This window comes from Anguilla anguilla, chromosome 10, assembly GCF_013347855.1.
Source record: "Anguilla anguilla isolate fAngAng1 chromosome 10, fAngAng1.pri, whole genome shotgun sequence".
In the NCBI taxonomy this organism is placed as follows: domain Eukaryota; kingdom Metazoa; phylum Chordata; class Actinopteri; order Anguilliformes; family Anguillidae; genus Anguilla; species Anguilla anguilla.
The window spans coordinates 6,056,409-6,193,659 of NC_049210.1; the positions used below are offsets into that span (position 1 = coordinate 6,056,409).

Sequence of the window (137,251 nt, forward strand, 5' to 3'; positions counted from 1 at the left end):
ATCCACGGAGCACTGTGGATCTCCTGTCAATCATGTTCCCGCTTCTTTTCGTCCGAGTCAGTTTAGGTCAGGTCTCCCGCTCCAGGTCCCGTGTGGCCGGTGGTGCGGCGGCGGCGGTGTTTTTGTGCGACCATCGCTGGTTTTCCAGGTTCGATTCAGGGCACGACGCGGCAGTCGGAATGGATTAATCCAGTACCCATCTATCTGCCAAAAGCCGGCTTATCTCCCCATTCATATTAATGGATGCTGAAAAGACGAGGCGGCAGAGCCGAGGTCTTTTCTGTGAGAGGTCTTTTCGTTTCGCCTTCTGGCTTCGCCGTGTCACAGTCAAATTTTGAGACTTTATATTCGGTCCAAACAAAACACATTTTTGGCAGCGGGAAATGCATTGGACATGTCAGGTATCCACCGAAGCCTTTTTCTCATTTAAAATCTGATGGCCATTGTTGCTTCATCGGAAATGTTGCAGACTATTAATCTGCAGATGAGTCGACACATGGACTCATTTTTAGCAATATTACACTGTGCCCATCTCATTCCTTCAGTTGGATAACCACAAATGATGCGGATGCTCCAGAAAAATGTTCACTATTCAATCTCGGGAATTTATCCATCTCGCCTAGAAAATACCAGGTTTCCTCAATTAAATGAAAGTAACATTTTAAAATTAGTAATCATTTCAGTTTTCCCAGGTAAAGTACTTACTAAACCAACTCGGTTTTCCATGATAAGGGTACAAGAAGGTATGGCTGGAAATAAATAAATAAATGAATACATGCACAAACACACACACGAGGATGTGCATCCATACACAGACACATGCGAGCATACACACACACACACACACCTACACACACGTCTTCTGGGAAGTGTGAATTGTAATTAGCAGAAGCAGAGGGCACCGAGTCCAAGGACATTGCATTACTGGAACAGACAGCGCCGCGAATTAATATGTTCCAATCAACTCACGCAGCAAATGAGAGACCCTCTTTATGTCGTTAACTTTTCAATTAAAAGTTGTTCGCCATTGCAAACTGGGGCCAGTTCTCCATGCGCCTACCTTTTTCTTTGGGAATACAACTAGGATTTATACAAAGTGTCTGACACGTAATTCACCATTTGGCCGTTCTCAGCCATAGGAGGCTTCAAAGCGTTCGGCCAGCATAGCCTGGAGATAGGACACTGGGTGGGAACTAGGGGGGTTAGCCATCTGAGATGTGAATGTGTGTGTCTGTGTGTGAGTCTTTATATTCATATGATACCTTAAATGGATTAATACACCTACAGGCACTAGGCTTCAGGTCAGGTCATACCAGAACCGAGCGTGAGCCAGTGCCACTACTGACTTTGTAACTTGGTTTAATTGTTTCCTGATCTAGTGTCTCCACATAGTAGCTCACCAACATTCCCAAAAATATATGAAAATGGAGTTTTAACTGTTGATGCACTTGTGTTCTGAAATGGTGTTAACGATTAAAACTGCTGAGTTTGGAAAATTAAACATATTTTACTTAATCTTCACCTTGCTTGACAAATGAATCAATAAATCTTAAGAGAAAGAGAGGGGGGTGGACAGAAAGAGGGGCTGAGTGACTGACAGGGAGAAAGAGAGAGAGAGAGAGAGAGAGCGAGAGACCCCTACCTTCAGAGGGAGGAAAATCAGGCCAGATAAATAATAGCCACATATCTTGGGAAAATAGGACAAAGAAGCATGATTCATTTGGAGCCTCATTACAGTAATTTCCTACGTTTGCATTCATCCAGATGAAAATGAACATCAAAACACTCATTCTTCTCGATGATACCAAAGTACCCATCTCACTTTAAAGAGTTTTTCAAAAAAATCTATTCTTCACATACATCTTCAGAGAGAAAGAGAGAGAGAGATGGGCCTATTGATGTCCATTAGAAAGTACTACTGGTAGGGAACATTTTGTACTGCTGTAAAGGGGTTTTTTTTTTTTTGTTTTTTTTTTTGCGCATTACCAGTTTGGCCACATTTCATACATATATTACAGAACAAAGTATCATTGCAAATGCTCGCATTTGTTAATTCGAAAGTCATTGAATTCCATACAACTTGCAAAAGCTTCATTATGTACATCCATACATACTGCAGCAAGTACTGCTCGAGAAAAGGCTTTCAGATGTCCTCTGCTGTCAGAGTCCTCCAGTTTAATTCATTTTAGCAGTTCAACAGTTTGCATGGTAATTCATTGGACTGCGCTGGACTCATTACGATAAGTCTTTCTTCATCTAATTAATCACTCATTAATCACAGCTAATTGCATTGTGCACTGATCTCATTTTCGTGAGGTTCCATGATTGTTCTGGTAAATGAGTGTTTTCACCTGATATTATTCTGGTTATTTTTTTCCCCATCCCCTTCATTTACATTACATTTATTATTATGGCAGTTATTTTAATCTCCCGTTGCATTAATTTGATTGTCCTGTTTGCAGGTTTGTCTATTCTTTATTCCCTTTTCAGTGTAAGCATGGATCATATTTCTCAAAAATATATTTGATTGCAAAACCCCAAATCAGGCCAATATGTTAACCTTGTCACACTGAGTCAACTGAGTGGGAGGTTCATCCTCCACCGTGTGCGACATTCTGTCGATTGTCCACTCAGTTTAAATTTTTGGGCAGTTTCAACGGCTTAACGTGCGTCCTGAAAAGGTTGCTCAGGTGTCAACCCGTACGGTCAGCTCTCTGAAATCTGTGGTCTTACTGCAGCACACGAGGAAAGCACAGAAATCAGCAGGGCTTTTGAGCTTCCTGCAGTTAAGTGACCAAGGAACAATAAAAAAAATATTCGCAGCTCGTGGTCTGAAGGTCAAGAGGAGGAGGTTGGGGGGGGGGGGGGGGGGGGTCGTTTATTGGTTCCATAAACTGCTGGTTCACATTATTATGTTTTCCTTTTGACATCTAAAAGTCTGTCACCTGTCATCGTTTGTTTAAATGTTTCTGGAAACGGAAAATAACAGACAAAAGACAATAAGCGCTTGAAATGATTGTCGTCCATTTCATTTCAAATGTGGTACCAAGGGGGCAATTATGTTAGTAACGTAACTGTCCGGGTCCGTATGGTGAATTGCTGTGTACACCCTTTACACAGTTAATAATTTAATGCTTGAAGGAGCCTAGCCAGCTCTGTGTGTTGTAGATTTTAATGGAGGACCAAGCAGAGTTAATGCATGCTTCCCCTCAAGGTACGGCCTCCATCAACCAAAGGCCACGCTCATTTCCCTGGAAATAAATAAATACGATATCTGATGAGGAAAATTTAAAAATAATTTGGTCTACTTAGGCTCTCATTTGACCAGCTGTTCAAGCATGCTCCCTTTGTCAGTCTCAGATAGAAATTTTAATTGGCTCAAAGGTAAAAAAAAATAAATAAACAGACAGTACTTTTTCCCCCCCGTCCCCCTCCTCTTATCTGGTACACACCCCCCACCCCCCAACCCCCCCAGGGTAGAACAGGGCGCTAAACTGGAAAGTGCCTCAAAGCAAGCAAAGTCTTTATTAAGGCGAGGGATGTGTATTAAAATGCAAATTAGGGACGAAGGCCCTTGCAGGAAGGCGGTCTCAGTTGGCTGGAGACTGTAAGCTTTATGGGCGAGGGAGGGAGGGAGGGGGAGAGAGAGAGAGAGAGAGAGAGAGAGAGAGACAGAGAGAGGCAGGTTTTTGAATAAAGAAAAAAAAATTGCAAACACAGTCGGTTGCAAGCTCAACCCAGACTTCCCTCCTTTTTTTGGGAGTGGGGGGGGGGGGTGGTTGGGGGGGTGGCGCGACCGGTACAAGTAGGGCAGTCGTGTCATCGTTTGATGTCGCGAGGAACGAACGGAAAGAAAAAGAGAGTGGCGTTCTCTCTCTTTTTCGTCCACCTGTCTTTTTAAAAGCAGATGCTTCTGCACAGTGGGGACAGTGGGACTCTCAGTCCGCTCTCCTACCTGCAGGGCAGTCTTGCACCGTCCTCCTGTAACAGACAGGCTGCTGAAATCCTGGCAGTACCTTCTAGACGAGAATATGTCGAGGGGATTTGCTAACGATAACAGTAGCATTTCCCCCTTCTCCTTCCTGGAGACTGCCTTCAGTGATCTGTGTTGAACAGAAGCAGGCTGAACTAACACACAATCAATCCTATAATGCTCCCATATTTCTCTTCAACTGACATGTTCTTTCTGGGTATTTCAGGGACAACATTAGCTACTGTCTGCACTATTTGTGGACCTATTACAGAATGTCCTTGATCTTGCTAGTATCCTTAATGCAATAAGGTTGGATTCTTTTCTGTTTGCAGCTTGCAAAAGAAGTCACAAAGCAGTTGTTCCATCTGGGCACAGCCAGCACCTCATACAAAGAAATATGTTGTGCACAATGTTATTTTTCTCCACACGCACACACAAATGCACACACGCACACACATTCATAGATGAAGCCAGATTTACTGCAGAATAAAATCTGTCACACAGATGTCTCCACTCTCCACGCATAAATGTCTGTATGTTTTTGGAGCCAAAACGAAATCCGTAAATTGTCAGCAAAACAATGCAAAGTCAAGGCGAAGGAGACCAACTCAGAAACACGGCAACGGAGGTAAGCAAACTACCACAGCGGACGTGTGAGACCTCAGCATTTTAAGGGCTGCAGTGGTACTTTGGGTATGCAAATGAAAAGCTCTGTTCTTAACAGAGTGGCAACCAGAAAGGAATCTGAAGCCATCAAAACCTGACGAATGCATCTGACATTAGGAACAAGGCACGGGGGGGGGGGGGCGGGGGGAAGTTGAGCGAGCGCAATAAGATTCCAAAATGGCCGTACTCATCAGAGAGGAACGGCCATAAATCAAGTCCGGGCCTTCAAGGCTCAGGAGCTCAACTTGAATTGTAATCTTTTTTTTTTTTTTCGAACGCGAACTCCGTTTACCAAACGCGGTAACCTTGCATTAAACAAATATAATTGCTTTCTCCCCACTGAACTCCCCCCCCCACACCATTTATACCCACTGACATTTCCTGCAGCGGATGTGTTCACTGATCCTGACACATACTCTCCATGAACGAAATGACAGACAAGCAGACTGCTGAAGGCTCCGAAAAAAAACCTGTGCTGGTTTATCCGAAGGTAAGCGATGGCTGAAGGTCAATATTTCTTTTTTAACAAACCGCATTACAGACTAGACACACTCGTGTGTCGTTTAATTAGCTCTACACGTTTATCCCCCGAAACCACACAGGCTGTGGCGCTTTTTTTTTTCCCTCTCCTCCTGATTAAAGCATGATTGGCTCTCGAGCATTCCGCGCGCCGTTCATTCAGAATTCAGGAAGTGCTGCCTCAAAGAGAGCCGGGGCCTTCTCGGCTCAGGGGCCGTCCATCACGTTGCCCGATTCAACCGCAGACCGGGGCCGTCCATCACATTGCCCGATTCAACCGCAGACCTTCGGCTCCGTTAGCAGTGGGTACACGAGCCGCGCGACTCGCTTGAGCCTTGTAGCTCCTGGAGCAAGAAATAGGTACATGTGCCCACCTTGTAAGGCTCAGGGATTTTTTAAAAGTTTCAGTCCTCTGATTCAGTCTGTGACAGTGCACGCAAGGCACCGTTCCGAGGCAAATTTTGCTTGGCAGCGGGTCAGAGTTATGTCACCCCACTGACTGTTAACCTCAGCAGGGAGATCTTTGAGGTTACACTCTATGCTGCTCTGTGATGTACTGTAGCACATAAGCTTTCCCCCCCCTACCCCCCCCCCCCCCCTCCATTCCTTACTGTGAGCTATGACTTTCAAATTGATTTATAAACTGCAAAAGATGAGCTTCACACCAATGCTACCACCCGATACATCTTGTTTTGTACTTCTCTGGATGGAAAAAAAAAGTACTCTGTGAGCAAATTATGACTGCAGTGTCAGAAAAAAAATCAGGACAAATTCCTCTAAATTTTTTCACTTCAATAGATCACTTTCAAAAGGTTGCAGCACCATTACAAATGCTGTAGCGACTCAAGTTTCCATCGATCTTATTTAACTGTTTGGCCTTCCTATGCACTGTTGATTTAGGCGCTTGTTGCTAGTTTGCTCACGAGCCACACAGACTTATTATTACTTATTTAAGTAATTGTAATTAGACCGTCAGGACACGCAACAGATTTATTTTCAAAACAAGGGGACCCGTACGGCTTTGCTAAAGCAATTTTTACCGAGGTGCCGCAAACTGTAAAGTTGAGTTTCCTTCAGCGATAGCTTCTCTGCTGTCACTGGAAATGAGCACTCTCTGGGATGTGAGAAATCATCGCTGCCGACAGTGCAAACGCAGAGAAATAGCAAACAGGTACAGATAGTCAGCCAGACACATTTTTCACAATTAGCGGTTGATGGATAAAAAAAAATAAATAAATAGACAAACAATGGTTGGGGCGGAGGATTAAAAAGCTTGTATTGGATGTTGTCGCGGGCGAAGAGTAGTCAGAGCTGTCACCGCGATGGATAAAAAAGAATGCGTTCTGTTCTAGGCGTTAATGAACTGGCAGTTAGACATATTTCATTGACAGTGTTTGGGTTTATATGAAACGGTCCATCCATTTTTCTGAACCCAGCTATGCTGTCGCAAGGTACTTAAACTGTATTTTTCAATCTGCAGCCTAAAAGTTTCTTTCTACTGCAGACGTAGGCTGCTGTACTCTCAACTGTTACAGTGAAACTTCTGCAAGTTAAACTTCAAGACAAACATTCCATGTTTCTAAAGTTGTGCTGAGATAATATTCACATGTATTTGGTTGCATATGCAATTAAATATTTAAAACAAGAAATTATGGATGCATTAGGATGCTTTGGTTCATTTTATTTTGTTTTAAAAGTATGTCTCATTTGATTGACAGGATGTGAAAAAGCTGAGGATTACTTGTAAAGTGACAAAACAAAACAAAACAAAACAAAAAAAAAAACAAAAACAAAACCAGAACACAGAACACGAATTCAGAACACAGTGACTAGGTTTACACCAGCTCTGAGGCCCATAGCACTGAGGAACTGAGGATGCTTGGATTTAAGAACTGTTTCCTCCCAGCTAAATCACTGTTGCCTCAGCTCAGTTTTGTTTTGTTGCTGTTATTGCTCCAGGTGATATGGATACACTTTGCACCAGGTAGGCCTTGAAGAGGCACTCTTCCTGCTAAATAAATAAACAAGGAAATACATTTTTTATAGTCAATGAGCTTGAGTTCTCTTCATAACTCACTTGATATGCCATTCACGCATTTTCTCTCTTCTGCTAGGTTTGAGCTCATGAACACAAATTAAGAAAAATGGTTGAAAGAAGTTCTCCAGAAAACAATCTGGCAAAAAAATAAAAAAATAAAAAAATAAAATCTTTCAGGCACAAGCATTAGTCCAAACAAGCCGAGGAATAAGCGATGCAATGCAAGATTAAATAAAATAAAAGGAATAAATAAAAGCAAATATTATCAAAAACAGAAAACACAGCTCACTGCTATGAATCTATGTTTAGCCAGCTTTCACTGTCGACATGTCCACTTGATGATTTACCTTTCTCCCTTTTTAACTTGGAGACCAAAAGCGGATAAATGTGCAGGAAATCAATCCTATAAAGTAATATGAAGCAATCAAATGTTTGGCTCCGACAAAGCCTTTTGGAGCCTCGATGCCCTGGTCATTATTCCAAACCCATTTAATTAAAGGCTTTTTATCTTCAGCTCCCCGTGTGAATGTCAATTTCTTTCTACCTGCAATAAAAAAATTTGTTTTAAGGACCGCATAAAGCCGGGCCCCGAGTGAACTACGAGAACATAATGATTTATCGCGCTGTTGGATAACTACGGCGACTCGCAAATTAACGGTGTTTGAGGCTAGAAAATAAATAGCCTGTTATATATAGACGGGCATTTTCATCTTAAACAGCTTTAAGAGAAAATAAAGCAATCTGAAATTAATCTACGGCATTGCGCTCCTTTCACAGTGTGTAGAAGGGCCTATGCGCATGCAGCATGGTGCTGGGCAGTGTTGCTCAGATCACAGTGCTTTGGTACGGTGCAACAGAATGATTGATGCCATGGCATCTGCCAAAAGATTGTAATGTAATCCAATGTAATGATGAGAATACTGCAGGTGAATGGCCAGGTAATGAATGAATGAATGAATGAATGAATAACTAAATCAGATAAGAGTGTAACAGTAATGATTGATGTCTTGGCATCTGCCAAAATGTTGTAATGTAATGTAATGATGAGAATACTGCAGGTGAATAGTCAGGTAATGAAGGACTGAATGTAACAGAATGAACCCACCCAATAATATAGCATGATGATGAGACAAAAAACTTTCATATAATAAAGATGGGCATCTTATGCTGTGATTGAGTTATAGTGGAAGCATTTTCAGGTTCAGATTCACCAGAAAAATTATCATTCTACAGCAGTACTTAAAAAAAATAAAAAAAATTCTGGGGGGACATGCCCCTGAATACCCCCTAGACGGCTGCAGTTTTCAGGGTCACATCACTTCTCAGGGTCACTGCACTTTTAATTCGACTGTCTGTACACAGTGTCCAATAAGCTTGGAAAAATATATTTCTGTGTCATGAACTTACCCATTAAACCGGAGATTCTTTTATCGGTACGTTCTTCTTTTAATACTCCCATTCACTTTTTTTCTCTCCCTCCCTCGTGGAAAACCTCAGCGGGGAGTTCGCAGACCCGAACAAAGCCCTCTGAAACTATTTGGTGACCCTTGAAGGTGTCGGGGTCGGTACGCCAAAAGCCAAGTGCGCCGTTGTGGTTAGCGGTTGGCAAAACTCCCTCCGTTCTGCCTTGTTGTCATGGCGTTAGGGGGCAGTCGGTGGAAGGGGGGCAGAAGGGCCGACCGTGACAATTCAATTAAAAGCTCTCAATCTCAAGCCGTTCTGGCCTTCCCCCACAAAAGTAGAGAGAGTGAAGGGCCGGCTGAACCCGATGCCATCGTTTACTTATTACGGGAGTTCGGATCCATTTAAGCCACGAGCGGACCTATTAATCAGGCTAATAAGAATGGGCTTTAATCCTGAGAAGGCCGCGACGGCGAGCGAACGCCGCGGAGACTGAAAGCCTTGTTTATGTGCCCTTGTGAGACGTTAATGTGTTTCCGCCCAGGCAGTGGACGTCTCTGCAGCAGACAGGGCTGTCAATGCTGCACTTACTTCTGTCTAATGGGGAGCCGTGGACGCGCTTTGTTTAGGGAAGCTGAAACGTGTACAGCCGACTCCGAACGAAAATTATGCGCATAACAGGAGTGATTCATTGGGGATAACGGTAGATCAGGTGCATACTAGGAAACTAAATTTATGACACTGCTTTACACAAAGTGCAAATTCCAAAAGCCTTCATAAAGCATTCATAACTTCCTTAACATTACTTATATACAGTAGATTGAATGCAACAACAACAACAACAATAATAATAATAATAATAATAATACTATCAAATTAATTCAGAAATGATAAAGAGGCCAAGCAGCTAGTATGACTGAGACTGGTCATTTTAAATAGAATAAAATATAAAACATTTTTAAATTTGACACAATACACACTCTAACATCAACTGACAAACAAACCAAAGTTCCAGCGTGTGTATATAAACCATTCAGAAAGGTAAGGGATAAGTAAAGGCAAACACCTGTCAATAAATTTTAGCTAGCCTGTGAGTGTGTTTCATGCAGCACAGCGTATTCATACATTGCTACAACCATGTTCTGGCCTTGAACAACCGAATAGGCCTATTAAAATGGTTTCACTTCAATTTTCCTTGAGGCAACAAGGACAATAAGTGCATATTGTGGGTATAGATTAGCCAGCAAGAGACTAGGTGTTCTATTAGTGCTTAAAAAAAAATAGTACTAGAGTCTACGCATAAAAGAGTAGCTAATTACATTAACTGTAGCAAATATGCCTTTAGAGCAGTCTACTACCCTTGCAGAAGTATTCACGCAGAACACCTTGCTGACTGATGAAAACAACATGACCAAATGTCATAGTGTTCACGTGATGGCAAACGGCAATCCGTAAGAGCAATGTTACACTTCATATTACAACCGAAGGCACAGTGCCTAAGATCTGTACTGGTTGCTAGAGATTCTGGCCCTTAGCAATACAACACAAGCAAAAGGTGAATTCAGAAAAGATGCATTTCTATGTGGGATATGGCGATTCCTCATGTCTGACAAGTAGAGGTAGGTCATTTCACTACCAGGAGAGGGGGTGGGGGGTGAGGGAGTGTTGGATTAGAGGTAAAAATAGGCTGTGCTAGCGCCAGGGTTCTGAATGCTCGCTAGGGTAGTGAAGGTACGCCTGGCTCCCCGCTAGGCTAGCCGCACAGGGCCGTGAATTTGACAGGAGCGGCAATTTGAAGGCGGCGTATGGGAATGAGGGCGTGCGGATGTGAGACTGATGTGAAAGGAGCGGGAAAAGGCGGTTAAAAAGAGAGGCAGAGGGTCGAGTGGCACAGGAGATCCCGATCCCGAGGCGGGTTCACTTCTCGACATTGCTCAGGACGACATAGCTCAGGAGGTAAGAGCGGTTGTCTGGCAGTCGGAGGGTTGCCGGTTCGATTCCCCGCCCTGGGTGTGTCGAAGTGTCCCTGAGCATTGTTGGCGTGTGAGTGTGTGTGAATGGGTGAATGAGAGGTATCAATTGTAAAGCGCTTTGGATAAAAGCGCTATATAAATGCAGTCCATTTACCATTTACCATTCTCTTTTCAGTGTTTGTGTGAATTCACTGGTGTGCAGATCAGAAATAAATGGAAAGAACTGCCTTTGATGAAACCGCGGCTGTGCGTTATTTTGTAATGTTTCCATTGTCCGTGCCGTCGTGCTGTACGCTTATAGCATGTGCACAGACAGAGGCACACACACACACACATATGCACACAAACACGCATGCCAAACAGTCAGATTTTCTGGGCATATGTATTCTAGAATACAAATGTGAGAAATATTTTCATAGAATTTGCACCCCTTCGTAAGGAAATGTATTCCTCCTTGGTGTAAAGAGATTATGTTTTGAAATATTCATGGAGAATATGTACTGGCATTCACTGAATCTCTGTTTGCAGATTTCTGACACCTACATATGCATCAAATGGCTGTGGACTACAAGAGGCAATACATCATTATTCATCTAAACGGAGGGGTAAATCCAAAATCATCATTCAGCGACCTAAAATACAACACACACACACACACACACACAAGCATACACACAGGCATGCTCACACAGACACTACGCCATTGCTTTTAATCTATTTGTTTTTAATCAAATATGCCAACTGAGAACTCTCTTTTGATTTTCTTTGGAATCAGAGTGGAATGGGAAAGGGATTGTATAGCCAATCAGAGAGGATTGGGAAGTGATTAGCCAACCAGAGTGGATAGGGAAGTGATCTTATAGCCAACCAGAAGTCGAGTGACTCAGTGGCCAGATTTAGACAATCACATTTGTGCAGGAATTTGTCCAGGACACTAGGGTTAACACCCTTACTTTTTCCAAAAGTGCCGAAGGATTTTTAATAACCATGGTCAGGACCTTTAAAAATCCCCTTCGAAAGACGGCACCTCCTAGAGCACAGTGTCCCCAGTGCATTGGATTTCTATTTGATCCAGGGGGAAGATTGCACCCTATTAGGCCAGCAACGCCACTTCCAGCAGCAACTTTGCTCCCCGATCATCTCCTATCCAAACATTGACCAAGCCACACAACTCATTAGCTTCCACTGTTTGCCACAGCAACAGCACACGGTGGGGTACAGTAGTAGGTAAACTGTGTGACTGTGTCATATAGGCTCATTCTGTTGATGGCTACAGAACCACTCACAAGTCCCCACCCCCCCCCCCCCCCCCCCCCCCCCCCCCCCCCCCCCACCTCCCACCCTCCCCTTTAAGTGCTAAAGGCAATCACAACAGCTGTCTGTGAGATGCCTAGACCTGTCAGTGACCAGACTTCCAGAATCACCCTCCTCCTATCTGCTCCCTCTGTCAGCGCATATAGGAATGCACGTGTAGTTTCACAGCACATAAAGTCCAATAAGGGCAGGCACACCATAAAAAACTCAACGTAATTTATTCACCTATGAAATTGCTACATGAACGAGGTCAATTTAATATTATTCTGCTTAGCATTTTAATACAGGTAAGCTTAAACCGATTCAGTTACTTTAATGATTTCATAACTTGGGTCATTGCGTTTTTGAAAAATCAAAAGCAGTTATGTTTTATGCCAGATGGAAGGGACGGCGAACCAATCAGAAGTCAAGAAGCACGTGTTAAAACCAATAGGAAGAGACACATTCTGAAGACGCCACTGAATAAACAAGCATTTGTTGTGATAAATGATTTTTTCGGAGATTGTGTTTCTAATTGGAAAGCCTTAAAATAAATTTATCTAAAGGCTTAATCTGGTTTGGAGTTTAAGAAGTCAATATGACTCCACGGCCTGTGGATAGGATCACAGCGAAGTTTAATGAGATGTGCATTGCTTAAAATGAAAACTCATGTTCCACATTTGTGGCTGTGTAACAACGCACTTGGACCAAAGGATATATCAGGTACTTATCAGCTACTCTGCAAGAACTGCAGAATTTAAATGATCGCTATTAATAATCAATGGACTGTGGACCTGTGCAATAAACCAGTGAATAGCACCGAAGCCATGAAAATAAAACCAGTAATTAGTAACAAATTAAAAAGTACCTTCTCAAACAATAGAAAGGCAACGACTAATAAAAACAACACAGAAATAACCATTCAAGGTACTTAATACGGGTGTATCTTTAAGAGATTATAGTAGTGTTTGTCTTTTTGCGGTTGGTTCAGTCACACTGAAGATAAACAGTGGAAAGAGCGGTTTAGAAAAGAACAGGAGGAGGAATTGGCATCAGAAAAAGGAGAGATCAAGATGGCTGATAATAAACTGAGACAGAGAAACATGCCGGTTTTGCTGGCAATAGCATACTAAATTTCACAGAGCGTCAAAGAAATCATATAGGCTAGGAGGCGGACAGCTTTTTGAATCAATAGACTGGATGGTCATTTTTAAAAGGCGCTGATCTCTTAAGAGATGACATCAAGACCAGAAAAGAAAATGTGTAACATGAAAAAACCTTTGGAAGATCCTTGTAAAATAGGAAAAGTTAATACACCAGTATATTAATACCTCCAATAGGGTCAAATATCTGAATTCACAATGTCACTTGTTTTCACAGAAACATATTTCTGGGTATCTCAGAGCCATAATAATAATAATAATATTTTTTTTTTCTTAAGGGAGATAAATTTAATTGGAAGGGACTGTCATGGCACAACGGTGCTTATGACCTTGAGAAAAACGTTTCCTTATAATGATGAACTCTCACAGTGTGGCTTCGCTTATAGTTATTCCTGCAAGAAAGGTCCCTGACCCTCAAAGGCAGTTTTATGCCGATCTCCACTTGTCCTCTGATAACGCATTTGCATTCATTTTCATCATTACCGACAAGATAAAATATCCTCCTCAAGACGTTAAACGAAAGAAAAATTAACACGTTTGCGAGCATATTTTGATGCTGTGTGTTATATTACGTTGTATTCAGTGTTTAATTCTAAAATATGTGCTTAAAAGGGTAACTAGATAAGAACCAGAAATCTTCACACTTACATGTAATTAAACTGTTGAAATACTCAAGCTTACCGATTTGTTAAAAAACAAACAAAAATAAAAAACCTTAAAAAAAAACAAAACGAAAAAAAAAACCGTTGCAGTAGGTGGGTGTTCTGTGGCTTCAGGAAACAGAAATCACTAGGGTGAAACTGTTCCAATATTACAAATATTGTCAATATTACAAAATAAATAGCTGGTAAGTTTGAACCATCTGCAAATGACAAAAATCAAAACAAAAAAAAACTACACCATTAACTACATGAGTGAGGTAATTTAGTGTGAACATTTGTGTTTGTACTGACATAAAGAGCACGATGCCATGTAGCACCCTGTTTAAAAAAAGACAGTCACGACTCATTACTCTTGATGACAACTTGAAAGGGGCGGCACGGTGGTGCAGTGGATGGCACTGTCGCCTCACAGCAAGAAGGTCCCCGGTTCGAACGAGGGCCTTTCTGTGTGGGGTTTGCATGCGCTCCCTGTGTCCGCGTTGCTACTAAACAGTCCAAAGACATGCAGGTCAGCCTAATTGTAGAGTCTAAATTGCCCGTAGGTAGGAGTATGTGAGTGAATGGTGTGTGGTTCCTGGATTGGCAACCTGTCCAGGGTGTATTTCTGTCTCTCTCCAGTCCTGCTCTGACCCTGACCAGGAATAAGCGGATTACATAATGGATGGACGGATGGATGAACACGTTGAAAGAACTCCACTCCACTCCTGTTGAATACGGAAAGACTGTGCTCATCGGTGTTCATGCCCTCTGCTGTTCTGGCCTCTGTCATTCTCTTTGAAAAAGAGATCATCTACACCCGTGCGAGTGCTTGCCCCCTGTCAATCGAGAAATTTAGAGTGCCAATCAGTCCTTTTCCTTTCAGCTTTATCTTGAAAGAGTGTATGCAGCCATTCCTGGTCTTTCCTTTGACTCAGTTTCCCATAGTGCACTGCAAAGTCATTGTCAAGAATATCCTTGTACCTCCAAGGTTTTATGATTGGTTTGACAGCAGACAGGAGAGAGAAACAAAGGAGGGAGAGGGAGAGGAAGAGGGAGAGAGTGAGTGAGTGATAGAGAGGCAGAGAGGAAGACAGAGAGAGAGAGAGAGAGCATGATAGATAGAGATACAGAAAGAGAGAGTGAGAGTCGGAGAGAGAGTGAGAGTTTGAGTGAGCTCTTTGAGGAAACGTGGCCCACCGGGCGATCCTTCAGCTCAGGACACCATCCTGGATCCATCACGCCTGGCTCCGCGGAGGTCTCAGAGTCTGGGATAAATGTCGTGCAGCTGCTGGAGCACCATCCATCTCTGATGAAAGCTCCTGACGTTTGTGGAGCAGCCAGAAGGGCCAGAGGTCCTGCAGAACGTTCCGGGAAAAAAACGGAAAATGAAATGAAAACAACAAAATGGCCGCCACGACCGGGCCGAGTTCAAGCCCAACGTTCAGTGACACTTCAGCTCCGTCTGCGAGAGCCACACGCCCTCTAAAGGCGGTCTAGGAGAACTACAACCCCCCCTCCCCCACAGCGCCCTATAATGATTTAATTCAGTTCAAGTTATTCATGTTAATTTTAACATATTTACTTACATGCAGAATCCACTGCATTATACATTTTGCTAACGCTGACATTTATGGGGTTTTTTTTTTTTTTTTTTTTTTTTCTGAAGCGAGAAGAGCTTCGCTTGATTCATACGCTGGCTTCCCGCTGCGCATAACTAGCCAGGTTACGCTCACAATCACTGACGGAGGAAAAGCTTTCAATCATGTGATGCAATTATGCCGCTCCCGGGCCTCGACGCCGCCATTTGCATACATCAATGCGGAATGGTCCCCTATCACTCATGCTTTCTATGGGACCGCTCAGGAGATGACTTTCCGTTTTTCAATTTAAATACGCATTATGTCAAGTTGTTATGCCTCAGATGCCATTTGCATCTAACAAAGGTTTCCGGAGGTCTTTTTTTCTCTCTCTCTCTCTCAAGGTGTGCTCCTCTCAGCTCTTCTTTGCTTTTCAATCTTATATAATAATAATAATAATAATAATAAAACATATTCATAAGAGAGTTTCAGGTTTAACACCCCAGTAGCTGAAAGGGTTTATCATTAGCACGGTTATTTTTACTCCTTGGAAAGTAATCGCTACTGCAGGCTGGTAACGTTAGTGCCAGAGCTGTCCTGTTGTCTAACGGGAGCGTTAGCGTTATCGGGCGTGCGTTTTTGGGCCAGCCTGTCAGAGGCCGCACGCAGGACCGGGGAAAATTTTATTCGCGTTCTCCTTTTTTCATTACCCGAGATTATGTCGCGCTTTCGGTCATCGGCGATTATGACGGTCATTTTTCACAGCCTGCAAGGAGGGGAAAAGAAGTGGCGGGGAGACTTTGGCGGAAGGAATCAGCATGAAACGGCTGGCGTTCCTGACGATGTGCCGGTCTCCGTCCCTCTCACACGCCCCATGCACTTCTGTCATTATCAGAGAACACGGAGCAAATATAGCCGCCCTAGGAAAGACCATATTCATTTCTATCATTAACAGAGAACACAGAACAAATCCAACAGCTCTACTGCACATCACATTCATTCCTATCGTTAACAGAGAACACAGAACAAATATAACAGCCCTACTGCACACTCGAACCCATCCCTAGACTTTTAGGGCTCTAGTCAAAAAATAATAATTGGTGGCCCCCCCTCCGAGTCATTGGCACCTTCTGATTCTTCTGCTATTGAAGGAAGATTCTGCAAGAAGTCGGGGCCCTGTAGGAGAAAGTGGGGCCCTGGAGGAGAAGGCGGGGCTCAAGGTGCAGTGCACACCGCATTCATTACCGTCATTATGAGAGAACACAGAACATATCCAACCGCCCCACTGCACGACACCATTGCCCTTCTCCTTGCGCGTCCACATAGACTTCAAGCACGCAAGCACCACGCACCGACCCGCGTTTTTGCGGGCCTGCATCGCCGTCTCAGCGCAGCTCTTAATGAACGGGCTCGGGTTCCTAGCGTCGCCGTGGCACCCGGGTCAGGTATATGTCACTTCCTCCGGTTTTCATCAACTTGCTCCCCGTACTGATTTTGAAAATAATTACCTGACAAAAGGAGCTCAGGGCTCTTAATGGATCGCAGCAACGCACATCTCTCCCCCCATAAGCTAATCACTCTCGCTAATACGCGCGGAGTAGGCCGCGCGACGTGAGCCCTTGCTTGTATGCATAAACACACGCTGCGCATGGATAAATACGTTAACTGCATCCATTGATCATCCTGTCAGTCTGGGGGACACGGAGACCTGCGTTTTTTCGCTGTAGAACGCCTCGCCAGTTATTAAGTCGGTCGCTTAATAATGTCACCATATTGCGGAGGGCAATATTTTCCAAATCTCTGACCTCGGCACCCGAAACGCCGCTGCACATTGTCATTAAGTCCCTTCGGGCTCCATTAGAACCAAAGGAAAGGTTGACTGGTACATTATGTGAAAAAAGCAATCTGAAAGGCTTGGTAGAACAAGGGAATTTAAGCACCCAGTCTAAAATGGAATTCTCAACCCTTTTCATACACTGGCGTAGTGGGGAACAAAACTAGTGATGACAAAAACTGGAAATATCGCATGATGTAAATGCCAGGAGCACAAACTTATTTTCAGGGCCTACACGGATATCCATAGAATATCTTCACGGCCAACTAGGTGCTCTCGTAACCGTTGAATGATTTCAAAATGAAGGTTCCATTTCATTCACCGATGGTGCCGATTTAAGCAAGAGGAAGCGACAATGAAAAAAAACCGTTTTCATCGTGGATTGTTTTTAGAAAATTAGGAACAAATATTTGTTAAAATGAATAACAGCCAAATGGTTGTCAGCTGAAATGTTGGGTTCAACACTTTGACACTGCGCCATTTCTATATGCGGTTAAATTCTGTGTGAAATCAACTCTGATGGAGTACTTGGACTCCAATGCACTGACAGAGTGGAATGAACACCGATGAAATAGATACTACACATTAAACCTGCCAATGTTCATTTGACTCTAACACTGCCTGGAACATGCGTCAGTGAGCTCCTATTCAATCCTGCTAGTCCTTATGTCTTTCCTTATTTCATGCTTTAAATATGCCACAAACAACAAATGAGCATGTACACAGCTCATCAGCAAACAGATGAAGGTAAAATAATTGAATAACTGAGAGCAAAGCTCTAATAAAACTTCAGGCGGATGTCTTCAGCGATTGGTTTTGCAGTCTAGTCATATTAGAATGTAATGGCTATAGGCACATGAAATAATAACAATGTTAGGCCTGCCTATTCTAAGAGGCTTCCGTGATTGGATTAGCATGGAGCACATTAGCAACAGGAGGTTGTCTTGTTTGCAGAAATAAATGGTGTGAAATGGAAGACTTGAGATCGAGATGACATGCTACCTCGATGTCATAGATCGAGTCGACGTGCTACCTCGATGTCAGTACGCAGCTTGACATAGCACTTGATAAATATTTAATGCCAAACAAGGAGCCCAAGTCAATAGGTGGGTATGTTCTGCTTGTGAATGACAAACTTGCGTCGCGGGGTTTTGAACATGAAATGCACTGCTGCACTCAGTGGCAGTCTGTAGAGGCGGTACACAACCTTCACACCTGTCTCAAGGCCCTTCTTTACCTTTTATTATGTCAGGAAGGCCAGAAAGCTAGACGGCACCATTCAACTGTAAAGTTCTACAGTCTCCTATATGACCATCACTTTAAAGCATTACCGTTTTCTTCACATCAGTTTGCTATATATAGGCTATTGAGTGCTAGACTGTTAAAACAAAAAAATAAAAAAGGAACTGGGCGTTGTGGAAGGTGGGTGGATATAACGCTCCAAGAAAACGGACAAACAATCCAAACGAGAGGACACTCAGCAGAGCGGAGCACATAGCGCATCCGGCTAACTGACATAACTGACAGTGGAGTTCTGAAGTCCTGACTGTTCCGCTTTGCTACCCGTTATTGTTCCTGTTGCCTAACGCCGATACGTTCCACGCATCACCGCGCAAACCTTCCATTGTCCATTTCTCCATTGACATGGGTTCTAGAGGTGCTGATGGATGCAAGAGAAGCGCATGACTTTAACGCTCCCAAAAAGCAGCTCTCTCAAACGCACATGTTGATAGGATGCTGGGTCTGCAAGGTTTTTATGTGTTCCTGCCTGTAAGCGCTTAATTTAAGTCATTGATTGGCTAAAGAGTCTGCACACCTTGTTTCCTAGACCTAAATTGGCTGCTGATTGAAAGGAAATCACAAAAAACCAGCAGCGACTGTGGCCCCCAGGACTGGAATATGAAACTGCTGATTTAAGTAATGTGTTAGATAAGAACTGAACAGCCATGTTCCTGGAGATCCGCCATCCTGTAGGTTTCCACTCCAGCCCCAGAAAAGCACACCTCATTCAACAGCTAGAGATCTTGTTGTGCTGCTTATTAGAATCAGGCGTGCCAAATTAGGGTTGAAATGAAAACCTACAGGACAGGAGCCGGGTTGGGCAGCCCTGTGTTAAATATAAAGGTACCCACAGAGGAAACAGGAATCAAAACATGACATGACTATCAGCGTAGCTCTGGTGTTCGTGCGATAGGATTTCAGCCACATCTCACTTTACAGTTTAACATTTACAAAAAAAAACCAAAAAAAAAAAAAAACCGCAAGGAACTCCTTTTCAATTTAACACGGTTCCCACAACGCAGTGACTTCTTTTCTTCTTCGTCAGCCTCCTAGTGATGATGCTAAGACACACTGTCACTGAAAGATCTTAGCCGTGCAAAAAAAAAAAAAACTAACCAAAGCCCTCGGTGGCAGTGTGTCACAATTCATCACAGGCCAACGAGACAATGTGTCACACAACCGGAGGGTGCTAAAAGTCTGATGAAATCCAATCACGCGTGGCATTTATTGGTATTCTGTTCACTCCTAACTGAGTGCTCTAACCAATTTTTGTTCTTTTGGGTTGACACGCACAGCGTATTTCAATTTACAGTGTCCTTCCGGGGCTAAAACGGTGGGATTTTGCTTCATATTTAAAATAAGGGGGGTACGTGATTTTGAGCTTAAGGCCCGAAGTCACTTTTTGCCATTCATTCCTGAAAAAAATAAATCAACAGCTACAGCTATTCATTTACGCTTCCCTAAAAATAGCCCTGGGTCTTCTAAAGGACAGAGAACTTGCATGTCATTTTACATACTAACAGCAGTTCCTTCAATTTGGTTTTCACTTAGAACATTTCAGAAATTCTATTAGGTACTGCGATAAGGAGTTTATTTGAAAATATATTAAATCGGGATTGCGTATGCCAGTGGTTCCCAACCCTGTTCCTGGAGATCTACAGTCCCATAGGTTTTCACTCCAACCCTAACAGAGCACACCTCAATCAACAGCTAGAGATCTCATTGAGCTGCTAATTAGTGAAATCAGTGCACCAATTACAGTTCAAGTGAAAACCTGCAGGTAGATCTCCAAGAACAGGGTTGTGAACTAGTGACATATGCAGTATTGATAGTTCAAAGCAGGGACACTCAAATATAGCCCTTGGGCAGTGCTAACCGACCCTGTTCCTGGAGAGCTAGCATCCTGTAGGTTTTCATTTCAACCCCAATTTGGCACACCCGATTCCACTAATTAGCAGCTCAACGAGATCTCTCGCTGTTGAACGAGGTGTGCTTTGTTAGGGTCGGAGTGAAAACCCACAGGTTACCGCTGCCCTTGGGGCTAGTAGTACTGCTGGTTTTCTTTCTTCCCCTCCAAACACAGCTGATTTAAGCCAGGGACACCAGGAGAGTTAAATCTCTGGCCAATCAGCAGCATTAAATGATCAAATAGCTATCAGAGGAAGAAAAGAAATGTGAAGCAGTACTACGTTTCATGCATAATGGTTAACTCGTTATGTTTTAGTGTTGTTCAGAGTACACACTTTTAAAAAGTTAGCGTGTAAATGCTGATTTAATTTCAATGGCTATTGAAAGTGCACTTGCATACTTTACACAACAAGCTACACAAGCGAGCTAGACTTATTTCTAAAAGCAGTTCCGTTCCCATGTTTTTATTCAGTGACAATATATTCCAGATTTTGTACAGCCACATACAGTCTAAATCAGGGGTGCACAACAAGGGCCTATCCATTTCAGAATTCTGTGCCAACTTCTGCTCTTAATTTAAATCCTATATTTCCACATCCCATTAACCCATTACAAAACTAAAACTAAAGTAACTGGTTGAAACAAATACCAGCACGAGGATCAGCTCTCCAGGACTGGAGTTGTGCACTCCTGGTCAAAATACAAAATCGTGAGTGTTATGAAAGAGTGATTTTCTGCTCTTGAACAAAATGGGTTCTGGCTTATTTGCATCTGATTGCTTGTGCTCTCAACAAATCAAAGTTGCATATGCTTAAAAGAGGAAAAAAAAACTAACAGAAAAGCAATCGTAAGATGTTTTTCCAATCAAAGGACACACCGAACATATGCAGAAATAACGTGGAAAAAGCAAATTATTGTAAAAGAAAAATCTTGCGCATAATTCTTGTAGGAATATCAAGAATAACAAACCACTTTTACTAAAATGGTAACAGCACAGTTTCTGTTTTAACTGCACTTAATGACAAATGACTACGGTATGATTCATTTGTCAAACTGTTCGACCTAAAATATGCAAAACAATTTTGTAGAGCACCATATATTGTAGCCACATATTCTGTTAAACCAGTGCATGCAGAGGTTCAGACACTCAAAATGGAATATAGTTCATTCATGTAAGTAAAGAGCAGAGGGATCGAAGAACCAGTTAAAATTTGGTGAGATTGTTTCTGATTTCAAAACAATTAGGCACTTAATTTTGCCTTTAGCTCTCTGCACTACGACTAACCACATCTGACAATTAGACTGGGAAAATGAATTTTTGTTCATGACCATCACATCTCTCTCACCAAGTACATGTTACAGGACTGTGTCTTGACAGTGGAATTTTACGGAACGTGTGACCTCACAAAGTGACAGACTGTGTCTACTGTACGATACCCCACTGTGCGTTAGACTTGTCCTCAACTGCAGACACCCCCCTCGGACATGCCTGGCTTCATCACTTGTCCTTGTGTGATATGGAGGCCACATGGTACACACCCCCCCCCCCCCCCCCCAATCCAAACCTGCTGCTGCACTGCATCCTTGGGGGGTCAGGTGGGGTGGGGGGGTTGTTGGTGTCATCCAAGCTGCCTGGAGATCTGGAGAGGCCCCCATGTCTCCTTCTTGACGTCTAATGAAAGCAAACACTCCATTATTCGCTGCTGTATGGCGTAGCTCCCCAAATAAAGAGATCGATACTGTGTTTTTTTTTTGCTGAAACCTGGCCATCGGAAAGGACGGACCAGTTTTAATTGCCCCACTGCGTTGGACACCTGTCTAACAAACACTGGCCAGAGTGGAAGAAGATAGACAATGAACGATCCATACGAACGAGTTATTCTTGCTTACACTATTCTACGGACTTATTATTGCTATTGTTATCATCCAGTATTTTTTCTTGATATTTCAATATTTTTTTATGCAGAACACCTGCACACGCCAACCATTAAATGCTTCCAGAAAAAAATTGAATGGTCTTTCCCTTGATAGGTCTTTCCGGAGTATCATTATGAATGTTTTAATATTTTTCCCTGAATTATTCTCAAAAGCAATGTCTTCTATTTATTTCACCTACTCGGTTTCACTGTACTGTAATTACAACAGCACTAATCATTATATAGTGTAATGCTTAGGCCTTGGCTGTCTAATGTTCTACTCAGCCTTGACTATCTAATGTTCTCATCTATACGGTTTAGCTGGGAAATGATTGAACTCTTTGGAGAAGACATGGAAGGACACACTGGCGCGATCAATAAATCAAACAATTGGCTGGATAGTGAGGAAGCAGACAGTGCCACTATCTGAGAAACAAATAGCCTATATCACATGTTACAGGCCTTATTAACTGCCCCATTGACTGGCTCTATGCATAGCATGTTCGTAGGAAAAGACCACCAATCAGACTCAGGGCACGTCAGGAAAAGACCACCAATCAGACTCAGGGCACGTCAGGAAAAGACCACCAATCAGACTCAGGCTATGTCAGGAAAAGACCACCAATCAGGGCATGTCAAGATGGAGCTTCCTGTTTCAGGTCAGCTGATAAAACAGGATATTGTGGGTAAAAAACAGGTCTGCACACACACACACACACACACACACACACATTTGTACACACCCATACGCACACACAAACATACATATGTATGCAAACACACACACACAAACATGCACATATGCAAACAGAAACACACACACACAGTCTTCCTGAGTGCAGTTACAGCACTACCTTTCCATCTCTTGTTGGGAGGTAAAGAAATGCTGAACCTAATTGTGTCTTGAAGCTACTAGCTATCTCTGGAGAACTCATTACTGCCTCCCCAAGCTGTTCAGATAGCCTTTCTTCACATTCTCATAAGATCGGGCTTTAATGTGCAACCTAACTGCGATTCCACAAGTTCAATTTGCCTGTGCATGCTGAATAAGACAATCATGTCTCACACAGAGATATGCTTAGAATCCACAAATATGCCGCACGGCAGTGTTTAATTACAGACCCATCTCTCCACTTAACATTTCCCAAAAGATATGTCAGCTGTTCACTTTCACAAGTATCAATAAGGACAGTAAAACAGGTATTAGCTTGAGCTCTCTGGACATCCAGTCATGTTCTCTAAGGTTCTTTTTCTGTTAGAAGTATTTCAAAATATCAAAGCACCAAAGGTGCATGGGTAGTTCTGTCCAGAAAATGCCTTAAGTAATTACTGTCAAAGAGATATTTACCTGTCCAAGAGATACCTAACATGGCTGGAAAGTGTTCCAGATTAAAGCTAGTACATGCAGGTTGAGTTACGTGTGTAACATTGACACGTGCCATTGGAATGACGGGATGGGAAAGAAAGGTCTGCCTCGACTTTGATGAAAAATCGGTTTTCTGCCAGGCTGTGCGCGACCTACTAAACTCTAAGACCTTTCAGCTTCAATCTCATACGCTCCCACTAACCTACCCGGAGAAATGCAGCTGACGGTCCGACACCTTTTTCGTGAACAGGCTAGGATCCTACAGTACATTGTCAGTGGTAAAGAACACAAAAAAGGCTCAATCATTCACAGCAATTGTCGTTTTGAATCTTCTGTAAAATTATCGATTTTCAACTGCCGCCTTTAAATTTTAATACAGGATAAAATATAAACAGAGTTTGAGAGTGTGGCTCCTTTCTGTTTCTATTTCTGGCACGGTAGCTGATCTCTTTGCACACAAACATGTTCATGAAATCAGTTGTCCTCCGATAATGGCCTCGTTGCAAACGGCAGAGTTCCACAGCATTACCGAAAACCTGATGGGCCTTCAGTGGCTCTTGACAGCTGTTGGATTTGGCCGGCGAGCTCCACTCTGAAAAGCAAACCGGTAATTGCTGTCAGCATGGCAGCAGCGGGGGATGCTATATAAGGTGGGCTTCAAGAAAGTCTACTGTACCTGTACGGCTGCATGCACTATTTGTGCTGTGTGAACAACAGAAAAAAATAAAAATAAAATAAAGGTCTGGTGGCTAAAACTCAATACTCTTATGAAATTCTTTTTTTTTTTTTTTTTTTTAGCACAGCCCCTGCACCTCTTGCCTCTACCTTCTGATCCATTTTTCAGGAGCACTGGGCTTGTCTTTTCTCTCGCTGAGGAACAGGAAGTGAAGTATAAAGAAATGGCAACTAGGGAGGATAAAGCCACCAGTTTTTTCAGTGCGTCATTACCTTCCCTCCATGATTGCGGGTTCAGGGGGATTTTGTCGACTGTCATGAAAGCACGGTTGGCAGCCCCAAAAGTAGGCGCCATCGGCAACCGCCCATAGTGCATATGCCAAGAACCAGCCCTGCCATCGATGCCACGTCAACTGTTTTCTTCAAAGGACTGAGGGGGACCGCATTGAATAACAAGTCAAATGAGCATGAATCACACGACCACATTGTGGAAGTATTAAATAAGTCAAAAACATTCTGACAGAACATGCTACAGTTCTCTTGCAGGGCTCTCCCCCCCCCCCCCATGAGGCAGGTGTGATATTCGATGTGCTCTGCTGTCCACCAGGTGGGTGTGGGTCTCACCCGTCCTACAGTTGAGCCAACAAACTATGGCATGCAAGCATGAATAAACGGGAGGTCATTGGAGCAGGACCGCATATCAGTGGAGTGGAAGAGGCCCTGTTCAAGCCCTGAAGTGTTCTCTTCCCCCCCCAAATGTGTCTGCCTGTTCCCCAAGGTCCTCTCTGTTGACTAAGGGAAATCCTAGCCAAAGGTCAACCTGTGAGGATTAATGCACATGCTGCCCTTGACCTTTACCTGGCTAGAAGAAAATCTACCATAAGACCGCTAGTGCGTGAAGTGTGTGAAAATCTTCCTAATTGATGGGCATTTTGGCGTCAGACGAGCAATCCACATGTCAACATTTGTTTCTCGTAATTGCAAAATGGTGCTAGGATGAAAAGTATGTCCGCTCTGTATACTTGTAGAAGCAGAACATCATTACGTTTATGCTAGAACAAAAAAGGAAGAGCAAGTCGACTGGAAGCCGGCAAACTAATGTTAATATTTATCCTCTAACGTTACCACTGTACCGTGTGAAAGATTTATGAAATTGCACAAGTGGGTGTTTGTTAAATTTCTTGCTTGGTTTAAACAAGATATTAAAGCTTAGGAGCAAATGCGTTTGGAGATGAGGGCACAGAAATGATGCATCGCTTTTATGAAATGATTAGAGGCAAACAGCTGTGCCGTGACGAGGGGCGCTGCAATCTCTTGCGCTAAACCAGCTGGAAACAAAATTAAAGCTTGCCTCGGGATTGTACAGGTGGATGTAATGGCTGTTCATGCTGCAGGAGTAAACCTCCCCTCTGACTGTACGCATCATCCGAAGGCCGGTAATGCAAAGGGAAGACGCCATTTGAGAAGGGTCCTTTTGAGAAGGCGAGGTCGTTCAATCAATGCTTCTTCTTCATGTGTTATCTTTCTGCCTTTTTCCAATGCGGGGGGGACTCTTTTATGGAAATGCACCAGGAGTGCCCGCATAGAGACACTGTGTCTCTCTCTCTTTTCATAACATGAAATTACTTGCAACAGATCTTTTGCTTTGGGAGACAGTGGGAGGGAGGGAGGGAGGGAGGGAAGGGGAGGGAATAGGAGGGAAGGGGAGGGAATGGCAGTGGCACAGAGGTGGAAATAGTAAATAAATAAATAACGGTTTTCTTGCTCCTCTGAGCTGTGAACTTTTGGCTTGACACCAGAACATGCAGAAGAAAGAAGCTGCTGCTGAGCTTTATAAATTGGAATGCCTTCAGTGCTTTCCTCAAGACCGCTTATCCTGTGGGTGGGTTTTTAACGATTAGAGAGAGAGAGAGGAGCCTGTGAATTGTGTAGGAGTGCCGTTATTGAAAAGCACAACAAAGACAGGTAATTGTGCTCCACTTTCAATGTCAAGCGGTCCGAGGCGCCTAACTTTTTGCCGCCACGAAAATAGAGCATCACAGCGTCCGTATCACGAGGTGGAGGACAATGGACCTTCTGGGGGGTATTGACATCCAGTCAGATGTGAGAGGTTAAAAAAAAAAAAAGAAAAAAAAAAAAACCATAATAGAAAACAAACAAGAAGAAAAGAAATCGCCAGACATGTCCGCCGAGGTGAAGGCAGATGCCGTTGCCGTTCAGTTGGCGTGGTTTACTCACCGCGCATTCCGCTGAACTTTACACACAACCCCAAAAACAAAAGGAAAAGGAACATCCGTGCTCCCGATGGCAGCAAACGCTGCACCAATCAATCACTCTGTCAGGTCAAAGGTCATACTTGAGTCATACAAAATAGGGTTTTTTTTTTTTTTTTTTGGAAAACTTTTTTTTTTTTCCTTGAAATACCAATCGTCGAAACAGTCAAAAAAAAAAAAATTCACACTTTGATTAAAGCAAAAGGAATCATTTTTAGGGGTGCATTTTAGTTGATCCAAGAGAGCATATTGATTTTCCAGAGGGCCAAATGACTGAACTCACTGCCCCGTAAAATTAACTCCTACAGTTGGATTAGATATTAGTCACTGAGTCAAAACAAAATGGCCACTGTAAATGAACTGTGAGCAAGATATAGAGCAAACCAGAATACTGTATTTTTGTTCATATTTTTAAAATACATTTTCAGTAAGGTGCAGTAGTGCACAAATGTGGCCTATATATATTTATGTGTGTGTGTGTAAGAATTTCATCTTTATTGTTTAAGTCATGTTTGAACACATTAACAAAAGAATAGCTAACGTTGTCATAAAAACATTTTTTTATTATGATAATTGTTAATTGAAGGCTGTCGCCCATTTCAGATTTACAATATATTACTATTATGTGACATCTTTACATATATTTATATATTCGTCATTTTTGTTTTCTTCTGCGGTAAAATTATCTTACATGCTCATGGGATCCACATTCCCAGGTCAGACATACAGTAGTTTAACGATGGAAAAAAGGCACACAATATGTCCTTTCAGCTTGTGCATCGGTCATTAAGTTAAAACGAAAACGAAGAACGAAAAACGAAAGATCGCCGTTCGCCTTGCGAAAAGAGACGGCTCCTTTTCGAAACATAACAGCGCTCAGAGTAGACCTACCACCTCGTATCCCTGATAGTCAACTATCCAAAGCAATTTACAGCTTTACAAAATTACAATTGGTATCACAATTCAAATGGCATTTTACCTTTTAATTTGTTCAAAAGGTGCCTATGACAGCAGTCTGTGAATCTTTTTTTTTAATGTTCACTGGTTTCCACAGCACTGGGAGATAGAGACACGCTTTGCCACCATTTGCAGTTAGATCCGTTATCTAAGGGTTTGCTTAGACACTGAAATATAGAACATTTCAAATCCTGTACTGTACAGCTTGTCTGTTCCAAGACAAGAGCCATTACCCAGTGGGGGAAAGGAAGATCAATTTCGTCTTAAGATTCAGAAGTTCAAAGGTTTTTTTTTTTTTTGTGGGTGGGGGAGAGGGGGGTGGGTCATGGGAGGGAGGAGGGTGAGAGGATGCGGTAAACACGATCCCATTGCAGACCGAGCGCGTTCATCCTTTGAGATCATCGACCTTTGGGGGGTGGGGGGGGTGGGGGGGGGGGGTGGGGGGGGTCCCCAGGCCCTCTCTCCCAGGGCGGGGGCATTATTCGGCTGTGACAGCGGCACTTCGAAGGAAGGTCACGGGCGCCAGCGGCAGCGGGGGAGGCCGTCCCTCGGCCTCTTAATGTCTGGGGTGCTTGATCCAGTTTCGGATCATCCACTTCTGCCCGGAACACCTCTGCACCACCAGCCTGAGGCCGAAGTTGGCCTCTTTGGACATCTCCACCTCCAGGCACCGTCCCGTGTCCCGGCTGATGATCGGACCGTTCTGCGGGCGAGAGACGTTTTCGGGAAAAAAAAAAAAAAAACCCCGCAATTAAAACTCACGCACTTACTCCAAAGACCAAGGGGTATTAATCTGATCGTGAGACGGCTAACGTTTCGACCCCTACGTACTTCACCAGGACAAGCTGCACAGTTCACACAGGTCTGTTTAAATACTGCACCCACTGCAAAGGATATTGGGAAACCACATTCAGTCATAAGCACCTCTTTATAAGCCTTTCCGCCTCCTTTTTCTCCCAATTTTGGGAGGCCAAATTGCGCCCCCTGCCGTGCTCCGCGGTGCGAGCGCCGCTCTGTTTTCAGTGGAGCCAAGCAGACAAGCGCGTGGTCTCCCTGGAAACGCGCGAGGTCAGAACAGCGCTCTCTGCTGGCTGAGCGAGCACAGAAATGAGCAGGAGGAGGACAAGCAGGACACGGGCGTGCGGGGGCACTCCGATGACTCACTGGTCATCCGGGCCAGGAAATCCCTGCCCCCCCATCGCCTCCTTCTCACCCTCCCCCTTCTCACCCACCATCGCCACCCCCCGCCATCGCCTCCCTCACCCCCTCCCTCCGGCATCGCCACTCTCAGGCCATCGACCCCCCCCCCCTCCCCCCGCCATCGCCTCCCTCATCCCCTCCCCCAACCATCGCCACTCGCCCCCACTCTCCCATCATTTCCTCCCTCACCCTCTCCCCTGTTACTGCCCTCACCACCCGCTCCCCTTCCACTGCCCCCATCCCGGCTCCTCTGCCACTGACCCCACCCCGCCCTCTTGCCACTAACCCCCCCCCCCCCCGCCTCCACCACACACCACATTTATTTTCCCTAGCTTACTGACCTTTAATAATATGTACAAACTTCCGTTACAAAGTACAGATTCATATACGTTGGACCCTGAAGCATACAACTTATATGAATCTTACATATTCTTTCATATTATTAAAGTACAAAGATTCATATAATTTGGACCCTGAAGTGTACAAGGTTCTCTTATACGACTGTCCTTGCTTCTTTCTATCCTCTGCAATTCTTGAGTAATCGACAGAGGAGACGAAAGAATCAATTCTCTCACCCATTTTCATCTCCCCGATTCCTGGTTTTTAGTGACAGGGTGGATTATGCACGCTTCTAAAGACAAGGACTTCAGAATCTCTGCAGTTATAACTACTGCAAAATGTATACGAACTCAGGAAAGCTATTTTCGGCTTATGGCAATCAGCGTTCAAGATCAAGAATAATGGAGATAATTACTAACATTTGCTTGAAAGGTAGGCAAGAGAATGTTGTTACGATGTTGCTTCTACCGGCGTTACTTGTTACACATAAGTACAAGTATCACATAAACAACCCACTGATTGGTTCTTCTATAATCATACAGTTTTAGTTCACACATTATTCCTCACAAACATAATCACGCTGGAACATATTTTCGTCTCACCTGCGTGAAGTCCCACAGCCTCTGTGAGACCCGAGAAACGGAGTCGCATTTTTTCAAGCTGGGGACCCGTCCTCTCCCGTCGTCGATGAGGCATTTTGTGTCGGGCAAAAACGTGGTCGACCCCAAGGGTCCTAGCTGCAGGAGGCCTTCCGTTGAGTAGCGGGCGAGCTGAAACACATCGTTTGAAAACTGTTTTATTCCTCTGAGTTACGTATGCGGGTGTGTTCTACCGACCAAAAGTACCACAGAACAAGACAACGTCATTTTCTATTCGTGGAGAACGAATACAAAAAAACAAACCGAACAGTAATCAGAAGGAAAATTGCCTTCGGTGTAAAATAGCGCCAAACCACTGACACATTCCTTCGACAGCCTCTCTTAATGACAGGTGGATTTATTTGTAAAGTTTGCTAATTGCTTGTATGGAAAAAGTTACTTTTCTTCCATTACCTGAAGCACAACATCACAGGCCTTCGCGCAATTTATTTGTCCCAGCGAGTGGGGGCTTTTCCTTCAGTGTTTCGACTGCACAACACAATCAATCTTTATCTGGGCATCCAAGCCAAACAAAGCTATTCTGAACAATCAATTACAAAACCATTTACGTTTTAGATTATGCAACAAAAAAAAATACTGATGACAAGCATTAGGTCTCTTGATTATAAAAAATGATTATCGCGGCTTTTAATCCATTTAAGTCAGTTACCCCCAGAGTACAAGTGGAAAATTACTTTTTAAATTCAGTCTAATGAGCCACTTTCATAAAAAATAACAGCTAACATTGTCTTCCCACCGAAATAAATGTCTACAGTTATCATTGTTAAGAAACTTCTTAATTTAAATTCTTAAGCTTGGCAGTAAAACAACATTTATGGCTGTAGTAATAACCTTATTGATTCCTAAAGCATATTAAAGGACAATTCAAGTATCAAGGGATAGATTTTTGCTATAGATGTTTCACGGTAATGCACTAAACTTGCATTTACCAGATGTGTGAGTGCTTAGAGTAAGGGTGGTCCAATATACTGTATGTTTCAATTCCAGAGCTCCGCAATTAAATCTTCTCCTTGGAGGCGATAAACAGGACGTTCTGTGAGTTCAAGCAGAGTGTACAGCTATCTGTCAAACATTCGGCTGTCGAACCGGATCCCCTAATATTTAATTTAAGCCACAAAAGGCACTGTCTCTCCGCACAGAGGCAGAGGTGATCAAAATTGCAGCCGGTTCAATAATTGATAAGCAGGATTTTCCCCCTGTGAAACTGGAGCTCATAGAGAAGAGGATCTGAAAAGAGTCGTGGGCGACACACACTGTACAGTTTAAACTCCCCTTTTGTGCTTTACGGTTCTCCACTTAAATCGCTCGTTAACGCTAATCCGTCACAATAAGTACTCGGTGCCTTTGAGACAAAGGCCCGGGGTCATCTCCAGAGGTTAAACCACGTAGCCAATGTTATGCGATCCACTACTTGGTGCCTGGTGACCAGTTCAGCTATAAGCCATATACTGTAAGAGCAGTAACAGCAGCAGGGGGCAAAACGAGCCTTTGTAAATTTTATTTTAACCTCCTCCAAGCGAGAGTACTGGGGAAGAGCGTTTTGGCAGACATCACCCTCCTGGTACACTGAAAAAGCTGCATTGCATGGCATTGTATTACAGTAATTTGGCAGACTCTCTTACCCAGAGCGACGCACCGTAGTGGAGACCGTCTGTGTTCCTCTTAGGAACGCGGTATCACCAAGACGGCGTTTCGCGGTAAACATGATGTCACTTTCGCCTGATTTCCTACCCTCGTCCCAGTCTGTTCCTGGCTCCCCCCCCACGAGCTCAGACCCTAAACTTTCTTAATTTCTTCCTCGTCAGGTCCCTGTGGTTCCTAAGCTGATTTGCCAGTAGCGTAAAGGCATAACTTGGCACGGGGAAAGCTGTTTAATCCCTGGTTAAGGTATGTTTACTGCTTTCTGTGGATGTTCTCTATTTCCTAACGCACAGGAACTCACATTACAAGAAATAATAAAGCGCTGGAAAGGCCTCCACAAAAGCCAATTATCCTGTTTTCAGAGACAGGTCACCGGATGCTTCATTCCGTCCACAGTGCTATAGTGTTTTAGCGATTTGTTTTTTTTCTGGTTGACCATAGTAACAACCTAATGCTCCCTCGTGAACCAGTGAGTATATGCAATATCTTTCAGAAGGAAAACCGTTAACTCTGCAAAGGCTGGAGCAGTATCAGTATCAGTGCAGTATACAGACATAGGGAAACTAAACATTCCTCACAAACACGTCATTTACAGTACAAGTATTAACGTACAGCTGGAACAATTACGTGCTAAGTTATGCCTAGCACCAAACAAACATTCATTGGATGAGTGCATTTTCCTTCAATATCATAAGTGAAGCTGAATCAGAGAGGGGGGGTCCCTGTGTGGCAGATGGATGCAGGATGGGATGGGGGGGTGAGGGTGCTCTTGGGAAGGCAGGATTTGAGGTGCTGCAGCGGGATTTGAGGGGATCTGGGCAGAGTGTGAATCCACCGCCTGCCACCGCTCTCTCCCGGAGGCACGCGCGACCGAGCCGCCCCACCGCCGAGCGACGGGGCCGCCGCGGGATTACGGCGCGCGTCACGGGGACGGGCGGCTTACCGCCAAACCCCAGGGGCCAGGCAGGGGGGGGGGTGGGCACGTGGTGGGGAGGACCTGTGCCACGCAGCTTCAGATCCGCTCCGGCTTAAGAGGCCTCTCGGCGTACCCGCCATGCGCGGAGCATGGCACCCAAACACCACCACCCCCCCCCAGCCCCAGCCCCAGCCGCCGCCGCCGCCGCCGAGGATTCGGCCCGTCGTCGTGTTACTCGACTGCACTACGGCTCTCGCCGAAATTCCTCGGCGAAGGGATTCCGCGCTGGCCATCGAGCACGCTCGCTAATTATTTTATCGTCAGAGCGCATTTCGCGCTAAATTCTGTTTCTGAGCTCCTTCCTCAGGAAAAAAAAATAAATAAGACATGAACAAAACTGTAATCTGAATGCTTTCTTTGTTTCTTTCTTTCCTCGTCCAATTTTGTCTTGCAGAACACACACACACACACACAAAAAATGAATGTACTCGCACAGTAGGCCTGTGCTTTTATGGATGCTGAACCCCCAAGGCTAAGCCCTGCTCTTGCTGCTCTTCAGTCAGTATCCATGCAGGTCTGTGCTGTCACTGCAGCCACATGAATAACAGGGGAAAATTAAAGCCAAACCAGGTACATATCCTCCTGAGACCCGGCTGAAGATAAAAGTATTTTCATTTTTTTTTTTTTTTCATTCTGTAGGTGTTTCGGATGACAAAAACATGTTGCAGTTCAGATATTTGCAAGAAATATAATTTATATAATAATATAACAATGTATTTTCGTCTCAGGCCACATTCCACCCCAGCTGCTCTGCTGGTGGCGGGGAAACCGACACGTTTGAGTAAAGCCCCCTCACCTGAGAGGACATGCCGTGACACGGGTACAGGATGGCTTTGTCGTCGTCCTCAGATCCTTGGTCTAAGCAGTACCCGCTGGCCTTGCTGTTTCGCACCTTGGACACACACACACACAACGCACGCACAAACACAATTGCACAGAAAAAGAACAGAATGTATAAGATTTTACCACTTTCTGCTTCACTGATCATCAAGCTAACAAGGGTGACCATGCCACAAAGACCCCTTTTTGAGTAGAATGCTTCTTAGGACAGGCTTCCCTGTATGGATATACATGTATACAGTCCTGTGATGCAATGTGTATCTATTATTTTTTTGTATATACTATTTGTTTTCTGAATACTTGAGTGCAACTCTGGCAAAGAAATTTCCCAATGTGGCATCCTACTACTGCTGCTACTACTACTACTAATACTCTACTACTATTTCTACTACTACTATTGCCACTGCTACTACTGCTGTGACTACTACTGCCACTACTGCTGCTGCTACTACTGATACAGCCGCTGCTGCTACTACTACGAATATTATCGCTACTACTACTGCTACTGCTACTAGTACTACTACTAGAATAACCAAATTCATAGCCAATGTGTAAATGTTTCAACCAGTGTTCTAACACTAATCCAGCTTTCTTGTGCTCAGCCATCTTGTAACCTTGTGGCAGCTGCCTACAGCTCCGTCAGAGTCAGACATATTGCGCGCTGCTAAATATTGTTGCATGGTGTTAAAACGAAAAGAGATTAGGGAGAAAACAAAAGATTCTACTGGGAACATTCAGCAGCTGTGGCACTACAAAGTGCCCATGCATAATAACCGCAATAAGATTCTTAATTAAACGATTGCAAAATAAGGACATAAAATATGCAAGCGAGCCGAAAAAATAAAATATGCTCCCGTATGTTTGTAATTTTGCTTTTGATTTTGTTTATATTCTATAGTATTTAAACAACATAGACTACATGTAGGTTAAACTGTTTCGGATATATATATATATATATATATATATATATATATATATATATATATATGTAAACACAATCCATCACCCACTGAGATGCTGCTAAAAGCAACAAGCAGGTAATTCACAAAACAGAAGTGAATAAAATATGATTATGAAATAAGATAGAAGCTATAATATTGCCCTATAACATTTTTTTGAAATGATTCCAAAAGCTCTCAAAATACTATTTCTATTTTCTGGGTCCTTCCATGGTCTTGTTTTCTGTACAAGGTATGGACGTCAGGAGAAAAAAAAAAACAATCAAGCAGACATCTAAAGCTAATAAGTGTTTAATTAAAACTCATTAAGGGGAAATTGACTCTTTAATCTTGTAGCTGAACTGTGTTGCTATGGAAACAAGATACCTATACCTTGCAGTGAAGTGTAACTCGCATTAAATAATTTATTTTCCCAGCAAAATGTAGCCTTTGAAGTAAAAAAAAAAAAAGAAAAAAAGAGAGAGTCAGAAACCTCAATTTCCATTGTGTAATTCACCAGAGGTTCTGTTCTATGTGGAAAGCTTGTCTGCATGATCATAAAATAAGCATTAACATCCTATTTCACGTCATTAGAGTTTTGAGAAAAATTCACTCTGACAAAACATTAAAATATGATTTCCAGCCTGTTCCATTATGTTCCTTGCCTTGCTAGGAAAAAAAATGCTGAGAATACAAACAACAGCAATCTAAAACAGATGAGGCCATTTGTCTTAGAGCTCAAATGATTAAATAAAAGAATAACCAACACCACAGTGCAATCCATTGTGTAATAAATCTATGGCGACAGCTCGGTTGTAGCTATGAGTACAAAACGCACAAAGAAAAATAAACGCAGTGACATCCCTTTGTTCACCGAAATGGGAAAAAATAATGACAGATTTGATCCCTCCTTGCTTTAAGTCACCGCTATAATCAAATCCACATACTATATGCAAGTACTTTAATTTAATTTAAATAAGAAAACAGAACGAATAGTAGTAACATAAATGGACGTTTTTATTTTCGTACGAAGATTATTTCGCCCGCCGTGACATCTCTGAAATGCAATCTTTATTGTTGTGATCATCTTTTAAAATCTCCTGGCAGAAGCCATTTAAATGGTTTAAACAACTGAAATATATTTTTACATTCAAAGTTATTACACGATCACTAATTCCACACAACTGACTACATAATGAGCTGAGCCTTGGAAACATGAAATTACATTTTACAGGACATTGGATCAGCTGACACATTACACAAGGAATGGCTGTGTGTGAATGAACCGATTGAGACATGCGTATTGTACGTACTAAAATGGCTTCAGTTACAATAGCTAAATGGATGTCGTTTTTAGCCTTTAAGGTGTAAGATGAAAAACATATGATTAAAATGTACATACGTCCTAAAGCTGATGTAACAATCACCACTGGAAATTGAAAGCAAAAAACAAAAACAAAACATTACAGAACACCCTACTCTTCAAAGGGTTGTTACATATTTTATACTAAGTGTTATTCTATACATAGTAAATGACCCACCTTCAGCATATATACTAAAAGCACCCTTTTAAGCATATTAATTAATGTCCTGTTCGCTTGACTATCCTTGGTGATGCAAATTTCTGGGTCTGTCGGCTAATACTTTTTTTTTTCTCCTCTACCTTACTGCCGCTGGGGCTAGTCCACACGCAAACATCTCTGGGAACTAAAGGGTTAAAAATATCTGGCTTGACACCTTACGATCTCCTTACCTCTCCGTAGGTGATGGTGTTGTTATAGATACGCATCTCGGGGTATACGTGTTCCAGGTACCACCGGAAACTGCGACAGTGGAGCTTCTTCCTCAGGGCCACCCTCTCAGAAACGTCGCCAAAGTCCACCCCAGGATTCTGTCCAATCAGATAAAAAAGAAGAAAAGAAACACAGTTGCTGGTCGAGAACACCTGCAGGGGTTGCTGAGTAGCTTACCTTGTGAAGGCACTGTTTTATTAGATGGACGGACCCCACGGTTTTGGTACTGAATCTGGACTTTTTTCAGTGGCGGCTGTGGCCATAATTGACCGTAGTGTCCCGCTGGGGGTGAAGGATTTCAGCCAGCAGGACGACTGTCTCTTATTGTTCCCTCTCATCTGACCTACAGTCGGCCTGAACAACATGTGCGTGGAGTGTCCTTCTCCGGACGACTCAATGCCGGCACAAGCCTCTGCTACTGGAATAATGGAGTTTAAAGAAGAAACGTGGGCTTTCCGGTGGCTTGCCTGCTTGCCTGACCTCCCCCCCCCCCCCCCCCCCCCCCGGAGCAACAGAGGTGGGGGCTGCACTGAACAGACGGGACGGGAACAGACGCACACCTGAGCACTCTCGGTAAGGGAGGTACAAGAGCACGCAAGCCCCGGATCAGTACAGGCTCCCGTCGAGAGAGGGAGACACTTCCTCCCTCTGCAGGAAACGAGGTTCTCTTGCCGTTGGGAGAGACGAGCGAGGCAGAGAACGGCGGAATATGAGGGGTTGGCGAACGTGAAAGGGGTTGGGGAGGAGGGGGACAGGGGGGGGGACGGGGGTAAAAATCACCGGCAGGCTGTCTGCGTTCGCTCTGGCAGGGGATTGCCATGGCGATAGTCTGGGAGGCCTCATTGTTCTTCCATTAGGCCTTGACGCCATGCTGTACAAATCTTAATCAGCTGTTTAATTATGAGAGCTCACGGCTCCGGTGGCATTGGATGGAAGGCGTCCAAGACTGACGCGGGGAATGCCTAATAGCCGAAACTGCTCTTGCAGTTTAACCTCCAAAAAGAGGCTGGAGCCGCTTCATTAACGCTCCTCTGTTTCATAAAGCATTTTTCTCTTTCGTTATTCCAATGTTGCTCCAGCCCGCCGTCATTCTTCAAATACGAAGATCTGAAAAATACGTCGTGTCGGCAAAAAGAAAGCGCTCGCGATCTGATTCGCGTGTTACACGGATAATACTTTACGGTTCTGTTGGCTTTGATTGCTGCCTTGAAAGACATTATCTCCAGGAAAGGAACGCGGCAGCATATGAATGTTGTGGGTATGACTTTCTTCCACGGAAATCTCACAAGGCTCTAGGTCCATCTGGCATCGTTGCTTGCGATCAAGTTCGGGGCTGAAAAAAAATGAAACCGTGGTGCGAAATGCCACATATCATGGGGGAAAAAAAATGTGCTCAGTTTATAGAAGGGCCAGAGCGATCAAATTGGTCGCTCCGCGATCTGTACCACCGAATGGCGGTTGCAATTATCCGCCGATAGTTTCAGTCGGCAAGAGATAAGCAGGTGCCGATTCGTGAGCTGGAATCGTAGGCTATAATAGACACACAGCAGAAAAAAAACAGTGTGTGAATGCAGCAGGCAGGGAGAAGGATGATAATGGAGGGCGATGGTTACCAGGCTCGAAATTAGGCAGGTGATGCTAATGCTAACGTTTCAATGGGCCTGTTTGTTAGCGGCTGTAGAACATATTAATTCCCTGTAGTGTTTTTGCCGTTTGTGACATGGTGGTTTGTTCAGTCCTCTTGCACTTTTTGCAACGAATTTAGGTCTCAATGAAACCCATTGCACATGCTCAACGTAAATGCCGCACCGTCTACCGTTAGCATGTTAGCACGTTAGAACGGGGCGGTCAAACCTGGACGCAGGTTTTTGTGGTTTCCTTTCAATCAGCAGCCAATTAAGGCCGAGAAAACAAGGCATGTGGATTCTTTAACCAATCAACGACTTATGTCAATTAATAGCACTTGGATACACCAAAAACCAAGATACACCGTGGCTTTCCAGGACAAGGTTCTGACACCTGTGTAGACAAGGTAGAGTTATTTACAGGAAAACTTTTGGGGGGGTCACCTTCACCTTCGGTGGTACGGGGCAAGAAATTATCGCAATAAATCGTCCGTTACCCGCATTTGTATGCAAAATCCCAGGTAGTACCTGTTTATTATTTTCTGCACACAACCAGCTTTTTAGAGGCACTTTAAAGCAATTATACTTAATTTGATTTATGTGACAGCTGCGATGACTAAATAAAGCCTTCCCTCCATTTTACGCGACCTTCTGGCACACAAAGTGAAATGTTCCCCCGTTTAAACGGAACACCGGTGGCTTGAAGGTCAAGCGGGATGATGGCTGGGTTGCCTTCCAGGGGGAGAGTGTAGTATGATATAGGGTGCAGGATAGTGGTCAGCGAACCGGGCGTGTCACCCAAAGGCTGCGGGTTCGATTCCCAGGTGTGGCACAGCCGTTGTACCCTTCATCATGCTATTTAACCTGAATTACTTGGGCTGTGCTATGCATAATTGTGGAAGTCGCTTGGGGTAAGAGGGTCTCTGCTAAATGGCATGATCTGGGCGTGTAACCCTAAAGGCTTTGGGTCTGTTTCCCAGGTGGGCCATTGACGCTGTACCCTTTAGGAAGATACTTAACTTGAACTGCTTGGGCTGTACAGTGCATAATTGTGGAAGTCACTCGCAGTAAGACGGTCTGCTAAATGGCATGAGAAAGACTTCACCACAACACATGTGAATGCCCAGGGGTGCGCTCCCAATTTGAATGCACCCACTTTGACAACGCGCGATTCCAGACGTCAGGTATTCTGGTATTTTTTCACCCGTTTAGCCTTCCATACTAGGAAAGGAAGCAAGGAGGTTTAAAAAAAAAAGCAGTTGGAATGCACCGCAGTACTGAGCATGCTCAGTGGAGGGCGGAAGAGCAGGATGCTCACATTCATGGGGATGTTCCAGGCCATGTAGACGTGGGACTTGTACTCGTCCATCCACACTTCGGCTGCCCTCAGGGCGTTCCTCTTGGCGTAGTAGTCGATGTCGTTGTTGTACGGCTTTTTCGTGCGCTCGATGTGCGCCACCCGGGCGCAGGGCAGCACCTCCATGCTTCCTCCGCACTGCCACACCTGGACAAAACAAAAACAACAAAAAAAAAACAAACAAAAACACCTGCGTTGTAGCCTTCGGCCCAATTCCGCAAACAATCCCCGCGTCTCTCTCTCAGCCTAATTGCACAAACAATCCCTGCGTTTTATAATTTTTTTCAGGCAACCGGTTATTGACCTCGTCCACAGCCCGTTCCCACCTTCCACAAGCTACTCGTTTTCCGTTCTGCCACGTCTCACTTCAGGGCCCTGAGCCCTCATTTACACACGGAGTGCAATTCTGTTATTCCGCACGGCTATTATTTCTGTTTATTTTCGCCCTCGTGGTTTTTCCTCCTGTTTTCTTCCTCCTCTGTGTCCTCTTCCTTTACATGACTGAACTTAAGTGTCCTTCTAGAAAGACAATAAGCAAATGAAATATTATTATTACGATTGTTATTAATAATAATAATAATATTATGCTGGCTTTTTATGTGGAGAAGGCGTCTCCTGACTCGACCCTCCAACAGCGTGGCCCCATGCGTCAGAAGAACCAGGGCCCAGCCGAGGAAAAAAAAAAATCTTTCTCTCTTTTATGAGCCATTATTCTTTCTTTCTTTCTTCCCTCCCTTCTCTCTCCCCCTCCCGCCACCCCTCAGCTACTCTGTTCAGCAGCCCTTTTTAACAGTTTCCGAGCTCAACAATAGGCCAGGGTGAAATCCTGTCATGTTTAGCTTTATTGCTTTCCAGTCTATAATGGGATGAGAGAGGCGGCGTGAGAACAGGCCAGTTCATCGGCACAGGGTCCTTCTGCTATCACCACCCCCTTACGGAACTGAAATATATTGTCAAATATATTTAAATATATATATTATCTAAAAATCACAGCAGTTCATCAGCACAGGTCCTTATGCCATCACCACCCCCTTATGGAACTGAAATATATTATAAAATATACTGAAATATATTATATATACATCACACCACTTCATAATATATCGGCAAATATACTAATTATTGTCACTTTAAGATACAGTAATATATTACACTTCTTTGAAATACATTACCATTATATTTTCCTCATAGGTCCACATATATAGTATATCGCAGTTTTTTTTCCATGTCCATTAGGGCAGGCTAATGGACGGCATCAGACTCAGCGCGGCCCCTGCACTTAAAAGGTGAAAAAGCCAAGGGGGTTCGAGCGCGAAGCCCCGCGTCTGGCGCGCTGCTGAACATTTCCCACTTAATGCCCTCGGCCCCTCCATCCTGAGCTGCAGAGTGGAGTGCATCCATTTTCCCCCTTCCCCTCCGAGGAGCCGGCCAGCGGCACGCTCCGTGTCACGGCCTGCTTGCGTCTGTGTAATTACCGAAGTCCCTCGCCAGCTCTGCGCTGCCCAGCCGCTGATTTGATTTTACATGATTAATGAATTGCGCGGGAGGCCCGCCCGCTTCGCCATCCCGCCATCTTCCTCCGCCTCGGTTATCCGCCGTCTGACGGACGCATCTAATTGGCTCAAACGCGTATGCTAATTCCCCCCCCCAACCCCAACCCCGGCGCTCATACCGCCAGCCATTGCCTTCAGGGGCCCCGATAGCCACATACAGAAAGCGAGGAGCAGGTATGCGGACCGCAAGGGGAACTCTTGGAAAAACATTATTTAATATGTCCAGGTTTCTAGGCCTCTCTTGTAAAATACATTTTTAACCAGGTAAAATAAATAAATAAATAATAATAATGTTGGCCCTCACCTTTCTGATTTCATCTAGCTTCTTTCTGATGTAGCAAATTGTTATTGTGATATAATATTTTGTCCCACAACAAAGAAAATGTATGAAGCCACACTCCAAATGATGTCACCTGAGAATAATGACCCCCCCCCCCCCCCCTCCCTTTACCCTTATTGTAAAGGGAATTCATTGAATGGGTTCAGACAGTGTAGTGGAGGTTTCAGCTCAGATTAAATTTGAACAAGACTCCAAGCCTTCAGTTATGTTAAATATCCTGACTTCAGAAATGTGGAGAAAACAATAGATTATTACCATCAATCTGTTGGCTGGATTTCAAAAGACACCTACATTAACTTACATTTTACTATTCCACCTGTCCCTCAACCTGTATCGCCTCATTCTGCAGATACAGATGAAAAATTTGCCTTTGACACATGAAACAGGTCACACAAATTGTTCAGACAGAACAAACGGTTCCAAATGATTATTTTTTGGTAGCGTTCCCCTTTGAATCTGAGATCCAGGTCTGCTCGGCCTGTAAAAAGCATCCGTCACCACAGCTCTGAATGTGGCCAGGGAGTTAGCAACAGGGAGTTATTTAAGAGTCTTATGTCCCTTTGTGAAGGTGTATCAACCTTAGCCACTCGCTGACTGTCAGTGGGGACAGTTCCCATTTCAAACTGTCCGTGTCATTAGATTGAAGCCAGCACCAGTGTCCTTTTGGTGAGCTAGCAGCACTCATCCCAGGGGACGTCTGCTGAACCTCGGCTCGACAGTGTGCTAACATTGCTACCGTCTGCCATCTGTACAGGTCAGATCTCTTTTTTCACAGCTGTGTTGTCTTTCTACTTTACATAAAATGCAAGTAAAGACATTTGTGTGGAGGCTCGCACTTTTGTCCCGAAACGGCAGCAGCAGTTGTAAAAAACGACTTGCTGTCTTATACCTTCATAGTGTTACCCTCAGTATTCTTCACAGGTGGAAAGTCCAGGGGTCAGAAAGTCCTGCCATGTGTTTCTTCCACCCATGAACTCAGCCAGCTGATTTTGCTAATTAGTTCTACCTCCAGGCTGAAGAACTGTGCTAATTAACAAATCCAGGTGATTGGAACAAAATACTGGGGAGGACTTTCTGATCCCAGATTTTCCATCTCTGGCATTCTTGTAATCATTATAATATAATGCATGTTTGAAGATATGCATGCTTCTAGTGCATTGTAAAATAAGCCGCATACATCAACAACCTACAGAAAGTGTAGATTTATCAGCATGAATTTTCAGCAGGAACATATTACCCATTAGTTTGCACAAAGCTACTGCTTCTGTCAGATTGAATATTAAAATACAGAATTTAATTTCAGAATTTCATCATTTTAATATTGCAGCTAAATTAGCATAGACACAGTGTAGGTAGACTATGCTAATACCGTTCGCCTCGGGCACTATAAAATTCAGTAACTCTGATTAGTATTTGGCAACTGTCTTTAAGAAAGTAAACCTTTCTATGACCTCCCCTCCGGGCCAAAAGAACGGGTCCTTGATACAGTCACAGGTCCCACGGCCCAGAATCGAACCCGGGTCATACAATGCCCTCAGGAGTCAAGCAGTGTGATGCATTAAGAGTGATTCTGGAATCTCACTGTCAGTGCATGTGGGGTCAAAGTTCAAGAGGTGAAAAGGCATCAAGATGGGGTCTAATCAACAGGAAACCGCAACAGGAGAACAGACTTCCAAAGGCATTACGATTCCAAATGAGACACGACGGCTGCACTGCTGCATTGATGGACTGCAGAGCTCAAATAAGCAGAATTTGGCTGCGTGCGTTTCCGACGCACAAGCCCACACGCTTCCAAACAGACGACGTCGCGGCGACGGGGCGAATCTCACAGCCGCAGTTTTCCATTTTAATAAATTACATGCTCTACTTTTCACAGACCTCACAAACGCGTTAAAAATAAGGACTCGTATAGAAAACGCCGGAACCTTCCGTGGTGTGCCGAGGAGCCTTTCCACCCACCCCCCTCCTCCCCAATCCCCCCCCCTCCCCAATCCCCCCCCCCCATCGTCAACAACAGCGGAAAATTCCATTTGGCCTCCATGTTTAACACAGGAGCATTTGAATCTACAAGCGTCGAATGCACACGGTACCGGAGCGACTCCAGGCCACACCGCACTTCGCCAATTCCAGATCGGAGAAAGGAAACAAATGGAAAAAGTGTGTTGGCTGGAGCCTCGGAGAAGAGCGGCCATACAGTAGTTTGAGGTGATGGATCAGACAAGCTTTCAGATGAAAACTCAATTTGTTAATTTTGGGGCCGGGCAATTGAAACGTCTGCTTCGGTTAATCTTTCTGTTTCTTTCAGCCTGACAGGTGCTGGTGGCCGTTTCGAAATGCCTCGGTTTTAACTGAAAATAAACTCAATGCAACATGATTGCAACCTGCGGGGGGCCAACTGTGTGTTTTCTTTCAAAAAAAAAAAAAAAAAACAGACATGAGGACAATTGACCAAAAAAAACCTTTTCTGATTCATTGTCGTGTTTTCACATTTTAAAACTATGTTTTGCCTACTTTAAAAATTTGTCGGCCAAGCTAAAGGAAAGAATGTGATTCACATGATAAACAGTTTAGTCAGGACACGTAGCACAAAACAACTAAATTAGTCCCCTTGATTAGACCACTCAAACAAGATTTTGAAAATACAAACTTGCATTCACTTTTTTATCATAAGTGTGCCTTAAAATCTAAATTTTAATTTAAGTTGCATCCTGTATCATCATTTCAAATCCAAGCAAAATCTATTTTAAATACAGCCATTATGATAGCACTAATTGTTGCATGCCTGCATTTAAGAGACTCCATACTGAATACCGATTCGCTGTCATGAAGAATGTTCCGCAGTCGTTTTCTTTTTGCACTGTGATTTAATTGGCGTGATGAATGAATTTCTATGGTCCTATGAATTTCACTTAACGTGAACCAGAGATGTGAGTGAGTCACTTGGTAACAGGCGTTATGAGAAAACATATTTTACATTACCACAACAGGAAGTTGAATATTTAAGTAGGCCCAGCACGGTCGTACCACTGCTGGTGCGCCCACATTTCATCGAACCCGGGTGTGAGTCACTCGGTCACTGGCTTGCACAGTGACGCGTGCGTCATATAAATTTGCGTGCGTAATTGAATTATTGCACAGGAACTAGTCCAGTCCCGCTGTGGCAGCACTTCTCCGCCTGTCCTTTTCGACGGCAGTGCTAGCACGGTTCCATTTAGAACCCGACTCGCCCTGTGTTCCACGACCTCCACGAGGAAACGTTCCGCCCCCTTAAATATCGACGGTCCACGCGGGACGATCCGGTCCGAAGAATAAAATCAGTCTTCTAGGGAGCTCACGCTCTTTCTTTTCTAGAACCATTGTGTTTCCCTCATAATGCCGGTCATTTTCTTACACTGCTTTTATTGATAAGGCTTATCCACGTTGTGTTCTCTAATTCACGTTCTCCAGTCGTGATTCCGTTCCATCTGCTTAGGGTTAATTCCACTTGCCGACTGGTAATAATATCTTCACATTCCCTGCCGCAATACAGGCTGGTGATATTTTCAATTAGCGCAAAAATGGAAAAGCATATTTAGCGTATTTCGCTTGCTTTCAGAAACCATGTGGCGGTGAAGCAATCAAATAACTATTTAACCTTGCAAGCAAGAAAGAGAGCTAAGCCCTCTCTTCCCTTCCATATTTGCTGCCTCAAACTTGAGTTGTTAATGAAATATAGTCCTGCAAAACACATTCAGAGGGCACTGCAATGCAATAAGTATGCATTATGATTCATTTACGAAGAAGCACATTCACTATGACTGGTTTGCTTATTCCTGCAACATATTAGCAAGCAGCAATGTTTTTTTATTGGTTTCTATCTATTTATCATGGTTTACTGAGGAATACAAACTGCCCATTTGTAATAATAAGAAGAAAAAAAATCCATTCTTGTGACATGGAGCAGCCTTGTGGACTCCTAGTTGTCCATAACAAATTGGTGGCCCACAAGCGTACTACCCCAGAGGTTGAAGAATTAGGAGTTTTGGCAAAATTTCCATCTTATACTTTTGTAAAAGGTACAGTACAATGCTGGGAATCGCTTCTTCTACAACAGATGCCAGCAAGGTTCTTTTTGTTTTCAGGAACTATCAAATAGCTGGCATTTATTTCATTCAAAAATGTAAAAGAACAATGACTATTGTAACAAAAAGAAAAATGCAATGACACCCAGAGGCTAAAATGGCTGGAACAGGCCAGGCCAGTGTCCAGCATCGACTTCTTGGAGGTGTGTGATTATCGTGCCTTGGGATGTAGAAGCCCATTTCTACCACCGCCTGTAAATTAAAGATCGATATCTTTCAATGGCCGTTTGCGGGGGGGGGGGGGGGGGGGGGCTCCACGGAGAGACCGCTTAATCATCATTAAAGCTGGGGCAGTCGCGTGATGGATGACACCCTTTGCCGCGCGTCAGACCGCGCTGCCTCTGGAATTTAGAAAAACGTAGCGCGTAGCAGGCTATCGGGGTCGGAGCGTTTCCTGGCGCCCGGGCGGGTGTGCGTGTGCGATTCACGTTCACGTTTGTTCGAAAGTGTCTGGCGGTAAGTCACTACAGGTACAGGATGGGACGGCGCACCCCAGAGGGGTTAAATTCAGCATTCCGTTCTAAATATAGAGCCTGTAATTATCAGCGCAGTCCTCCTCCTCCTCCTCCTCCTCCTCCTCCTCTCTCACTCTGAAGCCCCTCTCTTCCTGTCCTCCAGCCTGTTCAAACTGCTGTGTCCCAGTATGAGTTTATTCTGTTGTTTGCATTTTTTGGGCGCTATTAGTGCTGCTGTTTATCTCTCTCTCTTTCTCTAACACATTTTTAGAAAAAAAATGTTTTTCTTTTTTAGGTGCCTGGGTCTATTTTACTTTTTATGTCTCCTTTTAACTGTTAAATAAAAAAAAAAAATTTTAATTTCTCTCTCTCGCTCTCTCTCTCACACACATTAGACAGAATATGGATTGCCAACGCTTTGATTGACATTTGGTGCATGTTTTAGGAATCAGTTATTTTTAATCAATGATCAATATGAAATATGTACAGTATATACGCTATGGTGGTGCATATAGTCAAAAAATAAATGCTCACACATGCACACAAATGCTCACACACACACACACACTCTCTCTATATATATATATCTCTCTCTCACACACACATGACAAATCTTTCATGAGAAATACCCTCCTGTGATATAAACACAGACCTCTCCATTCAGCATTGGTATGCTCTCCTCAAACACCCACCCGTATCCCCCACCCCAGCCTCAGTGTCACATTGGGTGGGGGTGGGGGTGGGGGTCTAATGTCAGAACAGATGAAGCGTGGAATCTGCAGCAACAACAACAGCCTGTTCCCCAGTGGGACATTGTTGGCAGGACCGCAGATTTTGGGCAAAGAGCCAGAAGATCTGTTCTTGTGGGGTTGGGGGTGGGGGGGGGGGGGGGGGGGGGGGGGGGGGGGGGGGAGGGTAAAGCCTTCATGGGAATGTCACATGCTATAGCCCTTAGGCCCATGGATACATTAGCCTAAATAAAGGTGGATACAGTGGAGAAGTGTACTGGGCTTGCCGCTTAGAGGTTGCAGGTTTGATCTCCATGTTGTTGCATTGCTGTTGTACTCTTAAGCAAGGTACTCAATTCCTTCTGTAAATATCCAGCTGTAGAAATAGATCCTATGCAAAAAAATAATAATAATAAGCTGTTGAAGTTGCTCCAGATATGAATGTCTGTTAAATGTAAACATACAAATGTATGTAGTGGAGTTAAAACGTCCTTCTTTCTTTATTTTATTTCCGTTTGGTATTTTCATCTTTTCTTTCACTAAAAAACTTGCTTGTTGTGAACTCTGTTGGTAAAACTGTAAAACTGTTGGAGGGAACAGCATTTCTTAGCAGTTACTCTTCTAACTGGCCAATATATCCACCGTATGCTCCATTCTGCTACCGGCTTGTGATAAAGAAATTTCATAATTATTGTAATGAGTCTTTAGGGTGCCAGTTATAACTGGAAATGGCCTGAAGTGGACTGAATAATGTCCAAAATTACATATGTACTCCAACGCATTTTTCCACATCTCAATATAACTCAATCCACAGTTTCAATTGCACGCATATGATGGGCACTGCAAGCCATTTGGTGCTCTCCTGGAGACCAGTTACCATGGTGACAACCCAGGCAAAGAGTCGTCAAAAGCTTGTCTCCTACTGGATAAGAACTATCCCACCTGCACAAAACGTTTTCCCGTTTTACGTATTTTTCAGTCTTCGCGATTGCTCCACAGCTTCGTAAGAACAGCACGCCTTTGCATACGGACGGCTCAGGAGACATTAGTCTTAATGTGCGTCATCCAACCTCATTCAGTCGCAAATCTGGCGGTACGCCCCTGTCTCACCGCAACACCAGCGCCCCCTTCCGGTCAGTTGGGAACGTACGGTCCACCTGCACGAGCTGCTCATGAGGTGTCCTCCTTCATCTCACCGGAAGTGCATGTGGGTCAAAGGTCAAGAGGTGAAAAGGCATCAAGATGGGGTCTAATCAACAGGAAACCACAACAGGAGAACAGACTTCCAAATGCATTACGATTCCAAATCAGACAACGGCTGCACTGCTGCATTGATGGACTGCAGAGCTCAAATAAGCAGAATTTGGCTGCACACATTTCCAACGCACAAGACCACGCGCTTCCAAACAGACGATGATGCAGGGTGGGCGTTAGCAGCGGCCTGACGTCCCGTGTTTGACATGCGTGTGCCCCTAAGCACTATCAAACTGACAGACGTAGCCACCAACAAGCTTCAACACACTTTGGGCGAACAATTACAACCGGGAATTCAAATACAGTCAGTGAAAAGTAAGTATTAGACCTTTCTGGAATGCTCTGAGAACACTGGGGGGGGGGGGGGAGTGAAAAGGCCTGGTAGGTGGAGCCTGGTGGAGCACCGGCTCGGGGGCGAGTCTCGTTCCCCCGATGTCTTATCACGCAGCGGCTCTCCTACCTCCTCAAGGTCTCCGCCAGAACATTAGCAAAACAAATCAGACCAAATTAGTCCCTTCCCCCGGACGCAACGGGCATAACGACGATACGTGGCTCGCATCGCTGCCAAGAGGAAAAACACATATCCGCGGCGTGCCGGGAGAGAACGTTCCCGAGCATTAAACTCGCACGCGGCCAAATCCTCGTTCACCACACGCAGGGCTTTACGAGAACGCCGAAATAAACAACATCCTTAAAATGCCACTTGCTGTTATGACTCTAAACACCGTTGTTCCACATTAGCTTCGAGAACAGGGCCGCGGTCGTACCCCTGAACGCACATACCGCTGCCCCACCCGATAACTAATCCTGTAGTGCAGTGATCTCAAACTCTGTCTGCTGGGTTTTCGTGTGTTTCTGCACTTTGAGCGCTTAATCTAAGACATTGATTGGCTAAAGAGTCTGCACACCTTGTTTCCAAGGCCTAAATTGATTGAAAGGAAATCACAGCAGACTGTGGCCCTCCAGGACTGGAGTTTGAGCCCCCTGGTGTAGTGCAATCAATCAACAAATACATATCACAATTATATATATTTATTATATATATTTGAATTTGGCATAGTAGTAGTATGACAGTGAAATTCGTATAAACTGAAATATTTTTGTTCTGCTTTCAGGAAGCACAATGGTTTTTTACTTTATTATTTTCTCCTTATACGTTGGGTTGTACTGTCAAACACCAATCTGGGTTTGAACAAAATATAATTATAATAAATTAATTATGATTCATATTTGACATATGATTACTTTGCCAGGGCTGAATATTCCAGTCATATGAGAGCTGTTATTATGTAGGATTACGTTCTGTCAGCAATTTATTCCAATTTCCCAGCTCCTTCAAGCTAAATCTTGAACCTGTTTCATGCTCATGCTCAAGGACGAAAAGACATTTCAAAGGCTCTAATTCAAAGATTGTCTATTAAGTATTGATTGAACATCCCTTTGTTTATTGCACTCGAGAAAAGAGATTTAAAAAAACTAGTTCACCTTGCCAAAGAAATGCTTCATTTGTCATTCCAAGTATTTACAAAGAAAGGAAGCGTGAAAACGATAGAGACGTTCAGAAGAATGAGCACACTTGCTAAACATCAGCATTTATTCTGGTTAGTTTTCATTAGGCAAGCTATTGTTATACGAACATCACATTACAGCATCAGCGGAAGGCCTCTGGGATACTACAATTAAATGTAGCCTCTAAATCTGGCCTCAAAACTAATTTTTATCGTTTCGCTTTTAAACGAATGTCTTTATTATTGGTCTTTTATGTCGGCTTTCAACATTATTTTGTCCTCTCTGTGTTTTTTGTTTTATTTCTCGACTGTACAGTATGTCTATGGTCTATGTTTATATTCTATTAGAATAGCACAAATGAAATTCTTGAAATGAGTCATTTACGTCCTGTCGATTCATATCTTCCTGGCAGGAAGAGAAATATGCATGAGCTGAGCATATTTTAAGTTTGTAATGAAACATCACATTTAGACTTAATTTCACATATAAGCAGCATTTACATTACATACACACACCATTCACTCACACTCTTACCTACAGGCAATTTAGACTGTCCAGTTAGCCTAACCAGCAGGCTATTTCAACCAAAACTTTATAGCTGTCCTATAATTCACGAAACGTTTTTTTTTTTTTTTTATCTGAATTTGTTCATGGCTGTTTCCTTATGCTAATCACATGAACAGGATTGTGCACAAAATTTACAAACAGCCAGCATTCATCACCTCATACACCTGGGATATGCACAAAAACAAAGGTCTGCACATGTATCATGAATCCCATATAGGAACATTTTTGAGAACAAAAGATAAGAAGGTAAGAATAACTTAAGTAAAAAAATTTTGTGAACGAGGCCCAATGACACTACTTATGCTCTCACCAGTTAAAATCATAACCTGTGGCAGTGCAAAGCATCCGTACAGGGATCATTAGGAGACAGAAATGGATGATGACCTGTCAATCAGTCTTATCTCCACTGCATACTAACCATGTCATTAAAAACTACAAATTAGCCCCACTTGGGCCTTATCTTTGAGAATCAGATGTCGCCTTTTCTCTTTTTTTTTAAATTGTGTCATTTATCTTCTTTGTTGACTTGTTGCCCCCGGGTGATTTGACATTTTTCTGTTTGTAAAGGTGCATATTCGAGAACTGATGGGTTTTTTAGTACCTCGCGCAAGGGTACAACAGGAGTGCCAGACCCAGGAATTGAATCTGCAATTAGAAGCCTTGTTCCAGAAGATCATTTAAACACATGCTCATTGTACATCATCGTCAAGTATGGCCACTTGTGGTGAGGCGAAAGTGTGTTTGTGTCACCATGAGTGTTAATTTAATTGAAGTGTTTTATTTATTCCCCTACGAAATCAATAAAAAAGACACTAAAGGATCATGGTGGATTAAGTACATTGAGACGAATTGCCCTCCTTAACCAGACCCTAGGTTAGAGAAAGCCAGGGAGTCCCAGAAGCCAAGACAATAGATTCCCGGTACATGTGTACACAAATGTGGAATGGCCAATCGGTTCTCCACAAAGGAAGCCAGACAACAGCTTTTGTTTGTGGCGCTGTTTGACACAACGTGCAAACTGTGACTCATGGCAATTAATCTGAATTCTTTCATCCTCATTTTCTTTTATTTCAGACCATCCTGACAAGATGGTAGAACAAACGAAAATGATGTAAACATAATGAGCAACTGTAACAAAGCATGTTCAGAAGGGACCCCTGGACAAGGGGCCTGGACAGAAAGATGTCGTTAAAAAAGCTGATTATATTCTGCCAGTTCAAATTCAATAGATAATTCAATTCAATAAATGAAACTAGATTTTTTTTTTTTCAGATGTCCTGAAAGTGAAGCGCTTTCGAGTTGAATGCATTAATCCCGCTCCCTCATTTTCTGGCTCTGAATCTTGGCAGATGGAAGCTTCTCCCCGTTTTTCTTCCATCCTCGTTTTCTCACGCGTTCCAGCGTCTGAATGGGAGAGCGCGAGGAGGCTTTTCGACATCCTCAGATCCACCAAACGTTTCCAGCCGGCTGCCGGAGAAACCGCAAACAAAAGAGAAAAATTCTTTCTGATTCAAATTGGTGTGTGAGCTGATCGGGGTCAAGGAAATTATTTTCACAGCCCGTTTTCCACAGCGAATTGGCCCTTTGACTCTCGATTTTTCATTTAGTTTCTTTTAGAATCCTGGTTTTTGTAGGCCTATCGTTTCACAGTGTCAGGCTCTGCGCATTTTGCCACGAGGACCGTGTCACGAGGTGATGTGAACAGCCACAAACAATATATAAAATATGAACAGTAGAAATGGAGCTGGGTAAATGTTTTCAAAATGAGTGTGTGTGTGTGTGTGTGTGTGTGTGTGTGTGTGTGTGTGTGTGTGTGTGTGTGTGTGTGTGCTGTTTTTGGTCAACTCAGCATTTTTTGGTCGAATCCCATGAATGGCGCTTAGCCGCACGTTCATGAGGAAGCCTCTCTGCTGGGCCCGGATATAAAATAAACGCGGGTCATTTCGCACCAAACGGAAGCGCGTCTGAGGGAAGGAGACCGTGAATAAAACAGAAGAGCGTCTACAAAATTCGGGAGCGCTTGTCAAAAACCCTCATCTCCGCCGTCAAGCACAAAAAAATAAAAAATAAAAAATTACCAGGCGGCTTGTGTTCCATTCCGGGGCTCGGCACAAGGGGGGTGGTGGGGGGGGGGCGGGGGGGGGGAATCACGGAGCGTCCCGATTACGTTGAGAACCATCATTCGCCTCATCGGATCCGCACGAACCCATTAATGGATAATCGCTATAAGACCCCACGCCGCAGCCCTACCCGCAAAGCGCTGGAGCTCCTTCCCTTCTTTTCCCTTCTCCTTTCTCCATCACTTTAAAGCCCAGCTGCCTCTTCAGAGCGCGGGGTTGAAGAAATACCCTCTCCTGACATGTAGTGCTTTTAATTACCGGTTCAGCTTAATGGCGACCCTGTCTCTCTCCCTCTTCCCTCCGTGAAGACGTTCCCCTTTTTTTCCGCGGGAATTGCCCCCCTAACGGATTAACACGCGCCCCTCCTCCGCCGCGCTTAGTCGTTCCACTCCTTCCATGCAACACATCAAACAATAGCGGCGGAAAAAACTGCCAACGCAACCATCGGCAACAGTCGCCATGACAACGACTAACAAAGTGGCACGGTAATAATGACTACGCCAATTATTAGCCAAGGTCCCGGATTTCTGAAAATTATTCAAAAAAACCGATAATTGCATTCTGGATCCCGCTTTACACAACAGGCACTGTTGGAGAGTTGACTGCTCTCTTCTTTGCGAATGATTAGTTTCAATCCTGGCAAGGAGCAGGGAGAAACTTAAATGACACTTAATTGTTACTCTCAAAAGAATGGAAGCTTCCCTTCTCTGCAAGCCACCTAAAAGCTTCTCAAACTGTCCTTGGGAGAGAGCGCAATGCTTTAATCTATATTGAAATTGTAAAAGGCGTATTAGGCCACTGACCAAAAAGCTTTCAAAGATCTCCCAGGTTCAGGGGAAGTTGTCAGCTCGCAGGTCTAAGAGGATTCTGGAAAGACACCCTGCACTTAGCACATTTCAAACTTGCTTTTTTTTTTTTCTTTTTTTTTGACAGCATGATGGAGAAAAGTCTAGCTTCGCCTGATAAGATTCCACACAGCCGAGAACAATCCATCTAAATGTTCTCTCGGAGAGAAAGCGACCGTTCCATGTTTGTCCTATTATCGTTTAATGGCATCTAATGTAGCGTGCAACTATATCTTTCACGTCCCCATTAACTAAAGGCTAAAGATCTGCAAACACATGAAACACAAATCGAAATTTTTAAGACAAGCAATTAAACAGCAACATGATTTTTATACTGTTCCTAAGCACCAGCAAACCAACAACAGAAATAATAAATCCACTGCATCTATTGTATGGAGCTGAACAAAACGTTTGCTTCAATGCACATCCAGACAAACAAAGCAGACAGACATATGATTTTTTTTTAAATAGCTAAAAGCTTTAATTGTTATGATGATTTAATTAATGCATTCAAAATCCGCCAAAGCTGGATGCTTATTCAACACTGCTGCGGCCCCTTCCCCTTGCGAAACCCATCATTCACCTTGCGGTTTAATTCTGCAAACTGCACGCTTGTTATTCTTCAGAGATTGTCCATCTTTCTCCGTTCACACTCCCCCCCTCCGACCGCCCCCCCCCCCCCCCCCCCCCCGGCCCGGTTAGAAGTGAATAATACTGTAATGAACCGTGGAGTAAATAACTCTCAGTCCATTAAGCAAAGAAATTGATCTGAGCTTTCTAAATAATTCATGTATTGAGAAAGAGAAAGACAAATGCGTGATCAATCCTGAATGCCCCCACACCCCCTTGCCCCCGTCCCCCACCCCTAACCCCACTGTTACATTTGTGTTCAACATACTCATTTACATATGCACAGTGTATCATTCAGAGTGTCTCCTTACTGTGGATTATTATTATTATTATCATTATTATTCCTATTATTATTATTATTATTAGTAGTAGTAGTAGTAGTAGTATCAACAACAACAACAACAACAACAATAATAATAATAATAATAATGATGATGATGATGATGATGATGAATCATTGAAGAATGCAACTCAGACTAGGGTCACTAATGAGTAATTTTTTCTTTCAACCCCACCCCTCCTTTCATCCTCTCCTGTCATTTTATCATGCCGTCTCCCAGCATGAAATCCCCCCAAACATGACCCGCAGCTAGATAAGCTGTCCTCGTTCATGGAGGCGTCTGCACAATCCCGTGATGATGATGATGATGATGATGGTGATGATGAAGCAGGTCCGGGGAATGATCGCGCTTGTTTGTCGGCAGGGTCTGTGTGCCACCGTCATTAGGGCCATTCCGGACGGAGGAGAGGTGATGTAGCTAAGGTGTGGACGGCGGGTGGTTAGGCTTGCTATATGCGCACATAATAACGTAATGGCCTTGTTTTTTTGACTCTCGGACGTAACCTCAGACAGGAATGGCGGGGACGTTGTTGGTCATCGGACATCGCTGTTTTTCTCAGTATCAGACTGAGAGGCTGAGAAAAGCTTTGATATCGACCTCAAATCGTGTAACTTCCTATTGCTGAACTGCAAAGGTGTTTTGACATTGCATTGCATTACAGGCATTTAGCAGATGCTCTTATCCAGAGCGACTTACACAACTTGTACATCACAGTGTTTACGTTGCATCCATTTACACAGCTGGATATGCACTGAAGCAATGCAGATTAAGTACCTAGCTCAAGGGTACAATGGCAGTGTCCTACCTGGGAATCAAAGCTGTGACCTTCAGGTTACAAGGCCAGTTCTTTACCCATTATACCATTAACAATACGCATGTCCCAAATTCATCTTTGAGTGTAGCCATCACCTCCTATAAGGGGAACGGTCCTGTGATATACCAAGCACGCTATTGCGTAACGGCATTCTGAAGGTGATGTCCCCATTAAAAGAATGAGTCATTTTCACAGCTCAAGGCCAGGCTCTGAATTCAGAGCAGCTCATTCCGAGCGTTCGGACCACCGTGTTTGCAAACACGTCCGCGCGAGTCTGGCGCGCTAGGGGCCATTTGCTAGGTGTCACACTGGCCGCGTTCCCGTTAGAGCTGCTAAAATTCCGCCCGCGAGTGTTTGCTCTGCGAGGAAAAAACGTGTGACAAGCTCGATGTTAGCAGATGTAATCGGCGCGCGAATCTGTGAACTTCATCATTGTACGACTGTTAAAAAAAAAAAAAAAAAAAAAAAAAAAAGGACCGAAGCCGTTTCTATGTTATTCTTGGCCAGTTGGAACATCGAGAGCCAAGGAGAACTAATCAGCCAACAAACCGTTAAGATTCCAATAAACCTAAAGGCTATTAGCTGCCACAACATTGCTGAAAACTAATTTTTAAAAAAAACTTTTTGCATTATTTTCCATTTCTCGTGTAATTTCTGATACCAAGTGATATTATCTGCACCTTGCATTTGCAAAATCTACAAATCTTCCAAACTCCACTGGCAATTTCACCAGGGTCTGCTGGTTCTTCGCACAAACTTGTTTTTGTCGTTGGATAATAAGCGCTTGAGTATACAGTGTGTTCCCAGACATTCTCGTGAGTAGTCATTCTGAATTACATCCCAAAACTGATGCTTTTTTTTTTCTTTCCTTCAAACTTCTAAATACACTTTGGCCATCATCCAGTCTTACCACCACAGACTTTGTTCTCAACTTCGAATAACAAATTTACCCAAGCGCAATATTTTGTTTTACTTTCATGCACAAACTTGCGGGTTCACTGATCCCTGAAAGCGAGGAGAAAAAAAACAAAAAACAAATTTAACGTCTGCTCGAAAATTGTTACACAAAGTTAAGAACAAACCACATAACAGTAGAGGAAAATGTTCTTTGGTCTATTTTGTTCATCCTTAATTAGATTAGAACCGCCTGCCAAAATGTAAAATACTTAAACCCCCTGGCGGAGGGAGTCCACTTTCTTTTCTGATCTCTTTGGTCAGGGAGGATTCGATAGAGGTTAATTGAGCCTCAATCCCACATTCACGGCTCGTGCTGCCGCCTCTGAAATTGCAATTAGTCAGATGGTCCCAAAAAACTGTTGCGCTTTTCAATGTTTCGCCAGGATAAAAAAAAAAAAAAAAAGAAAAAAAACCCACACTTGTTAGCATGGGAGCCAGGGAAAAAAAGATGGCTGATAACCGTTAGCCCGCTGATCTGGCTAAAAATACATCCACAGCAGCGGATTTGATGAGGCAGCAGTTAGCTGAGCTAGTCGAGCCGCTGGACCGGTACGGGGAGAAGTCCCGGGTTCACAGTCTTTAGCGGAGCGATTCTCTTGTATTCCTGAGCAAGAGCTTCCCTCTGCTGAATTGCTTCGATAAAACTGTCTTGCTGAACAAATGGACCGTACCAACGGCCTAATCCGAGTACGGGTGTCCGCCATTTAAATGCCTAAATCACAGTTGCCATACGAGCGCTATGATAATGCGAGGAACCCATGGTGAGCGCAGCACCTATGAGAGGGAATCGGGGAAGGGGGTTCAGCTGTGTCAGAATTTAAATGTCATAAAGTTTAAAGAGTTTATAGATGATGGTACGAATGATACATGCGTACCATTATGATGTGTCATAATCTGTGTAGTAAAGTAATCTATTAGCACCAATGGGGTAGAAAATTACTTTTCCGTAGACGAGCACTAGATTGCTAAATGTTGTGTACTGCATTGACGATCGGTGTTAATTAACAAGGGGGCTGAAATGTACCCTCAGAGTAAAACTGACTAGGTTTACAGTTCCACTGAAAGTTTTACTAGGTGCCACATGTGTTCACTGTTGCTACAATATTGTTGGAATCTTCCCTGTGGTATGACTACCAGGCTACCTCAAAATCAGCATTACACTGAACACATTGCCGGCTACCCAACTGTTCATTTTGATTATTTACTTTCATTATGTATACATGCAGTTGCCAGTAAGGCGTAAATGCAAACAAATGGAGCTATCTCAGAGGCGTAAAGCACAGAAGTGAACAGAGAAATACTATCCCCCGGGGGGGAGGAAAAACTCTTAAATAAAAAGATGCTTTCAATGTGGCTGGTTTAAAGAGTAATCTAGCACTGAATTGGCTTAATATGCAGGTTTAACAGAAAATCGCTAACAAACGCATGTAGATGACGTGTGGAATTGAAGACCATAATAGAAAATGCTTATTCTACTGATGTAGTTAAATATTTAAGCCTTCTTCGTCGTGTTTAAGGCCGTTTGCTGTATTGCTTACGAAGCCGAGCTTATTGAATGGAATTTTTTATGGCGCTGGTATGCGTGGCAGCCTACTTTCTTCAACATATTAGCTCATTTTGAGTCGGCGTTCAGCCCAATATGGAATTGATTTCCACGAATGAGTTGTCAGGTCAAGAACGGAAAAATCCATATGTAGGTACGAATTGGAACTGCTCAGCGTGAACCGATAATATGAATGCAGAGACCAAAAGGACACTACGTCTTTGAGATGAAATGCTTAGCATAATTAAACATGGCGGTTAAGATGCATGAACGCTATAACATTCGTGCATGGATTTCCTTTGATTAGGATGTATAATAAACAAGCAAATATATGGAATTCCGTTTAAAAAAACGACATAAAAATATACAGTTCAGTGCAAAGCGCAGTATAGAATTATGAATATTTTAACTCCCAATCTGCTTTTTTTTTCTTTTAACACCATTTCATTAATTTCATGAAATGCTGTACTTGGACCCGTAGTTGCTACAGAGCAAGGCCACAGAATCAATCTAAGCGTTTCAGTGTTGTACCATCTGCGGACATAATATGAGGCAGCAACACGTACGCGGTTTCTTATTGCAATGGAGAACATGAGGTCGCTGAAGGTTACAAAGGACTGAGTGCGATCTGTGTGAGGCTGGCAAAGCCCTTGTTGTATTTCTGAATTTCTTAAGTCTGAAATTGGTATCCGCATAACAGCTTTTCCAAATGGAATTTTTTTTTTTTTTTACTCCCCTTCTGGTCTTTATCACCCGAGTAAGACTCCACGAAACAGAATGTGTGCTTAAACTGAACAAATATCCCTACCACTATTATAATCCTCTGCATGATATGCTTGAAGAAAGAAAACTTACAGAAAACTCCACTGATGTCACCTGGATGATTTTAAATGGATATAATGCCACTTAAAAAGAACACAATCATCGTGCAACAGCTATGGTTCTTATTTAAATATGTCCTACCGAGCATTTGAGAAAACTCATTCTGCTCCCCCTGAAAGAGCGTGTTTTTAATTCTGGGTACATTCGTCTTCCAAAACCCCGCGGTGCACACGAAGCGTTAAATTAAGTGGCGCAGTTCCTGAAGCCCAGATTTACATTTTCAACGTTTTGTGGACTTTTAAGTCTTTTAAGTCAAGTGAACATTGTAATTTAGCATTAAGGATTCCCTTTCCCTCCGCAGAAAACACATTTCCTACTTGGAAGAGCCGAGTCTTCCTGTTGGCTCTGGGGATGGTTTTTTAAGCGTAACCCCCTTAGGCTAATAAACATGAAGAAACTTAATTATAAACCATATCAAAAAAAAAAACCTGAATATGTGTAACTTCCTTAAATCATACCTGCCGGGGATTTTTTTCAGCTGCGGTTACGTCATATTGGATTTGCAATTTCTCCCGTGACCCGCCATTTTATTTGGCACATTTTTTCATTTTCAGCTAGAGGATTATGGCGGCACAACAGTATTTCCGCTGCACGCAATCCCCGTTCACCCAGAAGTATCCTAAAATAAATAAACTCTTTTTTGTTTGCTCCCTTCGTTTGAGGAGCTTTGAAGGGGGTTCAGCTAAAGTCGCGTACCGATGGCGTTTGTTCCAGGGTGCGTGTTCGGGCAACCACAGATTTCGTCACTTACCCTCATGCCGAGCTCAATGTTCTCCCCTCCGTAGACTTCCATGCCTGGATCCAGAAGGCCAATCTCTCCGAAGTACTCTCTGTCCACCACAAATGAGCAGCCAATCATCGCTGGGGTCCTACATGAGGAAATCATATGTCATTATGACATCACAGTAAATTACTGTTTAGTCTTGAGGCAGTGGGCTTGTGTTTTTGACACTTTCTCATATAGAAAAGGGGTTTTCATCAGGTTTTGATCCAGGAACCACCACCCAGACTCAAAGGCATCCCAGGGTCCTCCATCATAAGTAAAAAAAATATATTTTTAAAAAAACCCAGGATAAACAACATTCCAACCCAGTAATCAGCAAATAGGCCTACTGATTTGTACACTTATTGCAATCAACTTGATCTGTATCTTCAACAACTGGATCCTTTATATGCACCTACAGCATTTTAGGAGTTAATCCCCCCCCGGCTACATCCCTGCTGTAATTATTCACCCGTACGTACTTTTGATGCTAAGTTCTACTCCCATAAAGTGGTGTAAAATGTTATAATTAAGCCACTCGTGGGCTATTGAGGAGTGAAATGTGCAATAAATTGGATTTAACTGAATGTAAAACATGTTAAAATAGATACTTAATGAATAATGTATACAATTTGCATATAATCAGCTGCTGTCCTCAAGTTCAAACTACTCCACATGTCGAGCCAATTTTCGTTTTTTTTTTTTTTTTTTTTACGGTGTGGCTGGTATACGCACACATATATCCCCTTTCAAATGTCTGAATATAATCCTCCAGGAGATGCTCCCTTTACAAGTACGCTCCATAGGTGATAAAGAGTCCTTGGGCAAAAGCAGGTATGATTGGGCCTCTTGGGGGTATGGCAAATAGTCCTACACAGCAGAGCTTTTCCAGTGTTTTTATGGGTCCAGCAGGGATCAAATGTGCTCTATTAAGAGTCCAAAGTGCTCTATCAGGGGTGGCTTTACAGGTTTTTGCAAGGAACCTTGCAGGGACCACAGCCATGGCTAAAAGCAGAATTTTATTTATCTGTCCCGTATGGACAGAAGGAGTCCCCTTAAAAACAAGCGACCTCTGTGACCAGGTGTTCTAATATGGCCCTGCTCTCATTTGGTCTGATAAGGCACACACACTTTCAAGAACAGGCAGGTTTTGAGACTGAGGGTCAGATTATAACGCTGAGATATTGATGTATGGTACGACGGTAAGAGCATATCCAGCACTACGGTCAGGGCAGGACAAAATGCAGGCTGTGACATTCCAGCTGTGGTGGCAGTTTTGGATGGTAACTATAACACAGCCTCAAACCTCATAACATAACACAGACGATGACTTACGTTCACGATACAGGTACCGTGCTTCCAGCCCTGTGCACCTGTTTGACACACAATACACATGTTTCTGGGGCAGAATGAGTCATATCTGCACCCTGAAACTAGTCGAAAAACACAGCAAACCTGGCCCCAGAGTCTGATAGTAATTCTCCAACGAGAGTACAATTCTGCCCATGCCTACATCATTATCAACTGGTCTGCTCAACGGTGTTCTCACGGTACAGTCTAACAGCCCCAGGTGTGAGAGTCTGGCACCTCGTGTGTCAGTGGGCCCGTGTGCTAGCCTGCCTGCTCTCCCCTGAATTGATAGGGAACGACACACCTACTAAAATATGATTCATATTCCAGATTTGGAAAAAAAAAAAAAAAAAATCAACAGTTACACTTCACCATATGTGCGAGCACTTTCACTGGGTCACGTTTGTGTCAAAATCACACGACAACAAAAACATTGAATGAAATTAAACGTTTGAAAGGGGAAGCGAAGGGTGGAGATAAGCCGGCACAAATTTCACGCAATGTGAGGCGTTCATTTTAACACCTATGCACCTTCGCTGGCTTAGTCTTTATGTGATCCTCATTAAAGTTAACACAAAGCTTAAGGTTCCTGCCAAATGCTGGAAGAGAACTGTCTACTGTCTACACCTGGCAACGATTTAATGCCAGCTTCTGCTCTTAATTGTTTAATTAGCCCAAGCTTTTTTTTTCTTCCTAAAACATTCCGTAAAGTCACATGATCCACAGCTGTAAATTGAGAGCGCATTCTTGGAGAAAACATTTACTGCGATCCAATATAGGAGGGAACCAGCATCTGTGCATGCGGCTATTTATAAAACTGAGGCAGAATAATTGATTGGAACAAAAACCACCCTTCACAGCCGTCTCTCCTAGGAATGGAACCGTCAGAAGGGCTGATCTGATTGGTCGGTTGCCGGTTCTTCGAGCAAGGGTTCTGCCGCGGCGTTCTCAGACAAGGCATTTTACCTGTACTGCCTCAGAAGATATCCAGCTGTGTAAATCGATGGCGCATGAAGTGGGAATCATTACAACAGATGTTATGACGGCGAAGGAGAGGGTCTCCTCCCATTGTTGGCCAGTTGGGGATTATCCAGCACCCTCATTTAAATTATAATGTCAGCATCTAATCAAGATTAACAGCCTGGCAAGGTGCCAGCTTTTACACGAGAGAAGCAGGCTACATTAATGCACACAGTGCTCATAGTACAAGCCAGGATGACAGGACATCTCCTGTCGTACGTGATTGATTATCTATGTGGACTGCTACGTGAAAACAATAAAAAAGGGAAGAAAAAAATGGTTTTGTTGAATGAATTAATTTTTCCATATTCACATTTTAAAATGGAATCAGTTGCCACGCTTAGTTCACTTTTAGCATATTTGTAACATGAGGTCACAAACTTGTTCAATCACAACAAAATCTGAAATGTAAAATTGACTATAATGGAGTTTGACTGTAAACAGAGTTTTAGTCTTACTAATTATAAGGCCCAACTGAAGTCATGTTTTTATGCACACATGCGTGTAAGCTCGTGCTTACGTATTGAGTGATTACAGTAAATCCGAGCTAAGCCAATTCTTTCCATAAACACAGAGAAGCGGTTTAACAGAGGTTTAGGAGAGTAGGAATTCCTTTGACTCTTTGTGGCTCTCTTTGTTCGCATTCATGGTTCATTTGGCATGGGAATATCATTGGCACATTGCATGGAAACAAACAAAAAATAGTTAGTTGGAAATCACCTTCTTTGCTGCTGAAATCGACATGGGATTTGTAACTGAAAGCAATGGAGCTCTAGAACACTGACATAGAAATTTTGAAAAAGCATTCCAGAAAAACTTACCCTTCAGAAGGGTTAACAGAGCCTTAGAGAGACACACCACTAATATCAAGTGTCTTTTGAAGATGAATTGGTCCAAAGAAGATTGCTGAAAATGAATAAAGCTCTAAAGTTGCCACTACACTCTGACTTTACCCACTTATTCACTGAGAGCAGAATTGCCTACTGCTTTTTGACACACTTTCCTTGTCAAAATGATTTATGACACCCCTGTAGAGTACCTTGTGAAGCTACTCTGTTTAATCCATGGTAAATATTTTACTATGGGGCTTTTCATGTCATAATACCCACAAGACCATGGCAAGGAAATGCCTGCCGAGGGTTAATGTACGAAGTGGAATCATAGTCTTTATTGGCACATTTTTAAAACGACACATTTTAGCCAAAATTCAGTACAACATTTTCCTTTCGTATGATTGTGTATATTGGTTTGCAGCACATTTTGTTGAAACTCCTCAGGGATTTAACAGTGCGGTGTTTTTCAGTTTAAAGCATTTTAAATCAGTGTCTTACTCAAGTCTAACAGCAGACATGCACACAGGGAAGGATCTAGAAGTTATTTATGTGGGGGGAAAATATGAGAAGGAGCCCACATACTAGTATAGTGGAGGTGCTAGGAGATTGCCATCATGGGCAGGGGGGAGACTGGGACAGGGGGGTGTGTGGTGGAGACTTTGGGGGGGGGGGGGGTTGTGATTACATAACAGGGGGGTGGGGGGGATTTTGATGGCGAACTGGGGTGGCCCGCCTGGATCCGCCAGTTCCCTGTTATACCTCCTTAGCCCCGCCCCTGCTTACACGTACACATGCACACACAGACATACACACACTTTCTTTTTCCCAAAAACTGTTCAGCTTCACGCACGCACACACACACACACACACACACACCTCAAGAGCCCTGAATTTGGCGGCACACGGATTGTGACTGCATCTCCACGCGCTCTGATAATTGATTTGTATCCGCTTGTGGGGTGGACGTATAATTGCGGACTTTCTGCCTCGCAATTGGCCGCTTTCCCAGTTCAGAACCGCGCACTGCAAAGAGGCGCGTCCAATCCGCTTTGGCACATTCTAAAATGGGAGAGGGGTAAAACATCTGAGAGGCCGTGCATCTAAGGCCAGTTTTGATTGTTTTTTGGGATCAAACAGCCTGTGGCCGTTTTGGCCGTTGACGGGCACGGAACTGGAAGATGAGGTTCGGTGGAATGATTTCCGATATAAATCCACAAAGCCTGCGGACGCCGTTGTCCCTGAAGCTCTTCCTCACGAGTCTTTTTGAAGCCAGCGCCTCGTCGAGAAACGGTCGATAGAATTTACAAGAACAGAAAAGGGGAAAAAAAATAAATAAATAAAAATACAAATTTTTGTTTGTATTGCATTGACAAATACAGAAATCTTCCGTGTCTTGTAAAATGAAGCCTTGAGTGCCAGGGTTATACTCCTCCACTACAAGCCGAGACATTTTCACTTATTCCTTAGTGTACGATGTGCACACGCATGTGTGTGTGCGCGCGCGCATGTTTTGGTGGAGTGGCGTGGAAAACGTCTGACTTTGCAAAATGACAAGCAGGAATGTTTGGTCAGGTGACCATATAGAAAGACCCAGAACCTGACTTCCTGGCGGAGAGGAAGGCCGCATGGTCTGATGCCGAAGCAAGTGCACAGTCTTTAGTCGTGCTCTGCATCTCAGATTGGCAGGTAATGCTCTATTGTTTGAGCAGGGTACAGTCTTTGGAGAGATCATTGATATGGGGCCTTGCACTTGCCACAAGCATTCACTGACCCAGCCTGAGTGTTAGCATTCGTTTCTGCATCCAAATGACTGGTGTCTTATGAATAATAAAATTCAGTCTTATTTGTTCCGGTACCTCCATCCCTGCCTTGCCTGTGTGTGTGTGTGTGCGTGTCTGTCTGTGTTTGTTTTGTGTGTGTGTGTGTGTGTGTGTGTCTGTGTGTGCTTGTGTATGTGTGTGTCTGTGTTTGCTAGTGTGTGTGTATGTGTGTCTGTGTGTGTCTGTGTTTGCTAGTGTGTGTGTGTGTACACAAGCCTCCAGTTCCACCAAGCTAATGTATCGAACAGGAGCAGAAACTTTAAAAAACGTCTGAGGCGAAATGAATAATAATGAGAAAAATCAATAAGAAACACATTGTTGTGATGAAATATGAAGAGCGTCGGGCATCGCGGTAAATTGGCATAATTCTTGTTTTCTTCAATATGTTGCCCACTGGAATGGAATGCAGGGACAGCTGAATCCGCAATTACAAGGACAAAGACATTCTCTTCTCATCTCCCCAGGGGGGGGGCAAAGCAAGCAAGCGCGCACACACACACACACACACACACACACAACAGACATGACTCTAATCCTGATGAGAACAGGTACCGGGCTGGCAAGCAGCACAAAGACTTTTTTTTTCTAAAAAAATCTAAACCGAATAGGGAGCACGCTTTAAAGGCCAGCTCAAATCCATATTTCAGACTTCCATCCCGGACGAGCCGCCCCCCTTTATTTTAAAGGATTCAAATATTAATACGTCGTTCCTCAGTTCATTCATAGTTAATCATTACACGGTAAATGACCGGTGCAAGTTCAACTCTAACAGAGTGCGTATGGTTCCTGCTGGACTCGTATGTACTCTGTTAGAGTATTAATGATACATTATTTTATTATATGTTATAATATATCATTATAATATATAATATATGATATTAATACTGTACATTTTTCTGTGTAAGAATAAAGCGGGAGGGGGGTGGGGCTCACCTGATGGGAGCGGTCTCGTCGCCCTTGTCCAGCCACTCCTGTGGCGGGATGATGTACATGCACCAGAGGCCCCAGTTGTAGCCGTGAGCGGCGTTAGCGTACTGCTGAACCTCGAACGTGTTGTACTTGATGTTGTCAATCGCCGGGAGGATAATCCGAGTGTGGTCTTCTTTTACCCTGGTCAGAATCGGCTCTGCCCTGTTAACACACAGACAGGCAAACATAATCTTGCTGTTATCTTTTTTTTTTTTTTTTTAATGTGCGTGTCTGGGTTAAAATGGCTTCCCAGGACGCTCAAATAACTGTTTGCAGTGTCAGGTGAAAGATGGGCCGCAAAATGAAAAGCAGTTTACTCAGCTTGTTTACAGTCATAAGTATTAATGTCATTTTCAGGCTCAGAGTGATATCGGTTAACACATCGGAATAGAAACACGTTAATAAGGCATGACACACTGTCACCGTATACTGTTATCCAGAGAGAATAAAACCACAAATGAATTATTTAAGGATAATTCATGACAATAAGCATATTTGAAGATTTTCCCCCAAAGCTGTGTTCAGTCTATTTTCATAAGTGTAACCAAAAAAAGTATTCCCATGCGTTTATTTTCCCTAGCAATTATTTGGTTCACCCCTGACTATACAGTAGGAGCCTTATCTATTCTTGTCTGACTAAATGAGGAAAGAAAACTCTAATCACTTGCCGCATAGCAGTTCCATTTCTTTTAATTAAGCCCCTATGATGATGAGGTCAGAACCGGGCATGTAGAACAAAGCTTAAAGAACGTTCATTGAATTTTAGTGGATTTGCATTATTTGTTTTCATAGCTTTTGTGACAATCTCCAGTGCTAAAATGTCTCTGTTAGTGTTTAACTTTTAAGTAGTTTTGAACTTCTCCTTATTTTTTACATTATACTATCTGCTTCCTGTCAACACAAGTTCACGTGAATTTCCTTACCATGTACTTACTTGACAGCAAGCACAAACAGAGGACTGAATTACCTTATTGACTTACAATATTACCATGTAAAGTCGTCTAAAAAAATGGAATCATTAAATTATACAATATCTATTCATTAAAAGATAGTAGATAAATATGAGATACCTTGAAAACAGTCTTACTGACCTTCAGCCCACTGTCATAATTAAGAGCTGTAGCTGATAAATAATAAGTCTTTCCAAGACCATGGGAATGAAGGAAATTCGAGCAAAGGGATTTACAATCAGTCAGGGGTGTTCTTGTGCATGCCCAGTGATAACGATGCCCCTAGAGGCAAACTGCAGATTAACCATGCCAGTGCCAACCACTTTCCGTCACTTCCATCTTTGATGGTTGAAGAGGAGCCTGACATTGTCGAAAGTCCAATTTTCCAGAAAAACCCCCAAAAACGTAAACATCAGAAATGGCATACTTCTTGCAATCTTCTCCGTGCTACAAGAGTTGTGGGGGGGGGAGACCGAGAGTAGCGTTTTAATCCGAGTGAAGTGTTTATTTTTAGTCAGGATGAAACATCTGATCTGTGTTCGTCGAGGTGCCAGTTGTTCGCCCAAATTGGCACTTCTCCCTGGAGGGGAGTTTCGTCAGCTGTGTTACACCTCCGAGGTTGCTATGGAGAGGGCTGCACTTGGGGTGTAACCACACCAGGGACCCTGGGTTCCATGCTGAACCATTCTGTTGTTTATACTGTCGTTTATCTGATCACCATGCCGTCACACAGAGACCCACATGCGACCTGGTGCCCAGCGTGGACAATCGCCTTGCAGATAACCGCGTGGACGAAAGTAATCGCGTCGCCGTCAAAATCTCAGGAACAAATCATCCTCTGAGCGAGCCTCAGACGACCACATCGGGTTAAGCTCAATGTCGAACTCTTGGCTTTTTTTTTATTTTTTTTTTTAAACGCGAGACACAAAGTCATGCACCTCCCCGCACATGCAATCAGGGACGGAATGCGGAGCAAACGGGATTCTCTCTAATTTACCGCAAAATGTCGTCCGCAAATATGGCCCTGGAGGAAGTGGTTGAATAAAAAATCCATCTACAACAACGGCGGCGGCAGCGACATCCCAGGTGGCGGAGAGCCGCAAACGAGAGTAATAACTGCTTCAGCACGATGTCAGACATTTTATCGCTTTGGCTTTTGGGGGGGATCTTGTTAATTTCCCACAATTCAGTGCGCTAGAGTGTTTCTTTTCAAATCTAAACAGAGCAGTGACATCAGGGATTATAAAATGCGGACGATATGTTGGCCTTCGTCACTTTTCACTAAGAAACCATAGAGGAGCTCCCTCCACCAATTACAGAGTTTGAAGGAAGGAATGAATGAAACAACGCAGCTGGTGATTGGTGGATAATTTCCAGCCATTGTTCTAAGGACTTACAGTCAGTAGGTACACACCAGTTACTGCTGGCTTTCTTCCATTTGTAGTTACCAGCGTGCTCTGTGATTGCTGGGCAGCTCATTTCTGGTTACAGAGAGAAGAGTGATGATGCCAACATCCTATCCAGATTTTATTATCCCTCAGTAACATGGGAGAGAAATTGGAGGTGGGGGTGGGTTCCTTATGGGCTTTTATAAGGAAATGAACTGGCTCTAAGCCTGGCATATGTGCTGATCGCTCTAAAGTCTGCAGGCTGTAATGAAAACTGTTTGTACAGGACTGGGAGAGAGCAAGGTATTAATATGTGGCCCTGGTGTCACAGTCTGTCTAATAATCTCATCCCTGAGGTTTATAACAAAAAACTGTCACTCGGACACACGAGAGTAACTTCGTGTCCGGATGTCATAAGGAAAGCCTTCGTCCTTCTTCATCTTCTGCAAGCGTGATTAATCTTTCTACGTCAAGGAAGAGAAAACAGTAGTATCAAAAGGGTGTGAGGTGGGTCGGGATGCCCAAATAGTACTAGAAGTGGCAGCCCAAACGACTGGCAGAAATGTGCACTTAGTGACAGCGATGATTGAAGGACGACTGAAGACTCATCTCTTCAGGCTGCACCTCTCCCCATCCCTCCCTACCCCCCTGTAAATGACTGTAAGCTTAGGGTTGTAACTAGGCAGCTGTTTCGTAGGTGACTTAGGTGCATTAACTGCCTTAACTACTGCTTGTATTTTTTCCATAGATTGCGTTGTTGCCGTTCTCGTTGTGTTAGTGTTAATCAGTTTAACCTTCAGGGTCCAAGTTGAACTATGCGGTTGTTCCCTGCACTTGGACCGGTACTTCTCTCTAGGGGTTTCGTCATACTTGTTCCTGGTTATGGTTATACACTTTGTTGTACGTCGCTCTGGATAAGAGCGTCTGCCAAATGCCTGTAATGTAATGTAATGATTGAATAATGGAGTGAAAAACGACTTTTTTTCTGTTCCAGTTAGCGAGATTGGCAGAGGGGACCTTGGCTTCACCTCACCCACATGGTACAGTACGATGAACATATTGCAAACGGGAGTTTCGGGAAGTTTGAAACGATTCGTTCTTCCTGAAACCAGGGGAGTGAGCGAGACCCACTTGGGAGTAGAACAAGTGACAGTCTCAGTGCTAAAGATTCCCCCTCCAGCAAACAGCGAAGGATGACAGAACAGCATTTTTTTTTTTTACCGTCGGAATACATGAATAAATGTGAAACATTTTGATAGATGTTCATGACCGATTGTTAAATTATTCAAAACGGACAGGAAATATATCAAGAATGGCTAACTTCAATGAAATCCTGTTAGTGAAGTCCCTGAATGTGCTTCTAGAGATATATGTTCTTTAATACCAGCATTTTACAGTAAATAAAGCATAAGAAAATCAACTTTCCAAAACAATGATCTATAGAATTTAGTGTATTCTCTCCAAGCCATGACACGTACACCTATCTCCATAAAAAAAAAACCATTGTTAGCACAAATGCATGTGTTGATTTCCAGCAAAAAAAAATATTACTTTAAATTCTAGCTTTATTTAGCTCATTTATTTCCATGGCAATAACAAAAACACGCGCACAGAACATTCGATCTCGGTCCTTTCATCATTCTTTTTTCAGTCATCCTTTTTTGATGTGTTGCGGCACACGTCCTCAAACACCGCGGTATCTTTGGGTATCGGACGCCAAAGAGACGGTCCCTTCCTACGACAGACTAATCCAATTTAATTTCCACGCCGCGAATGACGTACTGAAGCCGTGCAAGGAAAGGTGCTCATCAATACGCAAGTGTCAGAGCTCCTTAATGTACCTCAGCCGAACAGAAGGATGAAGATCTGTCGCCTGGAGAAGAAGAGCGATGTTCGCGCTACTGCAGGAAAATGCGCTAACCTTCAAATAGCCACATCTAGCGGTAATCTGTCATTCCTCTCTCCTCGCGTCCTTGACAGCGAAGCTGGCTAACTGCACGGGCAATTTAAAATAAAATAAAAAAAAAAAAAAAACAGGACCCAAATGGGAATCAAATGCAGACGAGAAGAAGCAGAAGAAGAAAAAAGTGGAGGAAGAGGAGGAAGCGAAGAAGGAGGAGGAGGAGGAGGAAAGTCAGTGGAAAGGATACGGCATCACATCTGACCGGCCCCAGCTTATATTTTTTTGCTTCTGCCTCCATCATCTCCCACACTCAGGCCTCCTTGCTCCTGCCTCTCACCGTGTCTTATTTCCCCTCATAATAACCATTCAAATGACTTCATTTCAGCTCCAGATTTTCAAAAGGCCAGTAGAGTACACAGCAATGGAGCTTGAAATAGCCACATTCCTTCACGTTTGGATGTGCATGTGTGTGTGTGTGTGTGTGTATGTGTGGAGTTATTTGGACTGTCCATACCCGGCAAACATTGTTTACTTGCCCAAGGGCTTTTTGTTCCTCACTCTGGCCACTCGAGAGCAATAACTCACCATCTAAACTTGTGGGAGAGATAACGAAAAGCCTCCAGATTCTTCCTTTTGACCCACAATGCACAGCTTTGCCTGGAGTATCTCCCAGGTCACATGGTCGGTTGAGCCCCCACATGCCCCCGCCCTCCCACCCACCCTCCCTCCCCCAAATGACTCTCTCACCCTTACCTGGTTCTGTCTGTTATTTTCCAAAAAGAAATCTGTTTTCTATGAGTGCTAGCTTTGTCCTTTAGAACCTCGTTATTCAAGGGGGGTGGGGGGCTGCTTTCTCTTCCCTGGCCCCGTTTTCCGGGATGGATGAGATTCCCGTATGGCACAGCTGGGAATTTCAGAGCGGCACACTCTAGGATTTATCAGGTAACGGGATCCAGCTTCATTCACTTTGATGGCAAGCATGGTGTGCCCTTGGCAGCCTTAATAGGATGAATTTTATGCAATTTGCTTACAGGCTATATGCATTTGAGCTTGAGGTGACCCCCCCCCCCCAACAGAAACAGAATGACAGTAACTGATAAATATCATATACTACATGCGCAGCTTGCTGAAAAGACATGAACATGCTTATAAGGTTAGTGTGGATCTTCTTCAAGGGCAGTCTGTACCTCTGCACCTTTCATAACGTACAATACCATTTCCCAAAATGCCATCGAGTGTTCATTTAGGGAACAGTCAATTACCCTGCCATCAAAAAAACAAAAAGGTGAATCCTACGGCAGGGTAGGAGTTATCGGCGGTACCGTAATTAATCCGCAATGCAATGGAAATCAACACAAAACGTGGAGCAGATAATTGCACGGCTCAAAACAGCCCCGCATTAACGGGAGGAATGGGTTACGTGGGCAAAAAAAGTGTGTGGGCGTAAATGTAAGTGCACGCTGTTCTGACAACAGCCAGTGTGTGTGGATTCACATCAAAATTAAAGAGAGAGAGAGAGACTGAGGCAAATCTTCTAAGCAGGCACTGCTGTTCTGCGGTGCTGAATTTATTACACCGATCTGTCCCTTTATGCAACACAGGTAGGCCACTGAGAACGTACCGTCATACAGCAGCGACCCGGCCAGAAACAGAATGGCTCAATTAAACACTGATTCAGCTCAAAGGGATTGAAAACGCTCTTTGGAAAAATCACAGCGACGTATAACTGGATACAAAGCAGGCCGCAAGCAGGAGTAAAAGGTTTAAGGCCTCCGTCGTTCGCGTATTTATGGATGTACATATGCTCTATTGAGTGCTCACTTGGAGTGGACAAAGAGTGCTTCCCATCTCTTTCAAAGAGAAATAAATTCTGTGCGGAGACCAGCCGCACTAAACAATCCACATTGTGTTTTTTTTTTTTTTTTCTCTTTTCCTCTTTGTTCTGAAATTGTTTAGAAGTCTTATCCCCCCCTGCCGAGAGGACAAAGCTTGTCTTTCTCGGCCTCGTCGGTTCTTACAGTGTGCTTCCCTGGCTGTCACAACTCAAGCAAAGGGTGGATTTTCGCACTTGGTGGCATCAGGATAAAAAATCCCCCAAAAAAAAAAAGAAAGATTTTTCGCAGCAACACGAAAAAAACAAATTTCACGGTTGCAACCTACAGGCGAGGGGTGCGTAAAGGGCGAGTGTTTCGCTGAGAGAACTCAAATATTTTAGCTACTGGGGAACCTGAGGTAAAGGCGCTGTTTACGCCATTCTGACACGGTCAAAGATTTGAACGCGGGACGGCGGGTTTTTCATTAAAGGCAGGGGCTGAGACTGCGTCTTATCTCCCGTAGCGCTCAGCACCCACACCGCTTCCATTAATCATCATGCGTTAATAGCCCATTATTACGAAGCAGCGGCATTCAAAAACCGAATAAATATCAATTTATCTGCACTATTCTCCCCCGGACCGCGGTTCTTCTGTCTGCTGTACCCATTAGAAGTGCACAGTCTTTCCTTAATGCTATTTATTTTATGGAGAATGAGCATCAACAACAAGCACTGTCATTGCTGGCCAGAGAGCGGAGGGGTAGTTACTTTGCTGAGACCATTATACAATTGCAGGGTGGGGGGTGTGGGGGGGGGGGGGGGGGGGTGGAATGCCAACCTCTGCAAAAAAAGCTGACACAGATGGTTCATCCCCAGGGAAATTTTCATGGACATTTACCACGGTAAAAGATTCATAACTGGAAAGATGGACTCACTTCAAACATCTGCTGCCCTTCTGTTTCATTGTGATACCCTATCCTATCATTTGCCATTTAAAAATATATTTTCCATGCTGTATATTTGCCGCCATGTTTGCTGTGATGCATGGTAGTGAACATCTGTTCACGGTCATCTCTGTAGAGAGCAGGTACATGTGCTGCGACATAAAATTTCGTATTTGCCGAGTTTAAAATGCCTTCGGGGAAAAAACGACGCGAGAAGTGATTGGACGGTTCACACCACAGCTGCAGACCCAAGACCGCACGGCACAGAGCGTGACACAAGAGCAAGAGATGAGATGGAGGCGGGACAGCCGGTCGTGGCGTTGCCTAGCGTGAGGGGCAGAGGTCAGAGAGAAGTAGAAGTTCATTGCTGACCTATGCTCTGCAAGCAGTTCAAAAACCTAAAAAAAAGGAACATACCCCAGCTATGCATATTGTCCTGTAGTCAGTAATATGATTTCTCGTGAAACTACTCACAAAGTAGCTAATTTTCCTTCAGTCTACATTAACTGTTTTTTACTGTAACTCTTATATAATTAAGATGTAATAACTATCCGACTACTTATGACTGATGTAATAATGCAACTACATGAAATTAAGGTGTAATAACTACCCTACTACATGTAACTAAGGTGTAATAACTGTGCAACTACATTATTTAAGGAGCAATAATGGTAGATCCTTTTCTAAAATTATTAATATGAAAGTCATTTTTATTTGTACATATTTCTGTTGCCGACGTGGTCGGCTCATTCATTAACCCAAGCCACAATCTATGGATGGGCAGCCTCTCAATGAGGTACATATGAACGATATTGATATTTCTGAAGAAAAAAAATGCATTTCTAAACATTTCATCTTTCATGTGTCAAAATACCAAATGTGTTTATTGTTCATAAATACCATAAAAGCCTTTTTAGAGACTCATTTTACAAGTAGCTTAATGTTATAGGTCAGAGGCCTGCATTAATAACCCCATGCTGATTTCACTTGTCAATATATCAATTAATCAACTGAACATGTGACTTCTAAAATCATTTTTCATCATAGGAATAATTTTACCGCAGCACAAATTAGAGAAAGTGAATGCATTAGCTTTCTGAGAAATAAAATGATTGATTAGACAGCCTTTAAATGAACATGGGAATGTTTTTTAGCAGCATATATAATTATTTCTGACATAAAGTGGTTTTAGAGAGTAAATCATCTTAAAAGTATAGTTTTGATCGATGAACAGCTTGTTACACTCGAAGAACAGGAAGTATGGTTGGACAGAGAATCCGCATGCACCGATGACCCTAGAACTGAGGCTGAGACACACAATTTGAGAACAGGAACAAAATGTTTTTAGGTATTGTTTATTTTTAAATATTTGGATGCTAAGGGGGTTTAATTGAAAACTGAAGTGGATTTGCCATGTTTCACTTCATGAAAAAGGGTGTGATTTCAATAAACAATGCATTATTCCTACTTTAACTTCTGTAAGAAAACACCTGTACTTTAATAAAAAATGAAAATCCCTAGTAACCCTTATGGAGCTGTACACCATAAGGCTAATGCAACACCATCATAAATATGGTATTACAGTGTATTACAGCTATACCAAGCTGCCATACACAGGTATAGCCAGTCCTAACAGCTTGTGGTAGATAATCATAATACTGACATAATGTAGTAATTTTTATTATTCTGCTCACATTGTCCTCCTGAAACCACAACTGTAAAAATGTTATTCAGGTATGAGTTATTCTTTTGTCCTCATTAATATTGCATTTTGATGGTGCAAGCTTCTTGAAGATCAATAGCGCAGTTCCACAAACGGCTGAACTCAGCAGAGGGAAAAGCCTGAAAATCCATAGAAACGATCAGAAATCAGAGGCGAGGATCGCCAAGAACCACTCCCTGTCCGAACATCTCCCTTCCCCTCCCCCCCTTTTACACCGTCTTCTCCCTTCCGGAACGCACCGGCTTCGCCCTGGATCAGAAGGGGTTAAGTCACACAGCAGCGACATCACCTTGCGGAAGCTCGGTCCTTATCTCTGGGCCGAGGCGGACTCCCTTCACAAAGCTTCAACACGCTCGCTCCGGCTCAGAGAAGGTCCCCGTGATGGAAGCGGCACAGAGGCTTACCTTTCAGCACCAGAATGAATTAAGATCCTGACCCGATTTTGGGGGGGGGGGGGAGGGATAGGTTAGCGCTGGCTTTTCCGGGCTCTGGTAGTTTTAATGAGGTCATGAGGTGCGAACTCTCTCCGCAAATCCAGAGTACGCTCGTCAGAAGTACAGCTTGCTCATTACCTGCAGCGCACCACCAGGAGACACACGTGAGGACTGCATCCCTCAACTGAATTTTTATCAAGTTAATTCAACTGAATAAAGAGGACAGGAGATTTCAGTTTCAAGTGCCATATCATATAAATTCTGTGATTAATTTTTTTTTTTTTTTATCTACCCGACTGCAGTTATTGCTTCCACTTTGTTCATAAGTATTGCATTTCAAAATGCCGAGCTGCCTAAAAAAACATTTTCGGGGAAAAATAAGAATAAGGAAGACTGGAATAAACAAGAGGCATGTTTAAGTATACATGCAGTAGGAATGACTTTGGATAATCGCAGCACATAGGAAGAAAATCCCACTCCCTGCATACACAGCTCTGCCGTTATATATACACAGATTTTCCCTCTGAAAAAAGCATGCGGCTTATACAAAATGGAACATGCTTTAAGGTTAACGTGGCAAACAAGCAAACAATAAGGAATCCATTGTTACTTCACACAATAATCCCAATCATATGCCTGGGCCACGTGAAGCATCCTGGTTTCTTAGGCTGTTTTCACACTTTGAAAAAAGAACCAGAGCCATTATTTCATTTGTACCACCGGTTGCCTTTTCCGGTACCTATACCTCCGATAAAACAAATTAATGGTGTGCCCCCCCCCCCCCAGCTCACCCCCCCCCCCCCCCCCCAAAAAAAAACACCAGTACACAATTCCACAAACAAACAGAAAGACACGCGCATGACACGTGGTGACAGATACAGGTGGATATGAAATTCAAAGGAATTCTGGCAGGTAAGAACAGAAGGGAAGATGAGGAATAATGAATGCAGGTAGCAGGGAGGTGAAAGGGTCGGGGGGGGTGAGGGGGGGGGGGCGCTGAGGAAGGCACATACATTTTTGAACAGGAGCAGATGGGGAAACAGATGAGGGAACCACCGGGGTATCAATTATCTTCACCGAGCAACAAATCACAAGTCATTCTCTATTCCCTGTGAAACAACCATTTCTGCTTGTGTTTCCCATCACATTACATTGCTCTGCATTACATTTATGAATTTGTCAGGGACTCTTATCCTTACATAAATGCATACAAGCCCACTGGTAGCCCTAATTATAAGTTGCCCTTAACCATAGTGTTGCCCTTGGCGTCAAAAGTGACCCTATCCTGAGTTTAAGAGCAGTGAAAAAAACCTGAAATTAAATTTAGATTTAGATTCAGAATAAAATTTCATTACTTTTCCTGGAATTACCTTACAGACCCTACCATTCTAAGAAGTTAAACAGGCCTTCTTTATATTTTTATTAATGTGGTACAAAGATTGCCTTATGAGTCTTTTTTTAAGGGGTTAAACTGTCAACCTATCGATCAATCAATCAAACTTTATTTATAAAGCACATTTCCAACAGCGGGCGCAACTCAATGTGCTGGGGAAGGGGTGACTAACCTTTCACCAAAAAAAAAAAAAGGGGGAGATTCCTCCTGAGTTAGGAGCCATGTCAATCTGACTTAGACGAAAACCATCTAGGTCTGATTAGTCGATTTCCAAATGACCGCTTATTTGCTGGACCGGGACATTGATTACGACGGAGCGGGATGGATGGTGAAAGCTTCTGAGCAACCTTTCGGAAACGAAGTCCAGCGGGGCCAGGCTTCCCCTCTTCCCTCGGAACCTTCCGGCACCCTCAGCAACCCGGCGGCGCGCACTCCATCTTAAAACCTGTCCAGGGGGTGCTGACAGGCCCAAATTGGGTGCCAATTATGTCCAGTTGTGCTGCTTGTTTTGCGATAAGCAGAGACGTCAACCAGAAATTGGGTTGAGGCCCTCTGAAGTTATTTCATTAAGCCTCTTAGGTGGAGCCCCAAGGGGCTGTCGAAGAGAGAGAGAGAGAGAGAGAAAGCACTGCCCTCTTCGCACCCTCTCCTGCCCCCCCCCCTTATTTTTGCACATTTCGCTTCTCCGGAGCGCCGCTTTCCTGTGACCTATTTCAGCGATTCGCAGATGCCATCGCTTCATCCGCTATCAAAGCACGCGCCGCTCCTAAGCTTATTAATCACAGATTAAACCAAAAAAAGAGTCATGTACTGGAACAAAACGGAGGAGTCATTAATTGTTAATCCATAGTTAGGAATGGAGGTCATCTTCCATAACTGTGGCGCGTTAATTAGAATTAAGCATGGCTGGGGCGGAGTCTGACGTTAAATCAGATACCGGACCTACCTCAAATTCACAAGGTACCCGGTGCTCAGGGCAATTTTCCCCGAGATATTAAAGCGTTCCTCGATTCCTTCAGTGGAGCCATCACTGGCCAAGGTAAGCAATTTGTCAGGAGTAAGTAGGTCGAAGTTTTCTAATTATACTGATTAATTTGTTCAGTACAGGCCCACATCCAGGGGAATGGTCAGAAGCTCGCACCCTGTAGCACAGGGGTTCTCAGTCTCAGTCCTGGAGCCTCTTGCGTATGCTGTATGCTAGTTCTTGTCTTTGCTGGTTCTTGTCTATGCTGGTTCTTGTGTATGTTGGTTCTCATGTATGCCAGTTTCTGTGTATGTTGGTCCTTGTGTATGTAGGTTCCTGTGTGTATCCTAAGTGTATGAACCCCCCAACCTTGCTCGCAATTTTAACTACTACCCAGCTGTCCCCACACCCCCCCCCTCCCCCACCCCAGTCCACATTCTCAATTGTGATTGCCCAATGCGCATATGCCACACACCACCAACCGCCCCCCCCCACCGCAAAGAGCACAATAAATGCCACTCCAGCCCGCCGACCAAAGTTGCCGACCCTCGCCTGGAAGACGCCTCGCCGCTCTTACCAGACAGCGTTGAACTCCACGTGCGCGTCGAAGAAGCCCACCACCGGCGCCGTCGCCGCCTTCCACCCGTGGATCCGCGCCCGGATCAGCCCCTCCCTCTTGCTGTTCCGGACTATCTTCACCAGGCCCGGGTACCGCTTGTTGACGTACTGGTCCAGGTTGAACTTCAGCTCCACTGCAGAAAGACCCGCCGGGGAGACACAGACATCCAGTTTGAGATTAATGAGAATTCCGCAAAAGGAAACATTGCCTGTCCATTTTGCCCTCTCTTGCCAATACTGAATAAAGGCGTTCCATTAATGCGCATGAGTAATTCGAAAAATAAATTGTATATACTCTATCTGTACGTGTATGCGTGTGCGCACAGTAAAATGTTCAGTTTTAAATCTTACAGAGTACATATGGCCCCATGTGGACTCTTACATACTCGTACGTTAGAGTTGAATTAACATTGGACATGTGTTTGTGCATCTGTGTTGCGTGTGTGTCTGTGTGTTTGTGTGTGTGTGTGTCGTGCTATAGCAATGAACAGCCACTGTTCTACAAAACAACAGGTAATAAAAATGTATGAAGTTCTGTGAAACAAAATGAACGTGTGGGTTGAATGAAGGTTAGGCCGTACAGAACTTCTCTGCAGTTTTTCAATAACATATGCATATCACAGTAAGGCTCTCTGTCTTCCAGATACTGGCATAGCCAGGCTAGGTCACCTGGGTGGTGGAAATGGATCACTGTCTCAAATAGTTTTACTTTTTGTTTGGAATATCACAAAAACTGCTTCATAACTGTTTTGACACTTGGTTCAGATTTTTTACTGTTTCCCATAAATCACCACTGTGCTGATATAGCGCAGTCTGTGCTTCTGTCAGAGTGGAGATACCATCATCAGAAACAGTTCAGGAGGCTTTTGTCATATTTTGTACTTTCTTGTTTAGGTAAGCGTGTCCAAAATGTACCCAAAACGTAACCCCTGAAAAGTGAGGGTCATAAAATATTATCTGTTCTCGTGGAATGCACAAGTGGTTCAGCTACAAATAAAACATGGAATAATGTTTTGGTAAGTTTAAAAAACATTTGTGAATCCACCGATATTTGAATCCACTGTAAAGTTTTTAATATATCAGGCTGGTGTTCTTTATAGGATGTACTTGACAAAAGCTTCCAGCAAAATTCATGCAATGATTCCAAAATATTATAAGAGGCTATATTGGAAGTGAGATGTGTAGGAGACGCAGACGTGCACACACACACACACATGCAGGCATGCACACACACACACAAACACACACATACACATACACACACACACACACACGCACACACACACATACACAGAATAAGCTTCAGAAGTTCTCCAGCAGAGAAACATATAAAAATATATACGAGATATAAATCAAAGCCAAAAAGTAATACATAACATTAGAAGGAAATTGAAAAAAAAATCCTTGGAGTATCAATATGATACCAACGTGTTCAGTGTGACTTCCTCCATAACGCTGCTGATATAACAGAAGAATGCAGGCTAACGGCAGGGGAAGCAGCTGATTGGTCCGCTGGATCACGTGACCCCTCTTCAGCAGCAGCAGTACTATGATTCAGAGGAATGATGATGACAGAGACGGAGGCCTCCTTATTTATTTAAAGGGAGATAAGAGCCACGGTCTCTGTGAAGCCGGGGGGAAAGGAAAAAAATCCTAGCGCACAAAAAAAAAAGAAAAAAAAAGCAGCTAACGTTGGCGCAGAAATATCTGCCGAATGAAAGCCTGAAGATAAATAGTGCAATAATTTTAAATACTCCGAGTCCTAAAAGGGAAGAGAACCGGAGTGTTTAATGCGACTTGGTTGATTGCCAAACACCTCAATTTAAATTCAATTTCCTCGTCAAACAAATACTGGTCTGTTTAATACGCTCGGCTTTTCCTTGGATGTAATTAAAATATAATCTATTTACTTGCGATGTTAGGGGGAAATTCATTTCAGAGGATCATTAAACCTTTATATAAGAGGAAGGTGAACATGCGGTTTTGTGAAATTATGTGTTCGCTCTGAAAAAAATAAAAAATAAAAAATAAAAAATAGTGGAACACCTGCAGACATGTACCCCTTTCACACCAGTAAAAGACACTACCCTGCTTGGAACACACTCTCAAGCTTCTTCAAAGATAAATGGCACTTTTTTATTTTATTTTTGTTAAATGTCAAACTTGCTCTCTGAAATGTCACAGCACAGAAAGCTGCAAACAGATGCCTAACCGTGCTTACTACATTGGTGGGGTGGGGAGGGGGGCAGAAGCGGGTGGGGGGGGGGGGCGGAGGGGGGTGATATGTTCACTTATTGTTCTTCTATTCATTTCTCTGGGCAAATGCTCAACAGGAGGAGACAAGACAAGCAAGTGATGAAAGGTCAAGCAGTCGACCTGCATGTTCATGTTTTGAGCATCAGAGGGCCAGTGCCTGGAAACGTGGAGGCCTTTCATTCATCCGAATACCTTCTGAGAGTAGCTTCGCATGTGATTGGCTCCAACAAGTGGCCAATCAGGAAAAGGAGGAGGCGGGGTCATTTGCAGTAGGAAGTGCAAGCCTGATCTCCCATTAAGATGTAAAGATATCGGATTTGGGCAACAACCCATTTTTTGCATCTTATTAGACAAGGGACATCGCCGAAATTACAATTAATGAACAAAAATTACGAAACGTGAAATTAAGATCACCTTCCCCCAATGCCCCTTCTCTTGGACTGAATTGAATAATATCAAGCATCTTGATGTTACAGATGCTTAAGATGATTAAAATCTTCAAGCTTAATAAAAGGAGACTTAGGGGTGATTTAAATTCATAAAAAGGATTAACAAAGTGAAGCAAAAGAGGTTAATTTCTGTTAGTAGAACAAGGGGCATAAATGGAAATGTGTAGAACAGCTTGCCAGGTCTTGTAGTAGTGGCAGATGTAGTAGAGGCAGAAACTCTGGGGGTTTTCAAGACCAAGTCTGATACGGTGCTGGATACTATCCAGTTTGAAGGTGGTGGGCCCTTAGTGGTAGGAAAATAGTGAGCATGTTGGGCTGAATGGCCTGTTCTTGTCATTATGTTATGTTATGCTATGTGTAACTGTGGAAGGTTTTTGATAGAGAGCGAAATAAAGAGTAATAGAAAGGATCTAGTGAGCCTCAAACCCAGGCCTCCAGCAGGGAAAACTATCACACTAACCACTAAACTAAATCTGTGGTGGGCTAAGGCTGCCATTTCAGCGATACAAAGCTGCTGTCCAGGCATGTTGAATAATGACCCCCACCTCCTCCTCCTTTTTGATTGGGCACCTGAAAGAACCAATCACACCTACTGCTGCCCTCAAAAGACATTCCAATAGATAAAACTCCTACAAAATGCCCTTCGCAGACATCAGTGCCAGTAAAGAAAGGCGGCAAAGTCACCACGCCTGACATCCGCGTCTCACCATCTGATGTCATGAATCGTCAGCCATTTAAAAGGTTCTCTTGGGATCCCGGAATGGGCCAATGTGGACTCTAAAAAAAGTTTTTTCTTTTTAAGGAGAGCGGGCAGATCGTCATGCTTTTCTGTTTTTTTTTTGCTTCATTCAGATGGAGGGAAAGCAGAGATGGTAACAGATGAAGAAGGGATGACAGGGCAGAAGGTGCCATGGGGGGATCCAACCTCCAGCTGCAGGAGCTCGGGTTTGGGGTTGTGGGATTTGTATATCGCGTGAGTCAGCCATCGTATGAACTGAGCCACATGTTTCACCCAATGCCCCCTTTTAAGATGTTATTGTCACCCCCCCCCCCCCCCCCCTCCTTTTAGCCTGTCCAGGGAGATGGACCTCCCCCAGTCCACCCCTAGTGATGTAGGGCCAAGTGTCAGTGGGAATCTGGTTCACTGTAACTCTTCAGAAACAAGAAAGCTTCTGGGAGCCACGGGCCATGCAGTTGTGGAGGAACTTCAACTGGCATCACCGTGGAGACTGTTCACAAAGGTTCACCAAAGGACAGGTCTCATCTTTTCGCTGTTATTTTTTTTTTTTAAATCTTTGCTGCATCCAAGTGTACTCCCCCCAGGCTCTCTACCACTCCATTCCTTTACCTCTTTCTCTCTCTCTCTTACTCTTTCTCTCTCTATCCACACACACACAAACAGCAATGCATAATTACAGTCGCAGGGTTCAGAAAAATGCGAGCTCACGTTCCGAGACACGTCCAGGGACCGGGCTAATTGTATCAAGGTTACAAAATAAAAATGCTGCCAATCTATTTTCGAGGGAATGCACTCCTCTGCCTCCGCTCCGCGAGCGACTGCACACAGATTCACCACCGCATTGGTTCGGCTTTGTCTCATTTGGCAAGAGGAAAACCGGGGGGGGGGGGGGTTCTGACAGTCCCTTTTGCACGGGGTTGTCTTCATGACCGGGCTCTCTCTCCAGGCCAAATCAGCGGAAACCGAAGCTACCTACGGTAAGCGGGTGTCGTAACGGAATAAAGCCTCCCTGTTCTTCGATGGACCAGTGACCACGAAAAAAAAGGCAAACAAACACCCCAGGGATTTAATAATTACAGGGGGCTTTTCCGACGTGTTTCGCGGTTCATGACATTCCTTCCCGGGATAACGAACCTTCTCGCACTGTATAAGTACACTGGAATCAGCGCTTTCATATCCGCAGTCAAGATACTCAGCAATGGCCGATGTCGTTCATGCTCTCACGCTTCAGATGTAGGGCTTTTTGAGTATTTTTTTTTTTATGTAGACGTTCGACGAGCTAGCCGAACATTCAGAGAGCCTTTGAAGCACCCACTCGCAGTATAGGATGGTTTTCTCCGTTAAAAAAATGTAATTACCCATAAACCCACTCACTGGAGACTGTGTAAGTGCCCATTTCTGACAGCAATTAAACGCTTGAAAATTTAAATGTGTACAAATATGGCTCCATTATTAAAAACGAGTGCTTTATTGTCGGTCATTTCCTGCTCTGCCCCCTGGAGAATAACCTATTAAATGTCCATCGAATATTTTTTTTGAAATCATTAATGAAATCAGTGTATTTTTTTACCTTATCTTGCTTTCTCATTAGTATACAACCAATTAGTAAAAAGCAAGTTATAACATCAGTACAGTAATTTTATATACCTATAGCAGCTTCATCCATGAAAAGTAAAAGTAACCTTGTGCTCAATATTATTTGCAGATAAATGATGAAATACAACACAATGCAGCCTCCACACAGTACAAATGTGGGTGACCTATTTTCCCCTTTAAACTTGGAATTTTTTTCATTGTTGTTGTTGTTAGGATGGTCTCAAGACCAGGACTTTAAACATTAAATCTGATTTTGCCTCATCTGGGTAAATATATGGTGCCGCTAATTCAGTGTCAATATATTTTATGTTTTTTGTTTTTCTCCTGCTGCTGTCGGTGATTTATTTTGTTTGTTGGAGCTTTAGGAGAATTATGTCTAAAAAGTAATTAAAAAAACAAGAGTAGAAACACTTAATTCAAGCAAACTTCTGTGTACCAATGATATGGCACCATCTGTCATCCAGTAAACAGACTGGCAACTGGCACAGTTAAAAGGTAAAATCTAAGTGTACACACAGCCTTTTGATGAGCCTTTTTTGTTTGTCTAAATGTTTTTGTTGTTATATTTGGTTTTATTTAACCGACTTGCCATGTAAATACTAGCTAGCTATGGTAGTGAAGCTGCTAGTAGCAATCTAGCGATTTGCTGCCAACACAAGCCTGATATTTTGAAGTCCACATTTCCCATGTTACTCGTTGCCGTAACAACGTGGTGCCCGTGCAGGGCGGTAGTAGGCGAGTCGTAATGGTGGAGGGAGCTCGCCGTCACCCTTACCGCTGTCGCTGTTGTCGTCCACCAGGATGATCTCCTTCAGGAGGTGAGCGGGGGTGTGGTTGACCACGCTGTGGACGGACCGCAGGATGACCGACAGGGCCTCGTTCACGAAGATGAAGACCACCGAGATCTGCGGAAGGTCGTCGGGGTAGGCAATTTGCTTGCACCTGCGGGGAAAAAAAAACGAAGCGCGATTATTTAACGACCCCGATAGTCCACTGTTGTCATTCGGCCTAGATGCCGCACGTGTACCCAGGCCTGAGCCACAGCCAGACCTCATCTAGCAAACAAGGCTCTGTCATATCAACTGCCATTTTTTTTTAATGAAAACATTCAGATTTGGATGACAAAAACATGTTACAATGTAGATATTTTATATAGATATATAATATAGATTTTTATTTTATTTTTTTTTTTTTGAATGTGCCTTGTAGTGTAGGTTTCAGCATAGTAGAATGTCTGGTTCTGGAGATTAAGTCCAACAGGGGACCAAAAGTGAATTGCTTGGTGTTAGGAGGATATACCAGAAGGGGCCCAACCTCAGGCCAGGCACAGCTTGCCGAGCCGATGTATTGGTGTCTGTGCTGACACCTCCTGGAAGGGACTTATGTCATTCGCCAGAAGCACCAGACGTAGCAAGCTTGCCATGTAATTGAATTACCGACTGTTTGCCGAAATCGAGCCAGGATGGAGCCGTGTGTGCGTAACCGTTGCCAACGGTCAGCGAACCGCACCGCTCCCTTTTCCCGGAAAGGGCCCCGGAAGTTCAGTCGCGCGCGATCTCGGACGGCTCGGCGAGCTCCCGCTCCAAAGCGCGGTTAATGCGGCACGACCTACAAAACCAACGACGCGGAACCGATATAATAAATAAATAATTTAATTCATTTAATTATTCATGCAATAGATATATAACTGGGCAAGGCAATGAAGTGAAATGGAGACGCTCCTGGATCCGGCCCAGAGGAGGATCACAGCATGTGAGCCGCTGCTTAATGATTCACTTTTACTAAACGCACCGCGTCAACAGTCGTGTGGAATGCGGAATGCGTACACGCAACACACTGAGGAGCACCCAGAAGCCAAGGCGGTTTTACTTACTTTCTCGTTACGTTCACGTTATAAAAGCATGAGGGCCTCCTCGCTTACTCCTCCCTGTCTCTGTGCATCTGGGAGGAAAATCCATCTTTCATCTGAGCGTGTGCTTTGATTCGCGGTCGTGAGGCAAAGCCGAAATCTCACCGTTCCCCTATTCCCTGTACGCCCACCCCCCCCCCCCCCCCAATTGGCAAGCATACGGTGGCCCACACTGGGTCCGCCGTGGGGCGCTGCTGTGTGCCCGCCAGCGTTTCGAGGATCAGCGCAACAGCAGCCCACTAGCGGAAGGTTCCAGCAAAGCGTGGGCTTCTCGGAGAATGCCGAGCAGTTGAGGTACGGACCTGCCGGTGGGCCCTGGGCCCTCGCATGGGCCGGCTGTCTCGCTGAGTCAGAGGTGAGGGGTGGACCAATCCCGAAGAGCGAGGAGGCCGGATCTCAGAAAGAAAAAAAAACAACAACTGGGCTGCTCTGATTGGGCCTCTAACCAAGAACGTCATGGAAACCGGCCCAGGGGAGGAGCGACTGGAATCATGTTGCTGCCTTTCAATGAACCATTTAATGAGGTGAATTACATGGTACGAGTGCACACCCACCCCCCACCCCCCATATCACAGGATGAGACATGGAGGGAGCGGGGGAGAGGGATGTGGTGTGCATATTTATTTTAAGATCCCACAATGCATTGCTGCTCCCCCCAGCTGATTGGGTTCTCATGGCAACGTGGCGTCTTCCAGTACAGCTACCGCCGGCTGCCAAGTCTCCCGCTCGCACGCGGCACACGGCACTGCCAGATTCCTATAGCAACCGTGTGTACCTCGTCAACATCTCCATGTTCAGTCTGCCCATCCCCTTTCAAAGATGTCACAGAGCAATCCCTCGAACCTTCTGAAGGCAGTCTGCATTTATATGCTATGCCTTTCTGCAGTACAGTGAGCGTGACTTAAAAGTGAAATATTAACAAGTAATAATATTTCACAGATAGTCATAAATAGGGTCTAAATATTACAAAAAAACGACAGAATCTTGACTTGGCTCACAATTATAATACAATTATATATTTAAACATTTTTTCTTAACATATAATTGCCTGCTTGGCAAGTCTGATATATAGGCAAATATATTAAGCAAAAACAGGCAAATGTACAATTGTACTATAATATTTGTCCTTTACTAATAATGTTTTCACCATGATGTATTATGAATGTGTACGTATGAAATCCTCATTGCATTAATCACTGTAATTATTTGTATACTGTCCCCGTTAAATAAATGAACAAATTAACAAATAAATGTGGCCTTGCTGCCCCAGTTTTGGTTCCTATAGCCCTCCACACTTCTGATAATTCTTCCTACAATCAGCCAAGCAATATACCAAGCTGTGGATCAACATTAACAAAAGCACCCAGCTTTGATTGGCCACCAAATATAATACAATACAATACAATACAATACAAATACTTTATTACATGATCTCAAGAACATGACACTAAAGGCCATGAGTCCTGATGGCTATTTATAGTAGACCTTATGCAGCTTATATACTGTATATGCATCAATTCAGTAAAATCGATCCTTATTTTAAAAACAAATCTTCTTTTCCCCTCAAAAGCACTTCTTAAACCTTAAAAGGAACATCAGATACATCACAATGGCGACGTGGAAAAACATTTCACAACATCTTCATGCCCCTTCAATGTCAAATTCTGTGAGGCTGAAACACACCTCTTTTTTTTTTCTTCCTTGCTTTCTGCTACTTTTTAAAATGACAACAGACGGAGTGGTAGATGCCTCTGTGATGAATCCTACTAATGCACCGTCATTGGACGCAAGTCAGAGCTCTACTTTTTAATTCATTCGCCTACTCTCCCCGTGACACTAATGTCTGGCACCGCGCTGCGTCTAATGGGTTCGACCTTGCCGTGGTCAAAGCCAAAAACAATCACCTTATTTGAATTTGACGACAGGTGCAGCTTCGAGTGCTTTTACCCAACGTACAGTACAACATTCTTTTTCCAAATTCATAAGCATCGCCCTCTCTAGCTGATGAGACTCTTACGGCTGAGAAGATTCAGCTGCCCTATTCGACCTGGTCCTTCCACGGAAGTGACTTGCAACAGCCAAAACGGCCACTTTCCAGGCGCTGATCACAATCAACTGTAAGTGGTGGCTGGTGTTGGGGTGCTTGACCTTCCAATACTAAAGAAAAAAAGACGCATTTATCATGGCTTCCGTATAAAACATCTAAATGTTTCTCCTCAAACTGTCTAAAATATTTATGGAAATATTTGAAACCTGAAATTCCTATGGTTATCATATGTATATAGTGCAATATATGCAATGGCATTATATTGTAATTTTTTTTTGTATTATCTCATTCATGTCCACCATGATGCACTCAGCTGAAAATTATTGATGAGTGAACAGCCAAGCTTCAACTAAGCCTGTTATTGAGGTGTTCCAGATAAAAAACAGACCTACGGTCACTACAAACTGGGGAGAAAAGGGAAGAAGCATAAATAAATAAATACCTCCAAAGCAATAAAAAAAATGAACCCATAGCATTTTTTCCCCTCTCAATCACCAAATAAAGATGCAATGCTCTAAGGAGGTCATAAAACTACATCCCCCAGGAACCATCTTACCAACCACACTTTCCAACTGTCTCTGAGTAAATGACACGGTGTGCATAAAAGCTCACATGCACATTTGTAGGCAGGGACCACATTTCTAAAATTTAATCATTTAATGATAACTGTGGCATTCGATACAGTGTTTCGGCGTGAAGTAATTGAGAGAGCTGCTTTCTATGGATCGATAAAACAGTTAAGGTATTAAAGTACATACATTCGCTGAAAGGGGTGAGGTGAGGTTGGGGGGGGGGGTGGCGGCGGGGTGGGGGTGGGGGGGGGGTTTACGTTTGAAATGATCTCATACAGTGATATATGATGAAGAGCCCTTGGGACAAAACCATTAGAAGCCCCAATAAAATACTTCGCTTACAGGATTCTGGCACTTGTAAGGATCCAATCGCATTCTGCAAATGTGATTCTTATATAGGGAGAGCACTAAAGCTTTTACGAGCCCATAAACCACTCAGCAGGACACGCTCTTGACTTTCACGAAAAGGTAAATTTGCGACATAACCCGGAGATTTCAACAACATCTTAAGACGAGTGGTTTTGAAATGGAGATTGAAATGGCCTGGACATGGAAAATGAAAGGAGGAACCTTCATTTATTTATTTTTTATTTTTTTCAACCGACTGGGATACAGAATAAAGGCCTTTTAATGGTCACAAATACATGCAGTGTTTTCAAATAACAAAGACTGTATTTCAGTTTATCATCAGAACTGTCCAGTCATCTTACAGGCATGCTAAGCATTTCAAACACTCATTCTTTAAGACAGCTTGCCACTGGCAGCTCATGACAGAACATTACTCAGTTGAGTTGAATCAAGTTCCTGCAAAAGAAGGGTTTTTTCGGGACTGAACCCCGCCCACCCCCTGTGTAATTCTGATAGCAAAACTGATTGCGGTCAGAATTGAGGGAAAGTTGCTCTCTCGAATGATGGTGGGGGGGGGGGGGGGGGGGGGGGGGGGGCGATGGCATGGGAGTTAACTCTGGAGCTGAGAGCTAGGGCATCACAGTGTATAGTGCAGGTATAGTGCAACTGACTACTGAGGGCCCCAAGGCACGGGTGGCCCTCGAAAAAGGCCAGGACTAAAAAGTTTTGGTCTACAGTTTCAATTTGGGGCTATACCACTGGCCCAGGGTCATTGAGGCAACAGCTAAAAAGGTATTTCCTCTGTGCATAGACACCTTCCTTCTGCGCAATGACAAGATAGCCAGGAAACAGTTTTCCTCGTTATGATACTGCACCAATTATGCTCAGCTGCCCTCCCCCTGACATGAATTACTGGCTACATACTGTAACTGGCTAAACAATACTAAACAACACAAGCTAAATAATGAGCGTCTCTATGGTGTGCCGTGCAAAACATGGTCAGCCATAAATATGAGGTGCTCAGAGTCTCTGTTGTGAGCCTGAGCCTAAGCCTGGCGTTGGGCTGGAATATGCTCGCACCAGATGGCACTCAGCGTGTCACCACAGCCTCACAGTTAACTGATGCTTGCACAAATTGCGCATTTGGTATGTTTCTTATACACCGTCTTCCTGCACTGGACGTTAGCACGTTAGCCTGGACGGATATAGCACGGTTAGCCTGGGCGGATATAGCACGGTTAGCCTGGGCGGATATAGCACGGTTAGCCTGGGCGGATATAGCACGGTTAGCCTGGGCAGACAGCACAGTTAGCCTGGACGGATAGTACGGTTAGCCTGGGCAGATAGCACGGTTAGCCTGGGTGGACAGCACGTTAGCCTGGGAAGATAGCACTACTCACAGCCTTTCGTCCGAGAGCTTTTCTCGCGTTAGATCCGTCATCTGCAAACACGCTGTGCGGCGTTCTCCTTACTGCATGCCTCCGTGGACAAACGCACTCGTAACTCGACCAAAGTGCATGGACAGCATGGATGATCTACTCACGACAACCGGAAAAAGTTCAATCAGGGGACCGTCTGCACTATTGCGCTTCTGCCCAAAGCGGCTGAAAAAGAAGTTATTTCAACTTCCAGACGAATGCTTGCGCTTATCTCTCTTCCCTTTTCAAAGTGAAGATACTGTACTACACCTCCTTTTTGCTGGGTAAATGTATCAGAAGAACAATCCTCTCCCTGGTCCTGGGAAGATCTAAAGTACCGTTACTCAACTTCAATCTGAAATCTCACCAACTTTCACAGAAGCCTGAGAAACTTTTCATCTGATATGCTTAATTGCAAAACAGATTCAAGACGTCCTTCACTGAGAAATAGGCATTTCATTTCAGAGTGCATAAATGCTTTGCTAAAAATCAATGCAACATAATATGTATTCGTTATAAACTTATGTTTTCACGTACGAACTGGCAAAAAAAAAAAAGAGCTGCAGCAGTATGATATTTCAAAAACAAACCTACTCACCATCATATTTTATTTACTGCTGAACGATTCCCCTTTCCTCCTCCGCTGACTTTGAAAATGAATGTACACACGGATGTTTTTAAATAAACATTTCCTCGACAGAAGAGAAATAGCCTTTTATGCAGAGATATTAGAGAATAGATAATCCAGTGTGTGGTGTGTTTTGAGTTGCCGATCGTGTGTTTCCTGTCTGACTACATGATGAAAAACGGGAGAATTGCTAATGAAATCCAAAGGTTCAAAAAAAAAAAAAAAAAAAAAAAAAATGCCGGTTGACTCACATACCAGGCACAAGAATGTTGCAGTCGTTCATTTTACCAGCAATCACTGGACATCAAAGGCATAGAATAACTGCAGAGATTTACTCAGTTACTGCTATTCTCCCATTATTATCATCGTTATTATTGTCAGCGATGATATTTATTGTGGTGAATGTCTGAAACAGTTTTTCAAAGATTTGTTATTCTTTAAATGAGAGGGGGTTCTAAAGCAGTGGTAACCAGACCTGTTCCTAGAGATCTACTATAACAAACCACACCTCAGTCAACAGCTAAAGGTCTGCATTGAGCAGCTAATTGGTGGAGTCAGGTGTACCAAATTGGGGTTGAAATGAAAACCTAGAGGACGACCTCCAGGAACAGGCTTGGTTACCATTGTTCTGAAGTCTCTCCTGGCCTCGGCAAACAGTGCAACCCGGGTCATGGAAAGCCACGGGGCCTATCGTCCTTTTGTTAAGAAACAGAGACCAAAACCCGAAACCATTTCACACCCAAGAGGGAATTAACTTTACTCCACTGATTTAGTTAGATAAATTATGGGCTGACACCAGTTCACCGGCTAAACACGTACAGTAAAGTGAACTTGAATGTGTGTATTTGTGTGTGAAAGTGTGCATGATTGACAGTAAAACTGAAAGGTACTGCACAAAGGGACAAAATTATAATTGCACTGAATGGGACAGTGCTCTATATTGTTTGTACTATGTGTATGTTTAGTATGATTATGAAACACTTTCTCTTATTAAATGCAATCGCAAGCAAAGTGTTTCTGACAGTAGCTCAGGCAGACCCCAATGACCCTGGCCTGTGTTATTCCCAAACTGTTCCCACAATAGCAGGACATCACTGGCTTTGCCCCCCCCCCCCCCCCCCCAAGGGAGAGTGGGGGGGTTTAATTTGGTAAATTTGGCTGGGACAGGGATTTTTGGTCCCCATGGAAAGATCTCAAGTTGGGCCCCACCACCCCAGGCCACCATAGACAGTCCTATGGTCTCATATTCTTTAAGGCCCCCTTACAGACCTGTTCAAGGTATTCCCACCTCTCCTCCTGTGCTCCACAGCCATAGCCATCTCCGTAACCATGGCACCATATAAATCACAATGCTTAAAGGACACCTTGCAAAATACTGACGACTGCATGCCAACCAAATCATAAAGGTTGCAGAGGCAAAGAATGAATGTCGACCACAGATTACAGAATTCATTTTCAGATGCAATATGAACACGAGGACAAAGAACATGGACCGGTGAGGCAGAGAAATATCATTTCCAAGAAATGACGCGTTTCTGAATTTCAAATACCCCTGTCTGAAAATCGGCCAGGCCAGGTATTCCAGAAAGCAATATCTCTAGAATAATGCGTCTTCGCTCCTGTTTTCCACTAGTGTCCTCTTTATTGCATAACGTCAGGAGGGAGGAAAAAAAAGACATTTTCTCAATGAATTTTTAAAAGCTGACACAGTTCTATTAAAACAGGTCATGCTAAAACTATGGTCATGCGAAAAACTATGTTAAAACATAATTTGCCATACTGGCCTTAAAGCAACCCCTTAGCCTCTGAGTGTGAGATAAATCCTAATTAGACCTGCAGGGGGGAAGAAAAACTGTAAAAACTCCGTAAAAAAAAAAGAGTACAGACTGGAGTTTATGGCCAAACCTATTACTGTCGAAACTGGAAAGTGATACAGCACTTCCTCTGCCCCAGTTACTGAACGCAGTCCCGACCATCGCTCAACCCGAAATTTGTGCCTGTCGGACAGAACGGGGGAGGACTTGCGGGCCCCCCCCCCCCCGTAACGGGATGAGGGATCGACTCATCTGGTCGTAATGGCGGCGAGTTCACCGCCAAGTTATCATAATTTGACCGGGAACGAGCGGAGACAGAAACAGAGCGCCAGATTAAGACGTATCCCCCCCCGCCGCACTCGCGCGGTCACCTGCTAGCGTCCGCGGACGCCGCGGCAGTTCATCATCCCTCACCGGCCGCGTTATTTGGGGGGGGGGGGGGGTGGGGGGGGGGGACGGGACGGGATGGGGGTGGTGGAATTTTTTACATTAACCTGAGATAACCCCATGGGGGGGGCGACCCGCGACGGGGAACGAGGCGCTCGCCTCCGCCATTCAATCTGGTCTCTCTCTCTCTCTCTCTCGCTCTCGCTCAAAACCGTTTTTTTTGTTTTTTTGGCGTACGTGTCATTTCTCCGGCCCGCTGAAGAGATGATCTCCAGGCGGTCTCCTCCCCGAGCGTTCCCGGGAAGACAACGGAAGCGATTGCCATTCCCGCTTTCCCCGACGGCGAGGATTTATAGCGCCCCGTGTTTCGAGAAAACGGCGAAATTGCATACTTTCTTTTTTTTTTTTTTGGCCAGTTTGTCCAGAATCATTTTGCGCCTCGATCTCTCAGGGGCCTGTTGAGAATTTCTGTTTGGAAAAATAAATAAATAAATAAAAATCCAGCACAGCAAACTTTTTTTTTCCAGTTTGGCACAGGATTCAGTTCATTTTGTGAATATTGTCACGCTTCAAATTTGCAAAAAACCACAGTAGAGATGGCAAAAACAAAAAATGTGTCAGTTTTCATCAAAATGTATTCCGTCACGAAATACAAAACCTTATGCACCCAAATGTGAATTTAATGTGTGAATTTATTCAGTGTTTATGCAACTGTAGTTCAGAAGAGTGCAGTGAAACTACTGCAAATTTTGTACACGTGACTATACCTACAGGACCTCATATTAAGTACTTCACTTACTGTAATACGCTTTAAGTACTACACTTCCTAAACCACAACTTCTGGCTGAATGTGAATTGGAGAATAAGAAATTACACTGAAACAAACTGCATACATACATACAGCTACAAGTAACGTAATTGCATACATATATTTACAAATATACTGGCCAGCACCTTAAATGCACATGGATATGCATTCATTTTTTTATCCGTAGAAAATTATTTTGAAGCAAAAAAAAAAAAAAACACAATCTAACAAATGTGATTATCCCAAGTAAATTGACTCGCATAAGGCAAATGGCATAATCTATATTCAAATATATATATTTATATTCATAATTTATATTCAAAAAACTGCATGAAACTGTGAGAGGCTGCTGAGAGAATTCAGATTGGAGGGGGGGGGGGGGGATTGCTTTAGTTCTCCACAGTGGCCTTCTGAAAGCTGAGCCCATCGTCACTGTGAAGCGTAGCGTGAGTCGCTAGTGGATGTAATTAAAATTAATGGTTGGTTAGACGGGGCTTTCCAACCCAAGCAAAGAGGAGGAATCAATATTATATCAGATGGGCACGGGTGGGATATGAAGACCATTTATTAGCCCCCTAGTCATCAAGGAGCTCTGTTCAATAATTCCTGTGCAATTAGGAGCCAATTAGCCACTTGCGCAGCCAGTTGGTTACACTCCCCCTGTCTAGAGAACAGTGGCTGAAAGGAAATGTGTACTAGAAAACAATTTGCCCCACATTGTATGTGTTACATCGGCATCGAAAGAAAGGGGGAAATCAACGGCACCTGACCTCCAAGACAAAAACCAGAGGTTGATAATTTCAGCGGTCGATGTGACCGTTTGTTCTCCACGAGCAGAAACGCAGTAAAATGTCCGGTGTTAATTCAACTCTTAACAGAGTACGTACGAGTTCGATGGGGACCGCACGTCCTCTGTACGAGTTGATTTACTGTAACGCGGTAACGTTTCACCGTCCGCTGTCCTTTAATTAGAAGTGATCTCGCACGTCTTGTACAACCGCGCCACAGATAAAGGTTAATTAAAACTGAACACCCCCATGATTGGAGTTATATTAGATTAACGAGGGGTCTGTTTTGTTACGCGGTGCAGTGGTTAACATGCTACATGCATCCCATTAAACTGCTGGGAACCCAAATAAATTTCCATATTCTCACATATTTATTTTCTACAAACAGCTTGCACAATGCAGTGGCAATAAAAACAAAACTGTTTACATTACAAAATAAGTAAACAAGAGAAATATCGAAACACAGCTTCAGCGCATAAATCATATTTTGTGAGCTGTTGCAGGTAATAAACAAGAAATCATTATTATGTTTTTTTTTCTAGACGACGATATGATGCATCAAGGATTTTAATGAAAATAAATTAGTTATATCCTGCAATATAATGCTGTTTAAATAGCTTTGGCTGTATTATTATTATTTTTAATAATTCTTTTTACTTTTAGGCATTTCTTCATTTGAATTTCTACTGTGCCACCCACACCTATGCAAGGAGCTCTAGAGGTGATGCACATGCACTCCTCCAACATTCCTGAGCACCTGTCACTGCTGTCCACACTACAGGCCACACAGTTCTGCAGAACAGACCACACAGCACAGTTATGAAGGACAGACCACACAGTTCTGCAGAACAGACCACACAGCACAGTTCTGCAGCACAGACCACACAGCTCTGCAGGAGAGCTAGCACGATTCTCCAGAGTATCTCTCTCAGATGCCACACAACCGGTAACCTGCGAGCACCTTGTTCATGGCTGGGTTCAGGGATACCCCTGAACAGAACATTCCTGTCGGGCTAAAATCCAGGGGTGGAAAACCCTCCCCAGTATTTTGTGCCAATTGCCTGGATTTGCTCTTTAGCACACTTCCTCTGCCAGGAGGTAGAGCTAATTAATGAAATCAGCTGGCCGAGTTCACGGGAGGAGGAAGAACACGGCAGGACTTTTTACTTTCTGACCCCTGGATGTTCCACCTCTGGCCCCCACCGCTGTGACCCAGTGGTAGCCAGCTAATGACACAGGCCAGGGTCACACCCGTGTTGCCAAATTACATTCATAAATACCCTTAACTTGTGATTTGCCTTTGCTTGTGATATCATTTAATAAGAGAATGTGTTTCATAAGCATTGCATTAACAACATAGGACACTGTACAAAAACAAATACAATATAATCTATTAGAGCTTGTCCTCACCTTGAAATTTTACTGGCATTCCTGAACACTTTAACCGATAAATACAAACATTTGCCTTGCTTAATCAATGAAAGTTTTACTGCACATACAGAAATTCTTGGTGGGTTCACAAAGATAATTGTTTTCTTGCATGAACTGTAGTCACAACTGATGGCATTGATTTTCCCCGCTCTTGTTTATTAAATGAATGTAGTCCTAGCAGGAGTATCAATAAACCAATAGCTGATGAGACCATGATGCACGGGCAACATTTTGCTGTTCTTTCAAGACGAAAAAATAATTTAGTTCAGCAACCACTCAGTTGTAAGAGCTAAACCATTTAAATAGAAACTCATTTCAAAGTTCACAAAGTAAAATCTGAAGGGGCAGAAACTGGCAGTAAACTTTCTTTCTTTTTTTTAATCAAAGAGTAATATACATTTGCCTGAGAAGTACCGGTTTCAGCTAATGTCATTGCGATTATAGCTAGCGGTAGTGCAAGCTTATCTTCATTTACCAGCATGGAATATAAACTAGCATCATCCAAACCAAACAAAAGCCTCTAATTTCTTTCTCTCTCTTTTTTTTTTGTTCCCCCTCCTCTAACCCCCTTGTGTTACGGGCTTATTTAGGTTAAGAACACAGAAAACGGTTAGCTTTTGTTTAAGAGATCCCTGCAATCACCGTGTCTCTTGTTTAGCCACAAATGGCTATTGACTTGGCTTCATTGTGCAGTAAAGCGATGAAGCCGTTGACCCCGGTACTGTACCGCGTCCCTGCTATTGCTTCCTGGAAAGAGCAAAAGAAAAAGGCCTCTTCTCATCTCAAGTTCCCCTCTTCTGTTACGTTCACATTCAGGGAACGTAGCAGACCGACTAAGCGCAGATAGAACTTCACGGCTGACGTCCGTCGCTTGCGATGAATTAATAAAGCCGATTCGTCGCTGAAGCTATTCGGGTTAAGCACCTCGCTCGAGGGCATTGCCCCAACCCCAACCCCCCCCAACTTTTTGTATAGAGTTTCCAACAAGCAATACATACTGGGGGGGGGGGGGGAGGATCCTTACTGGGAAAGTCCCTTCCACAATATGGCACAATATGTATAGGCCTATAATTATTAAATATAGGCACTTTCCTGCTCAAAATGAAAGGATCCTGAATGAATTAACATGATTAAAGACAGATGTAATGCTTACTCCACTAAAACGCTTACTAAAACTGAAAATGCAACATGTCTGCTCTTCCTATTCCAAAAGGCACATCTATGTTCTTTGCTAATAAAACACTAACTGAAAGAGCAACAGTTACCTGAAGCTGATTATTATCTTCATTATTAATGGTCCAAAAGGCAGCGCAGATTAAACAGCTGCAAATGTATCCAGGCGTACTGACTCACTTGAATCTTTCCTCATTTGCAAAAATTTCCAAAAATAAACACAAATAAACAAGCTGTAACATAATCCTATCTTTACCAGATCTCTCCCTTTGAAACAACTCAGATCTCGCACAAAAAAAAACACATCTGAGTGTAAAAATCACTCAGACAGAGCGCATTTTACACTGATAAGTCTCTGTGAGGTTCAGCCTTTCAGTCTACCATACCTCTCATTGGCCACATTCCAATTCATCTCTACATACAAAATCCATTCAATTTATACTTATACTTTCATGTATAATACATACTGTATGTCAGGGGAGCACAACTGATCCGTTTCAGGATTTTGTGCCAACTGCTTGATTATTTAATTAGCTCAACCAAATCTTGAGCTGACATTTGTATAAGCACCAGCTACAGCCGCAGACTGCAGATGTGTTCCGACTATTTTTTTACTGTACTGGAGGGAATCAGCATTTATAGACCAGTCAGAAAACTAAAATTAATCTTAAATGGTTGGAACGAAAAACCAGCAGGCCGCAGTTATGAGTTATGTTAGATGCAGAGGAAGCATGGAATCAACTCTTGTGTTAGACATGGAATCAAGGTTTATTTATACTTCCTACACGGATGACCTGATACGGATGTAAATACAAAGACATGAAAGACGACAGTCTGCACTCCAACCTCATATTCAATGTCTCATTTCAAATCCAGTGTGCTGGAGTACAGAGCCAAAAGAACTAATACTATATCACCGTCCAAATACTTATACATACACGATAGTGCAGTCTGTAAGTATGGGGGGGGGGGGGGGGCGGCAGTGTAGCATAGAGGGTAAGGAACTGGGCTTGTAACCGAAAGGTCATAGGTTCGATACCTGAGTGGGACACTGCTGTTGTACCCTTGAGCAAGGTACTTAATCTGCACTGCTTCAGTATATATCCAGCTGTATGAATGGACGCAATGTAAGTCACTCTGGATAAGAGCGTCTGCTAAATGCTAATGTATGTAATGTATACACACACACACTTCCATGTTCCATGTAACATGTATATCCCTGCTTGGGAAACCACTAATATGATCATGGTGCACATCTTCAAACAGAAAAAAAGGGCAATAATCAAGAACTGCAACTACATGCAATAGTTAAAAAGAATGGCTTGTTCTCTAAAATCCCACAGATAAAAACATATTAAAACTGCTGAAATCTGGATACAAACTCGATAATGCGGATAAGCGAAATTTTAATTCACTGTGCTGTGATTAGACTGAGGCAGGAACACTTTTGTGATAAGGGCAGGCAGTTAACAAATCAAAGAAAAATATCTGTCATCACAAATTCATTAGCAACAGATACCCAGCACAAAATAGATATGACTCCTTTTAAATATTTCACCCTAATCTATGAAAGCATAAAACAGACACTGAAAATTTCTTTAACAATGCATTATCACTTCTTAGATCCTAAAATGAGCGACATGGTTATACTAAATAACCAACTAATTAATCCACCCAATATCATACAGGTTTTATGAAAGGGGATATTCATAAGACAACGTGTGCCAATTTCACAATGTAATTAATCTTCCAAGTAAATAATGGCATTCCCATAGCCACAACCACCGATGCAGAAAATGCTTTGGACTGAGTAAAGCTAGTCCTTCCTTTTCTCAGACTTGGAACATTTTGGAGTTGACAAATCATTCATCAAATGGATTAAGATCTCGCCCGATCCCACTTCTCCGCCTCGGTCGACGGTAATGGTCGTATACATCACCGGTATTCTAATGTTTTCGGAGGTAACGCGAGGGTACGACTGTTCCCAACTTCCTCTGTCCTATTTACCGAGCCTCTCTCGCACCACCCCAATCTGTCAAAACTTTCACCTCGGGAAGTGCAACATTATGTTAAATCACAGGCTGGTTCTGTACTCCATGATGTTTTAAACTTCCCCTTTTGTGCAGCACACCAAGTCAAAATATCATTCCGCCAAAAACGTTTTTTTTAAAAAACGACCCAACTGTATAAACCTGTATAAACCGTATAGTCACAACCCCCTTTGGTGGCCAATGCCCAGTGAGTCCAAGGATACAGATTGCACCGATTTAACGTAATGTCCAAAACCTCAGTTTGTGACGTTTGAAACAATAGCCACCGACCCACTTGGCTGGTGTAGACCTCCGTGTCGCTTTGAACAGCTACTGTAAAATTAATTAGGAACAGATACCCAGAACAAAACAGTTATGACTCCTTTTAATATTTCATCCTAATCTATGAAAACATAAAACAGACACTGAAAGCTTTAGCTTAGATCCTAAAATGTGCAATGTGGTTACACTAAATAACCAACAAATTAATCTACCAATATATTGCTTTCCATGGCCCCTGTTCTACTTTCACAGTGGCTGTAAAACTCTCGACATATGAATTACCTCCATTTCACACGAAGAACAGAAAGCAAAGAGTAAAACTAACAGCCCTCTGAGAACACAAAGACCATAGAGGTTGTGTAGCACCAGATTTTCACCATGGCTTCATTGCTTTACTATGGCCTAATTCAAGTCATAACCCAAAAGCAATAGCCATTTATGGCTAAACATGAGACATGGGGATTGCAGAGATCTATTGAACAAAGGCTAACTGTTTCTAACTGGCAGCCTTTAAAAGACATCTGATCCAAAAGCACAGACATTTTCACACACAAAACAAATCAAAGCACAGTGAACTAGGGTCACTGAAATCATAAACTGGAAAATATAAGTCGCCTGCTCACTATCTTGGAAAATACTGACCTCTGAGGCATCCCCCATTTGCATACCCTTTTTGAAAGATAAATTAATTCCAACTTTTAAAAGCATTTAACAGGAACATAACCTTTAATTATTAAGAGCATCAGATTAAACACAGATAGTTTGATTTCAAAATCAAATACAAATAACTCTCTGCACCCCTACAACATAAACTCCATCAAGGGATTTAAATTCATTTAAACTTCCAATGGAGAACCCTATACAGTGTCCAGTCTTCTGTTGACTGAACACAACGCATTTCAGTGAATTTATGGAAAATGACACCATCCCTTGGAAAAAAAGATCTGTAATGTTACTCTCACATAGTTAAGCAGTCTCAACATTAAACTCATCCAATGCAAGCTATTACATAGGGTTCACTAAATCAAACAACACATGTTTCCCAATGGCAAACGTACTGCACTGTACGCACAGACTATGCTATAGACAGCACATACTGTGCAGTTATCAAAATGGCCTCTGGCTCTGCCCATTGTTCATTGATTCCGGGTGGGGGGGGAGGGGGGGTTCTAAAAATGTAAACACATACAGGGATACAGACTCCATTTTAACCTTTCTACACTCTCAGAAGAACGAGTTCCAAAAAGGATCCTCTGTGTCTCCTTAGAGAAAACCTACCTAGTTAAAGGGTTCTTTGTCAGGCAAAATGTTTCTGGAAGCTTTCCCACTTTTCACACCTACCGCACCATATGGGGTTTCATAAAGAACTTAAAAGCATCCCCTTACAAAGACAAGCCAAAGAACTCTTTAATCTTAGAGGGCATCTCTGCCATGAGAATTGTCCTAGTGCGCACACGGCCTCCTTAATTCACAATAATTGCCTCGACTGTACATTTTAAATTGCAGTGTACCTTTTGAACCAATACTCCAGCAGCTCAGTGTGTTGAGAAAACAGGGCATCATGGGAAAGGGCACTCTGTCTCACTAGAAAAAAATAATTACAGCGTCTTCCCACCGTACACCGTAAAGTTTCCGGTGTTAAATCAACTCTTAAAGAGTACATATGGTCCTACTTGGGCCCCACTGGACTCATATGTACTCTGTTAAGAGTTGAAATAACACCGGACATCTTGCTGTGTGGGATGCCCCTAATTCTCTCATGTCTCCTATAGGAGAGTTGGTCTCCATGCATCCATCACAATCCTACATTGCTGACCAATATGCCCACTGGAATCTCTTGTCATATGTAGTCTTTATGGGAACATACGCCATCACATGTAAAGTATTCGGTGTCACCTTTTTTCTGTTTAATATCATTTTTTTTCCTTATTATACTTTTTTCTTACAGAAGAAAATATATCCCCCTATATCAGTCTACTTGTTGTCTTCACTCTGAATTTTTTGCCATTCAGTATTTTCTGGAATCTATATTTTATAGTTTTCTTTTTTTCTAGGCCAAAAGATAATAGTGCAAGTCGTACGACCAACTGCAGCTGCATTATTCATAAAACACTTTCATATCGGGTTCTTTTCATAACAGCCAATTCAGCTTTGGTGATCTCAATAATGGTACAGAAAACATTGCTTTTAATTTTGTTTGAGAAACTACACTATTTGGTGTCTGTTTTCGTTTTAATATTCCATTGTTTGAATATTCAGCACTGTAATCACTGGTCAATAACGTGGATCAGATCACGTCGCTGAGAAAGGCTTAACTGACAGATGATAAATAAAAAAAGAGTATTCTTTAGGATTAATATTCATGTTGGAGGCATGAAAACAAATATTATTCATTTCCAGCTTCCAAATAATTGGAGATTGCAGCATTTTTTTTCAGACAGTCTCAGCTTTCTCAATGAAATGCAGATTCCCACAGTACTTTGGCGGAGAGAAAAAAAACAGGGACAGACCGCTTAAACGTTTCATCTTGTTAAATTCATTTAAATGCACATTATTTAGCGCTAGCATTCACAGCCAGTACAGTTACTACAGTACATTCACATTTGCATTACAAGGCATTTTACTGCCCCTCTTATCCAAAGCCATATAGACGGTTCTTTTGCATTCTTTTCACACACAAACCCGCAATAACGTATAGGCCTCGAGCGGTAATAGAAGGCAATATTATCGCTACAGCGCGCTAGAGGGCCTAGATTCAGTCAATATTTATCCATAACTTTGACACCCAATTTGCTGTAAATGCTTAAGGTTTTTTTTTTTTTTTTTTCCCCTCTTCACAAGCACATTTTGGCAAATTGCAACGACCGCCACAATCAATGAAGCAAATCGTACAACGACGGTAACGCTCTAATTTTGAACGTTAAGTTGATTGAACGCAGGCCCAGGACTGTGGCGATTTCTAAGTGAGTGACAGAGATTAGAAGGAAATGCTAATGGGTTGCCTATGAGGGGGAGGAATTGAGGCAATGCTACTGACTCAAGAGTGCTGTGCACCTCCATCAAGACATCCTACTTAAGCCTACCCTCTGACCGAGTGCATTTTGAAATGTTCCCTATGGATTACTAAAATAAAAATGGCTTTTCTAAAAAAAAAAAAAAAAAAAAAAAAAACCACAGCCAGTATTCGATGGCAGTAGCCCAACAGCTTTGGAGAAAACCCAGCATGTCACATTAAAACACAGCAACAACATCAGGACCCCTCCTTCTTTCTCTACCTACAACCACAAAACCCAATGTGGTAAGTGACCTGTTGCCTACAAATTACAGATTGGGCCCAGGGGGAGGTATGATTAAGTTATATATAGGTTGTTCATACATAAATGAGATACCAACATAAAATATGTATCCACATGCCCACCACATAGTGAATCAGGCAATGTAATCTATGGACTTTTACTTATTCATTCTACACTATTATTATTGTGATGGAGCTATGAAATAGTGGGCGACATTGGAGTATAGTAGCCCACGTGCAGTCCCTTTTTTATTCCCTCCCTCATACGCTGACGCGACCAGAGTCTGTTGCATTATTCCACTGCGCGGCTGGCAGGTTGCGATGCACTGTCAATCACGCGCTTCCTGCTCTGTCCCCCTGCATGAGGACCGTGAGTGAGTCCACAGGAAGGAAAGCCTTGCACTGTCAGAATGAAGTGCGGACAGATAGGCATTACTTTTTTTTTTTTTATGTGCACTGTTTTTATATCCTGGAGTGTTGAGTCGGCCAATTGAAATGAAATCTTACCCCGGGTAATAAAAGTATTGCTTTTACTTTTACTACTATTTGGAGAGAGAGAGGTACCCCCCCCCCCCCCCGTACCCCCCCTTCCCCGACACTCTCTCGAATGTCACATTGAAAAATGAGCTCAACAGTAATATATCTGTGGTGCTTTGCATGCAAAACTGAACGCAAGCAGCTTCCGGCAAATGAGACAATATTTGGTATGGTTCTCAGAGATTTTCGTTCATGCAAATGGGGAAAAAAACATTGACAGCATTAGAGTTTTTATATTCAAGAACTTGTAGTTTTTTTTTAAATGTGTCCTCACGCTGATACATCCTCTTGCCGTTTCATATTGAAGTGTAATATATATATATATTTTTTTTTTTAAACATCCCTGGGAGCCCACACTTGTTTATGGTGACATAAAACAGGTTGTTTATCTGGAATGGCAGCGGAGCGGGTCAGTGCCAAGGATGCGAAACTGTCCTGATCATGCGGGATGTAAACGATTTGAATAATACGAGAGCGTCGGATCCAGGAGTGCGGGAAGGAACACCAAACTCGAAAACCGGCCGGCGGGAGAGAGAGAGAGTCTGGACCCAAATCCCGCCCGGCACATTCCGAGGCACATTCCGCTTTAGGATTTCTGCGCTTTTGTCACGGTGACAGTAATTCCAGCAAATCCCTTTTCCATGAGCGCTTTGTCCTCCCGCTTTATTATTAATTAGTCTCTCTCATTTAACTCTCTCTCCGCCCCCCCCCCCCCCCCTCCTTTTTCGTTAAATGTGCGGACGGGCACAGATTTGGAATAAGAACAAAGCGTTTTGGGATGAAGTGAATCCATTGTTCCCTCACAAAAGGCAGAAGAACATCACATCTCTTGCTGTCAGATTTTTCTTTTCCTCCTTCTCTCTCTCCCTCTCTTTGTTCCCTGAGACGACGCAAACGGCAGCGGTGCGACCTCATTATTTGTTTTCAGCGGTTGCATATCTGAGTTGCTGCCCAGCCCACCACATTCTAAATATACAAATATGATTAATAACTGCTCTTTATGTTCCTTTGTCTCTTTGATTAAAAAAATGACTTTAATTCCATGATATCTGTGAGGCCTAACAAGGCACTCTCATCCAGTTGCTCTTTCATGATGCAACTGAGCGTGCTTGTTTGCGTTGGATTCCGCTGTGTTCTGAGTGCAGAGTTCTCCATTCACTTCACTGCAGCAGTGGTGTGGTGTAGTAGCTAAGTAACGAAGGAACTTGCAACAGCTGGTAACAACTGTTCTGTGTGTGTGCGTGTGTGTATATTTGTGTGTGTGTGTGTGTGTGTGTGTGTGTGCGTGTGCATGCATGTGTGTGTGTGTGTGTGTTTGTGTGTGTTCATTTGTGTGTGTGTGTGTGTGTGTGCGAGTGCATGCATGTGTGTGTGTGTGTTTGTGTACGTTCATTTTTGTGTGTGTGTGTGTGTGTGTGTGTGTGTGCTTGTCACTTAACTGCAGCTAATGCAGCCCATCTCTCCTCATTATGTGAAGTCCGTAGTGTATAAGGGCCCATGTAATTACAGTAACGGGGTGTCCCCCGTGGTGTCCACCTACTTTTTGGGCCTGTAGTCCGGGATGCTCCTGTCCAGGGAGATGCGGTCGCTGAGCTGGGCGTTGTAGCCGTACTCCTCGTACTTGCCCTCCATCTCGTGGCTGTCGTCCCGCAGGGTGGCGGCTATGCCCCCCTGGCCCAGCCCCCCGGGACCTTCCACCAGGCCCATGGGCTTGGCCAGACCTGGGGGTAAACATCAGAGCAGAAGAGGCGACTGTTAGCGCACCGCACAGGAGAACCCTGGGCGGTAATCAACCAGGAAGCGCATCTTATTGGATGCCGTATCCAAACAGGGGAACACAGCTGTGGAGAATAGTGGCGTTTTTTTTCCCATTAACCCTTTAAGGTATTTTGAGATCACAAATATGTGATTGTAATGTTCTTTTTTTATTTATTTATATTTTATCCATGAAACAAACTTGTAGTTCTCCCTCCGACAACCCTTCCTGCCGACTTCAGGAGGAGGGGGCCGTAGACACTCATCTCCTCCCATCCACATATTCTCATTTATTTCTACACACTGCAGACGATATTTGTTTTCTGTCTGTGTGTCATAGGTGGGCACAGGTACGGCAGACTCCCCTTCCAATCCCCCCCCCCCCCCCAACCCTGGGGGTTAAAGCGGTTACAGCGCGGATGCACTCGTCTGTCTGTCACACTCAGCCGGTCGGTTTGAACCTGCCGATGTTCCAACAAACAAATAAACTGATGCATGGAAAACATACACGTTTATTTTTCAGAGCGACTAAGCAGCAGCCACATCCGTTCCATCACACTGTCTGCAATCCCTTCTCCTGTAAAAATAAGCCGGGTTGTCACCTTTCACTTCCTCCCAGGCACTCATTAGAATTTGATTAAAGCATATCGAGACTCCCACTCCGACAGCATGAAGGATGTTATTACAGGAGCGACACTAAATTTCCAGGGAATTATTATTCATTGCAGTGACTGAATTCCACCAGCAGGGGGACAGAAAAGGCATCCATGGGAACACACAATTACATTACATTACAGGCATTCAGCAGACGCGCTTATCCAGAGCTACTTACACAACTTTTTTTACATAGCATTTACATTGCATCCATTTATACAGCTGGATATATACTGAAGCAATTCACGTTAAGTACCTTGCTCAAGGGTACAGCTGTGTCCAACCCAGGAATCGAACCTGTTCGGTTACGAGCCCAGTTCCTTTACCCACTGTGCTACACTGCCGCCACAATGCTTTTACTGAGGAGCTGAGTGGTAATATCACCGCCGCATACGACGAGGAAAATTTCAATTCATCAAACGTCAATATCGATGCGGGTGCCGCAGAGCACTTTGTCCATCGCAACCGACGTCTGAATTCCTCGACGCGTCTTTGAGGCTGCCAAAACGCCTCCATCCTTCAATCGTGACACCGCGCCGAGTCAGACATGACCGGAGTCAAAAAAAATAAAAAGAGCTGTCAATTACGCCTCCCCTTTGTCTTTGACCTTTAAGCAAGGGAGTGGGACGGGGGGGGGGGGGGGGGGGGGGGGGGCTGCCATTTAAGAAATGAGAAATAAAGACGACATTATCATGCCCGATCTACTGATGATCCCATCAGGATTTAACGAGTGTCGATTTAAATCTGCGAACGGTCATGTATGTGCGATTCTGTTATGACTTGTTATGAATGTAATCTGTAGTCTATTTAGAATTTGCACTTGTTTTGGTTTTTGGTCAGCACGGTTAACTTGGGCTACTGCTTTAGCGATGTTGCATCAGTACTCCCTGGTCTGGGACTGTCGTTAGCCAGCCACAGCAATGTTCATAATGTTGTTTCTTAGTGATGATAATATTCACTGTAGAGAGTAGCTAGTCTTGTTATAACCTGAACCATAGCTCTTTCACAAATTAAATTTATCACTTAATCTCCCTGACACAATGCGAAGAAGCTGTGTGTTTAACTTGCCAATTGATTTGTCAGATTGTTGGCACGCCTGTTAATCGATCGGTTTAACGGAAAGTGTTCCGCTCCCACCGACTCTCAGCTCACCAACCGTCGCTGGTTTAGTGTTTCCCAACCCAGCCCTAAATTACCCCCCAGCGCCTCTCTTGAACACCTGAGGAGCTTAATGCTGATTGGTTGATCGGTAATCAGGTCCACCTGGACACATGACAATCGAAAGCAGCTATTAAGATTTGGGAGTGTTTGATCAGCGATGAAACAGAAGCTTGCGATGCAGAGCAGGGTAGGGCTCTCCTAACGTTTTCATGCTGATGCCACCGGTGCCAGTAACGTTTTCCGTTATTGGCACCAGCACAGAATTTGGTCGCACCCAAAATATTTGCCACAGGGCATTTGACTTTAATTTTTCTTCCCGCTTAGGCACAGCACACATGCACATACGCGGTAAAACCGGTATAACTCAAAGCTCAACACCTGACTCAAGGTGTTATCTCAGGCGGGGGAGATGCAGGTGGAGTGGGCATCGTAGGCCTAACATCAGTAGACTTCATCGTGATATCGTCTATCGTGTACTTCATTTTATGTAGCTTCAGCTACTGGCTGTGATGGTATGATCCGTCACAATTAACTGAAAGCACGCAATGGGCTCGGTCTAGTCCAAATTTTCACGTGGAGAATGGCGTCTCTGTGGGTCACTATAAAGACTTTACGAGAGGGAGAGCAGACTTGCGCACGCACACACTGTAGAGACGAATCAAATGTTGATCAGGTCCTGCGAGATTCCAGTCGCACTGGTGAGACCAATGAAAATGTCTAGTGGCACAAGGCAGATTTTTACTCGCATCTGGAGCCCTGCCTGCCAAGAGTACTTTAGAACTGGGCTGGGAAAAACCGACTGTCTGTCCAACACTGAGTCACTCTGGATCTTCCAAAAGAATTTAATGTAATGATTGACCTGTAGGACTGGTAACTCACTACCTGGGTTCGCTAGTTCAAAAAAAACAAAAAAAAAAAAAAAAAAAGGTGTGATGTCATAATGAGGACACAATGGATGATGTCATAATCAGGAAACAAATGATGAACGAGGCCGTATTCGGGAGCGGAGCGGAAACGATGCGCCGGGCGTAAGGAGCAGCTTGAGCGCGGACGACCCGAACCGGAAACGGAGGGCGGAGGGACCCGTCCCAGCGTCAGTCGCGCCCCCTTACCCGGCTCTCGCGGCTCCCGCGTCCCGGCACGGTCGGGCTTCCGGGGGCCAGACGGACAGAGGCCGAGCGTAAACAACGAGCGGGAGCCGGCCGGCTAGCCCCGGCGCTGGAAAGCCGCGGTTTGGCACGGCCGGGAAAACCCGCCGGGCCTCTTTATTGACGCTCGCATACGAGCGGCGTGGCCACAGCCTGTCACGTCCCGGAAGAGAGATTACAACGGGCAGCTCTGCGGCGCTTAGAGGGGGGGTGGGGGGAGCTGAATGACGGGGGGCCTCTCCGTTCGGCGGGAGCCGGGGGTCGCAGTTTCGTGAGCGGAGACTCAGGGAAGGGCACAGCCATCAGCCGCAGTGTCCTCCCTCAGGGGGTTGCCAGTTCACCGTTACCCAGGATTCTGTTTATCCAATAAACTTATTCTACTTGCCATTCTTCTATTGTAGTTATTCTACCCTTGCCCCCCCCCCCCCCCCATCCACCCTACACTGCACCCCCCCATTGCAGTACGAGAAGATTCCTATTCAGCTCTGGGAGTTCTTCCACAGCCAAGAGGAGAGGAATATGAATCTGTCCCCTCTCCCATTTGGCTATCGTTTATGATCAGATCCGGACGCCCAGCTTTTAGCCTTCACAGCGGCCGCAATTAAAACCCGCTGGCGGAACTGGGACAGAAGCGACCGGCCCGTTTAATGCCGTTTTGGAAATTCCTTTTTTCTTCTTTATGAGGGATTCTGCTGGAGTTGTGCCCTGAAGAATATGTGATAGTTACAATGCCCCTCGCTGCGCTGGCTCAAATGTTCTAGTGCTTCATGTTTTTTGAGCTAATTAGTTTTTTTTTGGGGGGGGGGGGGGGGGGGGGTCAGGAAAAAACAACAGTCCAGGACCAATATTAAAATCTAGTAATGAAGCACCAGAATCGACAAAACCCCCTTCGTGTTTCGCGCTAATGTATATGTATACATATTTATTTACGAAAAAGTGTATTAACGCCACCGCTCGGATAAACTGGCTTAATTGAAATGCAGCCGAAGCGTAAATAATTGAAATGTTCTTTGCGCAGGCAATTATCAGGGCCGGGGAGATATGTATGTTAATGCGGAGCCGATTCGAACACGGCACTAATCCGTCCTCCAAGTCGCTTAACGCCGCTCGAGTTCCGGCCGATATCTGGGTGCAAACGAGCCCCCCCGCGAAGATCCGTACGCGATCGTTAGGGAACCGGAGAGCCCTGGCAACGGGGGGACAAAGGGGCGTCTCCGTTTTTTTGTCTCCGTCCATCTTACATTTCTGACGCCGAAAAACAATCTGGCGAATGCACGTGGGTGGCAGTGGCGGGGCGGGGATCCCGGGTGGGGGGGGGGGGGGGGTAGATCGAGTTAACCTGGACCGGGCGGCTGCGTCGGTGCCTACGTCAGCGAGCGCGGCACGGTGGCCATGGAGGGAGGGAGGGAGAGAGAGGGAGAGAGGGAAGAAAGGAAGAGAGGAAGGGAGGGAGAGAGGCCTTTCTACCCTTTCTCCAGAGGCACTGCACGTCAACGTCAACCCAGGATGCGGGGGTGGGGGGGTGAGGGCACTGTCAATTACGTGCATGTGTGTGTGAGGAGGGACACACACGGTCAATTTACAGTGTGTGTGTGTGGGGGGTGGGAAGGGGGGGAGCAGTCAATTACATGTGAGTTTGGGGGGGGGGGGGGTTGTCAGGGGGGGCCCTGTCAATTACGTGTGTGTGTATGGGGGGGGGGGGGTACTGTGAATTACGCTTGTGTATGTGGGGAAGTGGGGGGTGGATGGGGGGGGCACTGTCCATTATGTGAGTTTGGTGTGTGTGTGAAGGGTGGGGGGAGTATTGTCCATTATGTGAGTGTCTGGTGAGGGGGGGGGGGGGGGCGCACTGTCAATTACGTGTGTGTGTGTGTGTGTTTGTGTGTGTGTGTGTGTGTGGAGGGTACGGAGGTACTGTCCAGTACGTGCGTGTGTGGGGGGGGGGGGGCTCCATTATATGGAACTTCTATGAGTCACCAGGGGAAGCGTTTCCTTTCTGATGCCCAGTGCTTCAGAGTCATTCATTATTTTAACAATCCTGCAACTTAAACAGGGTATTTAAATTTTTTTTTTTTTTTTTTTTTTGCCACTTCAGATCAAGCCACTTAATTGAGCCAGAGCCATAAACAGGGCACCGCCAAGCTCGGTTTGTTATCCTGGTTTACTGCTTTGCATTTCTTTTGCACTCGTGATATGCAAACGGAGGCCGCAAATAGCTGCTATGAACAGGTATACAACGTGTGGATCGCTCCACACAAAAATCCTTTTTTAAACATATCTTTGCCCTGTAATTTCCAATGCCCGTTGGAACACTTTTCCTTCTTAACATTTTGTAAAAAAAGGCAATTTGCTTTCGCATTTTGCTCAAATATAAGCTCAGGGCTAGTGGCCAAAACTAGTTTATTAACCTTATAATATTTATTTGAACCCTCACACGCCCCCACCTTAAGGCGAGCTGTGGGCATGTAGACAAAATGACTCCCCGACCTCAAAAGGCTCACTGGGCTTTCTAATGAAATGTACTTGGACGCGTGTGTGTGGAGGTGGGGGGCGAGGGGGGCGGGGGGGGATATATTGCCTCTGCAGATACTATTTGTGAAAAATGAAAAACATTGATTTGCCTCTGTTAAATGATCTGATCCAGCCAGTGTCACTGCCAGACAATGCAATACAATGGAGCCACTCAGAAGCCTTGGGAACAGGCAAGAATTTCCTTGTGGCTTGATGCTGGTGCACTTCAACTGAAAGTTAAAGAATAGCATTGTGTTATCTTCAGGAAAGAGCAAGGGGTTATCCAACCCTAAAGATGGTGGGGAGGGGTGGAAGCTCTTATGCATATTTACCCTGAGCACAAACGACTAACACATTTGCATACTGCCCCAGTCTTGTTTCTCCTGATAAGCATTAATAATTATTTGTTGTGTTAAAATTTTCCACTCAATTACTGGGTGCATCATCATATTATTAATGTATTGCTGACTCTGCCTTTATCTCAAAATGAATAAATAAATAATTCATCACTGCTATGTTAACAGACTGCAAGTACCCGCCAGCATAACCCAAAAATAAATAATACACCCCCCCCCGCCACCCTCCCCCTCCCCCTCCCCCTCCATGATTATCAAATATGGCAAAAGCTAACTTTGCGAAACGTAGCTGGGATCGCTTTGACGACTCGCGCTGCCTTCCTGTCGTCGGGATGAAAGGAGACGAGATTGGGCCTGATTGCAGATTGGCTCTCCGGCTCGTTCTCCCCCCCCCCGATTGGCTCTCCGGCTTTATTGTCTGCCAGCGCGTTACGGATCCCTGATTGCGGCGTTTATTTATTTATTTTTCCCGCTGACGTTCCGACTCCCGAGATCGCGTGTGTATCCCCGCGGCAACGGCCGAGGGGGTAATGCGCAATTTGCAAACGGTGTCATAACAGTCGATCAGACCGCCCCCCCTCGTTTGCCTGGGCAAAGTGTCGCCGGCAAGGGTCCCGCGATGTCACCCCTAAAAAACGCAGCGAACGGGGACAATAAACATCGAATACTCTATTTTAAATGCTTTGTATTGCCGTTTTGATTAAAACCTGTTCTGAAATCGAAGGCGTGTCCTGTAAACAGTCTCTTAAAGACACATTTAAACTGGCTGCGCGGGAACACAAAATATATTAGCGGTTGAAGCGGTGCATGAAATATTTACATGGCGGATTATGACCCGAACACTTACGCAGTGCAACCTACTCAATTAATCTCTGGGCCTGGTAAAAAAGAAAATGGATGACATTAAAAGATTGAAAGTGTAATGTAGTTGTGTAACACTAGTAGGCAAAGACGTCAACTGAAGCTCGTTTTATTTATTAAATATTCATGGGATAATGTTCTCTGTTAAATCTACTCTGAAAGAGTACATTTTACACTGATAGAGTACACCTGATACCTCTTGGACTCAAATAAACTGCCACAGCTAAATTAGCCCTGATGGGAGCAGATGGTGGTGGGTGGCCCTGGGTGCGAGCCGGTTCGGAGCAGGGGGGTTGTGGGTGGGGGCAGGTGGAATCAGGTGGGGTGGGTGGCTGGGGGGGGGGGGGGGGCTGCAGTGGAGTTTGAGAAAGAGACGGTCCACACAAAAAGAGTGCTTTCTTGCACTGGTCTCCATATTCAGAGCAAATGCATAATCTGAGAGACAGAAATCTGAATGACAGAGAAATCTGAGAGACAGAAAACTGAATCACAAAAACACACCTCACTCAGTGCACCCCTCAAATCAATTCACTACAGCCAGCAAGATGCATTAAAATCATAACTGTGATAAATTATGAATCGATCCCCCCCCCCAAAAAAAAAAATCTGATTTTTTGATTATTTTATGAGTTTCCCTCCAGACTGAAAGATGTATACGGTGAATGATTTAAAGGCAGAATACATATATGCATGCTTAAAGTGACGCTGGAAGCTCATAAATATTTATCAAACGGATTTAGCCAGTCGATCTGTTGTTGGAAAGAAAAGGGAAAGAGGAACTCGCTCTGAATGTTTTTAAAAGCTAAAATTGTTGCCAATCCATAAAATGTGAAGATAGTAAAATTGCTTCATAAAGCACAGATTTACCGCTGAGGAACGCAACGAGCGTGGGGCGGGGGGGGAGGGGTCAGAAGGCCAATATTCCCAATTTTGAAAATGTCAGTTGAACAGAAGTCTACAAAAGATGCGATTGGTCGCCTGTTTGTTTCCATTCCATTTTTACTGATAAAATTTTAATTTTATGCCTCGGTTACAAAAGGAAAGTTTCATACATTTTCTCAAAACCCCACTTTACATGACGGTGTTATTTTCCCTGTGGATTTATTTAGTCTGGCAAACTGTTATAATGGAGGCCTTTCTTTTTTCATCATGAATTAATAACCATCTTGTCAGATCCAAGCTTAACATTTTCAGTGACAATACTGACCAAAAAACAAAACAGGCAGAAGTCAACGCTAGTAATACAAGTACTGTTGACCACAGTGGACATATACTGTGGTAAGTAGGATATTATTGAGGAGGCAGACTTCTTGCCGCTTGTGGAAACCAAACACTGGTCTTTCCAAGAACTCAGCGACATTGCCTCATTACCAAGAAGCCACACCCCTTGGTAAGTGAGAATAGCTTGTTGCAATTCCAAGTATAGTATAAAGTGCAGCGTAGAATAATGGGTAGGAAACTGGGCATGTAGCTCAAAGGTTAGCGATACCCGAGTAGGGCACTGCCATTATACACTAGTGCAACTTATTTAACCAGAATTGCTTCAGTAAAAATATCCAACTCTATAAATGGATGGAGTGCAAAAACACCGTAAGCTATGTACATTTGTCTGCTTAAGAATGTCCTATAAATTCCCGAAATGCAAATTAAACAGAACCCTGATCTCCCACTGAGTCACAGCCTCATCTCTAAAAGGCCACACCCCGTTGGCAAGGTAGAATAGCAGGCGGTAATGCCCTCCTGAGTCCCCTGCAACATCAACCCATCCTGGCAGGCATAATCGCTACAATATACTGAAGGATAAGGTTCTGCAGAGGTGAGGAAGAGCACCATGGCCTTGTGGGAAATGTAGTTTCTTACGCCTTTTGTGTCACAGAATGAAGATGACACATTAATCAATCAAACTGTGTTTGTTCTTGGAGAAATGCAGGCACTCGCCTTTCTACCTACTTCATCTTATTTCGTCTGGACTGTTAGTATAGTCAGCGCACCTTACAGCGTTTGCTTACACAAACAGTTTGCATTTGCATTTGAAACCTAATTATAATGGCACACTGGGCTTTTTTTTTGTGTAACTACAAAAGTTGCACACAAGCAAAAATGTTAGCATTGGCTACGATATGCTGTATCTCGCTCTATATGAATTCATACCTTCTTATTCACACCTTCAAATCCTGACAATAATTCTGAATGTTCTGGAAATGTATTTACCAGTCTCTGAATTACCTCATTTTCTCACCGAAAAGACAAAACATTATTTGAAGCAAGTCTCACTTAGCTTCATTGCACATATAAATATTACCACACATGCTAATGGAGAAGATGGCATCTAATGGAAGGATGGCACATGCTTTTTTTTAGAGGCGTGTCCTACTTAGTGTCCACCCAATCACGAAAAACGCTACACGCTACTGCCAGAATGTTGGGACTCTTGCCTTTCCCAGATCACCGATGACCACGATTTCAATTTCCTTTGAAAAGAAAGTGGCAGTCTCTGTATATTGCTCATGACGTTCTCTGGCAAATTAATATTATTAATTAAGGTAATCAAGAATAATTCCTTGTAGCGTGCCTTGCATTCATATTTCAACAATAGATAGCTAAAATTACAGCGAAAAATCAAGGCCTTTCGACAATACGACAAAGAGAAACAATCTCTGACATGTATCTTTCCTGACTCTTCTCAGTGTCTCTCTGGTTTTGCATCTTAACAAAAAAAAAAAGCCCCCGTATTCTCATGTTAGAATGTCAGGCATGGGTACAGAGTGCAATTGGTGACATTTTGTGTCAGTGTGTCAGGATGAATAGCGCAGTTTCACAGCTCTGTGTGTTCAGTAGATGGGAGCCGGATGAAGCTGACTCCGCAGGGGTCCTGAAATGCATATTGGTACGCGCAGACTAAAGGCTGAGAGAATCTGAGAGATTTTCATTTTCGACTGTTACTGCTATGGGAGGGGGGGGGGGGGGGGCGGGGGGTATCAGTGAATGTCCTTCGGCTCATAGCTTACGCCTTGCTGAAAATGAATCACGCAGGATCCTGGACCAGTCTATGCTTTGCAGAGGTTACCCCAACCCTGAACTGGTGACCTAGATTCTTTCCCTCTCTATACTCTCCGCACACTATAGAGGGCCTCTCTCTGAACCTTGAAACTTCTCAGAACTCCTCTTCTTCATTTTTCTGAATATATATGAATATATGGTAAAGGGCTACCTACTGGTGCGTTGTGGGTATTGTTTTTAGAATTTCACAGCTGGCTCTTATCAATTCCAAAAATAATTCATCCCTACGAAAATATTTTCCTTTGATCCACCTTTTCTGCTCACAGGGGGGGAAATAATGTTTTGTCTTTCAGGACTTTCAGACGCGCAGCAAAGAAAAAAAGCCGGACGGTCTCAGTCTTCCGCGTTACAGCAAAGACTGCCCTGGCAGTGCGAGAGAAGAAAAAAAACAACATCATTTCAGTTCGCTCGTGCTGTGTTGTGGTTTCAAAGGGTATGCGTGATACGTTTGCAGGTGCGAAACAAACAAAATCAAATCACACGGGACCGTGGAGTCTTCTCAAATTAAAACACAAGGGATCAAACAGTAAGACAATGTGTGTTTACTAACAGCGTGCTATGCAAAAATAAAAAATAAAAACTGATTTTAAATACAATACTAGGTTTAGCATTCTTTACCAGTCTAGTGGACATGAGGCTAAAGTGCCTGTTCTTGTTATATTGTAATATTCAAGCACTAGCTAGGTCACAGGCTTTAAAAAATGGAAGACACTGTCATTCAGTAGCTCAGCAATTGGTACCATGGAGATGGATTGAGGTTAATGGCTCTGAAGTAGAACGAAGATGTTTTTGTGCCTCACTCAACTAACATAGCCTCCAGCAGAATTCACATTACTTCCTGTAACCTTTTCAACATACAAAGACGAGGGACAAAATAATTTTCATCTAATGTTTCATGAATTGAAGCTTGTTCAAAGCAACGGTATTCAATATATCAGAAATACCCAGCTCACTGATCCATATAAATAGCAATAGAAAATATGTACAATTACTAAATAAAATAGAATTTGTTTTCAGGGTGAAAGGATGCTGATAATGTTGTCACTATAAATGAACTATTGGTAACCATTTGGGATGAGATATATATTTTTGCATAGATTTACTTACATTTCACCCTCCCCAAATACAAAGCAATGCGAATGTGTGAAAATAGCGTAAATTATTTTGGTGAAATTGTGTTTAGCTTTTGTGTCTGACAGGCTTTTGCAACTCATGGTCTTACATTACATATTGATTCTCTTGTGGATTGGTTGGTTGATTGATTGATTGATTGATTGGTTCCCTATTTTGCTTTTTATATTGCTTGACATTAACTATAAGAATTAGTTTTGCATAAGCATACATCAAAATCTGTGTCAATAAGAACTATAAATCTGCTAGAGCCACTTTCTTGAATGTAATTATATACAGAGAGCTTCATAATGTTTGGAAGACTTATTTTTTGTAATCAAATAATTCACATGTGGTTGAAATGCAGATTCTCAGCTTTTATTTATGGGTATTTTAATACATTTTGGTTTCACCGTATAGAAATTATAGCACTTTTTATGCATATTCCCCCATTTCTGGGCACCGTAATGTCATGGACAAATGGCTTCACAAGTGCTTCTGATCAGTCAGGTGTGTTCAATTGCTTCCTTAGAGCGGGTATAAGAGAGCGTTCAGCATATAGTCTTGATTCCACGCTTTTGATTGCCTTTGGACTCTGTTATTGGAATCTGTCAACAGGACCAGGGCTGTGCTAATGAAAGTCAAGGAAGTCATTATGAGGCTGAGAAATTGGAAAAACAATTCTGAGTCATAGGCCAAACCTTAGGCTTACCAAGCCGTTTGGAACATCATTAAGAAGAGAGAGAGCACTGGTGAGCTCAGTAATCACAAAATGCCTGGTAGGCCAAGGAAGACCTCTACAGTTGATGACGGATGGATTCTCACCATAATGAAGGTAAACCTCCTAATGCCTGTCTGACAGATCAGAAACACTCTTCAGGAGGCAGGTGTGGATGTGTCAGTGACTACTGTCTGCAGAAGACTTCACCAATAGAACTACAAAGGCTTCAATGCAAGATACAAACCACTAGTTGTCTGCAAAAACAGGATGGCCAGGTTACTGTTTGCTAAATAACATAAGAGAGCCTTTAGAGTAATGTAAAAAAAAATCTTGTGGGCAGATGAGACCAAGATTTACTTTTTTTTTTTTACTTCAAGATTTGATGGCCCAAAGGAACAGCCCAAGATCCAAAGCACCCCTTCTCATCTGTGAAACATGGTGGTGGGGGTGTTATGATTTGGGCATGCACTGTATGGCTGCCACAGATACTGGCTCAATTGTCTTTATGTAACTGATGTAACTACTTACATTTACATAATATGAATATGTCCCAAATGTTATGGTGCCCTTAAATGGAGGGGGGGGGGGGTGGCTATGTATGGAAAGTAATTTCTACATGGTGAAATCAAAGTGTATAAACATACCCTTAAATAAACCCTGTGCACTTCTACCACATGTGAACGGTTTGATTACAAATTTAAATTGTGGAGTACATGAGCCAAATCAAGGGAAAAAATATGTCTTTGACCCAAACTTTATGGAGCTCACAGTAAGTTTTAGCCTTGGGGCATGCTCAGCTAGGCAGTTCTTCACTCTTATCTGTTCCTCCATGCACCAACCGACATCAGATTAGTCACTCGCATTATACAAACAGGTGAAAAAAAGCAATAACGTCCTCTCTTCCACTGATATAGCTTAAATCTCCACAGTGCCTTCAGAACCATGGGCATTTTTTTAAACACTCAAAAGGAATGTAGTATTATCCAGTGTGGCCTAAATTCCACTGCAGTGGAAACTGCAATTGCCAATATCAGCCTTCGACGTCGTAAAAAAAAAAAAAAAAAAGAACATACGATTTCTCGACGAAGGCAGGGTCACGTGGCGGTTTCATGGATTTCCTGAGGGGCGGACAGAAAATTAATTCGCGTCACGAGCGATACGCCGCGCGGATCATGCCGAATTTACATGTAATTATTTCTTAGCGTGTTCCTCAAACGTTTCGCCGTTCCCCGTTCGGCTCTCCAGCCTGCCGCCAGTTTTCAATTACGGTCAGCGGTGCATCGAGAGAGTGGGAGAGAAGGAACATATTGGCGTGTGTCACACAAGAGATGCGTCGCGCATACTTGGCTAATTTATCTTTAAAGCGCAGGATTTATAATTCTTACGCGCGTGGCGTCCGTCGTTCGCGCGTCGGCTCGCGTACGCTGCTCGCTGCCCTCCGGCTCAAACTCCACGGCCGTTTGCGAGAACAGATTCGCTTCCGACTGCCTGCTCAAGCTCAGTACACCTTCAGAGGAGGACTGTCGAGCGCCATTCCTACAGGGGTCCGCAGGCCTCGTTTCAATAAGAGACAATCAATCAGCCAATCAAGGCCTGGGAAAACAAGGCGTGTGGATCTTTTAACCAATCGACAACTTGAATGAATCGCCGGGGCTGACACACATCAGAAACACCAAGCCGACGTCTCAGCCCCCCCCCCCCCCCCCCCGCTTGCCCCCAGGACTGGATTCTGACACCTGCGCATTAAAAAGGGCGTTTTTGGCAACGTCGATCCACTTGCTAGTTATTTTCAGCCTCACGTTGCTCTTTTGTGCACTGATGATGCTGCACTGTATGAAACAATGATTTGCAATGTAACATTTAACATTAAAGAGTGGCACTGGTGGGGGGGGGGAGGGTGAGGGGGATGGTGGGGGGGGGGGGGTGCATCCAGTGTAAATGGATGGGTTCTCAGTGTTTAACAATGAACCCCTTGGTCAGAAATGGAATTTTAATAAGTGACTGTGACAGCAGTGACTGTGACCAAAAGAACGGCACAGCGTTGCGCAACAGGCCCCCAGGGCCATCCCACAGAGGGAGACTTCCTGTCTGCAGGACTTTCTCCAAGTGCCTCGTGGCATATTCAGCAGCTATTATCCGCTGAGAGACTGCCAGATTGCATTTTTATTGTTTTCCCTCATTTTTATGTTTTTTTTCCTTTTATTTTACTATGAGCCACGGGAGTAAAAAGGTTACGATCCAGCGTATCTCTCCGCCGGCGTTGTCCGGAGACAGTCGGTCAGGTGTGCCAGCGCGTCAGTCCTGCTTCTCCACGAGATTCGTTTCTATTTCCGTTGAGCACGTAGACGCATCCTGTCATTGACAAACACGGTTTCCAGAACAATCCACGATAGATCATTCTGCCGGGTTTAGAGAGGATGTTTTTGCTGAAGACGGAACTCCACTTCTTTGTGTGATTGAAAGGAAGTAGCCCCCCCCCCCCCGCCCCCCAAACACAAGGCTTTAAAAATAACCACGCAGTGCAGCGAGGGGGATGAAGGCCTGTTTGCTCTCCTTGAGAGGTAGCCACTCTGATTCTCTAACTCCCTCCGGGGTTTCGTTTTGCATTAAATATCATCCGCTCTTCAACTCAACCCGACCTAGAGTTCTGACCGCTCCGTCGCAGTTACACAAGGCCCCGGACTCCTCCAGTCCAAAGCCCCGCACAGCCCATTTATTTTATAGCATAAAAGTGTTAAAGTGGCTTTTAAAAAAATATAACTGTGCGTTCGAAGCTGTGAAAATAAAGAAAATTCGAGATAAAAGCAAAACACCAAAAACAAAACATAAAATACCACGAAAAATGACCAACGGTGTTGACCTAATATCAGTACGCACGTCTTAAATTCGTTCTTAAGTGTGCATTCCTGCTTTCCTCTGTTGTGTACAGACGCATTTTTTTTTCCCCCCCAATGGGATTAACAACGAAAAGAAAGCGCCTGAGAAGCGATCGGTCTTTTCCGCGGCGGTTTTTCCGCCGTTACATTTTTCAGAACGGTCACCTGCGCGAGCCGCGGGCGCGCGTTTGCGATGGATCGCCTCCCAAGGCATTGTGGGAAATGTCACTTGCCAGTCCCCCTTGATGGATTTCCTTTAAATGCGATGGCACCTTTTCCTCGGGACCAGGGCGTGCCAGCGTCGGGGGGGGGGGGGGGGGGGGGCAAAACGGGTGAAAAATGGGCAGGTTATTACAGACTGGACCCGAGCCTGGCACGCAGATATTCCCTAATTAAACCCACCTCACTGGCGGTATGGTGCAATTAATAGGAGGCACAGACTTTGCAAAATGGTTCCAAAAAAAAAGATGAAAGTACTGATGCATGTGCGAAAGGGGACGGATATGGAGAGGGTAATGGCCAACTGCTTTTTCCAAACTCCTGATAGGAGGCTTCGCTGGTGTATGAAAGCCTTCTCTTACAAAAGATGAATTATACTTTTTTTTTTTTTGTTAAACAGTGAGAGCTGGACGGGCTCCAAATGCTGGGGATGATTCAGACTGGCAGAGTGACCTCCTTCATACACAAATGATTCTGGTCCCACAGAAATATAATAGGATCAAACAGAAACACTCAAAGCCCATGCTTTTGGGTTTCCTCCAGCAAACTGCCCTTCTACCACACTTTCAGATGAAAGAGGAAAAAAATGGCTGAAATTCAGCCACGGTCGGGAATGGGACATTATGCATCTAGCTGTCCCTCAGAGTGGTGAAAACCCCCTTCAGATTAGATACTTTACTGTGTGCTGCGATCGCATTGAGTTATAAATATAACTGAAAGTACGGCTCATTTTCTCCACAAAATGCTCTCTGTTATGTACAGTAATGGGCCTGTCATTTGCAACAATGTGGAAAACAATTTCCCCCCCCCTCTCTCAAAAACTGCAGTGAGGCTTGAAAAATAAGATTAGAACGATGCATGCCTTTTCTGTGTGGATGTTGTGCACTTAAAGGGGATATGTTGCTAATTAACTGCTTGATTGGCTTTTTTTTACTGGTTCAGGATTTAAGTAAATTGGTAGCTGATAATAATTGGTTGCTCTTCCTTGGCAGAAACAGATTGTATAAATTGGGTTTATTCATTAAAATGAAAGCTGGCTGGTTATAAATGGTCTACAATGAAGTGCCATTCAATGGATAATTTAGAAAAATTTAGACATGATTGCAAATGGCAGCAATAGCGATTAAGAATGACCACTATTGCATATAATAAACTGTCTATTTTGTGCAGGCTGATCGGTGGATTTTCATGCTAGTTCACGTCTGAGCGAAAACACAAACATGGATGCATACACGTACAATATGCATAGCTATATCTCACAACTATATCTGGGGAAAAAATAAACGCATTGCATCTTCTGAGATGCTGACGGTTTTTTGGATAATGCTCTCCTGCAAAACATTGCGTTGAATGCTGAGAGGCCCTGAGAGATTCCGGAACTCTGCTTGCCCAGTGTTCCTTTCATATTTTGGCAATTCAGAAGAGCACAATGCCACGTGCCATTTTTTAGCCCACTGCGCACATTAAATGCACATTGTAGGAATCATGTGTGCACTGCTCCGAGAAGCCATTAGCAGAGCTGACATTAAAAATCAACAGAATCCTGCAGCTTAAATGGGTACAAGGCAAGCTGTGGAAATGTAGAAATAATAACAGATAACGGTCGCTTTAAAGACATACATACACACACGATGGTGTGCATCCACACACGCATGCGTGCAGGTGCACACACACACACACAGATTTCTACAGGTTTCAGGTTTTCTGTTTGGCAGTGTTTGGTTGCTTAGTGTATTAATTCATTCCGTTTTTTCAATGGAAACTACCAAAATGTAGCTAAATATGTCACATTTTTCAAGTGATTTAGGTACCAACTAAATCTATCACCAATAGAGAAGTGCAAGAAGTGCACTTAGGCTAACACACATGCATGCACCACTTAGAAATTCCAAAAATAAAGAAACTTCCCAATAATTATACCCTATATGTTTTCATGATTTCAAAATTGGTATGAAAATTTGAAAAACTAAAAACATTTTACAAAAGATCCTAAATAGTCCAATTAATCTAACTGAATGCTTTTGTTCTGAGGGAAAATCAATTTCATGTGCATGAATATGAATAATACATATAAAACAAAAACTCAAAAGTAGTTTTCTGCTTGACCATAAGCCAGTACATTACTTGCTAGAACCCAGATAACACAACTATTATTTATGGAATTCATATTAAATTCAAATGTTTCACGGCGGGATAATTAAAGAAACTACAAGGTTACATATTTTGACATTTGATGAAAGTGTGTTTGTGTGCGTGGGGGTGGGAGGGGGGGGTCTTTGCACTAAACAGATGGATAAGTGAGAACACTTGAGGGGCCTCAGAAATAATAAAAACATGACTGTTGAAACATCCATTATGTTTTGTGGCCAACAGCTCATGTTGACCGATTCATGGCCCTGCAAATACGGTAGGCTGCGCGCATGTGAAAAATGCAAGTCTTAAAAAGTTCACACGTTTGACCACGCTGAATATTCTCTTTCACGTAGATTTTCAAAGCACGTGGGGACTGGGGAGGGAGGAGAACGTACAGAAGGCACTGATGTGAGTTACACAGTACGGCTTATGATGTCTTATGTAACCTGTCACTACAATATCGTATGATGGGCAATGGGAAATGCCAGATGTATTTTAGTAATCCATGGCCCACGCATTGTGCGCATTGTGTACTGAACTAAGGATGCTCCTTGGAACATGAGACAATCCTATTACGGTTATTATCATAGTAGCATTGCAGTATTCACACAGATATTTTCACCCTTAACAATACTATAAGTAATTATTGTGGGGGGGGGGGGGGGGGGGGGGGGGGAATAAAAACATTAGAGAATGGAAATATAAAATACCGTTTAATTGATTGTAGACTACGTCTTCAAGGTGTTCCAGCCGTTGAAGAATGGACTGCCTGTCCACCAAGTTGGTAACTTTACCATTCCTACTTCGGATTCTTTGATCGGAGGTCCTTCCGATCTGAACCAGCTCTTCGGAGCGATCCTGAATTCTGCAGTAGACCGAGAACAATATAATCCCGACAAAAACCAAAATGTTAACAGTCAGCAAAGTTTTAATTTTGCGTGCCACAGCCATGAAAGGCACTCAGATTGGAGCCATCAAGCCATATAAAGAAAAGGTCACCAAACCATTAGTAATGATGTTAGTTCCGCTCCGGAAAAACAGACACCTTTCTGTTGTTCAGAAACAACGTGAGCTATCCTTTCAGCACCACGGATATGTGCGTCGCACGCGCCTTGGAGGCTGACTAACGTTTCCACGTATCGAGTTTCCCAGACTATGGCAAAACTGAATCTAGCGGAGAAGTTCAAGGTTGTGGAGGATGCTAAACGAAAGCTTGCATTTCTTCTTGCCACAGTGCAGAGCCAAATTAGTATATATACTGTACGGCTTTGCCTGCGGTTTTGCAGAAATCATAAAGCTTTCTCTGTAGTCCCGGTGAAATAAAGCAGTGAGAATTCTGCTCAGCCTGCAATCGCCACGGATCTATGCGAATCAAAACAGTGCTCGTTTCTTTGTGCGTTCATAAAACGAGTTTCATTTCACTCGCGCGACGTCAGTCCACAGAAAAACGATTTAGAATCTCCGAATTTGTACCAAAAATATCCTCGCGCAGGGCTTTGACATTTCCTCTCTCAAAGACGTTGTGGTCACACGACTCGTCCTGATATCGATTCAGATATGTAACGTTTTTCCCCCGCTATCTCCTACATTTTGCATCAGGGACTATTAAAATAAAAATTCAGAGCAGATATCGATATTTGCCAGGTGAAAGTTGAATTTGCGTTCTTCTTGGATGCTGTCAAACGTCGCTGATGCTCGCTGCTTTCTGTGCGGTGAGCTAGCAAACCTCTCTCTTTTGCAAGCTCTCTCTTCGTCCCACCCTCTCCCTCTCTTTCTGTCTCTCCTTGGCAGAACGCAGGCTAAGCTCTGCTACGTTGTGACGTTGGGAGGCACATTCATAAATATTCAAGACCTGTTAGGGAAATATCACATAATTGGCGATATGTATGCTGTTACCTACACATATTTAAAAACAACTGTAGGTAATAATACCAGCACAATGTTATATTAATGGAAAAATAATAATGCAGCTATTTGATTTGCGTTATACTAGTCCTTGATGATAAATTTAAAGTAACAGCAATGTCTTTTAAAATGTCACTTCATGCCAGTTCTACGAGTTTACTGTAGGCCAACAATATTTTCTTGGCGTTGAGAATTAGGTGGCTAATGTAGTTCTCCGTATTAAAACTGACTAGAGTGGAGGAAAACCCCGGGGTAAGGTATGCAACGGTTAGGAATGTCATACATTACTGTAATCCGTGTGGGACTCAATTTGCACTTCTAAATGCTTAAACGTATTAGCTCCGGATCTACGACCATGTGTTTTTGACTGGCTTTGGGGAAATATAAACACAATGCTATGCATCATAATGCATCATAATGTATCATAAAGCCAATACATTGCATAGCATTACATTCGATAACAGACTCCTCTTAGAATGTAGAAGAACATAAGTGCATTTTTATGAATTTATGTAAATAATTGTGCCAGACGGGGACAGGAACATTCCCAGACCAGCAAGTACATATGTAACATAACTTAAAAAAAAAAAAAAAGTCATGAAAATGAACTATGATAACCAAGAATCAAAATACAAGTATGTAATTAATACCAATCCAATCTATAACAAGCCCTATGAAAAAGAAATGTAAACAGTACAAATCTTTTTTTTTTTTTTTTAAAGACCAGAACCTGATCTAGTTCAAAGGTGGTGTTAGTGGGTGGAGATAGGAGGAGAACCAAGATGCAGTTTAGAGAGATGCGTCTTCAGTCTGCAGCTGAAGATGGACAAGGATTCTGCTGTCCTCACCCCCGTGGGAACAACACTTTGCCAGAACATAAACCACAGGCTTTCAGTTCCAGTGAACCCAATCTTCAGTCTCCACTTCAATTTGAGCAATACATTCACCAGTCTTTTTCTCTGGGTTTTGTCTATGAATTGTGAATTGACCACAGCGGCGCAAATCTAAGAGTTATTAATCAGTTACAGAATGTACAGGGCAACATTTTATACACAGGATTGTTTATCCTGAATATTGGCCATAATCAATAAGTAACGATTGGACAAAATCCTGCTGGTGCGTATAGCACTGTAGGTTTCCTAGCTCCCGGTCAGTCTTTCTTCCTCTATGAAGCACCCTTCAGATAAGTGGTCATGTGGTACGCATGTTGGTGTACTGCAGTGGGGTTGCTCATCTTGACCGCGGTCTCTTAACCTAGCAAATGCAAAGAAAAAAAAATGGACAGAAAACGCTATTCAATATTATTTGGCCCTTGAGAAGCTCGTATTACTGTTGTTCACTTTCCTGACTGGGAGAAGTGGTTCTCCAGTGCAGGACTGGAGACGTACACACACTGTAAGGAGTGAGTGTGTCCAACTGCGAGGCTAACCTTCTTTTCACATCTGGCGTAGACACACAATAAGACCCAGAAGCATGAGTACAGTAAGCATGCCAGCATCCGATTGGCTAACACTATAAAACACAGTGGCATGAGTAAGCATGTTGAACGTCCGATTGGCTAACTAATGCTATAGAACTCAGTGGCATGAGTATGTATGTGAGCATCTTATTGGCTAGCTAACATTATCAATCGGGTGCCCGCAAGTTTGTTCGTTAAACAGCACCCAAAGTGTCTTCCTCCGACTCACGTCTGTGGGAGCCCGACTGGCGAAATGCAGCGTGACAAGAAGTGGCGGCTGACGTCACACAGTTTTAAGGACAGAACGCGCTTGCCTGCGCTCTCCCAAATCGCCATCAGGTCGCGACGAACGTTCGCAGCGTAAGCAAAATCGGGCATCCCAATTTGCAGAGAGAAAGGGGGGGGAAACACATTAATCGCCAACGGTGATTCGCTAAAGGAAGCGACATGGATTTCCTGTGCATTTCGAGTCTTCCACAGAACTGAGCTCTCTGAGGCACACAGGTCCTCCGCGATTCATCCTCAGAAAGCGTACCTCTAATCCCGGGAAGCTTTTCCCCCACCACGTCCCTCTCCTCAGCACAGCTGAGTCAAACAATATAAGGACTCTCTCCCCCCCCCCCCCCCCCCCCCCCACCCCCCACCCCCCCCCCACCCCCCACCCCCCACCCCCACCCCCACCTCCCGAGGCGTCCGGGGCTTGAACCCACGAGCCACTGGCTCATGATGAGTTCAGAGGTTCCCCTCCCCCCACCCCCCACCCCCGCGGGCTTAAGTCGTCCTGGTTTCCTGACACCCGATGTGAAGAGCCCGTCAGTTTGTGGCGAGTCAGTTCCCCCCCCCCCCCTCCTCGTACAGGTCGGCACAGGTGATTGGCTCTGGGGAATCGCGGGAGCGGAGGAACACAGTGTTCCCAAAAAACACTCAGAGAATGAATGTCTCGGATGTTTGGATTATTAAAAACACTGTGAATGGACCTGTTGCATACAGAAGAGAGAAATTTTCGGCTTTTTGATGCCGATGGCTAATGTGCTTTTGTAACCAGACATTAAGAATGGCTTAATGCACAGTCGTAAGCTAATATTGTATCAATCAGTCTATGACACAAATGAGTTTGCTTTACAAACAAGATTGAATGTAGTCCTTGTAAATAATGTATAAAATGTATTTTTCATGTGGCAGTAAGGTGCTTGTCTGTTTAGTCTTATTTACTTAATTTTTTTTTTAACCTTATTTAGAATGACACTGCTGTTGTATTATTATAATGAATGTACATGCATCTCAACCACACAAGCACATGGATATCTACACTGCGGCAAAATAAAATTAAGGAAGACATTTCAGTTATTTTAAATTCCTTTAGATTTTCAAACACAATTCAATGTTTTCTGAGAACCTAAAAAATTCTGCTTCTGGACATAATCCAACCCTTTTGATCACCAAGATATTTGATATCATGACATATGAATAATGTTATCTAAAAGAAAACCTTTATGTCCATATCAATCCATAAAGTTTCCTTGGTGTGTGTGCGTGTGTTTGCGTGCGTGCGTGCGTGCATGCGTGCGTGCGTGTGTGTGATACATGGCTAAGAAAATAAGAAAAGCCAGAAGCCATGAAATGTCAGACCACACTATTTGCTTTGAAGCGAAATCTCCTTCAGACAGTCCGAGCAGATTGTCTGATTGTACACTGTACCCCTCCAGCATTCCAAAAAAAAACCTGTGGTGTTCCTCTCGACCTCCAGCCCTTCCAAACAACAGAACATCACCTCCGTCCTGTAGTCCTGTAGGCTTTCAGCTCAGCGGCATGATGGGAAATCTGTTCACTCCTCGCCACCCACTCCTCCTCCCAGGCTCTTTCCCTGCAGTGCCCTGGCCTATAGAAGAGCCCCGATACCGGCCTGCCTGCTCTCCAGCTCAACCACATGACCGCTCGGCTGCTCTCCAGCCAGTACACCCCTTGCCTGGCATCTGCCTGGCCAACCCCCCCCACCCCCCCACCCCATCCCCCCTACACACCCACCTCCCCCCCCCCCACCCACCCCAATCCATCCATTTCACATCAAATTCATCAATTTTCCAGAAAGCCCGCGCTAGGCTATCAGGCAGTCAAGGGCACTGAGCTCTCCCCCCCACCTGCAATCCATCATCGCATCATCTTCTTGTCGGCTCTTTCGACCGCTAACCACAGGTCAGCGTTCCCCTTCATGCGACCCACCTCGCCAGACTCTGCTCTGTCCCCCTCGGCGCCCCCCGGTGGTAGCTACTGTAGCGATAGAACTTGCCTTGGTCCCCCCTCCCCCCCCCGTGGTCCGAAGCTCAAGGATCTGTGGGGTCTGTGTGAATTCTGTCAATTGTGGAAGTTAACTGAAATTCAACTATTGAATTGGAAAATATCCTTAATATTCTATGTTAAATAACTGAAATGCAATTTGTTTTCTGAACTGTTATTCAATTGTCTGAACAAAATCGGGAATGTAGGCCCAGTTCTGCATGGCATGCCCTTCCTCTAGCATCTATTGTATTATCACTCCAAAATTTGACAGAGATTTTCTATAGTGTAATGTTTCCTTCTGGGATAATTACTTGGCACTACCTGAACACTGTGACAGAATATATAATTTACAGATCACCATTCGGCTCTAGTTGTAGACATACGATGTTTATAGTTTATAAAGTGAACTAGCTTTTCTCCACGGATGTTTATTAACAGACACGAAGGTAGACGTCAGAGTCAGACTGAGTCGAGCACGAAGCATGCATCTGTGTCCCCCCCCCCCCCCCAGTGCTGACTGTCTGCCAAGAGACCTGCCTGATGATCGGTGATTTCAAATAAATTACCATTCCGGTAAATTACCGAAGAACGCAGAGTTATGGCTCGAGCTTTTTTCTTGATTAGAATAACCGAAAATAGGTTGCGTCCAAATCATTTTCATCTCGCTTTCTGCAGTGAGGTGGCGCGGAGATCTGCAATCTTTGATTTACCTGACCTTTAATTTACCGTTACTCATATAGCACCAAATAAATCCAATGAGGGATTATGGGTTTCTCTCATAACGAGTTTCATTGGCCTTTGGAAACGTTCACTAAAGAGACGCCTGACCACAAACTGTAGAGAGACAAGAGAGGAAGTGAAGTGAAAGCGTTGTGTGCGCTCAAGTCTGTTCCCTGATGAAGCAGTGAAGCTAGCGTGGAAACGCAGAGTAATGATTCAGAAACAGGACCTGGGGGTGAGGTTAAGATTTAAATATAAGGTCGAATGACGCTGCTTTAGCCTTGAGCGAAGCACTTAAACCGCATTTCTTCAGCATGTAAAAAAAAAAAATAATATAAAAATAATAATAGTACAGCTGCTTTTAAACGGATAAAACGTCAAGCCCGAACCGCAGTATGCAAGTCCCTGTTAGCTAAGTGACAAGTAAATGCAAAAACAATATAATTTAAAATACCGCTATGCTTAAAATGTGAGATATACCAATGAAAGCATCGTCTCCACCAATAAGCTTGTCTGGGGTAGAAGTCCGCGGGTTATCAGAAGTAAATTCATAGTAGAGATTCAATAAAGCTGTGGGTGAGAGTAATGATAAATTCTCCATTGCCTAAAGCACACAATATATTGCTGATATTTGTGAGAATCTCATTTCAGTCTCATCTTCTCCTTCTCTCGAGCTGAGATTGTCCCACTTCCTGTTTTTTTTTTTTTTTTTTTAAGCCAGAGCTTTAACCTGTCCTCAGATCCAGTAAAGCAAATTAGATTGCTTATTATTTCCAAGGATAGGGATACTAATATGCAAATGCGCAGAGAGATTTAAAATGGCACTGCGCTCAACAGGATTCCTTTTGAAACACAGCTCATATTCCGGATGAATAGCCTTCCTCCCAGCAGTGAAAGTCTTAACTATTGTTTAGCTGTTGTTATTTCTGGTTTTGTTTTTTCACAGGTAGGTCTAGCAGACAAGAAAATGCTTTTTTTTCCTCCCCTTGTGCATGACTAAAAGAAAATTCCAAATCATCAGCTTTATCTGCAGAAGTTAATTACGTTTTTTTGTGCTGAATATGAATCACGTTTCAAAAGAAGCTGATATGGTTTGTCAAACAGTCTGCTCAAACAGATGAGCTGGAGAGAAATTTTAACAGCATATCACTCAATAGCCACCGGTACTCCTCCATCACCACAGACACAGACACTCACTCACACACACCCACTCATGCAGACACACAGACACGCAAGCACACACACACACACACACACACACAGACACACACTCACAGAGCTATGCAAGCTTTCACATAGTTCGCCGTATCCAGAAAATATATGATCATGACTAAAGGATTATCATATAATGCATTAAGAGAAGTGCATGCAATGATTAGCTTAGAGATAACTGCAAGGTATGTTAGGCATTTGAAGCCATACCCATTATAAATGTGTGTGTATCTATGTATGCATATATTATATACACAGACATTACATACATTAAACGGTCCTTGCAGGCTTCCTCCAAACACGCAACCAAGCAACGAATCAAGCCATATATGTGTATTTCTTATTTGTCAAAACCTTTTGCCTGAAGTCCTCTTACAGAATTCCTACAAACAAAGCAACCTAACCCATCTCTGAGCCACATATGTATACTTTTTAAAAATGTATTAATATTGTTGCGTTAGGTCCTCTCGCAGGATTCCTCCTGAGCAGGCTGTGTGAGCTCAGTGAGGGTGATGAGTAATTGGGATGTGGGGGGGGGGGGGGGGGGGGCGCTCCTCCGTGATGGGGACGGTGCTGTGAATACCAGACTGCAGCTCCCCCACTTTAATACCTTTTAGCAGTATTAGTCTGGGAGGGTGCCAACTGCACCACCACCCCACCCCCCTCCTCCCTGGTCCTCCCCGCCCCCCCCCCCCCCCCAGCCCCCGCCACGTCCTTCCATCGACTGAAGGCTGGGAGGTCAAGCTGGCCTCGTCAAGCAGGAGTCATCCTTCACAACGCCAGCCCCATTCATTAGCTCACAGAAGCACAGACCCGGGCAACAGTTCTGCTACACAGCCAGACGGGAATGTTGTTATGCACAGTTAAATAGTCTGCTTTGTGATTTTTGAAACTTGCAGTATTTGAAATGTATTTATTAAAAATATGCACTTAGGTACATTTGTTTCATATGTAAAATGGGTTGCATGCTTCTTTTTAGTATGATTGATGTACTGCTATACCACAAATCAAATTTGTGTGTGTTTTAATTATATTTTATACCTAAATATATTTGTGGGGACTTATTTTATAGCAAAGAACACTTTGTGTATTCTTGTCTGTTACTGGTGCCAGTGGTTTTATACTTTATTAAAAAAAAGAAAGACTTTTAATAAAATTGTGAATTTCAATCAAGAGAATCCTTTATCAAGAGTTAGTCTACTGACATCCCCTTAAAGACAATGAAACGTCATCGGTGAAATCAAACGTGAAATCAAATCAGTGAGTCGGTCTCAGTCAGCAGCAAGGTGCATCATAAGCTATTAATATTCATTCAGGTCCGGGGAATCTTCAGTCATTATGTCCGTCAAGCGCCGTGTACAAAAATGAAAATCATTTCAAAACTGCTTCTGCCAGTATTTTTCATGCTGAAAACCTTACAATAACCTCAAGTAAAATGGACTATTTTCTTCTTTAAGGATTGCACTGCTCTAATTTTATCGTTTTTTTAATGTGACATGAAAGTTTTTTTTGTTGTTGTTGTTGTTCTTTTTTTTTTGGCTTCCAGAAGAAGCTTACAAAAGTAGCTCTTTCCAAAAGCAAATATGAAATTATTTATTTAAAAACAACCATATCAGGGTACATATAATTTTGTCGGCTGAACGGACACTCATCCTACAAACCCCACTCAATATTACATTTTTAGAAGAATATGTTAAAATGCCTCAAATTTGTTTTTCTTCATATTTTTTTACATTTTTAATTTTTGTACCCGTTTCTCGCCAGATTGGAACTGCTGCTTGTGGAGCCTCCACTGTGGCCCTCGCCGCATTGTGAGTAGCACTGACTGAACAGCAGGGCGTCCATTTTAGTGCCTGCTCAGTTATCCGCCCCTCCGTCCTCCAGCCTTCTGCCAAAATGGCATCAGCTCAAGCACCGACATCCAGTCTGGCAACGTCCCAAAACCTTCATTTATAAACCAATAAGCCTTTACTTCCATCTCCCCTCTCGTTCCAAAACGGCATCACCCAAACCTCTCACATTCATGCACTCTCATCCTAATCTCCATCTTGATGTTTTTTTTTTTTTTTTTTTTACCGACCATACTCGTGGAAGAAATTTTTCTAAATCCTGACTCCTTCAAATTTTTAAGATTTTAAGGCAATTTGAAGGTCCAAGGGCACGGAGGTGCCTTTTTTTTTAGCTTGTCATTTGTCCTCAAAAAGAACATATGACCGGTCAGGTATGTAAACAACCTTGTTTTCAATAAATACCAGCATCTATTCTTATCATTCTAAAAGATACCTTTCTGGAAAGGGCCCTCTGCAATGTAATGGTTCAAGATCACAATGTTTTATGTCTAAAGTTTTCAAGTAGTCAAGTTCAAACACGCAAGGTTTCTCATTTTTGCTGCAGCCTTGAAGTGGGAGCCAATTTGCACCCTGTGAATTCCTGTATCGTCGTCCTTACTGGAATACGTTTAAACACCCCTTATTTGGAGGAAAATACACGACTGAAAAAACGGCCGTAAAAGACCCACCGCATTCGGGAAAGATGCCGTTAGGGGGCAAGATGGCGTCGAGTCAAACCCGTAATGAAGTTCAGCAGCTAATGGGTATCTATTGTGTCAGCAGCGCCGCTACGCTCTCGGCCCAGCGCACATTACAGCAGCGAGTCTGAAACAAATGAAGATGTAAGCCGCCTCATCTGTGCCAGCGCTCAAAGACCTTACGCACACTGTTCCGAGCGCTTTCCGCAGCGGCGCGGGAACAAAAAGAGCCACCTTGTTAAAAGCTTTGCGTTCCCTGACCTTGTTCCCTGACAGCTGTGGATACAGACTCTTTAACCCTTTGAAGGGTTACGGCTTTTTGGAAGTTTTTTTCTTTTTCTTTTTTCCTCATTCTTGGCGTTCTAGAACTCCATTGCTTTCAATTTACCAGTAGCGGTTGTTACATCAGCATTAGAATGTTCGGTTAAGGACATTCTAATCACATACAGTATTTATGACCTCACACCTGAAAAGGGTTGGTATTTGGTTCTGTTTCCCAAACAGTCAAAGTAATAAGGGTTGAAATTGTGTCAAAGAGGTACAGGTTCTCTTTGTTTCCAGACATCAAAGGGCAGCTCTGTATCTCCTACTCAAACTTTAATGGCGAAAAAAAAAAACTCAATCAATATTTTCTCAGTCTCTTCTGCAGCTGGATTGTAAATATGATCCAAATTCAATCTAACCACAATGAGCTTTGTGCTTAACTTTGTATAAGGCAGTTATGGGGGTGTTTCCACTGAAATTCAACTTCTTGAACAGTGCTGGGGTATTGAAAAAATATGGTCTCATAAAGCTTGCCAAAATTAACTTTTAAAGTTAAGAATGCTATGTATACGCTCTCATATACAGGCCTACTACTAGCATTGAAATGAAACTCACACAGAAGAGAAGAGAGTGAGAGATCTCAAGTTAGTAGAAATGATTAAATATTAATCTGAAAATTCCTTAAATTCAATGTCTATTTTCAAGAATTTGGCAAAAAACTGAGTCATAAGAGCAGTGTAAACAGAAAATATCACAACATGATGTTCAACCCCGTTTGAATTATTAATATTTCACGTTATTTTACTATTTCTTTCTTTCAGGCATTCTGGTATTAGATCACAACACACTCACACTCAGAATACATGCTGTTACATAAGATTGGGCCAAAAGTATAGATTTTCACTGGTAGGCCAATTGCATTGATAAGCCAATAGTTTAGTTCTAAAATGATTAGCCAATAGTACAATTCTACGTTGGTAAGCCAACAATATAGCACTACATTGGTAGATCAACAGTACATCTCTATATTGGTAAGTCGACAGTATATCTTGAAATTGGTAAGCCAACAGTACAACTCTACATTGGTAAGCTAACAATATAGCACTACATTGGTACATTACATTTATTTGGCAGATGCTTTTATCCAAAGCAAAGTACAATAATACCGAAGGCCATTGGAACAACTACAAAACACAGGTTTGATAAGGCACAATACGTATTATGCAACATTTATGTATAGCTATGAACACATTAAGTCCAGTTGGCACAGTAAGCACTGCCTAGGTCAGAAAGTTATGATAAGTCAAACTAGGAGTCATGGCAACAAGCTACAACATCACGTTAACGATGAGTGCAATATAGTGCTGCATGGAAGGTCAATATTACAGTTCTACATTGGTATGCCAATAGTATTGCCCTACATTGGTAAGTCAATAGTATAGCGATATATTGGTAGGTTAATAGTACAGCTCTACATTAGTAAGCCAATGGTATAGCTCACACCTTATGATATCCCATAATGCCTTTCACTAGCAGTCTGTGAAACCAACCACATGGTCAATTTCGTATGACGTGGAACCAATAGGCTGCAGACTTTATGATTCCAAGCATTGATTCAAAGTCCCTCCTTCCCCCCCTCTCAGGAATTCCTATGAATTTTCTCCCATTTTGACTCATCCCCCCCCCAATCCCTGATCAGCCCGTACGTTTCCCTAGCTCCCCGGGCCGAGGAATTTTAATGACATCATTTCAGCCGAGTCTGAACTCCTGCCAGATTCCCCCCCCCCCCCCCCCCCGGTTCATATTCCAGGCCCCCGGGCTAACAGCTGAGCTTGTGTCTGTTTTAACTTGGCTCCATTTAATGCACTCAGGTCCTTCCCTCCACCAACCTTTATGCAAGAGACATTGATTTACTCCACATGGAGAATAAAGCGGAGCATTAGCAGCGGGGAAAATTAAAAAACCCGGGCGCTGTGCTCAGATGGGTAATCAGCCCCTGAGTTTTCTCCAGCACTCAGAACCAGGCTACGTTTTACGACTTGTTTAATTTCAATGCAGACTCGTTTTTTTTTTTTTAAAGCCTTACGAACACAATCTCTGATGACCCAGAGACGCAAACCCACCTGTACCCATAATGCACCACTCTGTGCCATCTTAACTGAAAGTTAGTTGTTGGGTAAGGAGCAAAAACCTTTTTTTTTTCTTTTTTTTTTTTCGTAGACGCAGGCAAACCGTGAGGGCTACTAACGTGGTTTGACAGTGGGGTCCAGACCGTGGGACAGCACGGTCTCTGGGACGGACAGATGGACCGGTTCCTGCAGAGGACAATTAAAGGTCAATGTGAATTTCAGGAGCAGAGGAGAGCCGGTAGCACCGTACCTCTTCACCTCCCTGCTCACTCACAATCTATTGCTAATAGTACAGGAAAACCTGGCTAATTAGGCATCTCAGAAAAGAACAGAGTGCTTTTTCCCCACCATTTTCATTTACTTTTGCATTGATTTTTCAAAGGTTTGACTGACAGTGGGTTTTTCAGATCCCTGTAATTGCAAAGATTATCTAATTTTGACAGGGCCAGAAGAGAGAAGATACAATTATGTGTAATTTATGCAGTGTATTGTATGATTGTGCAGGCAGTGTAATCGCCACTTAGGACTATTCTGTGAAAAAAAAAATCATTTTTCTGTATATATATTTTCACACACACACACAGTACATATGTATAGATTGAAATTAATTTTATATTTTCCAGAACAAGTGAGTATGCAATGCAATGACTCTTACAAACCCATTAGCTGTAAATTAGCTCAACATTTCCACCAAAACCCTTTCCTTTCTGATTTCTCAAACAGCCAAAAAGTGCATGCGATTTAAAAAACTCTAATAGCCTCAATAAGCTTTTAAAACAGCCGAAAAAATGTTTAAAATATGTTAATAACCATCTCTTTATTTCATCATCACTTAGTGACAATGATCATTGAGTCGTTTCCATCTGTGTGGCTTTACATTGCGGCTGCAGAATTTCTTTACCAATATTGCAGGCTTTCCGGCAGCTATAATTGATAAAATACCATAGAAACGGCCCAGCTTGCTGTGTGCGTGAAGTGCCTGTCAGAAAGAATGTGTTACAGTGTGCTCAATGGTTACATAAGTAAATGTGGAAATATGGCTTGCTATTAAAAATAGAATGTGTACTCGGGCTGATGTTTTCCACCACTGACAGTCAGTTTTGCTTGGGCGTCTTTTGTCCTCTCCTCTCCTCTCCTCTCCTCTCCTCTCACTCGAGCAGCACAATCTGTTTTTTTTTTTTTAGACCTTTCTCTCTTTTTTTCCAGCAGCAAACTCACACATTTGGGAAAACTAAAAAAAAAAAAAAAAAAAAAAAAAACGAAGAGGTATGTCTTCTCCACCCTCTCCGGTTCCCCTTGCGCCCGTTTCTGCGGCTCTACCGTAAAGAGTACACCGCGCGAAAGGCGCGCTTACGATTAGCACGCTGTGCGTTTTTTATATTTAAGGACGGCGTTGTGAATAATTTGTCGGCGCCCTTTTTGACAAGGACGGTCGCTCCCATCGGCCCCCGAAGTGATTCACGCCGCTGACCCGACAGCCGTCTTGCGCTGCGGGGGAAAAGGCCTGTTATGGGACGCCGATAGCCTTTAGCGCTCACGGCCATCCGGGGGACAGCCTTAAAAGACTACTGTCCATGAATTATCCGGCTGTGCATGGTAAATGGTAAATGGACTGCATTTATATAGCGCTTTTATCCAAAGCGCTTTACAATTGATGCCTCTCATTCGCCAGAGCAGTTAGGGGTTAGGGGTTAGGGGTTAGGTGTCTTGCTCAAGGACACTTCGACACGCCCAGGGCAGGGTTTGAACCGGCAACCCTCCGACTGCCAGACAATCGGTCTTACCTCCTGAGCTATGTCGCCCCTATGTGGTATGCAATATCGGCTAGTCTATTTACCCGTATGTACTCTCTATCTACAAACCACATTGGTATGCCCGTGTGTGTACTGCCATCAACTACCGAATGCGTTTCCCACCCTATTTTTGTTCCCCAGTTTGGATATTTCTGGATCACTACTGTAGACCAATGACATGACCTCAGGGCAAGAATGTCAGAATATTTGGGGTGGGGGGTGGGAGGTGGTGGGGGGGGCCAAACAGTGAAGAAAGTATGCATTGGGAGTTCTGACAAATTTTTGAAAAGGGGGGATTTGGGGGTGGGGGGGGGGGGGTTTGGTGGGCAGTGCTCCACAGTTTACCCCAGTAAGCCAATGCACAGTGATATCAGTGATATCATTTTTGTACACTTTAATATCACATAAATGAGTCAATCAGTGTGGGTGAACTCATGCAACATATGTGTATGTATTATTTATGCAAAAAAAAAAAAAAATGACGTGACTCCAATGAGCAGTTGATTATGAATTATACACTTCTTTGCAGGGCTGAAGCTAATCTGCACTTCATATTAGGAAACTTGACACTTTAATAAGGAACGCCATTATTAAATCAAGGGGATATAAAACAAATGATTGGGGCCGATTTTTTTTTTTTTCTACAAAACAATTTCTGAATCTGGAGTGTTCTTAATTCGCCGCTAATGATCGGATCGGGCCTGGCCTTAGCTTAACTAGAGCCTGCATTTCATTCTCTCTCTCTCTCAGACCACATCCCAGGAAATGAAGAGTGCTACGTTCAGCTCGGTAAGTGTGTGGGGGCTGTACACAACAGTTCATAACCCTCTCCAGAACGTGCTGTTGGGTTCATTGTCACGGGGATAGGCTGGCCGCTCCGTCACACGTTTTTATTTTGCCAAAAATATTGGACGTACTCGTTAAAATTGTCAGTTTAATAATATCTTACTCTGGACAGAGTGCCTTTTTTCCCTCTTGGATCGACAGCTTCGTTCGTGTTTGACTAGCACTGAACATCGTACCGTCTATGTGTGCAGTATATGACTGTGCAGTTTCCATTCAGTTCATTTTTATTTATAAAGAGCTTCTTTTTTTTTTTTTTTTTTTTTACGGAGACACTGTCACAAAGACGCCTTACAGAAAAAACAGGAAATAGGAAAAACTTGGTAAGCCAGGCCTGAACCCACAAAAATCCAGCAAGTGAGGAAAAAAGACTCCCCTGTGAGAAAAGAAACACTCATACATTGGTTTTAAAAAAAAAGTTTTATTTTTTTATTTTATTTTTTTACTCCCAGGTGAGAATAAATCTGAGCACTTTGGATCTAGAGGGAGAGCCAATCCTCCACTGGCCAGGTCTGGTGTCAATAGATAAAAATGAGCTAAATGGTGAACTGGTAAAGGGAAGTCCATCAGGCCAAACGGACAGAGTGGTCAGGCAGATTACAGCCTGAGGTATTAAACTAGCAGGTAAAAAAAAAAGTGGTGCATGAACGTGTAAACATTGAGGGGTATTGAGGATTATTTCTCTGATAATAAAGGCCAAAACCATCACCATAGGATATTATCTGACCCATAAACATTATGTGGGGTTTTTTTTTTCCAACATGATCATTTTTTAGTTCAGTATGACTGAGGAAGGTTCTACTTTAAGGCACACTGCACACAGAAGCTCTCTCTCTCTCTCTGTGGTAAGGTGGACTACACCTGACCTTGTCATAAATATTAAAGTTCCCCCCAGTTTCCAACCTTGATTAACAGTGACTGAACCTGTTATGGAGTAAGGTCGGGCACACACGTATTCATCTCAATGCCGCGGTCTTTCGCGAAGGCCTGTGTGAAGATGAAGGCGGCTTTTTTTTGTTGGTGGCGTTTCTGAAGCCAGGTTAATTGGGGTCGGTTGTTAATGTGCGGGGAATGGCAGGCGTTGGGCAGCGATGTTGCCGAAACAGGGGCCCGACACCTTTGCCCGCGTTCAGGTTAATCTAAGAGGAGAGCGGAGGAATTTATCAAAGCAGCGCCGCGGCGGTTTAATACACAAGCCGCACCTACCTCACAGATTAATTCAGCGCATTCGTTAATTCGTTACGTAAAGAGCGCTTCAAATGGAAACGCTCTCCGTTTGGCAGTTTGTGCTCCGTAGTTCAAACGAGTAGGAAACAGTTGTGTTCTCTTCTTCGCGATATGGCGAGGAATGCGTGGTGTGTGGAGGTATGAGACCGGCTTCGGGCATTTTCAGCGAGGCTCTGGATTTTGTGCTTTCGCTGTTTCCCTCAGGCAGTAGTGCTGGTGTAAGGTCATATGATCCCCCCCTCCCCCTCAGTAAAATGACTGTGCTCAGATAATAGGCCTTTGCAGCTCTATACGTTTCCTTTCTCCTCTTATGAATTTTGCCATTCTGAAAGTGGCAGCTGGCGCCTTGCTGAGAGATTCTGAACTTGGCATGGCTCAAGTGTTTTTCTTTCATTTTCAAAAACGCTGCGCTCTTTGAATTTTTCGCTTCAAGCTCCGAAAGCTCAGACTTCGGCTTTTGTTGGACTGATCACGTGCCAGCTTCTGTTCCTATTTATTCAAAATCCTCAAAAGAAAAGTCTATTTCTCAATTTTTTGCTGCTATACTGCTTCTCTGAACTCTTGGCGGTTGGTTCAAACTACAGCGGAAGCCATCTCCTTCCCGGGCCATTTCTAAAAGGACAATAAACTGCATTTTCAGTACATTTCAAACTGGCAGAAAAGTAGGTTTTAGCAATCAATCGAAGGTCTTGCCCACTGAAACTTGAAGTGGACCAAGCCATGTTTTGCTACTTTCAACCGATTCTCGGCAAACCCCCCAAATGTGTAAAAAAAATTTTTAATGTATGCGCTAATACTGATGTAGCAGTCACTTCTGATAAGTGAAAGCAATGGAGTTCTAGAACACTGACTTGGAAATTTGAAATAGAAACATTCCAGAAAACCTACTCACTCAAAGGGTTACATTACTCCCTCTGTTATTCTGATGATGCAAATGATTACCATTGCAAAATAATCATAATGATAACGGAACAGGACAGATCACCATTGTGGAATCCTGAAGCTCGATAACCTTGTAATCCAACCTCGCTTTAGGTAAAGAAGTTTGAAATGCTCAACATCAGTCTAGACGTACCAGCATCTCAGCAGACGAGGACAGACGAAGTGACAGTCGAAGACCGCACGCTCCTTGAATTTGCTGACAAGATTGCAACTTTTCCCAGAACATTTATTTGGAGCAAGTGACACTGAAAACAATAGCAACTTGGAATTTAGCCACATAAATATAGCCTTATGCTTTGGAAGAGATGGTTCAAGGATCCTTTATAGTCAGCCTGCTTGGCTCAGCCAATTGTGAATGGTCACAACAATGAATGTCAAACTTTAAAGGACATATTTTATTAAAGTCCATTTGGGGACATGAACAACTCACAGATTTATACCTTTCTTATTTCTCCGAAATGCTTTCTAAAACATATATATATATATATATGAATATATTTAAATGGCAAAGCAAT

At 43.5% G+C, this 137,251-nt stretch overlaps 1 protein-coding gene across 1 annotated transcript; it reads right to left on the reverse strand.

Annotated features, from left to right (window-relative positions):
- Nucleotides 1-27,916: 27,916 nt before the first annotated feature.
- galnt9 (polypeptide N-acetylgalactosaminyltransferase 9) lies at nt 27,917-121,209 on the reverse strand. Its single transcript, XM_035379987.1, has 11 exons — nt 120,149-121,209; nt 102,414-102,594; nt 82,182-82,348; nt 76,326-76,500; nt 64,201-64,398; nt 58,233-58,350; nt 38,784-38,969; nt 35,801-35,938; nt 33,066-33,161; nt 29,596-29,763; nt 27,917-28,157 (listed from the first exon to the last, which is right to left on the reverse strand). Exons 1-11 carry the CDS (start codon nt 120,387-120,389, stop codon nt 28,011-28,013), a joined length of 1,815 nt encoding a protein of 604 aa, XP_035235878.1. The 5' UTR covers nt 120,390-121,209; the 3' UTR covers nt 27,917-28,010.
- Nucleotides 121,210-137,251: the final 16,042 nt, after the last annotated feature.

Excerpts from the sequence above, each read along its gene's own strand:
- galnt9 (XM_035379987.1), bottom strand. The coding sequence starts at position 120,389 with ATGGCTGTGGCACGCAAAATTAAAACTTTGCTGACTGTTAACATTTTG. Across the intron at positions 102,595-120,148 it reads AGTCTACAATCAATTAAACG|GTCTGGCCAAGCCCATGGGC; the intron begins GTATTTTATATT and ends GTTTACCCCCAG. Across the intron at positions 64,399-76,325 it reads GTGGAGTTCAACGCTGTCTG|GGCAGAGCCGATTCTGACCA; the intron begins GTAAGAGCGGCG and ends GTGTGTTAACAG.